The sequence below is a fragment of the Amblyomma americanum genome, chromosome 6 (genome assembly GCF_052857255.1).
Source record: "Amblyomma americanum isolate KBUSLIRL-KWMA chromosome 6, ASM5285725v1, whole genome shotgun sequence".
In the NCBI taxonomy this organism is placed as follows: domain Eukaryota; kingdom Metazoa; phylum Arthropoda; class Arachnida; order Ixodida; family Ixodidae; genus Amblyomma; species Amblyomma americanum.
The window spans coordinates 14,889,814-15,033,637 of NC_135502.1; the positions used below are offsets into that span (position 1 = coordinate 14,889,814).

At 46.8% G+C, this 143,824-nt stretch overlaps 4 protein-coding genes and 1 pseudogene across 5 annotated transcripts in view; 2 read left to right on the forward strand and 3 right to left on the reverse strand.

The window, feature by feature from the left end:
* Window positions 1–4,776: 4,776 nt before the first annotated feature.
* On the reverse strand, window positions 4,777–32,137 carry LOC144094568 (uncharacterized). Its single transcript, XM_077628487.1, has 11 exons — window positions 31,866–32,137; window positions 31,223–31,336; window positions 25,535–25,742; window positions 24,070–24,176; window positions 23,575–23,807; window positions 17,723–17,897; window positions 17,478–17,649; window positions 16,025–16,125; window positions 11,113–11,251; window positions 9,080–9,331; window positions 4,777–5,260 (listed from the first exon to the last, which is right to left on the reverse strand). The coding sequence occupies exons 2-11, from the start codon at window positions 31,334–31,336 to the stop codon at window positions 5,121–5,123; spliced, it is 1,641 nt and encodes a 546-aa protein (XP_077484613.1). The 5' UTR covers window positions 31,866–32,137; the 3' UTR covers window positions 4,777–5,120.
* Window positions 32,138–33,108: 971 nt separating this feature from the next.
* On the reverse strand, window positions 33,109–64,664 carry LOC144136347 (uncharacterized). Its single transcript, XM_077668605.1, has 11 exons — window positions 64,518–64,664; window positions 63,875–63,988; window positions 58,207–58,414; window positions 56,657–56,763; window positions 56,166–56,398; window positions 51,861–52,035; window positions 51,616–51,787; window positions 49,733–49,833; window positions 44,783–44,921; window positions 39,828–40,079; window positions 33,109–35,998 (listed from the first exon to the last, which is right to left on the reverse strand). Exons 2-11 carry the CDS (start codon window positions 63,986–63,988, stop codon window positions 35,859–35,861), a joined length of 1,641 nt encoding a protein of 546 aa, XP_077524731.1. The 5' UTR covers window positions 64,518–64,664; the 3' UTR covers window positions 33,109–35,858.
* Window positions 64,665–66,349: 1,685 nt separating this feature from the next.
* Window positions 66,350–95,823, reverse strand: LOC144136348 (uncharacterized). Its single transcript, XM_077668606.1, has 11 exons — window positions 95,571–95,823; window positions 94,927–95,040; window positions 89,138–89,345; window positions 87,671–87,777; window positions 87,180–87,412; window positions 81,168–81,342; window positions 80,923–81,094; window positions 79,468–79,568; window positions 74,533–74,671; window positions 72,496–72,747; window positions 66,350–68,650 (listed from the first exon to the last, which is right to left on the reverse strand). The coding sequence occupies exons 2-11, from the start codon at window positions 95,038–95,040 to the stop codon at window positions 68,511–68,513; spliced, it is 1,641 nt and encodes a 546-aa protein (XP_077524732.1). The 5' UTR covers window positions 95,571–95,823; the 3' UTR covers window positions 66,350–68,510.
* A 9,659-nt stretch (window positions 95,824–105,482) lies between these two features.
* On the forward strand, window positions 105,483–129,395 carry LOC144136351 (acetylcholinesterase-like). The gene is made up of 3 exons (XM_077668609.1): window positions 105,483–105,635; window positions 126,831–128,327; window positions 129,218–129,395. Exons 2-3 carry the CDS (start codon window positions 126,853–126,855, stop codon window positions 129,354–129,356), a joined length of 1,614 nt encoding a protein of 537 aa, XP_077524735.1. The 5' UTR covers window positions 105,483–105,635; window positions 126,831–126,852; the 3' UTR covers window positions 129,357–129,395.
* A 14,231-nt stretch (window positions 129,396–143,626) lies between these two features.
* Window positions 143,627–143,824, forward strand: part of LOC144136352 (cholinesterase-like) — a 21,511-nt pseudogene continuing 21,313 nt past the window's right edge. Inside the window, exon 1 of the transcript XR_013315598.1 lies at window positions 143,627–143,762. The product of XR_013315598.1 is annotated as a cholinesterase-like (transcript). The remainder of the gene's footprint in view (window positions 143,763–143,824) is intronic.

A 143,824-nucleotide genomic window follows, 5' to 3' on the forward strand; every position in this document is an offset into this window, starting at 1 on the left:
CATCCTGTCCTCTTTGTTCGCGATGTCTCTGGTTGTCATCTGGGACGCTGTCATATACGTAGGAGCCAGTGTAGGGAGCAACGAGATACTACTAGCCATGGGGAGCGCGATGACAGTTAATCTCAAAAGCTGCGCTACATACACATTCCACAGACGTAAGAGGGGAGAAGTGACTCTAGGTGAAATGATTCTACTGTCGGAGGTGATGTCATCGTGCTTCTCAACACCGGGACGTCAGGAGTACTTCGGGTGCTTATTTCAGGTTCCAGGCAGAACATCGAATCTCTGAAAATGACTACATCAGGCGTGGGAAGAGCGTTCCGGGCGTACAACGTGAGTATTAATAGCCATACTCTAGCATGTCTGTTCGACGGATTAACTTTGTAGGAAGCTTCTCCTCCAACCACTCCCTTCGTTAAGGTGAACGGTGTGCGCACGCGTGAGTGTTTTGTGCATCCTCCAAGTGGCCATTCCGTTCGTCAGCTCTGAACTTACACCATGTATCGCCGCTCTGTTGACGACGTAACGAGAGGCCGACATCAGGAAGGCGAATGCCGTCGCTTTTATTTTGTGCTCGGTTATATAAGCGATGCCAGCCCGAATGGCGAGAGAAAACGATTAGGGGGCGCTACTTGCGCGTGTGGCATGAGTAACGCAGCTCATGCCGACACATGTCTTATCACAATGCGATACATTGTGGACTACTACTGAAGAGCAAGCTGTCTTTCATTACGATACCTTCTATCTCGGAGGCATCTATGTTCTCATCGACGATGATTTGTTTTCAAAATTCACTGAACTGATCTTAAGCAAAAAAAAAAAATAGAAAGCCGTACTCTCTGTAGAGAGCAGATACCAACGCTTCTGCAGAATCTGGGTGCATTTGGCGAAATGAAGAAGGTTGCCGTCAAGCCTCTTTTTCTGAAGACAGTTTTGACCCGCCGCGGTGGCTCAGTGGTTAGGGCGCTCGACTACTGATCCGGAGTTCCCGGGTTCGAACCCGACCGCGGCGGCTGCGTTTTTATGGAGGAAAAATGCTAAGGCGCCCGTGTGCTGTGCGATGTCAGTGCACGTTAAAGATCCCCAGGTGGTCGAAATTATTCCGGAGCCCTCCACTACGGAACCTATTATCCTCTCTTCTTTCACTCCCTCCTTAATCCCTTCCCTTACGGCGCGGTTCAGGTGTCCAACGATATATGAGACAGATACTGCGCCATTTCCTTTCCCCAAAAACCAATTATTATTATTGTTATTATTATTATTATTATTATTATTATTATTATTATTATTATTATTAAGACAGTTTTGCCTGTTTCAACCTTCAGCTAAAATACTACTGGAAGAAAACTGGTTGAAGATAGCAGTGGATTAGCATGTTTAAGGCTGCTTGCTTGGCCGGACAAATATCGACTGCATAGGCACGCGCTCTATGATATATCATCACAGAGACTTCGTTCTTGTCCGACATGTCGTTTACTTCCGAAAGAGCTTCCAATAGCAGTTAAGCGTGCTGTACTATGTGCACAGGCGGTGGAAGTTGTTGGGGCACTTATATTGTAGCACCATTATGCCAGCAGTAAGACATTTCAGACTATGGTGTGTCCTGGAAAGGTACCGTTTACAGAGCATGAAAATGTCACGAGAACTTTGAAGAAGATATTTTCTTTCAGTGCTTTGCTTCCAGCTCTCAAGAGGAATGCCACTGAGTCTGTGATTCTCCTGAACTTCGAGATTTCCGACCAGATCATTTTCTACTGATCGCCTGTTGTTTTCAGAATGCCAAAGCAGCATGAGTCTATTCCGCCCTTTCTGCGACACAGCTTCACAAAAAATTCCTGACTTCCCTCGCACGTTCCAGTGTAGTTACGGGAGTCCCCTTAAGTGACAGCGAAAATCTTTGGCCTTCTAACTTTTAGACTCTATATGCGCTTAGCTCTTCACTCGTTTGATAAACATTGCCAGTTAGTTGCACTCAGTCGTCCGCTATTACAGTTTGACAAAGCATTGACTTTAGTTCGTTGTCATTGTTGTCTGCTGACGTACTATCGCCAGCAGAACTTAACGGGACGTGGGTGTGAGGGAAAAAAATTATTCCTGCACAGTCACGCAAGCCAATTGATTAAAATGTATGAAGATACTAGGCGCTTACATGCTCCTACCTCTGGTAACAACATCAGGCGACTTGGTAGCGTGGTGGAGCTACAATAATTTTTTCCAACAAATCGCATCACACGAACTTTTTCTGGCGACTGTGCGTACATGTGAACTTTGCATCTATAACGCATGCATTCCGGTCTTGTTCGCTAGAATTTTTTCTCCCGAATGATATTTCATTTTCGCTGCTCTATGCGCTCTCGACATCTTTGCCTGCTGTGACTGAGCATACTTGGCATGTCAACGCTTTGTGAAAGCCACGCAGCATTTCTTGTAAATAAGTTTATGTGAGCGTCAAGTTTCAGCGGAAGCTTATGGTGACCTTTGTCTAACAGAAGTCGGCCAACCTATTCTCTTCGACTGAGACGAACAAAAACTGTCAGCCATTGCAATCCATGCATGCTACACATTGCTCCGCTGCAGGTGGCGCCCCGTAACGTGGCTGCGTTTCTGGCGGTGTATAAATTATATATCTTTGTAAAACCTGTAGCCGTCTTGGCGCCTGGAGCACTTACCGCCATTCGGTTTATGTTTCACAGCGTTCGTTTACCGTTGTGCTCAAACTTGTACTAAGAGAGTGCGCTCGGCCCGTGTAGCAGCCCAGTCTCTTCCGTCGTACGTCTGGGCTACTTGGAATTCTCAAATGTTAGTGCAGAAAGCACATGTGAAATGCTTTGGAACCTGACTGCTTCTTCTGTGATTTCAAAAAAATAAAAATTCACGTTTTATAACAAGCATAACTGCATGGTCAAATGCAGGCACTACACTTTCTTAGCATTCAGCAGAAGGAGAGAACCCTCCTACATGAAATGTGATTTGGTGCCGATTTCACGCTGTGGGATCTGCATTTATGTGGACTCGCAGGGTCTTCGACTGCTTTTGTAGTCTTTAGTAGAACGTGGGTCATATGTCATCGCGGTACAGCCGTACACACGTGCGACACTCTGGCGTTGGCCGCTTTATTTGCGCGTTTCGACAGCAGGCCGCTCTCAGAGCACCGAGTATTGGGCGCTTGGTTGGAGACTTAGAAATCGCTCCAGGCGGCGGTGGCGCTTTCTGACTATATGCGCAACACGGCTCTAGACTCATGGTTTTTATTAGGCGCGCTCCTGGTGTCCATCTAAATATTCGCAGCTGTGTTATGCCGCCATCATAACCCCCATAAAAATGCTCTTTCTTAAGCGAAAGCTTCACAAGGCTAGGTTTTCAAGAGGGCGGCGTCAGTGCAGTCATGTGACAGGTGTCACGTGGCAGGTCATGCGACCTACTGACGTCATCACACTCTGCCCACCGTGCAAGGAGCTGTCACGTGATGTCACGTGGAAGGTCATGCGATATACTGACGTCATCACGATGTGCCCACCATGGCAGTTGGCAACTGCCCCATCGGGCATTTCACCGACGCTTTACAGGCAATCTGTTCGGCAGTGTGTGGTGCGTTTGTGAACGTAGCCATGCAAAGGTAGCTTTCGCATCTCATCAAGTTTAAACCACGGCTAATTTTTTTCTCTTCATCAGCGCAGGTCAGGAGGTCAGACCGTAGAGAGCTTTAGCCTTACGTAAAGGTATATCGAATTAACGTGTGCCTGAGCGCAGGCTCTGGGGCCAGTGGCGCCCCACCTTGCTCCACATCCCGGAGCTACGCGTGGAGATACGGCATTCCTCAATAAGTTGTCTAAAGCTCTCTGAAGATCCCTCATGTCAACCTCTGCGTCTTTCTCTCAGAAAACTAACCTGTTTTTAGGATACAAGCTAAAGGCATTGCGTCCCTTCTTGCATAAACATGCCTCACTGCTACGCTATATAATTTATAACGCAACACAACACTATTTTTATTATAAAAAAAATACTCCATGAAGTGCTTTTTTTTGTTGCAGTTACTTATAATAGGTGAGGATCAGTGCTAGGAGGAGTCTAACCTTGCTAGTTAGCTGCCGCTCTCGCCGCATGGCGGGTTTAACCAGAGCGGTGCCAGGTCGGCGCCGTGATAGAATCGAAAAAAGATATAGGAGGCATAAAAATCCAGTGCGCTTAAAAGATAAGTGCTCCTCATGTGATTCGAGTTTGCTGGTAAAACTAATACTGTTGTGAATCGGGCAGGATTTTTTCAGTCAATAAAACGCAAAGTGCTTGCGCATTAATGATCATCAAAATTTACTCCCTCATAAAGGCCTTAAGTTGGGGAATTATATAAAGGGAGTATGGGAGACATCAATACCTTATGTTAGTGGCGTTAACGTAATCAGAGCATCTTCATCTCGGCCATTGCCATCATAAGCACATATACCATTTGTGACTCAGCGATAGTCCTCAAGCAGCCGCAGCGGTGGCTCAGTGGTTACGGCACTCGGCTGCTGACCCGAAAGAGGCGGGTTCGTTCCCGTCTGCGGCGATCAAATTACGAAGGAGGCAAAATTCTTGAGGACCGTGTGCTGTGCGATGTCAGTGCACGTTAAAAATCCCCAGGTGGTCGAAATTTCCGGAGACCTCTGCTACGACGTCCCTCATAGCAAAAGTCATTTTGGGACGTTAACCTCATAAATCAATCAATGAAACAATCAATCGAAAGTACTCAAGTTGTAGGCATATTATACCCAGAACTCGTTCTGCTGGCGCGTTATGTTCCACACAGCATGATAAATTTTTGTACTCCCCAGACGAAGACGTATAGCGCCTGTGAAGAATTTGTTTCCATATTAAAGCAGTTAGCTGTATTCTTTTTGTTTCGAAATCTATTACGAGAACCTCTTGAAAAAACGTAGCAGCACGAAAAAACGAGGACGAAATAGACACACATGCTGCTACGTTTCTTCAAGATGAATCAATACCAACTGGCCCAAACGTCGGTACTCTTGTATTACGAGAAGCATGTGGCAACAGTGTATTTTTAATGCAAAATGGTTTCTGAGAGGTGCATTCAGGGCCGATCAATCCAAAAGGGGCACCCCTTGCACGTTCCGAAGCTTTCACTTCAAGTTGCTGTTGGCTCGTCGTTCGAGCACCCACTCGAGAAGATCACACCGCACCAACTTGCCGAGCTTGTTTCGTGGAATCTCGTCGACGAGTGTGACACCTCCCTGAAGTCGAAGCTCCTTGGGAACGCTTGCTGCGGCATGGCAAAATGAAACATGAAAAAGAAAACAGAGAGAGAAAGAAAGATGAACACGCCTTTAATGCCAGTCAAATCAGGAACCTATATATGTATGATTTTAACACCTTTCGCTGGACAGGAAAAGCTCGTCAGTCAATCGCCAGGGACCTCCACAGAAGGCTACGCGCGCTCTATCCTTCTAACCCGCCGCGGCTGCTCAGTGGTTAGGGCCCTCGTCTACTGAGCCGGAGTACCCGGGATCGAACCCGACCGCGGCGGCCGCGTTTCGATGGAGGCGAAACGCAAAAAGGTGCCCGTGTGCTATGCGATGTCAGTGCACGTTAAATATCTCCAGGTGGCCGAAATTATTCCGGAGCCATCCACCTTTCTTCGTTCACTCCCTCCTTTATCCCTTCCTTACGGCGCAGTTTGGGTGTTCACCGAGACAAGTGAGACAGTTACTGCGCCATTTCGGGTTCGAACCCGACCGCGGCGGCTGCGTATTTATGGAGGAAAAACGCTAAGGCGCTCGTGTGCTGTGCGATGTCAGTGCACGTTAAAGATCCCCAGGTGGTCGAAATTACTCTGGAGCCCTTCACTACGGTGCTTCTTTCTTCCTTTCTTTCACTCCCTCCTTTATCCCTTCCCCTACGGCACGGTTCAGGTGTCCAACGATATATGAGACAGATACTGCGATATTTCCTTTCTCCCCAAAGCCAATTATTATTATCATTACTTTCCTAAAACCAATTTCACTCTTAATTTCAATTTCTCTATCCTGCCACGTACACTAGAGCCGAAAAAAATTAATGTAGATTAGCTCGGCTAATCCAGGATATACAAAGCGAAATATGTCGGCGTTGACAGTGTTCATTGGGTTTGGCGTTGACAATGTTCTAGACGGCGATGACTTTGAGGAAAGGAAAGGCGCATAACTGGCTCTCTGGATAGGTGGACGGCTCATTCATGTTTTGGTATATGTGGCGGTGGTGAGAGAGCGAGATGTAGCCAGAATGCATTAGCGCTGCATGCCACCTCCCATGGTGGTAGCGAGGGCGCGCTGCCTATCCAATGTGCGGAACGCAATCAAAGCAGGCTGTTGCGGTTGAACACCAAGCCACGTATATAGAAGCGATATTGAGGTCTCCGCTGAGCCACGGAGCCGGTTTGTGCCTTTCCTTTCGTAAAAATTAATTTCCCTGGCAAAGTTGTCAACGCCAAAAAACTCTATGAACGCCGTCAGCTCACTTGTTTTGTTTGGTTTTTGAGGAAAGGAAATAAAACAGTAACTGTCTCACATATCTCGGTGGACACCCGAACCGCGCCGTAGAGGAAGGGATAAAGGAGGGAGGGAAATAAGAAAGAGAGCGGAGGAAGACCTGTGGCTCAGTGCTACTGGTGGCGCATGCGCACTAATCACTAGGGAGCGAGACCGAGAGAGAAAGAGTCGGTGGCGGGCACCTGCGCTGTACGCCACTCGTGCTCCACCATACGCCGGCTCAAGTGAAGCGCGGCGTTGACTAGCGTAGTGAAGCTTTTCGCTTCAAAACTGAGAAAAACGCAAAAAATTGCGCACCGCAAGGACGACTCCAGTCTTTGAATAGTTTGCTGCTCGTCTTTTTATATCACACTAAGATCGATAAAGCTCAGAATTAACAATAGAGCAGCGCATAACAAAACAGTACAAAAGGAGGAACAGAGAACAACACGAGCGCTGACTGTCAGCTGTTTATTTCTTGCCGTTGCAGCATATAAATACATGAACCACAGCATGAAGTGGGAAAGAGCGATCAGGTCAGCTGATACAAGCTATACAACTCAGCCTTTCGCTGGTTGCCATCGATTTAGAAAAGCGATGTCTTGCTGATAGTGCCAGTGATGCCACACTCACACAATTTTTGCCTGCACGTGAAATATTACGAGCCTCAATAATCTCTCTGACATGCTTATCATTGTGGCGTTTGATAATTTGGCTCCTTTTAAAAAGCGGCATACACGGCTTTGGACGGCCCCGTTTCTTAGACTGGATCTTGCAGTAGCGACAGGGCTGGCTTAGATGGCCCGATTGGCTCTCATTAACATTGCAGTCATGTTTTTTAACCTACTATTTACATATCGCTCTTTCCCATTTCATGCTGTGGTTCATGTATTTATATGTAGCAACGACAAGAAATAAACAGTTGACAGTTAGCGCTTGTGTCGTTCTGTGTTCCTCCTGTTGTCCTGTATTGTTACGCGCTGCTCTATTATTACGGATCACCAACTCGCCCAACAAGCAACGCTCAGAATTACTCCTCAGTACGGCGCATATACTTCGACCGAATCACTCCGGAGTGCTTCGATTCGTGTTCTGTTGGCAATTAACTCAAACCTGCAGCAGCCGCCTTAACAGAACACAACATATATCAGTGCATCTTGCACGAAAGAAGATTTCGTGGTTTACTGACCCTGTGGGCATACTCGCGACTTTAGTGGTGAAACATGTGCTTCCGCACTCGGCAGCTGTGCTAATAAGGTGTCTTTCTCCGTATTTCGTCCTGTTTGCGGCGGCAATCGTGATGGCTTAGCTTGGGATGGCGTAACTTGTGGTGAATCACATACCACGACAACCTAAAAACAGCTTTCCTAGATAGGACCTTGTTTCGCTGGGGCCACTTGTAGCTCGCCCATAAGTTCGAATGGATAATGACACTTTATAACTGAAGATGAGAGAACCTTGTGGAAGAAGTCGTTGGATGCCTCGCTAGCGGATAAAATGGAGGCACCTTCAGGCAATTTAATACAAAAAGGGCAGCAGGCAGATATCAACTGAACCTCCGCTCCTCCCCTCGAACAGTTTTTTCTGGTGCAAAGTGTAGCGGCAAGCGCAATGCCACACATGCAATAATACTCCTGCACTTCGTACAACGACATGCCTCATACTGAGGTGGAATTCTCAAATTATTTTTTTTTCGCAGTTACGCCTGTAAGCGCGCCCTTCTTTTCTAGAGGGTTAAATAATATCAAAAGATCATAAAATGGACCCCGCGGGAGTGCCGCGCAATACAACGAGGGTTGAAAAGTGATTATGCAGAAGTTCAACAAAATTATCGAATTTTAAATTAATCCAGAATATTGGCTAAATATTAGACGGTCGCTAAGGGTTTAAGCAATATTGGTGGTTTTGCTTGAGCGCTTAGTTTATATGTCAGAAAAATCAGAGGCCTAATTGGGTAACAGTATGAGTCCTGAATTTTAAAGAGCCGCAGTGACTCAGTGGTAAGCGCGCTAGGCTGCTGAGCCCGAGGACGCTGGTTCGATCCCGGCCGCGGCGGCTGCGTTTAGATGGCGGCGAAATGAAAGGCGCTCAAGCACACTGCAGCGTGATGTCGGTGCACGTTAGTGAACTTCAGGTCATATAAATTTACCCGGAGTACTTCTCTAGGGCATTCCTCTTATCCCATGTTACTTTGGGATGTTTAGCCTCATAAACCAAACCAAACCAAACTGAGCCAAACCAAACCAAACGCAGCCCGGAATTTCAAGCGAGGTGATGTGCTACTCAACGAGCAATTCTGCAGAGGTTGTCAGTCTGCAGTTTGCAGTCTCGATAGCTTTAACGACTTGTGCGCATATATTGCACGGAACGTGGTTTCCTTCTGTGTTAATTTTCACTTTCTTCACGTTTAGGTGTGAGTGCGTTCTCACAAAAAGGGAAGGCGAGCGCTAACATTTCCTTCTACACACCGATTTAAGTGAAGAAAGAAAGCAAGATTCATTTTGTATGAAGCGCTTAATATAACGCCCTTCAACTGTGAGAGGAAATATTGAGGACGGCAAGCTTTTCGCACCCACCTTCGACAAATCGTAGGTAGTGCTCCGGGCCGAGGTGTCTACTTTCGGGCTTGGGCACAATCACTGCGTGCGGTAACTGCCCATCTTCCGGGTGCGGCAGTCCCACGACCGCGCAGTCTTTCACTGCGGCGCACTGAACGAGGGCGGCTTCGATGTAGGCCGGCGGTATCTTCGTACTTCGATAGAAGATGAACTCGCTCATTCGCTGCACTAGGTACAGCCATCCTTCTTCGTCGAAGTAGCACTCGTCACCTGCGGAGGTGGATTACTAAGCTGAAGAGGCGAATCAGCGTTCCAGCAGGCCAGTTGTTGCATCACTGACTGGTCACCAAGACAGTAATTAAATAATGCTAAGAATATTGATTTCATATTTCTTTTCTTCAATTCTTCTTCATCTTCTCCCGGTGACAGAAGAGAAGAAAAGCTGGCGTGTAAACTTAAATTGAATTATCGTGCTCGAAGACTACTGAAAGAATGGCTTTATTTGATGTAGGAACTAGAGAAAAAGAATTACTAGCCAAAACAGCGTGCATGTTCGCGCAAGCTATGTCTGTGCCTAAAAAGTGGTTCGGCTTATAACCAAAGTGAACACAGGCATATGTAGTACATATTTCGTTGTGACAAATCTCAAGTATACCTTCACTGGTGTCCTCCTGCGCTTTGTTTTACGTCTGGCCATATTTACTAAACTCAATACTGCAGGAACTAGCGCAGAGGGACAGAGAACAGAGGTAGAGTAAAGGCAGGGAGGTTAGCCAGAAGGGTGTTACGGTTGGCTGCCTTGCATGGTTAAAAAAGGAAGACGGGTGTAAAAAGGAAAGAGCGACAAGAAAACAAGCTGAGATTCGAGCGCCTAGCAAAGCACCTCACCGGCCAAGGTAAGCACATTTGTTGTTGCATTGATGGGACCAATTATTTTCCGCTTGGGATGTAGGAAAACTTTCCTATGAGGGTACCTTTCGCGCTTGTGGAGTACATGTATAGAAATGCGGCGTTCTTATCACCGCCTTTCTTTTTCTTCTTGAACGCCTGCGTGTTCGCAACTTCGCGAATTTCGCAAAGTTATTCATTTTCAAGCGGTGATATAAAAAAAGACAGTATAACACGACAAGGATTCAGGTTGGCCATTTGGATAAACACCACATGCTTTTCGTATAACCGGGCAACATAACTGCCTTGCTTGCTAGTTTTATTAGCATAAGAAGAAAAAAGTTTTTTTTTGTTTTTCAAAATGAAAATGCTCTCTTTGCTTCTCCACGTTATTCTGCAAGAAAGTGTGACCGTGTGCCTAAGATTCGTCGTATTCTTCGGTCTTCAGTTGATGAGCAGGTACGTCTAAATAGTGACCTAGCGAGGGTGGTTGCATAGTGCAACAAATGACAGATGTGCATTAATTAAAAAAAACCGTTTTTATGAAAATTACACACATGAAAATACCTCTTCATTTTGTGTACGGTACTAACAACATATCATTATTAGAGGTGACAGAGTATAAGTATTTGGGCCTATGGATTACTAACAACCTTTCGTGGTCAAAACACATAGACGCTGTCGTAGGAAATTCAATGCGGAAACTCTTTTTCTTGAGGCGCTCATTAAAGTCATCCCCACCAAGTGTCCGTCTATTGGCATACAATTCCCTCATCCGCCTGTTACTAGAATATGCTGTAATCATCTGGGACCCTTTCACGGTAACAAACATTCAGAAATTAGAGCGAATACAGCTAAAGCAGTTAGATTTATTTTTAACGCATATGGCCGTGCATCTGTAAGTGAGCTCGTGAGGCGAAGTGGGTTACCCCCAATTGTGGAGCGCAATCGTGTTTGTCGATTAAGGTTTTTTCCCAGCTTGTAAAAGGTCATTATAAAGTTAATACTTCTAATTATTTTGCTTACTCCTCAGGTTATAACACGAGACAAATGCATGCACTAACAATAACCCCCTTGAAGCAAGACTTTCATTTGAGCTAGTTGTTCAGGGGTGCAGACCATCAGCTCTAATAGAAACGCAGTCATCAGCATCATGACGTCACCTGTTCTGTACCAGCCTCCTGCGTCGGTGACACACTCAATCAGCCGTCCCCAGTAGCCTCGCATAAGGCCGGGACCTCTCAGCACAAGTTCTCCTTGCTGCCTTGGGCCGAGCGGTTCTCTTGTCTCGGTGTCCACCACCTACGTGATTAAGTATAGGTATGAAGTCGCATACATGCCAGAGATGGTAAATGTAGTCTAAGCAGCGACGTTTTGAGTACATCAAGAACAGTTATGCGCCAAACAGTCTGAATAGCCGTAACGCATTAGGAAGTGGCGAGCACAGATTTAATCAAACAAGGTTAGAGGGGCACTAAAGGGAAATAACAAACTGAGCAATTTGGATAGATTATTCATCGAAAACAATGACGAAGTTTTTTCTGAGAAGGAAAGTGTCGCTAGAGGACAGCTGTGTCATTTTAATACTCGTCTTCCTCAGAGCTCTCCGGCCAACCAGAGCGAGCATACCGAGCCTGAGTGACGGTGAAATAATGTCGTCGTTGTCTCGAGATGGCACCGACGGCAGCTGGTAGTTCTCAGGCTGTTTCACAGGTTGCATTCCATAGGATGCTTCTACGCTTTCATGTTCAATGTTTATCGTAGTCAGTTATAATCCACTCTCAGTGTGGGTTAGGCATCAATGAATCAGTGTCCCGTGCACATGAGGGTAAAAATTAATAAATTGGTTTTTAGGACAGGAAATGACGCACTAGCTCGTGGTTACTGCGTCGGTGGATCGACACCCGAACCGCGCCGGTAAGGGAAAGGATAAAGGAGGGAATCAAAGAAGAAAGGAAAGAAGAGGTGCCGTAGTGGAGGTCTCCGGTTAATTTTGACCACCTGGGGATCTTTAACCTGCACTGTGTCATGAGGGCGTCATCAGGTTGGTGTTTTCGGCAACAAACATGTACATAGCATCTGAAGCAAGCGGAGAAATTCTGCGTACACGCCTATTTCCAAGTCAAGTGAGAGCAGTGCAATATGCTCGGTGGACGCGGACGCATACTTCTGCAGTGTTTTGTTTGTCCTCAAGCGTGATACGCCGACAATAACGTCGTTGCGATCGACGAACCAGTGCACAGTGATTGTTTGGATGCACTCTCGTTGCCGCTTTCAGTGAGGAACAATGCACAGCAATTCAAGTGATTTGCTATCCAATCTGTTTTGCGTCGACCCAAGTCAGAGGAGCTTTCGTGCACGTCAGTGGTTGTTAAACTAAAAAGCATAATTGAAAAACGCACCATATAGTCGGATACAACTCAAGTTTGCAGTGAAGTTTCGTCCACATTCAGGACCGCCGAAGAGGATTCCTCTCTGACAAAAGTAGACCGTTGTACATGTTTTTCTTGTTGCCTGAACAAGAAGTTAAGCACGATAAAAAATTATAAGCTCAAGAATTTTGATGCCTCTGGCTTGTTTGATACAGTCAAACTTTAAAAATTGTTTTGTTCACTCTGGTCACTGGCCGCCGTAGTAATACGTTCATGACGCTGCGGACCGTGCCCGGTGTTACCAACTGCCGACCTCGTAAGTTGCATCCTACTATAGTGCGGAGCCTGCACCTCTTTTGCGGGTACAAAAACTTCTAGGTCTGGACAAGTATTACGCGTGAAATAAAAGCTGCCAGGAGAAAAAGCACAACCTTTTGGCGTAAGTCCATTCCTCTCAGCCCGCGTCTCAAGCATTCCTTAGAAGAAATGGGCGAAAGCAAGTGCGACAGATTAATAAAGTTTTAATGCTCTTGTGTATTTACCCGTTCCGAGAGCATTTTGTACTGATAATTCCGAAAAGAACCTGAGATTATTTCCAAACATACACCGAGGCACGAGAAGCGTACGCCGTGCTTGTCCGTTCGTCGCGGGCGGGAAATTCGGACACTTTTTGCGCAATGTTTAAACGGACCAACAACTGAGTTTTAAGCACCGTTTTTTTTTTGTGCAAGGAAAACTTGCTGAGGGGCTCGATTCTGCTACAGGTTTGTTAGAAACGCTGTAGAAGATTTTTGTCGATAATTTTCCTATCAGTGAATGCGCCTATTTTTATGTACCCAGATGATGGAAACCATGATCAGCGGGCGGGATGGCGATTACACGACGGCAGAAGTGACGTGCCCGCCTATGTCTACTAAAAACTATCAGTGAAACTGTCTGAAACTAATATAGCTCCCTCCCGCCAGATAGTAATTAGAGAGTTTTGTTATTGAGAAGTGGACATTTGAGCTTCCGGAACAGAAGCTGTTACGGCACACTGACGTACGCCTTGCCGACAAGTTTTGGTTGACTAATTATCGCTGCATCCAGGAAATGCAGAACAATATGGCTCCATCTAGTGGCGAAAGCTAAAACACATCATCGGCGATGCGATGCGAATGGCGTTGTCGTCTTTCATCAAAACGGCGAACCAGAAGTTTGGTTTGGTTTATGGGGGTTTAACGTCCCAAAGCGACTCAAGCTATGAGAGACGCCGTAGTGAAGGGCTCCAGAAATTTCGACCACCTGGGGTTCTTTAACGTTGCACTGACATCGCACAGCACACGGGCCTCTAGAATTTCGCCTCCATCAAAATTCGACCGCCGCGGCCGGGATCGAACCCGCGTCTTTCGGGCCAGCAGCCGAGCGCCATAACCACTCCGCCACCGCGGCGGCTGCGAACCGGAAGGACCGTAAACTATAACAAAATATGAAAAACACTCCTGAAAGAAAAACAACTCTGCAATCAAACAAATCAGTATCATTTTAAAATTATGTGGCCACGGGATGAAATACTTCGATAATGGCAATATTTCAGTTCGAGATGGCACTTTACTTTTTTGTGCAATTTTTATAACATGCTGAATTGTAACTTTTTTTCGATACTTCTGCGCTATAGGTTCTTAAAATATGAGGCAAGATGTTTTCATTCCAGCCATTATCTTATGACAAGTTTGGTCAGTTGTCGGTCCCTTTAAGAATATTTCGTTTCGCTGCCGGTTGCATATTCGTAATTGTTTATTCCTTGTTATCTCGGTGAAGATGACGGGGGCTTATCGTTGGTCTCTATGTTCCTGGTCATGCTGAGGGCGTTATTTGCACTGTTGATTTTAATAAAACGTTCTTCCTTGACATAAGTTGTTGCTGCCTCCAAACAGGGATTGGCGGTGAAGTGCTGCTGTTTCTAAGTCGGCGTAGCAGCGGTAACATTTGATTGCGTCTCGGTCTTAAAGAGACCCTGAAATAATTTTGGTGGTGATATTCTAGTGCAACAGGTCTGTACAGGTAGGCTTTGAGAATATTCGAGCCAAATATAAAGTTCTGAGTACACTCTACAATTTACAAGAAATATTAAAAATTGCTGCTCGCAGTAGCTTGCAACCGATTAGGGTAACACCTCATCGCGCGTTCTCGGCCGCGCAGTTCATTCAATTCAAGCACCTTTATTGAATTGAATTGAATCGGCTGGCCGCCTCTACCACGAGGACGTTAGTGCGAAATCTGTGCCAGCCTTCTTATTGGGCCCGTGCCCAGATGGCGTTTCCGGGATGGGGCATGATGGGACAGGGAGGGCTGCAGTCCCGACCTGTTTTCTTGATATTTTTTCTGATGAGACAGCGTGTATGAGTTGAGGGCTGCAATGAGAAGCATATTTTTTCATCGCTGATATCTTTTCAGTGTTAATGAAGGTAGATTAATTAATTTTTCCGTGCGGTGACGAGTGATGATCGCTCGCTCATGCGCTTTCCTAACCTGAGTAACTGTCCTTTCATGGTCCCTTTAAGGGTATGACACGAGGCGCTAATGGTGATGTGCGACTTTCTTTGTTAATTAGTACCTCTCTCTTTATAACACACTCATTGGCACAAATCAGCACATCAGTCGAACTGTTAGAGGCCCATGTACTGTGCGATGTCGACCCCGGCGGGTCGAATTATCCAGAGTCCTTCATTACGCCGTCCCACAAAGCCTCAGTCGCTTAGGGACGATAAACTGCATAAAACCATAAAACGGACCATACATCAGTAGGCATACCAGACCACGTGATACAACACAAGACACAAAAGGTCTCCACTTTACCATCCAAGTAACGTGCCTCGACTGTCAAGAGGTCTTGCCTGACTTGCAGCCGAAGCGTACGGATACGATTCCTAAATATCCCAATTTTCTTGTCAGTGTAATTATTTACTTTACATGCTTACACACCATAAGGAAATTTGAGTAATGCTGCAACCCCATAATCACAACTTAACTCAAGTTTTAGTAATGTTCATTCAATAACTCAACGTGTGACGTCACGGCCCTCTCGATAAATCGGGATTCTGTGAACATGCCAACGTCAGCAACTACGGCGATTTCCTCGCTGAACGGGAGCTTATCTGTCACGTAAAAAAACATAAAGAAAAAGAGTAGAAGACTGCAAATCGTCAGGCAGAGCACTATATCGGTGCGAGGCAGCATGCGCGTATTAATTTCTGAAAGAGAGCATCTTGGGACTTGCGTACTCATATGCACACCAACCACTCGCATAATGCATTAAAAAAAATTCTACAGGCGCAGTGCCAATAACAGGCGTTCGGTTCTCTGACATTGCTTTCCCACTGCCGTCGAAATAACGCTGTACGAGAAAGCGATCAATCAATCGTGGCTGGCGTAGAAATCACGACACCAGTCAAAGTTGTAGGAATTAACAAGTGGTGCCGCCAGGTGTTGTTTACTTTTAGGAAATTTTCTTGTCTATCAGAGCTTTGCTTTTGATAAAATAATATATTCTGTATTACGCGTCACTAATCTATTCAGCTTGATTTAGTATTACATTTTAGCGTCCCTTTAATCTGCAGGGCCACTGAAGAACCTGCTTTCAAAAAAGAAAGGATTAGAGCTCCTCAAAGATTTGCATTCATGGTTGGCTGAGGTGGCCTGGGTATACAAGGCTATTTCTCACCATGGCCTCATGACCCATTCCAAGACGGCCGATAGAGGTGAATCTGGGCGGGCCATCACGGAGTCCTCCCGCAATGAAGACAATTTCGGTCTGTCCGTAGACTGCAAGCAGTTAAGAGAGACACATTTGTGTGAGTTCATCAGTGGATGACACAGGCTTCGTTTCATGTTGCGAAAGCATCTTCCCGAATTCGCAGCGAATGCTTCCATCGCCGTCTTGTCTCAGTTGGTGCAGACCACTCGTGCGAAATCTCTCGCACGTCCTGCACGCCGCAGCTTGCTGGTTGGTGCCGCCTCGCTCGAAGGCGATGCAATTTACAGTCTATGTTAACATGGTTTTAAACCGCTTGAAGTGAAAATTACTTTTTCTGCATGCTGTAAGTTCTTAATTTATCATAAAAGTGTGACGTGCAGTTTACTTACTGTTTCTTTGCTGTTGGCTTGTTTATTAATAATTTTAGAAACTTAGTACCTAATTTGACCATTTGGTGGCGCAGCCGGTAGAGGTAGCTTGCTACGCGCAGCACTTGACGTTTCTGTGTGCTCTTTGTTTCACGCTCGTTGACGCTTCACGCTGCTGTTAGCAGTTTTCCCTCTAGATCCTTTAATAGCAGTGGTGAACTGTAATGTGGAACCTCCCTTTCCGCAAAAGTAAATAGCCTTCCATTTCTTAGTGTGCTGAAAGCATCATCCTTACTGAGTCTAAACCGCTAATGCTCCTGATTGAACCGTCGACAAGCGTCACTGCTTTGGTATTCAAATCACAAAACAAAATCAGCCAGTGTTTTACATACCAAAATGGTGTAACGTTGGAAGTATTAAAACAATTTTGTTTGCATGTATATGAGCGCCGGTTAAGTGGGAACAGATTGCGCTCGCATTTTAAGCACCCTCTATTCCCTCCTTTATTTATGAACACCTTGAAAAAATTTAAATCCAAGTAAAATCAAGTGTCATCATTCGTGCTCGGTACGTAACATAGCTTCAAACCAACAAGCTTTGTTTAAAGACAGATATGAAAAGCGCGACATTTTCTCCACATTGCTTGATGTCTGTGCGAAATCATACGCCAGCAGGATTTTATTTTCTTGCCAACAACTTTCTTCTGGCAACATGAGTGTTCCAGTTCACCTTGCTGTGATTATTATCAGTGACAGTCGTGTTGAGAGGGCTTAGTTGATTTGATTTGATTTGATTTGATACATAGTATTCAATGTCGTGAGGTGATCATGGAAGCCTTAGCGGTGGCTGTGCGGGTTTGGCGTTCGGCTGCTGATCTCAAGGTCGCGGGTTATTAACTTCCGGCCGCGACGGCCGTATGTCGATAGCCGAAATACAAAAACGCCAATGTGCTGTGCGAAGTCAGTGCATGTCCCGCACAAAGTTCTCTCTCCGAATTTTCATTTCATCTGCCAACGTATGAGATCTCTTTCGGAAGCAACTGTGAACCATACGCTGAATGTAACTTTTGAGGCGCAGCTCCTGAAACAGCCTCTTTGCCACGCTCTCGCTGATGTAGTTCGTTGCTGTTGTGACGTAACGCAGGTGGCCAAGGTTGTAGCTGCTGCGTTGCGGGTGGTCCAGGAGGCATTGGGCCACGTAAGGAACTGTGCTCAGTGCGGTCACCTGTGTGAACGGCGTGGTCAATAGTCTGGTCTAATAGTCTGATCAATAGCCATTCTGGTCAATAGACACTTGCCTTGTGCTTTTGCAGCGCCTCGAGAAGAACTTCAATGTTCGAACTCTCGAGAAAGGCAGTTGAGGCCCCCTGGACGATGGCTTTGCTTACGCAGTCGAACAAAGCGTACACGTGACCAAGAGAACTGGTGCACAGCATAACATCCTCCGTTGTTAGACCCATGTGTTGCGGATGGCTGCGAAAATAATCGCTATGGCATGAACGGTAACCCAACAGCAGCTAAAAAGAATACTGCGAAATTATGCCAACAAAAAGTCCCTGTGCAGTAGACTGAAGTTTCAGCGTATCCACAGAAGGAAGAGGGGGAAACGTCTGCCTAGTAGCGCTTAAGAGTTTAAAACAAAAACAAAACCGAGCAGGCTATTTTTTGCAAGCAGCAACGGCCAAGAAAATTTTTTATATTTTCTGTGCAGGCATGTATGCTTTTGGTAAGAAATTTGTTGCCGACACCACATGACGAACACTTTTAGTGAGCCAAAATTCAAGAAGCAAAGCAAAATGATATCACCAGGGCCAAGGAATACAAAGCTCGGCGATTTTAAAGTTTTCCTGATGCAAGTATTCTTGCTAGAGTGGTCCTTCTAAATCCAGTCTCTAAAGAAGTAGGAAATGCACCCCGGAGCTCTAAGTAAAAAGGGAGGAATCACGCAACGTGGTCAGCCATGCTATGGTTTAAATTTTAATTGTCCAATTAGGAAAACGGTTGTAATCAGTTTACCGAAAATGCGGGGCGTTACGCTCAGCACATGACTGCCGGCACCTCACGGCGTTAAGGCGAAACTCCCATCAGAGCAGTTTAGCCTTTTGCCGTGAGGTGGGAGGATCTGGAGCGAGATTGGCTCTCGAAATACTCGTAGACGGTGTTAACTGACGGGACAGCTGTGAGCGACGAATACCTAAAGAAGCAACTTAGGCGGACCATCTAGGTCACGTGACCTTGTTACGGCTCAAAAACCTGCACAACGGATTGCGAGCAAACTGCGCACCGTTGCAGTCGCGAGAAGTTGCTCGGGAAGAGCGACCTGGGTCTCACAAGCCCCACCGGTGGCTGTGTCACCTGCCCGGGCAGTGACGCATCGCTTAACCATTGCACCACTGCGCCAGGAGTGGTTTGAGGACTTCCAGCACTCTATCAACGTTAAGTAAAGAACGACTAATTCGGTATATATGCACATGAACCCATTAAAGCTATCACGTTATACCCTTAAGACACAGGTTAAATGTGCCTTCTAGTTTTTCATTTTAGTTCGCTGGCACTAGAGCCCTCACATGCCGATTTCGCCAATGTTTGCCCGGTCCCTCTACGAGCTTGAAGAGCTGGGTGAGTAGGTGCCACCCGCCTAGTTGGCAGCCATGCTCCCTAGTCAAGTGGCCTTGCAATGTTTGCACAACCTGCCCACCGGATTGTGAGCAAACTGCCTGCCATGGCAGGTGGAAGTTAAATTATGATTAGTCACGACAGGGTACAGCACTTGCCATCGCGGGACAGTGGCGCATCGCTTCGCAGCGGCACTACTGCGCCAGGACTGGTATGAAGACTCCCATCGATCTGTGAAAGTAGAGAATGACCGATTCCCTATACATGGGTCTTAACCCGTTAAGGCTACCGCGTCCCACCCTTGAGTTGGAACTTAAGACTCCCAAGTTAAACTAAGCATAACTAGTGCTAGCACAGTTATGCCTAATTTGGCCTAACCAAGTTACATCGTCGGTCATTTTTTTTTTCGAAAATTCACTGATATGGGGACGTCGCACGTACAACTCTGTAATGAGCCTCCAGTACATATGTGCGACATGTGCTGGTCCCACCAGATATCTTTACAGAAATCTCCAACAAAAATATTATATCTATACTTGTCAACTTAGCGCATAATCAGCGAAAGCTGATTGATATTAGCGGGTGAGAGGTCTGGAGCGGTAGGCCCATTTTGACGTTTCACGGGAGACTGCCCGAATGCCCGGTCTCATAGGCCCGTTTTGGCGTCTGTACACTCATGTGCACACTCGGTCTTCCTCTTACAGTCTTCGGCTCGATCGCAATCCCAGCATACTTCACGGACACCACGGCCCCCTTGAACAAAACAAATAGCCTAGTTCCCAGTGTTGTCTTATTCGCAGTCTAAACCCTCCGTTGTTATTGATGAGATGAAATTCACATAACTGGCTCCCTCGGAGGTACGTGGCGGTGATGTCCACCTAACACGTTGCATGTAACGCGTTGCACGCCTGCTATTGTACCCCCTGCATTGCTTTTGCTAAAAGGCTTTCACAAAGGCATTACAGCTTTCGCTGTAAAGTTGCGAAATTATTTCTGTTTCTGTTTAGTGGATGGGTTAGCAACTTTTTCCCACAGCGAGAGCTTTAATACCTTTGCACAAGTTATAAAATTTCAAACTGGTTTTCGGGGAAAGGAAATGGCGCAGTATCTGTCTCACATCTCGGCGGACACCTAAACCGCGCCGTAAGGGAAGGGATAAAGGAGAGACGGAGAGAAGAAAGGAAGAAAGAGGGGCTGTAGTGGAGGGCTCCGGAATAATTTCGACTAGCTGTGGATCTTTAACGTGCACTGACATCGCACTACTCACAGGCGCCTTAGTGCTTCGCCTCCATCGAAACGCAGCCGCCGTGGCCTAGTTCGCAGAATCAGTTTAAGGGCGAAATGCAAACTACTGGCAAAATGTCATTCACACAGTTAGGAGCGCACTGTGCCTCGTGTGATAAGTGTCGGCCCATTTCAAGTGCGCTGCTGTCCTGGTCCACCCCCCGCAATACAGAAGGCACGGGTGTACCTATTTAGGCACCCTCTTACTGTCTGCCCTGGTCTGTCATCAGTATCAGCGTACCCATGAACTTTCGGAAGCATATCACATTGAGGAATTAAAAAAAAAGCTTTCTGTGTGTTAGGAAGCCATCCTTTTCATTGCGCTTTTATTTAGAGCTTCGCGGATTAGATTGATCTTGTATCATCTCTTTTTGATGTAGCATGTGAGTCAGACAACCAGACAGACCTTTCCTGTTCCATTAAAGTCCTTCTTCCTCCTCCTCCGCCTCCTCCTCCTCCTCCTCCTCCTCCTCCTCCTCCTCCTCCTCCTCCTCCTCCTCTTTTTGGTGTTTTTTTGTGACATGAGTGGCCAAGTGTATTTATTCCGTTTCAATTTCATTAAAATTTTTGTGTGTGTGCAGAGCTGCATCCACTAGTTCGTGCTCTTTCGGCCTCATGGTTCGTGCGTTCGTTATCTGCCAGAATAAACTAGTGCCAACTAGCCAGTTTTCTTTCTCGGGGAAAGGGACAAGGAAGGATTTGAAAGTGTATGCCATCGACATAATTTGCGTTATTCCTGAGACGATTTTGTGTCGTTTCTCTCAAAAGCTTCCTAATTAAGTATTGGTCGATATATGCTTTACTGAAGAAAGATGCATATGCAATACATTTTCGGCCCAAAAACGTAGTTTATTTTTTTTTGCCGATGAATGACGTATTTTGTCAGGCGACAATATCCGTGCCGCCGCGGTGGCTCAGTGGTTATGTTGCTGATCTATTGACCCGAATAACGCGCGTTCGATCGCGGCCGCGGCGGCGTATCTCGATGGATGCGAAATTCTAGAGGCCCGTGTGCTGTGCAATATCAGTGCACGTTACAGAGCCCCAGGTGGCCTAATTATTCAGAGCCATCCTTTGCGGCATTCATCATAGGCTGAGTCGCTTTGGGATGTTTAACCCCCATAAACCAGACCAAACCAATATTTGTGCACTGTAGCCGGATATCCTTTTAAGAGCGTTAGCTCTTACTTATCACGTTTCGAGATTTTGTGGGGTCTGTTACCGCACTGTGGCAGCAACTAGAAAACAGCACATCTTGCATAGAGACTTGTAGCGCCATCTACAAAAGCGTTGTAGAAACAACCACCTGTCGCGTGCCAATGGTGACGTCACGGTCCAGTATGTTGGACAGAGGTGGAACTAAGTGAGTATGGCGTCAGGAAACAAAATGGCGGCACAGTTTCAGTTTCTTGAATCTAAGATGGCGGCCATTAAATTTGGGTTGTAGAATTGTCCTTTTACCGGCTCGCTGTACACCTCGTTCCGCTATATATATATATATATATATATATATATATATATATATATATATATATATATATATATATATATATATATATATATATATATATATATATATATATATAGCTAAACATTGTATACATGCAATTACTAATTGAAGCGTTACCATATCGCACCGCAAGCCGAATTCTAGGCCCACCTTGACGCCTAAAAAAAAGCAAATTTCGTTTGGGACACATCTTCAGGGGGTGCAACTCGACAACGGGTAGACGTGCATCGTAATTTGTCTGATAGATGGCGCTAGGCGGTGATCGCTCCGCTAGGCGGCGTGCGTGCACGCGTACCGAGCATAGTGGCAATCCTCCCCGTTTCAAAGCGTATTACATTCCGTTTCTCGAGACGAGCGGCGCGTTCTTCTTCCCTTTCTTCGTATAGTAAACCAAACAGCTAACGCTCGTTACTTAAACGTCTTCCAGACGGTGGTGGCCATTTTTTGGCAATAAACGAGAAAGACCTTTTTGGCATTAACGCACGAAAGTAATAACGAGGGCTCCTAACCTGTGCAACTGCATGGTCACAAAAATATTGAATTAGTAATATAGGCAAAAACATACTGGCAGCTCGGTCAATGCATATCCACGCATGAGGATAGAAAGATACAAAAGTGCGTTTCGTGAGGACGGCGGTGGTTTGGATGATTGTTATTTCTTTTTACATGCACGAATGAGAGCGCAGTTATCGCTGGCGTCTACTTGCCTTTAGTTTTCGGTTGGCTATAATACGCCTCTCACATTTTACGCTATGGGCCTGCTGTTTAATCCTGATCGATTTCTAGTCCAGCTAACTATAGCACTGCTAGCCTAGGGGCCTTCGGACCCTGGAAACTGCTGTCTGCAGGCCTTTATGTCCTTCGTGGAATACAATGAAACCTTGTTGGCGATAACTAAAAGCACCCATAACTGTCCTCAACTAAACGCAAGTATCAGAAGTAACACTGGCACATAGCGTAGGTCCCTGTGAGTTGCGGCCAGTAGTGACAGTGGAACATCAGCAGTGGCCTAGCGGTTCGAGCATCCGCCTTGAGGGCGGGAGGTGCCGGCTTCGATCCACAGCGGAGCCTGGTTCCTGGGTACCCACTGTTGGTAATATGTACAAGGTCTCCCTTGGCGTGACGCTCAGCTTATCTGGGGTGACATGTTTGGATAATGAGCATTTGAATTCAACTTGTGTAGCAGAAGATACCTCGTGTTATGGCGCTCTTTGGGCCATGCCGGCCTTGCGCCATAAACATTCATAATCGTAATCACCATCATCAGCAGTAGCGACAACGAGCCCTTGACGTTTTAGCTGTCTGTAATACGCAACAAACCACGCGACTCCTAACCTTTCGTCATATTCCGTGATAACAAGCGAGAGTGATAATTGTGGAGACGCTTTCTGTGCATGCAAGATGCAAAAATGCACCCTGCTCTGTAGCGAATACATTTACCGCTGCTTATTCATGTGCTTGCTGTTTTATAATAGCTATGGCGGTAGTCCGGTTGGCAGATGCCATTTATTATGATACCGAGTAGATATTCCGCTAGCAATCTCCTCTTTGACAATTCTTGCTTGTTACCCCCCAACAATCGGCGATGACCCTACCTAGAGTAAGAAGCAGTGCAGTAATGAAGACCGAAGAACAGAATTACGGTTTTTCGCCGAACAAATACAAGGTTTCGGGGAGTTGCCTATAAATATAGTGAACTGTCACAGAAGAAATATTTGAGCAAAAGTTGATTTTTGTCACCTGTTCGCTGAGACACTGGCCACAAGTGAATCATGGTTGTGCACCACTATCTTGGATTTCCCGGTCGTTCCGCTTGTAGACTTCGTGTAACATATTCGGTTTTTCTGGTATTCGACAGATGGCGGCCCTGAACAGTGGGCTTCACGACCTATCTTCATGAGTTGGCTCCATGAGACAATCGTCCCTCTGATACCAGGGGTACGACTCGCCGGTTCACCCAGTGCTATGATGTGCTGCAAAATGCATAAGTTATGGTATAAAGAGTGAGAAAGAAAGTTTTATATATCGGTGCCAGTGGAGATTACACCTTTGTTTCGAAAGGGGAAGGAGCATGGGCATCGACAAAATTCGTAGCAATTTAGGATTGATGCGATTGCTATAAATTCTCAAGTCAGAAGAGATGCTGATATGGATATATTTGCAAGAGGGAGGCGGACTTGAAACTCCACTGCGTGCTCTATACTCTTCGTGAGCAAATAGGAAAAGTGAGATTACCTTTACAGTTGGCAGCTTGGCCCTCAGTTCCAACGCTTCATCAGTACGGTCAGGCTGGCAGCAGATGGCCGCGAACTCAAAGCTTTTCATCCATTCTACAAGAACATCTGCAGTAGAAGATGGCTTTTTTTTTTCAGTTCACACACATCGGCAAGTGTGCGTGGTTTTTGGACGCCTCGCATATTCCCGCAAATCACATTGTGGGCAAAAGAAAGCTGCATTGTGTCCGTGATCCTACCGAATAGTTAGTAAGAATGAGCAAAACTGAAGCAGAACAATCAATGTCGTCTTTGATTGTGCTTTGTGTCCCCTCTATTTGTAGAGGTTAGACATGAAGCATTCTGGCTTTTGGCACTGCACACTGCATCCAAAACATGCCTTTTTTTGCTCTTGATGATTATAGATTTCGCCAAATACTTGCCGAGTGACGCATTTTAGACTGTTACTGCTACTTTATTTCGAAGATTTCGGCTGAAGAGTTAAAGGTGACTGCCTGTTCGGGGAAAAGAAACCGTTTGTCTCTTTTCGCTCAAAAGAAAAGAAACATTGTCAGAAAAGCTGTGTACATATATGATGCATTTAATTATGACTACAAGGCAGCTGTCAGTATAATAAGCTACACACTACGGCGGCAGCTCTCTTCAGGAAGCACAGCAAATCCGGCGATGCATGCTGACATGTGTTCCTAACTGCCGACCAAAGCAACAACGCCTGAGTAGCTTGCTGTGGGGTTACACAGAGCCTTGAGCTACTATGCAAAGTAATCTTCAATATCATAATCACTTGCGTGTTGCAAGTCATCTTTAGTCTGATTTTAAACAAAGCCAGCGGGCTGCACCGTAGCCAGCCTTCAGATTACACGCTGCGAACTCACGGCCCATATCTCCAGAGTCTTCCGGTTTCTGTCTGGAGATCTCCTGTCTGGAGAATCCTTTTTTCGTATTTCCCCGGAATAATTTCGACCACCTGGGAATCTTTAACGTGCACTGACATCGCACAGCACACGGGCGCCTTAGTGTTTTTACTGCATAAAAACGTAGCCGCGGCGGTCGGGTTCGTATCCGGGAACTCCGGATCAGTAGCCGAGCGCCCTAACCACTGAGCCACCGCGGCGGGTATCCCTTCCCTTACGGCGCGGTTCAGGTGTCCAACGATATATGAGACAGATACTGCGCCATTTCCTGTCCACAAAAACCAATGATTATTACTATTATTTCCCCTCTAGTATGTCCTAACAATATCTGATGAAAAAAGAAAATAACTAGGAGAGGCACAGAGTTGAGAAATTTTAACCAAATAGAGCCAACCATGAGTAGTGCCTTTATATTATATATACTGGCATTTGTTGAAGGTTTTAACGCTTTAATACGGGAAAATAAGTCACAGAGCTGCGGTTTTAGTCTCTGCCGATAATGAGGGCACCTGTCGAGAGAGACCTAAAATTTGAAAAAAGGATAATCCGTACCCACGGAGTATCCCGGGTCCTCGTAAGCGCAGCCCACGTTGGCGCACGCTGCACCCAAAAACATGGGCAGCAATTCGGCGCGGCTTGCGACGAGGATGCAGATCAGATCACCGGCTCCGATGCCCAGGCGGTGCAAGGCTGCGTGCACCGCGGCCACTTGGTCCGCCACCTCGCCGTAAGTTCGCTCTTCGTGCGTGGTGGCGTTTATCTGCGGGGCGGACAGAGAGAGAAAGAGGGAAGGTGGGACGGAAGCCAGAAGGGTGTTCCGGTAGGATACCCTACAAGCTGGAGGGTAGTGGTTCAGCATCCGCCTCGCATGCGGGAGGTGTGGGGTTCGATGCCGAGTGCCGCTGGGTACCCGGCGGTGATACAATGGGTACAAGATTTCCCCTGGCCTGGAGCTTGGCTTATCTGGAGTGAAATGCTTCGAAAAGTGGGTCTTTAACCCCACCTTGAGTAGTTGAAAGCACATTGCGCAATGGCGCTCTTTGGCGATAGATGCCCTTGCGCCATAAAAATTCATAATCATCATCATTGTTGAACCAGTCGTCATAGAGTTACTTCTATCTTGATATTGAAGAACTCCGCATGCTTCTGGGCTTTCGCCTTATATGTTAGAAGCATTGGTGCCGTGGGAGCTGTTCAGAACTGACTGTCGAGAAAGGACACTTGCCGTGAGCTTGCCTTCCTTCAGTGGTGGAGCAACTGCTTTCCCACTGAGTATCTCACACTGAAATGCAAATAAAAGGTTACGTTTCTGGTTGGTGGTCTCACGGTTGTATTTCCGGAGCGAACATGAGGAGAAGAAAATACAAGCATTGAATTTTTAGGTTCTGACTTCCGTACGTAAACGTAAAAATACTGAGCATTTAAGAAACAAATAGCTCCGTACACGCAAGGAACCTAAATAACGAGAAGAGACCATTTCGTTTCGTTCCTAGAAAAAATTAGGGAGAAGAAAGAAGAGGGAGGATAGAATGAGGATGGAGAAGGAAAGGCCGAGAGGTTATGCAGTACGAAAACCGGTTGACCGCCCTACACTCGGAGAAAAGGAAGAGGGAAATATATGAGGAAAGAAGAAATTCTTAGTGAAAAAAGAAGTGCGTACGGCACAGTTTAGCCATTCGCGCAGGTATAACGCCCTCAAGAAACAGCATAATGGTTGGCAGGCCTTCAAGGTCAACATTCGTTCCTGTCGCCGTCCGAGGACTCACAGTGCCCGAGGGTTAGGACGGTACAGTGCTCAGCACAGCGATTGTCTCTCGGCACTGTATGCAAGGCTCAATGACCTCGTAACGCCTGCAACCAACCCCAGGAAGAGCTGTGTTGAATATCTGTGAGAAAGCAGGATTGGTTCGTGAATGCAGCGTCATGACACAGGCGAAAAAGCGTACAGAAGTCAATTGACAGCGTCAGCGCGTTGGTTGTTTCCTCCTTTCTTTGAGTTGTGAGTATACTGTGAGTATGAGTGTATATTTTGTTCTGGAGGAACGATGGACATCCCAGTGGGTTTCACACTTGCAGGCATTGCTAAGTCTTCGAAAGCATTCTACACCTCGGCCCTGTTTTTTCTCTTTCTGCTTCAGAGCCTGCGGATGGCCTTATGTCAGCTATATATATAAATAAACGATTCTTGGAGTTTCAGAACATGGCAGAAAAAGCCCTTCTAATGCTACTGCACTACATGAAGTACTCACGACTCAGAAGTTGCTTTGAAATTTTGAGTACCTTGCAGTGTGTTCGTAATTCCTGTGGTCCTCTCTATTCTTCCCGCCTTTTCATCCCTTTGGCCCGCTTTCTCTGTTGTGGATAACCAAGAGTGCATAATTCTGGTTAATCTTCATTTTTTCCTTTCCCTCCTTTGGCTGTCTCTGGAATTCCTAGAAACGAGTTTTAGGGCCACGTAATTTATGTCACCGGAATAAAGCAGAAACTAATGCAGAACTATTGCAGAGACGAGTAATGAAGATCATTGGGAGAAACGCGCAGAGGGTTGTAACGCGATAATTGCAGCTCCATAGTGCCTAGTTTCATAAGCACAGTTTGTTTTACAGCGACAGCTGTTAAGTGCATCCTCTCCGTTTATGCGGCGTCGTTAACGTTGGCGTTGTAACATGATGTCGAGACAATGCGTGTCAGTAATTGATCAGCAGGGAGTGACGGCACTTATGACGCCATCATATCACGCCAATGAAGAATGTCAAGATTGGCGAACACTCTTTGTATCGAACAGGGACGCTCGGACATCATGAGTTGCCCTTCCTCTTGATTCCACCCCTCTCTCTCTCGTTGCATACGTCACGCACGACTCTCAGCTTAAGTGGATGTATGAACAGGCACCGTACGTGAAGTGTTGTAGCCGCTCTGGTATCGGAGCCGACGAAGAAGCTGCATGAAGCTGGCATCGAGACGTCAAACGCTCTCGGTTTAAGAACAGCTCAGCAACTGCCCGAGGCGACATCACCTACGATCCATTCCACCGGTTCATCAGTCGCTCTACTGGGCTCCTTCAATAAACGGGGACGGTTCGCATCTACCACCGTCTCCCACGTTTATTAGCCTCGCTCCCCAAACCGCTGACCACGAACGCCAGCCTTAAAGACTGCGAAGCCGCAACTACCGGCTCTGAGCTACCAGCTCTTCCTCGCCTCACTTTGGCCCTGCCGCTTCACGTGCAGCCCCGGGCCACGGCAAGAGTGCAGGAGGTCGCCGACAGACTTAAACTGCCGGCCATCTGGAGCGGCAGCAGTGGCCAAGAAGATCACCATCATCCTGGCAAATAAGGTTCTCTCTCCTTCTCTATCTCTTGACTACTGCTTCTTACCGGCTTTCGGACGCGACCGGTCTACCGTTTCTTGACGTCCTTGCCCTTTCCGCGCCCTTTGCCCGTGATGTTACGCTATGTTCCCCCAGCTTCCGCTGTCGTGCGCTGTCTTCACAGCGGGCCGCTTTCTCCTTTACAGAGCCTAACCATTCCCCGGCTATCGAGCCTTCCACGTTTTTGCATGAAAGCCCCTTTTCCTGGCTGGCCGTGCTACACTTCAGCTTTCATGTTAACAACGTGTCAGCAAGCTTTCGCTATACCACCACACAAGTCGCGAGCTCCCAGAAGGTATCTTGGTAAGGCTTCGGTAGCCACCTCCTGGCGCTGCTATCTACGATGGCGTAAAGAAGGCAATCGTTGGCCACTTCGATTTTAAACTGCCGCCACCCCGCTGTGCTCCAGGAGCAGCTTCCACACCTTCACCGTCCCTCGCGTCGCCACCACCAGAACAACCCGCACCTAGAATTTCTGTATGCAGCTAACACACACCAAGCCACTAGCACGCAGCTCTCTCCTTCACTCAAGGCTCGGAAGAACCCACATGTAGATGCTTTGGACTCCTGCCCATCTTTTGTAGCGGCCGCAACATCTCTCTGTTGCAGTTTCCACACGGATGGCTTCAGGCGCTCCTTCCAGCGCCGAACCTACAAGTGCCTGCAGCAGCAACCCACACCTGATGCAAGGACGGGCTAGGTCCCATCCTCAAATCTATCGGTACCAATTCACGGCGCTTCTATCCTTATCACAAGCGTTCCTGGCACCAAAGACACGCTTGTGATTACACTGCTCACGATATCCTTCCCACTCCAGTGTTCACGCACCCGCCCTACGTGACCTACCAGCGTAGTTTTCAGCGTTGAGGGCCCTGTTGCTGCGTAGGGCGTTTTTCTTTACCACGATGAGGTTGCGCAGTCGACGACATCGTAGGAACCTTCGGACATCCCTGCGCTTTTCCACCGCGAAGCGCATCGCGCTCTTTTTCATAACAGCAAATAAGTCTTCATACCGGCGACTACCCTGCGACCACTTGGGTTCTCCTGCCGTCTACGCTGCCCCGCATTGTCTCACCGCAGATCCCAACAATTGCGGTGATTATTGAGCCTGTCGCTCAAATGCATGAATCCGGCCAAACGTCCATTTTACCGCCGTCGCTTCCACATCCATACTGTGTTTCAAGCTTGGCACTGCTACCGGCCCATGATATGCCTCTTGCGCGACTCATATAACCCCCCTTTGCCTTCAGCTCGTCGCCAACCACGACCACTCCGATGCAGCCAAGCACGCCCTTTTGAATTTATTCCCAGCTCACTTTAAGCCTTGCACGGATATTTAATTTTTCATGAACTGGCCCTTGAATACCTCTGTATGCGTTTTTGTGCTCAAGAATTGAAAATAACTGCTGCTTCCCTTTATCCCTCTTCTGTTTCATCGTACTGTACAGTCATCCTCGCACCTGTCTAGAGCACTCGAGCGGCGTGCTTTGTTGTGCATTTATGTGAACTTCCGCTGCTAGCCCGGCCCCGTCAAACTCTTGAAACACGATCAGAAGGAGTGAAACACGATGGATGCGAATATGCATGCGCGCTAAGTTCTTGTTTTTAGCCCTTCATCAGTCGTAAACGACGCAAATGTACTCCCAAGGGAGCCGTTCGAGAGCTTTAGATAGGTTTCTGGACGACTGTACATCGCCATATATTCCTTTATTGCGCAAGGTTTTAGGGGAGGAGCTTACGTAACGGTGCTGGTATCGGCACCTGCACAGCCTACGAAAAGGCTGAAGCTGGGAGCGCGAGCTCCACCTCGCGGATTTCAGAACAGATCAGCAACTGGCGAAGGCGACATCATCTTCGGTCCAATCCTGCGGCTCACCACCCGCGGCTCCCGGGCCCGTTCAGCAAACGGAGATGGCCTTTGTCCACCGACCGTCAGCCACATCATTAGCCTCGATCCACAGAGCGATCGGGCGTGGCGCACGCATACCCGATACTTCGGTCCCCCGCACCCCACTCACACAGTTCTTATCCCCACTTCTCATCAGGTAGGCGCATAGTCTTTAAAACTGTCAAGGGTAACATTTCACCTGCTTCTGGGCAGAGCACGGTCGCTTCTAGAACGTGTAGTCATAGCTTCCCAAATATAAGGAACAATACCATGATAGAAAGAGTTAGCTATGGGTGCTGAGCACATAGATATCACACCTCCTACAAACTAAACCCCTTCTTCTGAAATTCTTCCCTGCCCCCCCCCCCCCCCCCCTCTTCTTTGTGACTTCTAATTGTCCTCTGAATTTAACACAATGTTTGCACAAAAAAGTGGAACAATATATAGCCTGATTACTTCAACAAACGCGTTAAAAATTTCTTTGAAAGAAAATATTGTAGTACCAAATACTCTCTTCCTAAAAACAGTATAGGAATGCTTTTTGCATTTTCTAATTTCATGACTACAGCTTCCTTCTTGGTGGCTACTTGAGTTACATGATTTGAGAAGAGCGAGATTGCCAGATCAAAACGCCAGGAATTTCGCCCGCATACGTGTCAAGTTGCGCACCATGATGGGTGCCATCAAGGTTAGCAAAAACGAGAAGTTGGCCTGCGTAAAAGTATGGCCATCGTTTTCTCTCTGGAGTGAACATACTGATACAGTGCGCATACATGGCTGCGATAGCCATTTCTAGCAGCTGGCTCTGCTGATGCAGAGCTGGTGATGTCCGATGACACCGGCACTTGCGTGCTGAATAGTATGTGCAGTCGGGTGGTGTTCATGCGCCAAAACAGTTTCATCATCGTTGGCGAGAAAGCCGAAAACGTCCTCAAACTAACCAGTACAACTCTGTGTAAAGCCTCTCTCAGCCCTTCACTCACCCATCGGGAATTGTGGTGGCGTCGAAGGTGGTCTAGGAGATATCCACCGAAGTTCCTATGAACGTCCAACGCACCTTGGTTTTTGCTGAAAGGGCTCTTGAGCACAGTGGCCATCTGAATAACGTAATAAAGAAAGCTAGCTATCAATTCCTCCAATCATTCGAGTTATAAAAAATTGGCTTCCCCTTCAGCCTAGAGCTAATTCCGTTGTTGCCAGGTAACAAGGCGCAGTCGGACAACGGTTTTTTAAATGTGCCAAATATCTCTGAAACTCGACATCCTTATAATCGGCTTAGAACTTCCAGCCTGGTTAGAGTTCTCTCAGTAACTGTTGTATAGACGAGTGATCATGCATCGTCTACCGTAACTCATTCCGGGCATCCGATCAATGCTTGCTAACAGTGCCTGCCTGCCTTTTCCTTCGTTCAATTTTCCTTTGCTTGGCGTATTTTATCTTGTTAAAATATAATCTTGCTCGAATGTTTTGCACAACTTGCAACGAACTGTGTGGGATAACCTAACTCTGGGTCGGAAGAACGGAGATGAATTATATCTCTCCAACACCTTCTGAAGTGGCCCGGCGCAATGCTTGCGTCATAGTAGACGTCGTTTAATGCACACTGAAAAATACAAGTTTACATACCTGGGCCGTCCACCCTTGTCACTCTTGGCGAAAAAGAACCAATTAAACTGCAACTCCTGATAAGAAATTTTGCCTCTGCAGAGGTACGTTATATTATAGCGGACGTGAATCGAGAATCACGGAGCATGCTTCATCACTGGATCGTAGCAGCGAACAATCACAAGATGTCAGCAACCGGATGCTGCACACCTGGTGCAAGCAGTACGTACTGTGCCCCTATATGGTCTACTCCGAGTGCTGAAAAATTGCTGGAATCGGAACGGAAGCATATGGCACGGATTAGTACGGCTCCGATGTTTTTACTGCGACACCCATAGCGGCGTGACGCACAGAGTAGAACTCTGTGTTTTGCCGATGCGATGCATTCGGCCAAACATGTTTACCTGTGGTTGACAGCACTGATTTATTTGTTTATTTATTTGTTCTTCAAAGGTCCACAAGGGACATTACATGAGGTGTGCGCTGGAAAGGCAATTGGCATGAATACAGATGATCTTCTATGGCGGTTTTGAATTTCCTGAAGTCGATGATGGTTGCCACTTCAGATGGAAGGTCATTCTAATCTCGGGCTGTTTTCAGAAAAGAAGAGTGGTGATATGTTTCGGAGCTAATGTGGTTGAAGTACAAGCATGAGGAGGCTTATATATAGAGTGCTTATAGGTGATGTGCTGCGAAACCAATTAAGTGAAACATTAGCCCAACTGCGCTCGCAGGAGATCGATGCTTGGCCTTTTATTCCTCGAATGCTTAGGCTACTTCACTCGAGTGCAAGCATTGTCTTCAAACAGTGTACCTGCTCAAAATTCTCAATTCGTCCGCTTCGATGCGGGCGGCTCGAGCGTTCTATGTAGGCGTGTTCGCCCCAGTACTACACCTTCACTGGTTTAGTCATCTTTTCCCCCACCATTATTCATATTCATATTGCTAGGCAACAAAACTTTTGTCCTGATACTTAGGCAAATAGTTAACTTACCTACAACCAGCCTGAAAGAGATGAGTGTGCTCGTGCTCTTCGTTACACTAGACAGATAAAACATTCAGTTACGGTTGCTTCGCTACTTATAATGATATTTAGATCTCGATAAAAACCACGAGAGACTATGCACAGGCCATTTCGAAGATACTTCGGCAGAGAATCCTGCGCAAGCTTTTCGCAATTACGTCTTGCAAGTTTGAGCGACTGGTTCTTCTAAATACTAAATGTGAAATTCAATTACAAATGCTTTGCAAACTGTTCTTTTCATTAGCTCTTTAAAAAAACGTGTAATTTACACTTCGGGTATATCTTGGTCACATCCAGTCTGGGCCTTCGTCAGTCACTTAGGACCGAGCGTAGGAAATAATCCCCGGCGAGCCATTCTCGCCAGTTTGCGGCACTGTGTGCTGCCGCAGCACTCGCTATTGTTCCTATAACTATCACTATACTGCCCCTATATACCCGTGCCTCGCTCTTTAAGCTAGCCAGGAATTAAAATCAGGGATTTATGTGATCGACGTCGTGCATTTTAGGTGCCTGACGTCTTTATTCCCTTTCCTAAGGGCGAAGAGTTCGAACTGCGGCAGCATTTCGCTGTTCACACGTTTCTCAGTTTTCCTTTGGCTTCAGCCACATTGCAGAAAAAAATAAGTTGTATTTTTGCATAGTGCTCTATAAAGCCCTCCGAAGGTGAGCTGAAGCAGACCTTCTCAGCAAGCGGCCTATTATTAGGCGTCAAACAGGGCTTGAGTGTCGTGCATATACACTCTGCACAATTGTCCGGATGCGCACTCACTTAGCTCAGTGTTCCGTGTACACCACGGTCTACAGAAAAATAGGCACCACGAAGAGATCAGGACAACTTCTTAACGCATCAAGGTTTTACATTTATTTTAGGAAATTGTATTTATACTTTACATTTATACTGTTAATTTATGCATTCGCCGCAACCATATATACTGCCGACTGTGATGGCTTGATTCTGCCGTGACTATTTCTTTTCCCTTTTCGTGTTCCCTGATTTCTACGCTTCCTCTTCACAGTATTCAAGGCGTGAGAGCATATACCAGTGATTCCTCAGCCGTCCGAGTGCTCGCGCAGAATCTGTTGCTGATTGATAAAGCAGTAGAGCAGAGACAGCCTTCGTGAGTCTACAGACTATAGACGCGCACAGACATCTCCATTGGGGGGTCCAAACCTTATGGTAGTGCCCTGTGGTCTCTCGCTGCATACGGTTCCGAAAAAAAGCAGAAAATAGTTATAGTAAAACTCAGCAATTTATATATAAAGGCTTCTTGTTTCATAACAACGAATTTATTTGCACAGCTATGTTAAGCACATATATTTTGTGAAAACATATATGTTCATTATTACACAAACCACATTGTTTACATGCAGCTTTTTTTACAAGAAACTATCTTCCATAGACAATTTTTGCAGGCAGCCGCAAGGGACAAGACAAGAGAAGGAAGTGTACAGCCAGGCTGAAATGAAACGCGAACATGCATATGCCGTATTTTTCTACTTTGCTGCGAGATATTCGTACATACCTCACTGCTACGCTAAATAATTTATAACGCAACACAACACCATTTTTATTATAGAGAAAATACTCTACGAAGTGCTTTTTTTGTTGCAGTTACCTATAATAGGTTAGGATCAGTGCTAGGAGGGGTCTAACCTTGCTATTTGGCCGCCGCTCCCGCCGCATGGTGGGTTTAACCGGATAGGTGCCAGGTCGGCGCCGTGATAGAATTGAAAAAGATATAGGAGGCATAAAAATCCAGGGCGCTTGTAAGATAAGTGCTCCTCATGTGATTCGAGTTTGCTGGTAAAACTTATAATGTTGTGAATCGGGCAGGATTTCTTCAGTCAATAAAACGCAAAGTGCTTGCGCATTAATGATCATCAAAATTTACTCCCTCATAAAGGCCTTAAGTTGGGGCATTATATAAAGGGAGCATGGGAGACATCAATGCCTTATTTTAGTGGCGTTAACGTAATCAGAGCATCTTCATCTCGGCTATTGCCAACATAACCACATTAACCATTTGTGATTCAGCGATAATCCTCAAGCAGCCGCAGCTGTGGCTCAGTGCTTATGGCACTCGGCTGCTGACCCGAAAGAGGCGGGTTCGATCCCGGCCGCGGCGATCAAATTACGATGGAGGAAAATTTCTTGAGGGTCGTGTGCTGTGCGATGTCAGTGCGCGTTAATAATAATAATAATAATATAATTAATAATAATAATTGGTTTTTTGGGGAAAGGAAATGACGCAGTATCTGTCTCATATATCGTTGGACACCTGAACCGCGCCATAAGGGAAGAGGAAAGGAGGGAGTGAAAGAAGAAAGGAAGAAAGAGGTGCCGTAGTGGAGGGCTCCGGGATAATTTCGACCACCTGGGGATCTTTAACGTGCACTGACATCGCACAGCACACGGGCGCCTTAGCGTTTTTCCTCCATAAAAACGCAGCCGCCGCGGTCGGGTTCGAACCCGGGACGTTAAAAATCCCCAGGTGGTCGAAATTTCCGGAGACCTCTACTACGGCGTCCCTCATAGCATAAGTCGTTTTAGGACGTTAACCCCATAAATAAATCAATGAAACAATCAATCGAAAGTCCTCAAGTTGCAGGCAGATTATACCCAGGACTCGTTCTGCTGGCGTGTTATGTTCCACACATCATGATAAATTTTTGTACTCCCCAGACGAAGACGTGTAGCGCCTGTGAAGAATTTGTTTCCATTTTAAAGCAGTTAGCTGTATTATTTTTTTAGAAATCTATTACGAGAACCTCTTGAAAAAACGTAGCAGCACGAAAAAACGAGGACGAAATAGACACACATGCTGCTACGTTTTTTCAAGATGAATCAATACCAACCGGCCGAAACTTCGGTGCTCTTGTATTACGAGAAGCATATAGTAACAGTGTATTTTTCATGCAACATGGTTTCCGAGAGGTGAATTTAGGACCAATTAATCCAAAAGGAGCACCCCTTGCACGCTGCCAAGCTTTCACTTCAAGTTGCTGTTGGCTCGTCGCTCGAGCACCCACTCGAGAAGATCACACCGCACCAACTTGCCGAGCTTGTTTCGTGGAATCTCGTCGACGAGTGTGACACCTCCTTGAAGTCGAAGCTCTTTGGGAACGCTTGCTGCGGCATGGCAAAATGAAACATGAAAAAGAAAAAAAGAGAGAGAAAGAAAGATGAACACGCCTTTAATGCCAGTAAAATCAGGAACCTATATATGTATGATTTTAGCACCTTTTGCTGGACAGGAAAAGCTAGTCAGTCAATCACCAGGGACTTCCACAGAAGGCTACGCGCGCTCTATCCTTCTAACCCGCCGCGGCTGCTCAGTGGTTAGGGCCCTCGTCTACTGAGCCGGAGTACCCGGGATCGAACCCGACCGTGGCGGCCGCGTTTCGATAGAGGCGAAACGCAAAAAGGCGCCCGTGTGCTATGCGATGTCAGTGCACGTTAAATATCTCCAGATGGTCGAAATTTTTCCGGAGCCCTCCACCGTTCTTCGTTCACTCCCTCCTTTATCCCTTACTTACGGCGCGGTTTGGGTGTTCACCGAGACAAGTGAGACAGTTACTGCGCCATTTCGGGTTCGAACCCGACCGCGGCGGCTGCGTATTTATGGAGGAAAAACGCTAAGGCGCTCGTGTGCTGTGCGATGTCAGTGCACGTTAAAGATCCCCAGGTGGTCGAAATTACTCCAGAGCCCTTCACTACGGTACTTCTTTCTTCTTTTCTTTCACTCCGTCCTTTATCCCTTCCCCTACGGCACGGTTCAGGTGTCCAACGATATATGAGACAGATACCGCGATATTTCCTTTCCCCCCAAAGCCAATTATTATTATTATTACTTTCCTAAAACCAATCTCACTTTCAATTTCAATTTCTCTATCCTTCCACGTACATTAGAGCCGAAAAAAATTATGTAGATTAGCTCGGCTAATCCAGGATATACAAAGCGAAAGATGTCGGCGTTGACAGTGTTCATTGGGTTTGGCGTTGACAATGTTCTAGACGGCGATGGCTTTGAGGAAAGGAAAGGCGCATAACTGGCTCCCTGGATAGGCGGACGCCTCATTCGTGTTTTGGTATATGTGGCGGTGGTGAGAGAGCGAGATGTAGCCAGAATGCATTAGCGCTGCATGCCACCTCCTATGGTGGTAGCGAGGGCGCGCTGCCTATCCAATGTGCGGAACGCAATCAAAACAGGTTTTTGCAGTTGAAGACCAAGCCACGTATATGGAAGCGAGATTGATGTCTCCACTGAGCCACGGAGCCGGTTTGCGCCTTTCCTTCCGTGAAAATGAACGTCCCTTGCAAAGTTGTCAACGCCAAAGGACTCTATGAACGCCGTCAGCTCACTTGTTTTGTCTGGTTTTTGATGAAAGGGAATAAAACAGTATCCGTCTCACATATCTCGGTGGACACCCGATCCGTGCCGTAAAGGAAGGGATAAAGGAGAGAGGGAAATAAGAAAGAGAGCGGAGGAAGACCTGTGGCTCAGTGCTACTGGTGGCGCATGCGCACTAATCACTAGGGACCGAGAGAGAGAGAGAAAGAGTCGGTGGCGGCCACCTGCGCTGTACGCCACTCGTGCTCCACCATACGACGGCTCGCGTGAAGCGCGGTGTTGACTAGCGTAGTGAAGCTTTTCGCTTCAAAAGCGAGAAAAACGCAAAGAATTGCGCACCGCAAGGACGACTCCAGTCTTTGAATAGTTTGCTGCTCGTCTTTTTATATCACACTAAGATCGATAAAGCTCAGAATTAACAATAGAGCAGCGCATAACAAAACAGTAAAAAAGGAGGAACAGAGAACAACACGAGCGCTGACTGTGAACTGTTTATTTCTTGCCGTTGCAACATATAAATACATGAACCACAGCATGAAGTGGGAAAGAGCGATCAGGTCAGCTGACACAAGCTATACAACTCAGCCTTTCGCTGGTTGCCATCGATTTAGAAAAGCGATCTCTTTTGCTGATAGTGCCAGTGATGCCACACTCACACACTTGTTGCCTGCACGTGAATTATTACGAGCCTCAATAATCTCTCTGACATGCGTTTGATAATTTGGCTCCTTTAAAAAAGCGGCATACACGGCTTTGGACGGTTCCTTTTCTTAGACTGGATCTTGCAGTAGCGACAGTGCTGGCTTAGGTGGCCCGATTGGCTCTCATTAACATTGTATTCATGTTTTTTAACCTACTATTTACACATCGCTCTTTCCCATTTCATGCTGTGGTTCAGGTATTTATATGTAGCAACGACAAGAAATAAACAGTTGACAATTAGCGCTTGTGTCGTTCTGTGTTCCTCCTGTTGTCCTGTTTTGTTACGAGCGGCTCTATTATTACGGATCACCAACTCGCCCAACAAGCAACGCTCAGAATTACTCCTCAGTACGGCGCCTATAGTTCGACCGAATCACTCCGGTGTGCTTCGATTCGTGTTCTGTTGGCAAGTAACTCAAACCTGCAGCATCCGCTTTAACAGAACACAACATATATCAGTGCATCTCGCACGAAAAAAGATTTCGTGGCTGACTGACGCTGTGGGCATACTGGCGACTTTAGTGGTGAAACATGTGCTTCCGCACTCGGCAGCTGTGCTAATAAAGTCTCTTTCTCCGTATTTCGTCCTGTCTACGGCGGCAATCGTGATGGCTTAGCTTGGGATGGTTTAACTTGTGGTGAATTACATACCAGCACAACCTAAAAACAGCTTTCCTAGATAGGTCCTTGTTTAGCTGGGGCCACTTGTAGCTCGATCTTAAGTTCGAATGGATAGTGACACTTTTTACCTGAAGATGAGAGAACCTTGTGGAAGAAGTCGTTTGATGCCTCGCTAGCGCATAAAATGGAGGCACATTCAGGCAATTTAATACAAAAAGGGCCGCAGCCAGATATCATCTGAACCTCCGCTTTTCCCCTCGAACAGTTTTTTCTGGTGCAAAGTGTAGCGGCAAGCGCAATGCCACACGTGCAATGATATTCCTGCACTTCGTACAACGACATGCCTCAAACTGAGGTGCAATTCTCAAATTATTTTTTTTTTCGCAGTGACGCTTGTAAGCGCGCCCTTCTTTTCTAGAGGGTTAAATAATATCAAAAGATCATAAAATGGACCCCGCGGAAGTGCCGCGCAATACAACGAGGGTTGAAAAGCGATTATGCTGAAGTTCAACAAAATTATCGAATTTTAAATGAATCCAGAATATTGGCTAAATATTAGACGGTCGCTAAGGGTTTAAGCAATATTGGTGGTTTTGCTTGAGCGTTTAGCTTATATGTCAGAAAAATCAGAGGCCCAATAGGGTAACAGTATGAGTCCTGAATTTTAAAGAGCCGCAGTGACTCAGTGGTTAGCGCGCTAGGCTGCTGAGCCCGAGGACGCTGGTTCGATCCCGGCCGCGGCGGCTGCGTTTAGATGGAGGCGAAATGAAAGGCGCTCGAGCACACTGCAGCATGATGTCGGTGCACGCTAATGAACTTCAGGTCATATAAATTAACCCGGAGTACTTCTCTAGGGAATCCCTCTTATCCCATGTTACTGTGGGATGTTTAGCCTCATAAACCAAACCAAACAAAACTAGGCCAAACCAAACAAAACGCAGCCCGGAATTTCAAGCGAGGTGATGTGCTACTCAACGAGCAACTGTGCAGAGGTTATCAGTCTGCAGTTTTCAGTCTCGATAGCTTTAACGACTTGTGCGCATATATTGCACGGAACGTGGTTTCCTTCTGTGTTAATTTTCACTTCCTTCACGTTTAGGTGTCAGTGCGTTCTCACAAAAAGGGAAGGCGATTGGCCAGAGCATTTTGCGAGCGTTAACATTTTCTTCTACACACCGATTTAAGTGAAGAAAGAAAGCAAGATTCATTTTGTATGAAGCGTTTAAAATAACGCCCTTCAACTGTGAGAGGAAATATTGAGGACGGCAAGCTTTTCGCACCCACCTTCGACAAATCGTAGGTAGTGCTCCGGGCCGAGGTGTCTACTTTCGGGCTTGGGCACAATCACTGCGTGCGGTAACTGCCCATCTTCCGGGTGCGGCAGTCCCACGACCGCGCAATCTTTCACCGCGGGGCACTGAACAAGGGCGGCTTCGATGTAGGCCGGCGGTATCTTCGTACTTCGATAGAAGATGAACTCGCTCATTCGCTGCACTAGGTACAGCCATCCTTCTTCGTCGAAATAGCACTCGTCACCTGCGGAGGTGGATTACTAAGCTGAAAGCGGCGAATCAGCGTTCCAGCAGGCCCGTTATTCCATCCCTGACTGGTAACCAAGACAGTAATTAAATAATGCTAGGAATATTAATTTTATATTTCTTTTCTTCAATTCTTCTTCATCTACTCCTGGTGACAGAAGAGAAGAAAAGTTGGCGTGTAAACTTATCATATTGAATTATCGTGCTCGAATACTACTGCAAGAACAGCTTTATTTGATGTAGGAACTAGAGAATAAGAATTACTAGCCAAAACAGCGTGCAGGTTCGCGCAAGCTATGTCTGTGCCTAAAAAGTGGTTCGGCATACAACCAAAGTGAACACAGGCATATGTAGTACATATTTCGTTGTCAAAAATCTCAAGTATACCTTGACTGGTGTCCTCCTGCGCTTTGTTTTATGTCTGGTCATATTTACTAAACTAAAAACTGCAGGAACTAGCGCAGAGGGACAGAGAGCAGAGGTAGCGGAAAGGCAGGGAGGTTAGCCAGAAGGGTGTTCCGGTTGGCTGACTTGCACGGGGGAAAAAGAAAGACGGGTGTAACGGGTGTAAAATGGAAATAGCGACAAGAAAATTGCGGTCTGGAGCAAGCAAAACAAGCTGAGGTACGAGCACCTAGCGAAGCACCTCACCAGCCAAGGTAAGCACATTTGTTGGGACCAATTGGATGGGACCAATTATTTTCCGCTTGGGATGTAGGAGAATTTTTCTCTGAGGTACCTTTCGCGCTTGTGCAGTACATGTTTAGAAATGTGGCGTTCTTATCATCGCCTTTCTTTTTCTTCTTGAACGCCTGCGTGTTCGCAATTTCGCGAATTTCGCGAAGTAATTAATTTTCAAGCGGTGATATATATAAAAAAAGCAGTATAACACGACAAGGATTCAAGTTGGCCATTTCGGTAAACACCACATGTATTTCGTATAACCGGGCAACATAACTGCCTTGTTTGCTAGTTTTATTATCATAAGAAGGCAAAAGGTTTTTTTTTGTTTTTCAAAATAAAAATGCTCTCTGCTTCTCCAAGTTATTCTGCAATAAAGTGTGACCATGTGCCTAAGATTCGTCGAATTCTTCAGTCTTCAGTTGCTGACCAGGTACGTCTAAATAATGACCTAGCGAGGGTGGTTGCATGGTGCAACAAATGGCAGATGTGCATTATTTTTGAAAAAACTGCATTTATGAAAATTACACACAAGAAAATACCTCTTCATTTTGTGCACGGTACTAACAACATATCATTATTAGAGGTGACAGAGTATAAATATTTGGGCACATGGATTGATTACAATCTTTCGTGGTCAAAAAACACACGCTCTCGTTGGAATTTCAATGCGGAAACTCCTTTTCTTGAGGCGCTCATTAAAGTCATACACACCTAGTGTCCGTCTATTGGCATACATTTCCCTCATCCGTCCGTTACTAGAATATGCTGTAATCATCTGGGACCCTTTCACGGTAACAAACATTCATAACTTAGAGCGAATACGGCATAAAGTAGTTAGATTTATTTTTAACTCATATGGCCGTGCATCTGTAAGTGAGCTCGTGAGGCGAAGTCGGTTACCCCCAGCTGTGGAGCGCAATCGTGTTTGTCGATTAATGTTTTTTTTCCAGCTCGTAAAAGGTCATTATAAAGTTAATACTTCTAATTATTTTGCTTACTCCTCAGGTTATAACACGAGACAAAGGCATGCACTGACAATAGCCCCTTTGAAGGCACGAAATAACTGCTTTAAATATTCTTTTTTTTCCGAGGACAATTACTGAATGGAATAAATTTAATAGCGAGACTGTTAATCATAATTCTTTAGTGATGTTTGAAAAGTGCCTGCAAATGTTATGAATTTGAGTGTTTAAATTATATGCTTGTATTTTGTTTGTTTTTTCCCACCCTGCTACGATCTGTACTAGATCGCAGTATCTATAAAAAATAAATAAATAAACATGCCTCCTACATAGGCGTGATGCCACCGGCAGCGTTAGGTAACCGAGTGTACTATCGACTACAGGCCTGGTCTTTCACGCATGGATTGGGCGACGTGGTGGCAATGCGTCCACGGCTTTCCGGTGTGACCGGGCTTAATGTTTACATGGCAGCATTCTCGTGCGCGTCCACAGCGCTCGCACTGATTCGCTGGCGCGTGGCAGTCTGATGCTTGCAGTTCGGCGTGAAAGATCTGCCAGCTTAACAGGTATATTTTAGCAAAGCGAACTCGCTAGAAAGAGAAAAACTCGTCGATCATTTCAATGTCAAGCTGATGAGTGAAAGGGATAACGCGTAATTGAGCGCGAAGTGAGTTTTGCACGACACTAGTCACGTCGGATGGGATGTGGGCCTCGATGTGGGTCTGTTATTTCGAATGTGCTCAAAAAAGCGAACGTACACTGTCGGCACTAAGAAAGCAAGCGGTGTATTCGACTGCTCTTCCCGTTTGTGTCATGAAATAGTTCAAAACTTTTTTTCAGTGGCCAGTTGGCCTTAATACATAATGAAGGAAAATAACGCCAGCAAAGCGGTTGTCTTTTTAGCTACACAAGTGAAGAAAACAGTGCTAATGTGAGTTTCTTCACCTGTGTCGCTAAAAAAGAAAAATTGTTCTCGCGCGGTTGCCGTGCAAAGCTAGCATGATTCTGTTTTGATTGTCCATCTTCGCCAATTTTACCGTGTACAGTTGGGGACGAGAGTAAGCGTTGCGCGTGAAAATATTTTTCCCAATCACCTAAATCACACCACCTAGGGGACATAAAGGCCATGCGTGCTACATCCGCTAGAACAAAACCAGCTGATTGGGTATACAGAAGCAGCTCAATTTTAGACGCTGCCAGACCACACGGACTACTCCTGCTATTAATTTGCGCAATAATAATGAACGTAGACCCACACTCGAAACATTCCACTGTTTTACATTAAAACAACTTTGAAGAAATTTGTAGAGCCAAGTTTACTGGTTTAGTGCACCATCAGGGAAAGCTGTTATAGCTTTGGTTTAGCCATTTAGCCTGCATTTGTTTTTTGAAAATTAGATGCAGCGTTGTTAGGAAGACCACAGAGACAGGACGAACAACAAACAAGACCGCTAGTAACGGGTTTGTTTTTCGCTTCACAACGGAGCGGCGCCAGCCATTAACATGCTATTGTCATAGGTCACACTGGCTTATCTACTTTCACTGCCTCGCAGAGCGAACAACAAGTAACAAGGAATTATTCTGATATGAACAAGACATGGACAAATCCATCAAGCAACAACAACCAGTGAAACGTGGAAGGAGGGAGCTTTTAAGCTCCTTTTTGTACACTTTTCCATAAATTCTCGCTCGGCAGAGCACAAAAATATTGAAGCATCGCTGATGCACTATTCCGCCTTTTTGTGCGTGTGGAAGGCCTCCAGCAATAGTATGGAATTAGCACTAGCACCTCTACCCAGAACATTTGCCCCTAAAAGCGTGGCACGCGCTTGCCCTCAGTTGGCCGCAGCTGGCAAAGGATAGGGTTAATTGGAGAGACATGGGAGAGGCCTTTGCCCTGCAGTGGGTGTAGTAGGGCTGATGATGATGATGATGACATACGAAATTAAATTCGTAAGCTTATCTGGTTGCTTTAGGTTTAGCACCAATCTAATAGCGACAGAAATCACACGTCTCTCTCTCAAAACCGCCACGTAGATGGAAGTGCGATTGAGGTGTCCATGAATTTTTTTTACTAATGTCTACCACAGATATTCCCACTCCATTCGCTATATCCAAAACCTAGGGCTGAGGGGATAGCGACTGTGCTGCGTGAACATCTGGACGGATGCTGCCACATTCCAGCAAAATATGCTCGGTTGTTTCTGTATATTTACCACGTACAGTACACGTGTCATCATCTTGGTTAAATTTGGTATTGTTGCTTCGCGTTATAAGTCAATCTAAACTGGTCTCAAAAAGCAGTGTTCAGCCTCTCCAAGTGTTGTAGAGCGATTCCTCGCTGACTTGGCTTTTCTATTATTTATACATGTACAGGGTCTGCTTTTTTATATAATGCAGTGCTCAACTCCTGCAATTTAAAGCTCTGGTTTAAAACTTTTTCCTACTTCTAGTTTCATGCATACTTAATGTTAAGTTTTCTACTCTTTCTCTGTTAATATGAGTCAATTAACACTCTTTCTGTACAAGTACATAAATACTTTAACTGTTCGTCTGTTTACATCCAGCTTCCTCAGGCATTATTCAAACCATAATTTATTCTTTTGCTCTCCGCGCTTCAAATCATGCTCAGCTCATGGCATTCTGCTCTTTCTAGTTTGTGTTCTAACTCTGGATACGGAATTCTAATCTGCCAACGTTTCTCTGCTTTATTCCTTGCCCTGACTGAACTGACTGAAAATCAGTGAGTGCCGCGCAGTGCCATGCACTGGACGCCACCCGAAACTGAGTGAAGATTTCGATGCCGCGAATACGTCGGTGAAGTCCACGATATACGGTCGCTAAAAACATTAACGTTATAAAGACGAACTGTCGTCTGAGCATATCCTTTGCCATCTCCTAAGAGCGAATTTACGAAATTATTTCGCGCTTAGCTGGGAGCTCCAAATGAAGTAATCTTTACTCAAAAACGGTTCGATGGGCTTTGTGGATGGTGTACAGGGGGCGCAGACCATCAGCTCTAACAGAAACGCAGTCATCAGCATCATGACGTCACCTGTTCTGTACCAGCCTCCTGCGTCGGTGACACTCTCAATCAGCCGTCCCCAGTAGCCTCGCATAAGGCCGGGACCTCTCAGCACAAGTTCTCCTTGCTGCCTTGGGCCGAGCGGTTCTCTTGTCTCGGTGTCCACCACCTACGGGATTAAGTATAGGTATGAAGTCGCATACATGCCAGAGATGGTAAATGTAGTCTAAGCAGCGACGCTTTGAGTAAACCAAGAACAGTTATGCGCCGAACAGTTTGAATAGCCGCAACGCATAAGGGAGTGGCGAGCACAGAATTAATTGAACAAAGTCAGAGGGGAACTAAAGAGAAAAAAACAAACTGAGCAATTTGGATAGATTATTCATCGAAAACAATGACAAAGGTATTTATGAGCGGAAAAGTGTCGCTAGATGACAGCTGCGTCATTTTAATACTCGTCTTCCTCAGAGCTCTCCGGCCAACCAGAGCGAGCATACCGAGCCTGAGTCACGGTGAAATAATGTCGTTGTGTCGAGATGGCAGCGACGGCAGCTGGTAGTTCTCAGGCTGTGTCACAGGTTGCATTCCGTAGGATGCTTCTACGCTCTCATGTTCAATGTTTATCGTAGTCAGTCATAATCCACTGGCAGTGTTGGTTTGGCCATCAATGAATCAGTGTCCCGTGCACATGAGGGTTAAAATGGGTAAATTGGTTCTTAGGACAGGAAATGACGCACTAGCTCGTGGTTACTGCGTCGGTGGATCCACACCCGAACCGCGCCGGTAAGGGAAAGGATAAATGAGGGAGTCTAAGAAGAAAGGAAAGAAGAGGTTCCGTAGTAGAGGTCTCCGGTTAATTTCGACCACCTGGGGATCTTTAACTTGCACTGTGCCATGAGAGCGTCAACAGGTATGTGTGTTCGGCAACAAACATGTCCATAGCATCTGAAGCAAGCGGAGAAATTCCGCGTACACGCCTATTTCCAAGTCAAGTGAAAGCAGTGCAATATGCTCGGTGGACGCGGACGCTTACTTCTGCAGTGTTTTGTTTGTCGTCAAGCGTGACTATGGGACAATAACGTCGTTACGATCGACGAACCAGTGCACAGTGATTGTTTGGATGCACTCTCGTTTCCGCTTTCAGTGAGGGACATCGCACAGCAATTCAAGTGATTTGCTGTCCAACCTGTTTTCCGTCGACCCAACTCAGTGGAGATTTCGTGCACGTCAGTGGTGGTTAAACAAAAAAACATAATTAAAAAATGCAATAGTCAGATACAACTCAAGTTTGCAGTGAAGTTCCGTCCACATTCAGGACCGCCGAAGAGGATTCCTCCCTGACAAAAATAGACCGTTGTACATGTTTTTCTTGTTGCCCGAAAAAGAAGTTAAGCACGATAAAAATATTATAAGCTCAAGAATTTCGATGCCTCTGGCTCGTTTGACACAATCAAAGTTTAAAAACTGTTTTGTTTACTCTGGTCACTGGCCGCCGGAGTAATACGTACATGACGCTGCGGACCGTGCGCGGTGTTACCAACTTCCGACCTCGTAAATTGCATCCTACTATAGTGTAGAACCTGCACCTCTTGTGCGGGTACAAAAACTTCTAGGTCTGGACAAGTATTACGCGTGAAATAAAAGCTGCCAGGAGAAAAAGGACAACCTTTCGGCGTCAGTCCATTTCTCTCATCCCGCGTCTCACGCGTTCCTTAGAAGTAATGGGCGAAAGCAAGTGCGACCGAATACGAAAGTTTTAATGCTCTTGTGTATATACCCGTTCCGAGAGCATTTTGTACTGTCCTGGTAATTCCGAAAAGAACCTGAGATTATTTCTAAACATACACCGAGGCACGAGAAGCGTACGCCATGCTTGTCCGTTCGTCGCGGGCGGGAAATTCGGACACTTTTTGCGCAATATTTAAACGGACCAACAACTGAGTTTTAAGCACCGTTTTTTTTTGTACAAGGAAAACTTGCTGAGGTGTTCGATTCTCCTACAGGTTTGTTAGAAACGCTGTAGAAGATTTTTGGCGATAATTTTCCGATCAGTGAATGCGCCTATTTTTATGCACCCATATGATGGAAACCATGATCAGCGGACGGGATGGCGATTACACGACGACAGAAGTGACGTGCCCGCCTATATCTATTAAGAATTATCAGTGAAACTGTCTGAAACTAATATAGCTCTCTCCCGCCAGATAGTAATTAGAGAGTTTTGTTATAGAGAAGTGGACATTTGAGTTTCCGGAACAGAAGCTGTTACGGCACACTGACATGCGCCTTGCCGACAAGTTTTGGTTGACCGTAATTATCGCTGCATCCAGGAAATGCAGAACGATATGGCGCCATCTAGTGGCGAAAGCTAAAACACATCATCGGCGATGCGATGCGAATGGCGTTGTTGTCTTCATCAAAAGGGCGAATCGGAGGTTTGGTTTGATTTATAAGGGTTTAACGTCCCAAAGCGACTCAGGCTATGAGAGACGCCGTAGTGAAGGGCTCCGGAAATTTCGACCACCTGGGGTTCTTTAACGTGCACTGACATCGCACAGCACACGGGCCTCTAGAAATTCGCCTCCATCGAAATTCGACCGCCACGGACAGGATCGAACCCGTGTCTTTCGCGTCAGCAGCCGAGCGCCATAACCACTCAGCCACCGCGGCGGCTGCGAATCGGAGGGACCGTAAACTATAACAAAATATGAAAAACACTCCTGAACGAAAAACAACTGTGCACTCAAACAAATCAGTATCATTTTAAAGTTATGTGGTCACGGGAAGGGATACTTCGATAATGGCAATATTTCATTTAAAGTTATGTGGTCACGGGATGGGATACTTCGATAATGGCAATATTTCAGTGCAAGATGGCACTTTACTTTTTTTGTGCAATTTTTAATAGCATACCGAATTATATTTTTTTTCGATACTTCTGCGCTATAGGTTCTTAAAATATGAGCCAAGATCTTTTCATTCCCGCCATTATCTTATGACATGTTTGGTCAGTTGTCGGTCCCTTTAAGAATATTTCGTTTCGCTGCCGGTTGCATATTCGTTTTTGTTTATTCCTTGTTATCTCGGAGAAGATTACGGGGGCTTATCGTTGGTCTTTACGTTCCTGGTCATGCTGAGGGCGTTATTTGCACTTTTAATTTTAATAAAACGTTCTTCCTTGATATGAGTTGGTGCTGCCTCTAAACAGAGATTGGCGGTGAAGTGCAGCTTTTTCTAAGTCGGCGTAGCAGCGGTAACATTTGATTGCGTCTTGGTCTTAAAGAGACCCTGAAATTATTTTGGTGGTGATATTCTAGTGCAACAGGTCTGTACAGGTAGTCTTTTAGAATATTCGAGCCAAATATAAAGTTCTGCGTACACTCTACAATTTACAAGAAATATTAAAAATTGCTGCTCGCAGTAGCTTGCAACCGATTAGGGTAACACCTCATCGCGCGTTCTCGGCCGCGCAGTTCATTCAATTCAAGCACCTTTATTGAATTGAATTGAATCGGCTGGCCGCCTCTACCACGAGGACGTTAGTGCGAAATTTGTGCCAGCCTTCTTATTGGGCCCGTGCCCAGATGGCGTTTGCGGGATGGGGCATGATGGGACAGGGAGGGCTGCAGTCCCGACCTGTTTTCTTGATATTTTTTCAGATGAGACAGCGTGTATGAGTTGAGGGCGGCAATGAGAAGCACATTTTTTCATCGCTGATATCTTTTCAGTGTTAATGAAGCTAGATTAATTATTTTTTCCGTGCGGTGACGAGTGATGATCGCTCGCTCATGCGCTTTCCTAACCTGAGTAACTGTCCTTTCATGGTCCCTTTAAGGGTATGACGCGAGGCGCTAATGTTGATGTGCGACTTTCTTTGTTAATTAGTACCGCTCTCTTTATAACACACTCATTGGCACAAATCAGCACATCAGTCGAACAGTTAGAGGCCCATGTACTGTGCGATGTCGACCCCCGCGGGTCGAATTATCCAGAGTCGTCCATTACGCCGTCCCACAAAGCCTCAGTCGCTTAAGGACGATAAACTGCATAAAACCATAAAACGAACCAAACATCAGTAGGCATACCAGACCACGTGATACAACACAAGACACAAAAGGTCTCCACTTTACCATCCAAGTAACGTGCCTCGACTGTCAAGAGGTCTTGCTTGACTTGCAGCCGAAGCGTACGGATGCGATTCCTAAATATCCCAATTTTCTTGTCAGTGTAATTATTTACTTTACATGCTTACACACCATAAGGAAATTTGAGTAATGCTGCGACCCCATAATCACAACTTAATCAAGTTTTAATAATGTTCATAGTGTGACGTCACTGCCCTCTCGATAAATCGGGATTCTGTGAACATGCCAACGCCAGCAACTACGGCGATTTCCTCGCTGAACGGGCGCTTAGCTGTCGCGTAAAAAAAATAAAGAAAAAGAATAGAAGACTGCAAATCTCCAGGCAGAACACTATTTCGGTGCGACGCAGCATGTGCGTATTATTTTCTGAAACAGAGCATCTTGGGTCTTGCGTACTCATATGGACACCAACCACTCGCATAATGCATAAAAAAAATGCTACAGGCGCACTGCCAATAACAGGAGTTCGGTTCTCTGACATTGCTTTCCCATTGCCGTCTCAATAACGCTGTACGAGAAAGCGATCAATCAATCGTGCCCGGCGGAGAAATCACGACACCAGTCAAAGTTGTAGGAATTAACAAGTGGTGCCGCCAGGTGTTGTTTACTTTTAGGAAATTTTCATCTCTGTCAGAGCATTGCTTTTGATAAAATAACATATTCTGTATTACGCGTCACTAATTTATGCAGCTTGATTTAGTATTACATTTTAGCTTCTCTTTAATCTGCAGGACCACTGATGAACCTGGTTTCAAAAAAGAAAGCATTAGAGCTCCTCAAAAAATTGCATTCACGGTTGGCTGAGGTGGCCTGGGTATACAGGGCTATTTCTCACCATGGCCTCAAGACCCATTCCAAGACGGCCGATAGAGGTGAATCTGGGCGGGCCATCACGGAGTCCTCCCGCAATGAAGACAATTTCGGTCTGTCCGTAGACTGCAAGCAGTTAAGAGACACATTTGTGTGAGTTCATCTGTGGATGACACAGGCTTCGTTTCATGTTGCGAACGCATCTTCCCGAATTCGCAGCGAATGCTTCCGTCGCCGTCTTTTCTCAGTTGGTGCAGACCACTCGTGCGAATTCTCTCGCACGTCTTGCACGCCGCAGCTTGCTGGTTGGTGCCGCCTCGCTCGAAGGCGATGCAATTTACAGTCTATGTTAACATGGTTTAAAACCGCTTGAAGTGAAAATTATTTTTCTGCAAGCTGTAAGTGCTTAATTTATCATAAAAGTGTGACATGCTGTTTACTTACTGTTTCTTTGCTGTTGACTTGTTTATTAATCATTTTAGAAACTTAGTACCTAATTTGACCATTTGGTGGTGCAGCCGGTAGAGGTAGCTTGCTACGCGCAGCACTTGACGTTTCTGTGCGCTCTTTGTTTCACGCTCGTTGACGCTTCACGCTGCTGTTAGCAGTTCTCCCGCTAGATCCTTTAATAGCAGTGGTGAACTGTAATGTGGAACCTCCCTTTCCGCAAAAGTAAATCGCCTTCCATTTCTTTGTGTGCTGAAAGCATCATCCTTACTGAGTCTAAACCGCTAATGCTCCTGATTGAACCGTCGACAAGCGTCACTGCTTTGGTGTTCAAATCACAAAATAAAATCAGCCAGTGTTTTACATACCAAAATGGTGTAACGTTGGAAGTGTTAAAACAGTGTGTTTGCATGTATATGAGCGTCAGTTTGGACCGTCGGACTTACCCTCCTCCCCACCCCTCTCTTGCGCACTCCCAACAGATCCTCTTCAGGCTCCTCCAGACCCGCTCTCTGTCATCCCCTCAGCTTTTATCCCACTATTGCGGCACATCCCCTGAATGCTCCCTATGCGGTGACCCCCACGCCACACTCTCCCATATCCTTTTCGGCTGCCCTGCTGACCCTCCCCCGCGGGGACAGCATGCCATCTCGAGCTGGGAGGACTGGGAGGTCCTGCTCATGTCTGCAGACCCGACATCGCAGCTTGCTGCGGTGACTCGGGCTGCCGACGTCTTGTCCCGGCACGACCTACTTGATGCAGTGCGGGACCGCGCAGTGGCCCAGCTGGGTCTAAAACTCATTTGCTCAATAAAGTTTTTCTGTCTGTCTGTCGGTTAAGTGGGAACAGATTGCGCTCGCATTTTAAGCACCCTCTATTCCCTCCTTTATTTATGAAGACCTTGAAAAAATTTAAATCCAAGTAAAATAGTGTGTCATCATTTGTGCTCGGTACGTACCATAGCTTCAAACCAACAAGCTTTGTTTAAAGAGAGATAGGAAAGGCGCGAAATTTTCTGCACATTGCTTGATGTCTGTGCGAAATCATACGCCAGCAGGATTTTATATTCTTGCCAACAACTTTCTTCTGGCCACATGAGTGTTCCAGTTCACCTAGCTGTGATTATTATCAGTGACAGTCGTGTTGAGAGGGCTTAGTTATGCTTATAATTGCGGAATGGAATACGTAGTATTCAATGTCGTGAAGTGATCATGAAAGCCTTACCGGTGGCTGTGTGGGTTTGGCGTTCGGTTGCTGATCTCAAGGTCGCGGGCTATTAACTTCCGGCCGCGACGGCCGTATGTCGATAGCCGAAATACAAAAAACGCCAGTGTGCTGTGCGAAGTCAGTGCATGTCCCGCCCAAAGTTCAGTGCCCGGAATTCAAACCGTGTGAACCTGCGAACTTTCATTTCATCTGCCAACGTATGAGATCTCTTTCGGAAGCAACTGTGAAACATACGCTGAATGTAACTTTTGAGGCGCAGCTCCTGAAACAGCCTCTTTGCCACGCCCTCGCTGATGTAGTTCGTTGCTGTTGTGACGTAACGCAGGTGGCCAAGGTTGTAACTGCTGCGTTGCGGGTGGTCCAGGAGGCATTGTGCCACGTAAGGAACTGTGCTCAGTGCGGTCACCTGTGTGAACGGCGTGGTCAATAGTCTGGTCTAATAGTCTGATCAATAGCCAGTCTGGTCAATAGACACTTGCCTTGTGCTTTTGCAGCGCCTCGAGAAGAACTTCAATGTTCGAACTCTCGAGAAAGGCAGTTGAGGCCCCCTGGACGATGGCTTTGCTTACGCAGTCGAACAAAGCGTACACGTGACCAAGAGAACTGGTGCACAGCATAACATCCTCCGTTGTTAGACCCATGTGTTGCGGATGGCTGCGAAAATAATCGATATGGCATGAACGGTATTCCAACAGCAGCTAAAAAGAATACTGCGAAAATATGTCAACAAAAAGTCCCTATGCAGTAGACTGAAGTTTCAGTGTATCCACAGAAGGAAGAGGGGGAAACGTCTGCCTAGTAGCGCTTAAGGGTTTAAAACAAAAACAAAACCGAGCAGGCTATTTTTTGCAAGCAGCAACGGCCAACAAAATTTTTTATATTTTCTGTGCAGGTATTTATGCTTTTGGTAAGAAATTTGTTGCCGACACCGCATGACGAACGCTTTTAGTGAGTCAAAATGCAAGAAGCAAAGCAAAATGATATCACCAGGGCCAAGGAATACAAAGCTCGGCGATTTTAAAGTTTTCCTGATGCAAGTATGCCTGGCTAGAGTGGTTCTTCTAAATCCAGTCTCTAAAGAAGTGGGAAATGCTCCCCCGAGCTCCAAGTAAAAAGGGAGCAATCACGCAACGTGGTCAGTCATGCTATGGTTAAAATTTTAATTGTCCAATTAGGAAAACGGTTGTAATCAGTTTACCGAAAATTGCGGGGCGTTACGCTCAGCACATGACTGCCGGCACCTCACGGCGTTAAGGCGAAACTCCCATCAGAGCAGTTTAGCCTTTCGCCGTGAGGTGAGAGAATCTGGAGCGAGATTTGCTCTCGAAATACTCGTAGACGGTGTTAACTGACGGGACAGCTGTGAGCGACGAAAACCTAAAGAAGCAACTTAGGTGGACCATCTACGTCACGTGACGTTGCTACACCACAAAAACCTGCACAACGGATTGTGAGCAATCTGCGCACCGTTGCAGACGGCAGTTAAAATAATGATTGGTCGCGAGAAGTTGCTCCGGAAGAGCGACCTGGGTCTCACAAGCCCCACCGGTGGCTGTGTCACCTGCCCGGGCAGTGACGCATCGCTTAACCACTGCACCACCACGCCAGGAGTGGTTTGAGGACTTCCAGCACTCTATCAACGTTAAGTAAAGAACGACTAATTCGGTATATATGCACATGAACCCATTAACGCTATCACGTTATACCCTTAAGACACAGGTTAAATGTGCCTTCTAGTTTTTCATTTTAGGTCGCTGGCACTAGAGCCCTCACATGCCGATTTCACCAATGTTTGTCCGGTCCCTCTACGAGCTTGAAGAGCTGGGTGAGTAGGTGCCACCTGCCTAGTTGGCAGCCATGCTCCCTAGTCAAGTGGCCTTGTAATGTTTGCACAACCTGCCCACCGGATTGTGAGCAAACTGCCTGCCATGGCAGGTGGAAGTTAAATTATGATTAGTCACGACAGGGTACAGCACTTGCCATCGCGGGAAAGTGGCGCATCGCTTCGCAGCGGCACTACTGCGCCAGGACTGGTATGAAGACTCCCATCGATCTGTGAAAGTAGATAATGACCCATTCCCTTACATGGGTCTTAACCCGTTAAGGCTACCGCGTCCCACCCTTGAGGTGGAACTTAAGACTCCCAAGTCAAACTAAGCATAACTAGTGCTAGCACACCTATGTCTCGTTTGGCCTAACCAAGCTACATCGTCTGTCATTTTTTCGAAAATTCACTGATATGGGGACGTCACACGTACAACTCTGTAATGAGCCTCTAGTACATATGTGCGACACATGCTGGTCCCACCAGATATTTTTACAGAAATCTCCAACAAAAAATAATAGATGTAACTTATCAACTTACCGCATAATCAGCGAAAGCTGATTGATATTAACGGGTGAGAGGTCTGGAGCGGCAGGCCCACTTTGACGTTTCACGGAAGACTGCCCGAATGCCCGGTCTCACAGGCCCGTTTTGGCGCCTGTACACTCATGTACACACTCGGTCTTCCTCTTACGGTCTTCGGCTCGATCGCAATCCCAGCATACTTCACGGACATCACGGCCCGCTTGCACGAAACAAATAGCCTAGTTCCCAGTGTTGTCTTATTCGCAGTCTAAAACCTCCGTTGGTATTTAGAGGTAATTCACATAACTGGCTCCCTCGGAGGTACGTAGCGGTGATGTCCACCTAACACGTTGCATGTAACGCGTTGCACGCCTGCTATTGTACCCCCTGCGTGGCTTTTGCTAAACGGCTTTCACAAAGCCATTATAGCTTTGGCTGTAAAGTTGCGAAATTATTTCTGTTTCTGTTTAGTGGATGGGTTAGCAACTTTTTTCCACAGCGAGAGCTGTAATACCTTTGCACACATTATAAAATTTGAAATTGGTTTTTGGGGAAAGGAAATGACGCAGAATCTGTCTCACATCTCGGCGGACACCTGAACCGCGCCGTAAGGGAAGGGATAAAAAAGAGACTGAGAGAAGAAAGGAAGAAAGAGGGGCGGTAGTGGAGGGCCCCGGAATAATTTAGACTAGCTGTGCGTCTTTAACGTGCACTGACATCGCACAGCACACGGGCGTAGTTTATTTTTTTTTTACCGAATAATGACTTCTCTAGGTGCTACTGGTACTTTGTGTGGCGACAATAGCTGTGCCGCCACGGTGGCTCAGTGCTGATCTATTGACCCGAATAACGCGGGTTCGACCGCGGCCGCGGCGGTCGTATCTCGATGGATGCGAAATTCTAGAGGCCCGTGTGCTGTGCAATATCAGTGCACGTTACAGAGCCCCAGGTGGCCTAATTATCCAGAGCCCTCCTTTGCGGCATCCATCATAGGCTGAGTCGCTTTGGGACGTTTAATCCCCATAAACCAGACCAAACCAATATTTGTGGATTGTAGCCGGATATCCTTTTAAGAGCGTTAGCTCTTACTCATAACGTTTCGAGATTTTGTGGGGTCTGCTACCACACTGTGGCAGCAACTAGAAAACAGCACATCTCGCATTAAGACTCGTAGCGCCATCTACAAAAGCGTTGTAGAAACAACCACCTGCCGCGTGCCAATGGTGACGTCACGGTCCAGTATGTTGGATAGAGGTGGAACTAAGTGCGTATGGCGTCAGGAAACGAAATAGCGTTACAAAACTGCGTTTCGTGACCACGGCGGTGGTTTGGATGATTGTTATTTCTTTTTACATGCACGAATGAGAGCGCAGTTATCGCTGGCGTCTACTTGCCTTTAGTTTTCGGTTGGCTTAATACGCCTCTCACATTTTACGCTATGGGCCTGCTGTTTAATCCTGATCGATGTCTAGTCCAGCTAACTACAGCACTGCTAGCCTAGGGGCCTTCGGACCCTGGAAACTGCTGTTTGATTTTATGTCCTTCGTGGAATACAGTGAAACCTTGTAGGCGATAACTATTAGCACCCATAACTGTCCTTAACTAAACGCAAGTATCAGAAGTAACACTGGCACATAGAGTAGGTCCCTGTGAGTTGCGGCCAGTAGCGACAGTGGAACATCAGCAGTGACCTAGCGGCTCGAGCATCCGCCTTGAGTGCGGGAGGTGCCGGCTTCGATCCACAGCGGAGCCTGGTACCCGGGTACCCACTGGTGTTAAGGTATGTACAAGGTCTCCCTTGGATTGACGCTCAGCTTATCTGGGGTGACATGCTTGGAAAATGAGCATTTGAATTCAACTTGTGTAGCCGAAGATATTTCGTGTTATGGCGCTCTTTGGGCCATGCCGCCCTTGAGCCATAAACATTCATAATCGTAATCACCATCATCAGCAGTAGCGACAAAGAGCCCTTGACGTTTTAGCTGTCTGTAATACACAACAAACCACGCGACTCCTAACCTTTCGTCATCTTCCGTGATAACAAGCGAGAGTGATAATTATGGAGACGCTTTCTGTGCATGCAAGATGCAAAAATGCACCCTGCTTTGTAGCGAATGCATTTACCGCTGCTTATTCATGTGCTTGCTGTTTTGTAAAAGGTGTGGCGGTAATACGGTTGGCAGATGCCGTTTATTATGATACCGAGTAGATATTCCGCTAGCAATCTCCTCTTTGACAATTCTTGCTTGTTACCCTCCAAAAATCGGCGATGACCGTACCTAGAGTAAGCAACAGTGCAGTAATGAAGACCGAAGAACAGAATTACGGTTTTTCGCTGTTAGAAATAGAAGAAATACAAGGTTTCGGGCAGTTTCCTATAAATATAGTGAACTGTCACAGAAGAAATAATTGAGCAAAAGCAGATTTTTGTCACCTGTTCGCTGAGACACTGGCCACAAGTGAATCATGGTTGTGCACCACTATCTTGGGTTTCCCGGTCGTTCCGCTTGTAGAGTTCGTGTAACATATTCGGTTTTTCTGGTATTCGACAGATGGCGGCCCTGAACAGTGGGCTTCACGACCTATCTTCATAAGTTGGCTCCACGAGACAATCGTCCCTCTGATACCAGGGGTACGACTCGCCGGTTCACCCAGTGCTATGATGTGCTGCAAAATGCATAAGTTATGGTATAAACAGAGAGAAAGTTTTATATATCGGTGCCGGTGGAGATTAGGCCTTTGTTTCGAGAGGGGAAGGAACAGGGGCATCAACAAAATTCATAGCAATTCAGGATTGATGCGATTGCTATAAATTCTCAAGACAGAAGAGATGCTGATGTGGATATAGTGGCAAGAGGGAGGCGGACTTGAAACTCCACTGCGTGCTCTATACTCTTAGTGAGCAAATAGTAAAAGTGAGATTACCTTTACGGTTGGCAGCTTGGCCCTCAGTTCCAACGCTTCATCAGTACGGTCAGGCTGGCAGCAGATGGCCGCGAACTCAAAGCTTTTCATCCATTCTACAAGAACATCTGCAGTAGAAGATGACTTTTTTGTTTTTCAGTTCACACACATCGGCAAGTGTGCGTGGTTTTTGGACACCTCGCATATTCCCGCAAATCACATTGTGGGTAAGAGAAAGCTGGATTGTGCACGTGATCCTACCGAATAGTTAGTAAGAATGAGCAAGACTGAAGCAGAACAGTCAATGTCGTCTTTGATTGTGCTTTGTGTCCCCTATATTTGTAAAGGTTAGACATGAAGCTTTCTGGCTTTTGGCACAGCACTCTGCATTCAAAACATGCCTTTTTTTGCTCTTGATGATTATAGATTTCACCAAGTACTTTCCGAGTGACGCATTTAAGACAGTTACTGCTACTTTATTTCGAAGATTTCGGCTGAAGAGTTAAAGGTGACTGCCTGTTCGGGGAAAAGAAACCGTTTCTCTCTTTTCGCTCAAACGATGAGAAGAAACAATGTCAGAAAAGGTGTATACATATATGATGCCTTTAATTATGACTACAAGGCAGCTGTCAGTGTAATAAGCTACACACTACGGCGGCAGCTCTTTTCAGGCAGCACAGCAAATCCGGCGATGCATGCTGACATGTGTTCCTAACTGCCGACCAAAGCAACAACGCCTGAGTAGCTTGCTGTGGGGTTACACAGAGCCTTGAGCTAGTATACAAAGTAATCTTTAATACCATAATCACTTGCGCGTTGCAAGTCATCTTTAGTCTGATTTTAAACAAAGCCAGCGGGCTGCACCTTAGCCAGCCTTCAGGTTACACGCTGCGAACTCACGGCCCATATCTCCAGAGTCTTCCGGTTTCTGTCTGGAGATCTCCTGTCTGGAGAATCCTTTTTTCTATTTTCCCGGAATAATTTCTGCCACCTGGGGATCTTTAACTTGCAGTGACATCGTGCAGCACACGGGCGCCTTAGCGTTTTTCCTCCACAAAAACGCAGCGGCCGCGGTCGGGTTCGAACCCGGGCACTCCGAATCAGTAGTCGAGCGCCTAACCACTGAGCCACTGCGGCGGGTATCCCTTCCCTTACGGCGCGGTTCAGGTGTCCAACGATATATGAGACAGATACTGCGCCATTTCCTGTTTCCAAAAACCAATGATTATTATTATTATTATTATTATTATTATTATTATTATTATTATTATTATTATTATTATTATTATTATTATTATTATTATTATTATTATTATTATTTCTCCTCTAGTATGTCGTAACAATATCCGATGAAAAAAGAAAAGAACCAGGAGAGGCACAGAGTTGAGAAATTTTAACCCAATAGAGCCAACCATGAGTAGTGCCTTTATATTATATATACTGGCATTTGTTGAAGGTTTTAGCGCTTTAATACGGGAAAATAAGTCACAGAGCTGCGGTTTTAGTCTCTGCCGATAATGAGGGCACCTGTCGAGAGAGACCTAAAATTAAAAAAAATATATAATTCGTACCCACGGAGTATTCCGGGTCCTCGTAAGCGCAGCCCACGTTGGCGCACGCTGCACCCAAAAGCATGGGCAGCAATTCGGCGCGGCTTGCGACGAGGATGCAGATCAGATCACCGGCTCCGATGCCCAGGCGGTGCAAGGCTGCGTGCACCGCGGCCACTTGGTCCGCCACCTCGCCGTAAGTTCGCTCTACGTGCGTGGTGGCGTTTATCTGCGTGGCGAACAGAGAGAGAAAGAGGGAAGGTGGGACGGAAGCCAGAAGAGTGTTCCGGTAGGATACCCTACAAGCTGGAGGGTAGTGGTTCAGCATCCGCCTCGCATGCGGGAGGTGCGGGGTTCAATCCACAGTGCCGCTGGGTACCCGCCGGTGATACAATGGGTACAAGATTTCACCTGGCCTGGTGCTCGGCTTATCTGGAGTGAAATGCTTCGAAAAGTGGGTCTTTGACCCCACCTTGAGTAGTTGAAAGTACATTGCGCCATGGCGCTTTTTGGCGATAGATGCCCTTGCGCCTTAAAAATTCGTAATCATCATCATTGTTGAACCAGTCGTCATAGAGTTACTTCTATCTTGATATTGAAGAACTCCGCATGCTTCTGGGCTTTCGCCTTATATGTTAGAAGCATTGGTGCCCTGGGAGCTGTTCAGAACTGACTGTCGAGAAAGGACACTTGCCGTGAGCTTGCCTTCCTTCAGTGGCGGAGCAACTGCTTTCTCACACTGGAATGCAAATAAAAGGCACCGCTTCTGGCTGGTGGTCTCACGGTTGTATTTCTGGAGCGTACATGAGGAGAAGAAAATACAAGCGTTGACTTTTTAGGTTCTGACTTCCGTACGTATACGTAAAAATACTGAGCGTTTAAGAAACAAATTGCTCCTTACACGCAAGGAACCTAAATAACGAGAAGAGACCATTTCGTTCCGTTCCTAGAAAAATGAGGGAGAAGAAAGAAGAGGGAGGATGGAATGAGGATGGAGAAGGAAAGGCCGAGAGGTTATGCAGTACAAAATCCGGTTGACAGCCCTGCACTCGGAGAAAAGGGAGAAGGAAATATGTGAGGAGAGAAGAAATTCTTACTTTAAAAAGAAGAGTGTACGGCGCAGTTTAGCCATTCGCGCAGGTATGACGCCCTCAAGAAACAGCACAATGGTTGGCAGGTCTTCAAGGCCAACATTCGTTCCTGTCGCCGTCCGAAGACTCATAATGCCCGAGGGTTAGGACGGTGCAGTCCTCAGCACAGCGAATGTCTCTCGGCGCTGTATGCAAGGCTCAATCACCTCGTCACGCCTGCAACTAACCCCAGGCAGGGCTGTCATGAATATCTGTCAGAAAGCAGGATTGGTTCGTGAATGCAGCGCCATGACACAGGCGAAAAAGCGTACAGAAGTCAATTGACAACGTCAGCGCGTTGGTTGCTTCCTCCTTTCTTTGCGTTGTTAGTATACTGTGAGTATGAGTGTATATTTTGTTCTTGAGGAACGATGGACATCCCAGTGGGTTTCCCACTTGCAGGCATTACTAAGTCTTGAAAGAATTCTCCACCTCGGCCCTGTTTTTTTCTTTCTGCTTCAGGGCCTGCGGACGGCCTTTGGTCAGCTATATATATAAATAAACGATTCTGGGCGTTTCAGAACATGTCACAAAAATTCCTTCGAATGCTATACTGCACTACATGAAGTACTCACGACTCAGAAGTTGCTTTGGAATTTTGAGTACCTTGCAGTGTGCTCGCATTTCCTGTGCTCCTCTCCCTTCTTCCCGTCTTTTCATTCCTTTGGCCCGCTTTCTCTGTTGCGGATAACCAAGAGTACATAATTCTGGTTAATCTTCATTTTTTTCCTTTCCCTCCTTTGGCTCTCTCTGGAATTCCTTGAAACGAGTTCCAGGGCCACGTAATTTATGTCACCGGAATAAAGCAGAAACTAATTAAGAACAATTGCAGAGATGAGTAATGAAGATCATTGGGAGAAACGCGCAGAGGGTTGTGACGCGATCATAGCAGCTCCATTGTGCCTCGGAAGAGTTTCATCAGCACAGTTTGTTTTACAGCGACAGCTGTTAAGTGCACCCTCTCCGTTTATGCGGCGTCGTTAACGTTGGCGTTGTAACATGATGTCGAAACAATGCGTGTCAGTAATTGGTGAGCAGGGAGCGACGGCACTTATGACGCCATCATATCACGCCAATCAAGAATGTCAAGATTGGCGAACACTCTTTGTATCGAACAGGGACGCTCGGACATCATGAGTTGCCCGTCGCCTTGATTCCACCTCTCTCTCTCTCTCTCTCGTTGCGTACGTCACGCACGACGCTCATCTAAAGTGGAAGTATGAACAAGCACCGTACGTGGAGTGTTGTAACCGCTCTGGTATCGGAGCCGACGAAGAAGCTGCATGAAGCTGGCATCGAGACGTCAAACGCTCTCGGTTTAAGAACAGCTCAGCAACTGCCCGAGGCGATATCACCTACGATCCATTCCGCCGGTTCATCAGTCGCTCTACTGGGCTCCTTCAATAAACGGGGACGGTTGGCATCTACCCACCGTCTCCCACATTTATTAGCCTCGCTCCACAAACCACTGACTACGAACGCCAGCCTTATAGACTGCGAAGCCGCAACAACCTGCTCTGAGCTACCAGCTCTTCCTCGCCTCACTTTGGCCCTGCCGCTTCACGTGCAGCCCCGGGCCACGGCAAGAGTGTAGGAGGTCGCCGACAGACTTAAACTGCCGGCCACCTGGAGCGGCAGCAGTGGCCAAGAAGATCACCATCTTCCTGACAATGAAGTTCTCTCTCCTTCTCTCTGTCGACTGCTGCTTCTTACCGGCTTTCGGACGCGACCGGTCTACCGTTTCTTGACGTCCTTGCCCTTTCCGCGCCCTTTGCCCGTGATGTTACGCTATGTTCCCCCAGCTTCCGCTGTCGTGCGCTGTCTTCACAGCGGGCCGCTTTCTCCTTTACAGAGCCTAACCATTCCCCGGCTATCGAGCCTTCCACGTTTTTGCATGAAAGCCCCTTTTCCTGGCTGGCCGTGCTACACTTCAGCTTTCATGTTAACAACGTGTCAGCCAGCTTTCGCTATACCACCACACAAGTCGCGAGCTCCCAGAAAATATATTGGTAAGGCTTCGGTAGCCACCTCCTGGCGCTGCTATCTACGATGGCGTAAAGAAGGCAATCGTTGGCTACTTCGATTTTAAACTGCCGCCACCCCGCTGCGCTCCAGGAGCAGCTTCCACACCTTCACCGTCCCTCGCGTCGCCACCACCAGAACGACTCGCACCTAGAATTTCTGCATGCAGCTAACACACACCAAGCCCCACTAGCACGCAGCTCTCTCTTTCACTCAAGGCTCGGAAGAAGCCGCATGTCGATGCTTCGGACTACTGCCCATCTTTTGTAGCGGCCGCAACATCTCTCTCTTGCAGTTTCCACACGGATGGCTTCAGGCGCTCCTTCCAGCGCCGAACCCACCGATGCCTGCAGCAGCAACCCACACCTGATGCAAGGACGGGCTAGGTCCCATCCTCAAATCTATCGGTACCTATTCACGACGCTTCTATCCTTATCACAAGCGTGCCTGACACCTTAGACACGCTTGTGATTACACTGCTCACGATATTGTTCCCACTCCGCTGTTCACGCACCCGCCCTACGTGGCCTACCAGCGTAGTTTTCAGCGTTGAGGGCCCTGCTGCTGCGTCGCGCGTTTTTCTTTACCACGATGAGGTTGCGCAGTCGACGACATCGTAGGAACCTTCGCCCGTCCCTGCGCTTTTCCACCACGAAGCGCATCGCGCTCTTTTCCATAACAGCAAATATGTCTCCATACCGGCGACTACCCTGCGACCACTTGGGTTCTCCTGCCGTCTACGCTGCCCCGTATTGTCTCACCGCAGATCCCAACAATTGTTGTGATTATTGAGCCTGTCGCTCAAATGCATGAATCCAGCCAAACGTCCATTTTACCGCCGTCTCTTCCACATCCATACTGTGTTTCAAGCTTGGCACTGCTACCGGCCCATGATTTGCCTCTTTCGCGACTCATATAACCCCCCTTTTTCTTCCGCTCATCGCCAACCACTACACTCTGACGCAGCCAAGCACGCCCTTTCGAATTTATTCCCAGTTCACTTTAGGCCTTGCACGGATATTGAATTTTTCATGAACCCTTGAATACCTCTCTATGCGTTTCTGTGCTCAAGAATTGAAAATAACTGCAGCTTCCGTTTATCCCCCTACTCTTTCATCGCACTGTACAGTCATCCTCACACCTGTCAAGAGCACTCGAGCGGCGTGCTTTGTTGTACATTTATGTGAACTTCCGCTGCTAGCCTGGCCCCGTCATACTCTTGAAACACGATCAGAAGGAGTGAAGCACGATGGATGCGAATATGCATGCACGCTAAGTTCTTGTATTTAGCCCTTCATCAGTCGTAAACGACGCAAATGTACTCCCAAGGGAGCCGTTCGAGAGCTTTAGACAGGCTTATGGACGACTGTACATCGCCATATATTCCTTTATCGCGCAAGGTTTTAGGGGAGGAGCATACGTAACGGTGCTGGTATCGGCACCTGCACAGCCTACGAAAAGGCTGAAGCTGGGAGCGCGAGCTCCAACTCGCAGATTTCAGAACAGATCAGCAACTGGCGAAGGCTACATCATCTTCGGTCTAATCCCGCGGCTCACCACCCGCGGCTCCCGGGCCCCTTCAGCAAACGGAGATGGCCTTTGTCCACCGACCATCAGCCACATCATTAGCCTCGGTCCACAGAGCGATCGGGCGTGACGCACGCATACCCGATACTTCAGTTCCCCGCACCCCACTCACACAGTTCTTATCCCCACTTCTCATCAGGTAGGCGCATAGTCTTTAAAACTGTCAAGTGCAACATTTCGCCTGCTTCTGGCCAGGGCACGGTCGCTTCTAGAACGTGTACTCATAGCTTCCCAAATATAAGGAACAATATCATGATAGAAAGAGTTAGTTATGGGCGCTGAGCACATAGATATTACACCTCCTACAAACTGAACCCTGTCTTCTGAAATTCTTCCCCCCCTCTTCTTTTGTGACTTCTAATTGTCCTCTGAATTTAATACAATGTTTGCACAAAAAAGTGGAACAAAATATAGCCTGATTACTTCAACAAACGCGTTAAAAACTTGTTTGAAAGAAAATTTTGTAGTCCCAAATACTCTCTTCCTAAAAGCAGTATAGAAATGCTTTTCGCATTTTCCAATTTCATGACTACAGCTTCCTTCTTGGTGGCTACTTGAGTTGCATGATTTGAGAAGAGCGAGATTGCCAGATCAAAACGCCAGGAATTTCGCCCGCATATGTGTCAAGTTGCGCACCATGATGGGTGCCATCAAGGTTAGCAAAAACGAGAAGTTGGCCTGCGTAAAAGTATGGCCATCGTTTTCTCTCTGGAGTGAACATACTGATACAGTGCGCATACATGGCTGCGATAGCCATTTCTAGCAGCTGGCTCTGCTGATGCAGAGCTGGTGATGTCTGATGACACCGGCACTTGCGTGCTGAATAGTATGTGCAGTCGGGTGGTGTTCATGCGCCAAAACAGTTTCATCATCGTTGGCGAGAAAGCCGAAAACGTCCTCAAAGTAACCAGTACAACTCTGTGTAAAGCCTCCCTGAGCCCTTCACTCACCCATCGGGAATTGTGGTGGCGTCGAAGGTGGTCTAGGAGATATCCACCGAAGTTCCTATGAACGTCCAACGCACCTTGGTTTTTGCTGAAAGGGCTCTTGAGCACAGTGGCCATCTGAATAACGTAATAAAGAAAGCTAGCTATCAATTCCTCCAATCATTCGAGTTATAAAAAATTGGCTTCAACTTCAGCCTAGAGCTAATTCCGTTGTTGCCAGGTAACAAGGCGCAGTCGGACAACGGTTTTTTAAATGTACCAAACATCTCTGAAACTCGACATCCTTATAATCGGCTTAGAACTTCCAGCCTGGTTAGAGTTCTCTCAGTAACTGTTGTATAGACGAGTGATCATGCATCATCTACCGTAACTCATTCCGGGCATCCGATCAATGCTTGCTAACAGTGCCTGTCTGCCTTTTCCTTCGTTCCATTTTCCTTTGCTTGGCGTATTTTATCTTGTTAAAATATAATCTTGCTCGAATGTTTTGCACAACTTGCAAAGAACTGTGTGGGATAACCTAACTCAGGGTCGGAAGAGCGGAGATGAATTATATCTCTCCAACACCTTCTGAAGTGGCCCGCCGCAATGCTTGCGTCATAGTAGACGTCGTTTAATGCACACTGCAAAATACAAGTTTACATACCTGGGCCGTCCACCCTTGTCACTCTTGGCGAAAAAGAACCAATTAAACCGCAAATCCTGATAAGAAATTTTGCCTCTGCAGAGGTACGTTATATTATAGGGGACGTGAATCGAGAATCACGGAGCATGCTTCATCACTGGATCGTAGCACCGAACGTTCACAAGATGTCAGCAACCGGATGCTGCACACCTGTTGCAGGTAGTACGTACTCTGCCCCTATATGGTCTACTCCGAGTGCTGAAAAATTGCTGGAAATGGAACGGAAGCAAGTGGCACGGATTAGTACGGCTCCGATGTTTTTACTGCGACACCCATAGCGGCGTGACGCACAGAGCAGAACTCTGTGTTTTGCCGATGCGATGCATTCGGCCAAACATGTTTACCTGTGGTGGACAGCACTGATTTATTTGTTTATTTATTTGTTCCTCAAAGGCCCACAAGGGAAATTACATGAGGTGTGCGCCGAAAAGGCAATTGGCATGAATACAGATGATCTTCTATGGCGGTCTTGAATTTGCTGAAGTCGATGATGGTTGCCACTTCAGATGGAAGGTCATTCTAGTCTCGGACTGTATTCAGAAAAGAAGAGTGGCGATATGTTTCGGAGCAAATGTGGTTGAAGTACAAGCATGAGAAGGCTTATCTATAGAGTGCTTGGGTGATGTGCTGCGAAACCAATTAAGTGAAACATTAGCCCAACTGCGCTCGCAGGAGATCGATGCTTGGCCTTTTATTCCTCGAATGCTTAGGCTACTTCACTCGAGTGCAGGCATTGTCTTCAAACAGTGCACCTGCTCAAAATTTTCAATTGGTCCGCTTCGATGCGGGCGGCTCGAGCGTTCTATGTGGGCGTGTTCGCCCCAGTACTACACCTTCACTGGTTTAGTCATCTTTTCCCCCACCATTATTCATATTCATATTGCTAGGCAACAAAACATTTGTCCTGATACTTAGGCAAATAGTTAACTTATCTACAACCAGCCTGAAAGAGATGAGTGTGCTCGTGCTCTTCGTTACACTAGACAGATGAAACATTCAGTTACAGTTGCTTCGCGACTAATAATAATATTTAGATCTCGATAAAAACCACGAGAGACTATGCACAGGCCATTTCGAAGATACTTCGGCAGAGAATCCTGCGCAAGCTTTTCGCAATTACGTCTTGCAAGTTTGAGCGACTGGTTCTTCTAAATACTAAATGTGAAAATCAATTACAAATGCTTTGCAAACTGTTCTTTTCATTAGCTCTTTAAAAAAAACGTGTAATTTACACTTCGGGTATATCTTGGTCACATCCAGTCTGGGCCTTCGTCAGTCACTTGGGACCGAGCGTAGGAAATAATCCCCGGCGAGCCATTCTCGCCAGTTTGCGGCACTGTGTGCTGCCGCAGCACTCGCTGTTGTTCCTATAGATATCACTATACTGCCCCTATATACCTGTGCCTCGCTCTTTAAGCTAGAGAGGAATTAAAATCAGGGATTTATGTGATCGACGTCGTGCATTTTAGGTGCCTGACGTCTTTATTCCCTTTCCTAAGGGCGAAGAGTTTGAACTGCGGCAGCATTTCGCTGTTCACACGTTTCTCAGTTTTCCTTTGCCTTCAGTCACATTGCAGAAAAAAAAATAAGTTGTATTTTTGCATAGTGCTCTATAAAGCCCTCCGAAGGCGAGCTGAAGCAGATCTCAGCAAGCGGCCTATTATTAGGCGTGAAACAGGGCTTGAGTGTCGTGCATATACACTCTGCACAATTGTCCGGATGCGCACTCACTTAGCTGAGTGTTCCGTGTACACCACGGTCTACAGAAAAATAGGCACCACGAAGAGATCAGGACAACTTCTTAACGCATCAAGGTTTTACATTTATTTTAGGAAATTGTATCTATACTTTACATTTATACTGTTAATTTATGCATTCGCCGCAACCATATATACTGCCGACTGTGATGGCTTGATTCTGCCGTGACTATTTCTTTTCCCTTTTCGTGTTCCCTGATTTCTACGCTGCCTCTTCACAGTATTCATTGCGTGAGAGCATATACCAGTGATTCCTTAGCAGTCCGAGTGCTCGCGCAGAATCTGTTGCTGATTGATAAAGCAGTAGAGCAGAGACAGCCTTCGTGAGTCTATAGACTATAGACGCGTACAGACATCTCCATTGGGTGGTCCAAACCTTATGGTAGTGCCCTGTGGTCTCTCGCTGCATACGGTTCCGAAAAAAAGCAGAAAATAGTTATAGTAAAACTCAGCAATTTATATATAAAGGCTTCTTGTTTCATAAAACGGATTTATATGCACAGCTATGTTAAGCACATATATTTTGTGAAAACATATATGTTCATTATTACACAACCCACATTGTTTACATGCAGCTTTTTTTACAAGAAACTATCTTCCATAGACAATTTTTGCAGGCAGCCGCAAGGGACAAGACAAGAGAAGGAAGTGCACAGCCAGGCTGAAATGAAACGCGAACATGCATATGCCGTATTTTTCTACTTTGCTGCGAGATATTCGTACATACCTCACTGCTACGCTAAATAATTTATAACGCAACACAACACCATTTTTATTATAAAGAAAATACTCCATGAAGTGTTTTTCTTTTATTGCCGTTACCTATAATAGGTTAGGATTAGTGCTAGGAGGGGTCTAGCCTTGCTAGTTGGCCGCCGCTCCCGCCGCATGGTGGGTTTAACCGGATAGGTGCCAGGTCAGCGCCGTGATAGAATCGAAAAAGATATAGGAGGCAAAAAAATCCAGGGCGCTTGTAAGATAAGTGCTCCTCATGTGATTCGAGTTTGCTGGTAAAACTAATACTGTTGTGAATCGGGAAGGATTTTTTCAGTCAATAAAACGCAAAGTGCTCGCGCATTAATGATCATCAAAATTTACTCCCTCATAAAGGCCATGAGTTGGGGCATTATATAAAGGGAGCATGGGAGACATCAATACCTTATGTTAGTGGCGTTAACGTAATCAGAGCATCTTCATCTCGGCTATTGCCAACATAACCACATTAACCATTTGTGATCCAGCGATAATCCTCAAGCAGCCGCAGCTGTGGCTCAGTGCTTATGGCACTCGGCTGCTGACCCGAAAGAGGCGGGTTCGATCCCGGCCGCGGCGATCAAATTACGATGGAGGCAAATTTCTTGAGGGCCGTGTGCTGTGCGATGTCAGTGCACGTTAAAATAATAATAATAATAATTAATAATAATAATAATTGGTTTTTTGGGGAAAGGAAATGACGCAGTATCTGTCTCATATAACATTGGACACCTGAACCGCGCCATAAGGGAAGGGGAAAGGAGGGAGTGAAAGAAGAAAGGAAGAAAGAGGTGCCGTAGTGGAGGGCTCCGGGATAATTTCGACCACCTGGGGATCTTTAACGTGCACTGACATCGCACAGCACACGGGCGCCTTAGCGTTTTTCCTCCATAAAAACGCAGCCGCCGCGGTCGGGTTCGAACCCGGGACGTTAAAAATCCCCAGGTGGTCGAAATTTCCGGAGACCTCTTCTACGGCGTTCCTCATAGCATAAGTCGTTTTGGGACGTTAACCCCATAAATAAATCAATGAAACAATCAATCGAAAGTCCTCAAGTTGCAGGCAGATTATACCCAGGACTCGTTCTGCTGGCGCGTTATGTTCCACACATCATGATAAATTTTTGTACTCCCCAGACGAAGACGTGTAGCGCCTGTGAAGAATTTGTTTCCATTTTAAAGCAGTTAGCTGTATTATTTTTTTTAGAAATCTATTACGAGAACCTCTTGAAAAAACGTAGCAGCACGAAAAAACGAGGACGAAATAGACACACATGCTGCAACGTTTTTTCAAGATGAATCAATACCAACCGGCCGAAACTTCGGTGCTCTTGTATTACGAGAAGCATATGGTAACAGTGTATTTTTCATGCAACATGGTTTCTGAGAGGTGAATTTAGGACCAATTAATCCAAAAGGAGCACCCCTTGCACGCTCCCAAGCTTTCACTTTAAGTTGCTGTTGGCTCGTCGCTCGAGCACCCACTCGAGAAGATCACGCCGCACCAACTTGCCGAGCTTGTTTCGTGGAATCTCGTCGACGAGTGTGACACCTCCCTGAAGTCGAAGCTCCTTGGGAACGCTCTCTGCGGCATGGCAAAATGCAACATGAAAAAGAAAAAAAGAGAGAGAAAGAAAGAAGAACACGCCTTTAATGCCAGTCAAATCAGGAACCTATCCATATATGTATGATTTTAACACCTTTTATTGGACAGGCAAAGCTAGTCAGTCAATCACCAGGGACTTCCACAGAAGGCTACGCGCGTTCTATCCTTCTAACCCGCCGTGGCTGCTCAGTGGTTAGGGCCCTCGTCTACTGAGCCGGAGTACCCGGGATCGAACCCGACCGCGGCGGCCGCGTTTCGATGGAGGCGAAACGCAAAAAGGTGCCCGTGTGCTATGCGATGTCAGTGCGCGTTAAATATCTCCAGGTGGCCGAAATTATTCCGGAGCCATCCACCTTTCTTCGTTCACTCCCTCCTTTATCCCTTCCTTACGGCGCAGTTTGGGTGTTCACCGAGACAAGTGAGACAGTTACTGCGCCATTTCGGGTTCGAACCCGACCGCGGCGGCTGCGTATTTATGGAGGAAAAACGCTAAGGCGCTCGTGTGCTGTGCGATGTCAGTGCACGTTAAAGATCCCCAGGTGGTCGAAATTACTCTGGAGCCCTTCACTACGGTACTTCTTTCTTCCTTTCTTTCACTCCCTCCTTTATCCCTTCCCCTACGGCACGGTTCAGGTGTCCAACGATATATGAGACAGATACTGCGATATTTCCTTTCTCCCCAAAGCCAATTATTATTATCATTACTTTCCTAAAACCAATTTCACTCTCAATTTCAATTTCTCTATCCTGCCACGTACACTAGAGCCGAAAAAAATTAATGTAGATTAGCTCGGCTAATCCAGGATATACAAAGCGAAAGATGTCGGCGTTGACAGTGTTCATTGGGTTTGGCGTTGACAATGTTCTAGACGGCGATGACTTTGAGGAAAGGAAAGGCGCATAACTGGCTCTCTGGATAGGCGGACGCCTCATTCTTGTTTTGGTACATGTGGCGGTGGTGAGAGAGCGAGATGTAGCCAGAATGCATTAGCGCTGCATGCCACCTCCCATGGTGGTAGCGAGGGCGCGCTGCCTATCCAATGTGCGGAACGCAATCAAAACAGGCTTTTGCACTTTAACACCAAGCCACATATATAGAAGCGATATTGAGGTCTCCGCTGAGCCACGGAGCCGGTTTGTGCCTTTCCTTTCGTAAAAATTAATTTCCCTGGCAAAGTTGTCAACGCCAAAAAACTCTATGAACGCCGTCAGCTCACTTGTTTTGTTTGGTTTTTGAGGAAAGGAAATAAAACAGTAACTGTCTCACATATCTCGGTGGACACCCGAACCGCGCCGTAGAGGAAGGGATAAAGGAGGGAGGGAAATAAGAAAGAGAGCGGAGGAAGACCTGTGGCTCAGTGCTACTGGTGGCGCATGCGCACTAATCACTAGGGAGCGAGACAGAAAGAGAAAGAGTCGGTGGCGGGCACCTGCGCGGTACGCCACTCGGGCTCCACCATACGCCGGCTCGCGTGAAGCGCGGTGTTGACTAGCGTAGTGAAGCTTTTCGCTTCAAAAGCGAGAAAAACGCAAAGAATTGCGCACCGCAAGGACGACTCCAGTCTTTGAATAGTTTGCTGCTCGACTTCTTATATCACACTAAGATCGATAAAGCTCAGAATTAACAATAGAGCAGCGCATAACAAAACAGTAAAAAAGGAGGAACAGAGAACGACACAAGCGCTAACTGTCAACTGTTTATTTCTTGCCGTTGCTACATATAAATACATGAACCACATCATGAAATGGGAAAGAGCGATCAGGTCAGCTGATACAAGCTATACAACTCAGCCTTTCGCTGGTTGCCATCGATTTAGAAAATCGATCTCTTGCTGATAGTGCCAGTGATGCCACACTTAAGCACTTTTTGCCTGCACGTGAAATATTACGAGCCTCAATAATCTCTCTGACATGCTTATCATTGTGGCGTTTGATAATTTGGCTCCTTTAAAAAAGCGGCATACACTGCTTTGGACGGTCCCGTTTCTTAGACTGGATCTTGCAGTAGCGACAGTGCAGGCTTAGGTGGCCCGATTTACTCTCATGAACATTGTAGCCATGTTATTTTAACCTACTATTTACACATCGCTCTTTCCCATTTCATGCTGTGGTTCATGTATTTATATGTAGCAACGACAAGAAATAAATAGTTGACATTTAGCGCTTGTGTCGTTCTGTGTTCCTCCTGTTGTCCTGTTTTGTTACGAGCGGCTCTATTATTACGGATCACCAACTCGCCCAACAAGCAACGCTCAGAATTACTCCTCAGTACGGCGCATATACTTCGACCGAATCACTCCGGTGTGCTTCGATTCGTGTTCTGTTGGCAATTAACTCAAACCTGCAGCAGCCGCCTTAACAGAACACAACATATATCAGTGCATCTCGCACGAAAGAAGATTTCGTGGCTGACTGACCCTGTGGGCATACTGGCGACTTTAGTGGTGAAACATATGATTCCGCACTCGGCAGCTGTGCTAATAAAGTCTCTTTCTCCGTATTTCGTCCTGTTTACGGCGACAATCGTGATGGCTTAGCTTGGGTTAGCGTAACTTCTGGTGAATTACATACCAGCACAACCTAAAAACAGCTTTCCCAGATAGGTCCTTGTTTCGCTGGGGCCACTTGTAGCTCGACCATAAGTTCGAATGGATAGTGACACTTTATACCTTTAGATGAGAGAACCTTGTGGAAGAAGTAGTTGGATGCCTCGCTAGCGCATAAAATGGAGGCACCTTCAGGCAATTTAATACAAAAAGGGCAGCAGGCAGACATCATCTGAACCTCCGCTCCTCCCCTCGAACAGTTTTTTCTGGTGCAAAGTGTAGCGGCAAGCGCAATGCCACACATGCAATAATACTCCTGCACTTCGTACAACGACATGCCTCATACTGAGGTGGAATTCTCAAATTATTTTTTTTTCTCAGTTACGCTTGTAAGCGCGCCCTTCTTTTCTAGAGGGTTAAATAATATCAAAAGATCATAAAATGGACCCCGCGGGAGTGCCGCGCAATACAACGAGGGTTGAAAAGCGATTATGCAGAAGTTCAACAAAATTATCGAATTTTAAATGAATCCAGAATATTGGCTAAATATTAGACGGCCGCTAAGGGTTTAAGCAATATTGGTGGTTTTGCTTGAGCGCTTAGTTTATATGTCAGAAAAATCAGAGGCCTAATAGGGTAACAGTATGAGTCCTGAATTTTAAAGAGCCGCAGTGACTCAGTGGTAAGCGCGCTAGGCTGCTGAGCCCGAGGACGCTGGTTCGATCCCGTCCGCGGCGGCTGCGTTTTGATGGAGGCGAAATGAAAGGCGCTCGAGCACACTGCGGCGTGATGTCGGTGCACGTTAATGAACTTCAGGTCATATAAATTTACCCGGAGTACTTCTCTAGGGCATTCCTCTTATCCCATGTTACTTTGGGATGTTTAGCCTCATAAACCAAACGAAACCAAACTAAGCCAAACCAGACAAAACGCAGCCCGGAATTTCAAGCGTGGTGATGTGCTACTCAACGAGCAACTGTGCAGAGATTGTCAGTCTGCAGTTTTCAGTCTCGATAGCTTTAACGACTTGTGCGCATATATTGCAGGGAACGTGGTTTCCTTCTGTGTTAATTTTCACTTCCGTCACGTTTAGGTGTCAGTGCGTTCTCACAAAAAGGGAAGGCGAGTGGCCAGAGCATTTTGCAAGCGCTAACATTTCCTTCTACACACCGATTTAAGTGAAGAAAGAAAGCAAGATTCATTTTGTATGAAGCGTTTAAAATAACGCCCTTCAACTGTGAGAGGAAATATTGAGGACGGCAAGCTTTTCGCACCCACCTTCGACAAATCGTAGGTAGTGCTCCGGGCCGAGGTGTCTACCTTCGGGCTTGGGCACAATCACTGCGTGCGGTAACTGCCCATCTTCCGGGTGCGGCAGTCCCACGACCGCGCAGTCTTTCACTGCGGGGCACTGAACGAGGGCGGCTTCGATGTAGGCCGGCGGTATCTTCGTACTTCGATAGAAGATGAACTCGCTCATTCGCTGCACTAGGTACAGCCATCCTTCTTCGTCGAAGTAGCACTCGTCACCTGCGGAGGTGGATTACTAAGCTGAAGAGGCCAATCAGCGTTCCAGCAGGCCCGTTATTCCATCCCTTACTGGTAACCAAGACAGTAAGTAAATAATGCTAGGAATATTAATGTCATATTTCTTTTCTTCAATTCTTCTTCACCTTCTCCTGGTGACAGAAGAGAAAAAAAGCGTGCGTGTAAACTTATAGTGAATTATCGGGCTTGAAGACTACTGCAAGAATGCCTTTATTTGATGTAGGAACTAGAGAATAAGAATTACTAGAAAAAATAGCGTGCATGTTCGCGCAAGCTATGTCTGTGCCTAAAAAGTGGTTCGGCATACAACCAAAGTGAACACAGGCATATGTAGTACATATTTCGTTGTGACAAATATCAAGTATACCTTGACTGGTGTCCTCCTGCGCTTAGTTTTACGTCTGGCCATATTTACTAAACTGAAAACTGCAGGAACTAGCGCAGAGGGACAGAGAAAAGAGGTAGCGGAAAGGCAGGGAGGTTAGCCAGAAGGGTGTTCCGGTTGGCTGCCTTGCACGTGGAAAAAAGGAAGACGGGTGTAACGGGTGTAAAAAGGAAAGAGCGACAAGAAAATTGCGGTCTGGTGCCTAGCAAAGCACCTCACCAGCCAAGGTAAGCACAATTGTTGTTGCATTGATGGGACCAATTATTTTCCCCTTGGGATGTAGGAGGATTTTCCTATGAGGTACCTTTCGCGCTTGTGCAGTACATGTTTAGAAATGTGGCGTTCTTATTACCGCATTTCTTTTTCTTCTTGAACGCCTGCGTGTTCGCAATTTCGAGAAATTCGCGAAGTTATTCATTTTAAAGCGGTGATATAAAAAAAGACAGTATAACACGACAAGGATTCAGGTTGGCCATTTGGGTAAACACCACATGTATTTCGTATAACCGGGCAACATAACTGCCTTGCTTGCTAGTTTTATTAGCATAAGAAGGCAAAAGGTTTTTTTTTGTTTTTCAAAATGAAAATGCTCTCTTTGCTTCTCCACGTTATTCTGCAAGAAAGTGTGACCATGTGCCTAAGATTAGTCGAATTCTTCGGTCTTCAGTTGATGAGCAGGTACGTCTAAATAGTGACCTAGCGAGGGTGGTTGCATAGTGCAACAAATGGCAGATGTGCATTAATTAAAAAAAACCGTTTTTATGAAAATTACACACATGAAAATACCTCTTCATTTTGTGTACGGTACTAACAACATATCATTATTAGAGGTGACAGAGTATAAATATTTGGGCCTATGGATTACTTACAACCTTTCGTGGTCAAAACACACAGACGCTGTCGTAGGAAATTCAATGCGGAAACTCTTTTTCTTGAGGCGCTCATTAAAGTCATCCCCACCTAGTGTTCGTCTATTGGCATACAATTCCCTCATCCGTCTGTTACTAGAATATGCTGTAATCATCTGGGACCCTTTCACGGTAACAAACATTCAGAAATTTGAGCGAATACAGCTAAAGCAGTTAGATTTATTTTTAACGCATATGGCCGTGCATCTGTAAGTGAGCTCTTGAGGCGAAGTGGGTTACCCCCAATTGTGGAGCGCAATCGTGTTTGTCGATTAAGGTTTTTTCCCAGCTTGTAAAAGGTCATTATAAAGTTAACACTTCTAATTATTTTGCTTACTCCTCAGGTTATAACACGAGACAAATGCATGCACTAACAATAACTCCTTTGAAGCAAGGCTTTCATTTGAGCTAGTTTTACAGGGGTGCAGACCATCAGCTCTAATAGAAACGCAGTCATCAGCATCATGACGTCACCTGTTCTGTACCAGCCTCCTGCGTCGGTGACACTCTCAATCAGCCGTCCCCAGTAGCCTCGCATAAGGCCGGGACCTCTCAGCACAAGTTCTCCTTGCTGCCTTGGGCCGAGCGGTTCTCTTGTCTCGGTGTCCACCACCTACGTGATTAAGTATAGGTATGAAGTCGCATACATGCCAGAGATGGTAAATGTAGTCTAAGCAGCGACGTTTTGAGTACATCAAGTACAGTTATGCGCCAAACAGTCTGAATAGCCGTAACGCATTAGGAAGTGGCGAGCACAGATTTAATCGTACAAGGTTAGAGGGGCACTAAAGGGAAATAACAAACTGAGCAATTTGGATAGATTATTCATCGAAAGCAATGACGAAGTTTTTTCTGAGCAAAAAAGTGTCGTTAGATGACAGCTGCGTCATTTTAATACTCGTCTTCCTCAGAGCTCTCCGGCCAACCAGAGCGAGCATACTGAGCCTGAGTCACGGTGAAATAATGTCGTCGTTGTCTCGAGATGGCACCGACGGCAGCTGGTAGTTCTCAGGCTGTTTCACAGGTTGCATTCCATAGGATGCTTCTACGCTTTCATGTTCAATGTTTATCGTAGTCAGTTATAATCCACTCTCAGTGTGGGTTAGGCCATCAATGAATCAGTGTACCGTGCACATGAGGGTAAAAATAAATAAATTGGTTTTTAGGACAGGAAATGACGCACTAGCTCGTGGTTACTGCGTCGGTGGATCGACACCCGAACCGCGCCGGTAAGGGAAAGGATAAAGGAGGGAGTCAAAGAAGAAAGGAAAGAAGAGGTGCCGTAGTGGAGGTCTCCGGTTAATTTTGACCACCTGGGGATCTTTAACCTGCACTGTGCCATGAGGGCGTCATCAGGTTGGTGTTTTCGGCAACAAACATGTACATAGTATCTGAAGCAAGCGGAGAAATTCTGCGTACACGCCTATTTCCAAGTCAAGTGAGAGCAGTGCAATATGCTCGGTGGACGCGGACGCATACTTCTGCAGTGTTTTGTTTGTCCTCAAGCGTGATACGCCGACAATAACGTCGTTGCGATCGACGAACCAGTGCACAGTGATTGTTTGGATGCACTCACGTTGCCGCTTTCAGTGAGGGACATTGCACAGCAATTCAAGTGATTTGCTGTTCAACCTGTTTTCCGTCGACTCAAGTCAGTGGAGATTTCGTGCACGTCAGTGGTGGTTAAACTAACGAACATAACTGAAAAACGCAATAGTCGGATGCAACTCAAGTTTGCAGTGAAGTTTCGTCCACATTCAGGACCGCCGAAGAGGAATCCTCCCTGACAAAAGTAGACCGTTGTACATGTTTTTCTTGTCGCCCGAACAAGAAGCTAAGCACGAGAAAAAAATTATAAGCTCAAGAATTTTGATGCCTCTGGCTTGTTTGATACAATCTAACTTTAAAAACTGTTTTGTTCACTCTGGTCACTGGCCGCCGGAGTAATACGTACATGACGCTGCGGACCGTGCCCGGTGTTGCCAACTGCCGACCTCGTAAGTTGCATCCTACTATAGTGCGGAGCCTGCACCTCTTGTGCGGGTACAAAAACTTCTAGGTCTGGACAATACGCGTGAAATAAAAGCTGCCAGGAGAAAAAGCACAACCTTTCGGCGTCAGTCCATTTCTCTCAGCCCGCGTCTCAAGCATTCCTTAGAAGTAATGGGCGAAAGCAAGTGCGACAGATTACGAAAGTTTTAATGCTGTTGTGTATATACCTGTTCCGAGAGCATTTTGTACTGTCCTGGTAATTCCGAAAAGAACCTGAGATTATTTCTAAACATACACCGAGGCACGAGAAGCGTACGCCGTGCTTGTCCGTTCGTCGCGGGCGGGAAATTCGGACACTTTTTGCTGAATATTTAAACGGACTAACAACTGAGTTTTAAGCACCGTTCTTTTTTTTTTTGTGCAAGGAAAACTTGCTGAGGTGCTCGATTCTGCTACAGGTTTGTTAGAAACGCTGTAGAAGACTTTTGTAGATAATTTTCCGATCAGTGTATGCGCCTATTTTTATGTACCCAGATGATCATGATCAGCGACCAGATGATCATGATCATGAACTATGATCAGCGGGTGGGATGGCGATTACACGACGGCAGAAGTGGCGTGCCCGCTTATCTCTACTAAGAATTATCAGTGAAATTATCTGAAACTAATATAGCTCTCTCCCGCCAGATAATAATTAGAGAGTTTTGTTATAGAGAAGTGTACATTTGAGTTTCCCGAACAGAAGCTGTTACGGCACACTGACATACACCTTGTCGACAAGTTTTGGTTGACCGTAATTATCGCTGCATCCAGGAAATGCAGAACAATATGGCGCCATCTAGTGGCGAAAGCTAAAACACATCGGCGATGCGATGCGAATGGCGTTGTTGTCTTTCATCAGAAGGGCGAACCGGAGGTTTGGTTTGGTTTATGGGGGTTTAACGTCCCAAAGCGACTCAATGAGAGACGCCGTAGTGAAGGGCTCCGGAAATTTCGACCACCTGGGGTTCTTTAACGTGCACTGACATCGCACAGCACACGGGCCTCTAGAAATTCGCCTCCATCGAAATTTGACCGCCACGGCCAGGATCGAACCCGCGTCTTTCGGGCCAACAGCCGAGCGCTGTAACCACTCAGCCACCGCGGCGGCTGCGAACCGGAGGGACCGTAAACTATAACAAAATATGAAAAACACCCCTGAACGAAAAACAACTGTGCACTCAAACAAATCAGTATCATTTTAAAGTTATGTGGTCACGGGATGGGATATTTCGATAGTGGCAATATTTCAGTGCAAGATGGCACTTTACTTTTTTTGTGAAATTTTTAATAGCATACTGAATTATAATTTTTTTCGATAGTTCTGCGCTATAGGTTCTTAAAATATGAGGCAAGATCTTTTCATTCCCGCCATTATCTTATGACATGTTTGGTCAGCTGTCGGTCCCTTTAAGAATATTTCGTTTCACTGCCGGTTGCATATTCGTAATTGTTTATTCCTTGTTATCTCGGTGAAGATGACGGGGGCTTATCGTTGGTCTCAATGTTCCTGGTCATGCTGATGGCGTTATTTGCACTTTTAATTTTAATAAAACGTTCTTCCTTGACATAAGGTGGTGCTGCCTCCAAACAGGGATTGGCGGTGAAGTGCTGCTGTTTCTAAGTCGGCGTAGCAGCGGTAACATTTGATTGCGTCTCGGTCGTAAAGAGGCCCTGAAATAGTTTTGGTGGTGATATTCTAGTGCAACAGGTCTGTACAGGTAGCCTTTGAGAATATTCGAGCCAAATATAAAGTTCTGCGTACACTCTACAATTTACAAGAAATATTAAAAATTGCTGCTCGCAGTAGCTTGCAACCGATTAGGGTAACACCTCATCGCGCGTTCTCGGCCGCGCAGTTCATTCAATTCAAGCACCTTTATTGAATTGAATTGAATCGGCTGGCCGCCTCTACCACGAGGACGTTAGTGCGAAATCTGTGCCAGCCTTCTTATTGGGCCCGTGCCCGGATGGCGTTTGCGGGATGGGGCATGATGGGACAGAGAGGGCTGCAGTCCCGACCTGTTTTCTTGATATTTTTTCTGATGAGACACCGTGTATGAGTTGAGGGCGGCAATGAGAAGCATATTTTTTCATCGCTGATATCTTTTCAGTGTTAATGAAGCTAGATTAATTATTTTTTCCGTGCGGTGACGAGTGAAGATCGCTCGCTCATGCGCTTTCCTAACCTGAGTAACTGTCCTTTCATGGTCCCTTTAAGGGTATGACGCGAGGTGCTAATGGTGATGTGCGACTTTCTTTGTTAATTAGTACCTCTCTCTTTATAACACACTCATTGGCACAAATCAGCACATCAGTCGAACTGCTAGAGGCCCATGTACTGTGCGATGTCGACCCCGGCGGGTCGAATTATCCAGTCCTTCATAACGCCGTCCCACAAAGCCTCAGTCGCTTAAGGATGATAAACTGCATAAAACCATAAAACGGAGCATACATCAGTAGGCATACTAGACCACGTGATACAACACAAGACACAAAAGGTCTCCACTTTACCATCCAAGTAACGTGCCTCGACTGTCAAGAGGTCTTGCCTGACTTGCAGCCGAAGCGTACGGATGCGATTCCTAAATATCCCAATTTTCTTGTCAGTGTAATTATTTACTTTACATGCTTACACACCATAAGGAAATTTGAGTAATGCTGCAACCCCATAATCACAACTTAACTCAAGTTTTAATAATGTTCATTCAATAACTCAACGTGTGACGTCACGGCCCTCTCGATAAATCGGGATTCTGTGAACATGCCAACGCCAGCAACTACGGCGATTTCCTCGCTGAACGGGAGCTTAGCTGTCACGTAAAAAAAATAAAGAAAAAGAGTAGAAGACTGCAAATCCCCAGGCAGAGCACTATATCGGTGCGACGCAGCATGCGCGTATTAATTTCTGAAAGAGAGAATCTTGGGACTTGCGTACTCATATGCACACCAACCACTGGCATAATGCATAAAAAAAAATGCTACAGGCGCACTGCCAATAACAGACGTTCGGTTCTCTGACATTGCTTTCCCACTGCCGTCGAAATAACGCTGTACGAGAAAGCGATCAATCAATCGTGGCCGGCGGAGAAATCACGACACCAGTCAAAGTTGTAGGAATTAACAAGTGGTGCCACCAGGTGTTGTTTACTTTTAGAAAATTTTCTTGTCTATCAGAGCATTGCTTTTTATAAAATAACATATTCTGTATTACGCGTCACTAATCTATGCAGCTTGATTTAGTATTACATTTTAGCTTCTCTTTAATCTGCAGGACCACTGATGAACCTGCTTTCAAAAAAGAAAGCATTAGAGCTCCTCAAAAAATTGCATTCACGGTTGGCTGAGGTGGCCTGGGCATACAAGGCCATTTCTCACCATGGCCTCAAGACCCATTCCAAGACGGCCGATAGAGGTGAATCTGGGCGGGCCATCACGGAGTCCTCCCGCAATGAAGACAATTTCGGTCTGTCCGTAGACTGCAAGCAGTTAAGAGAGACACATTTGTGTGAGTTCATCTGTGGATGACACAGGCTTCGTTTCATGTTGCGAACGCATCTTCCCGAATTCGCAGCGAATACTTCCGTCGCCGTCTTGTCTCAGTTGGGGCAGATCACTCGTGCGAATTCTCTCGCACGTCCTGCACGCCGCAGCTTGCTGGTTGGTGCCTCCTCGCTCGAAGGCGATGCAATTTACAGTCTATGTTAACATGGTTTTAAACCGCTTGATGTGTAAGTCACTTTTTCTGCAAGCTGTAAGTGCTTAATTTATCATAAAAGTGTGACATGCAGTTTACTTACTGCTTCTTTGCTGTTGACTTGTTTATTAATAATTTTAGAAACTTAGTACCTAATTTGACCATTCGGTGGTGCAGCCGGTAGAGGGAGCTTGCTACGCGCAGCACTTGACGTTTCTGTGCGCTCTTTGTATCACGCTCGTTGACGCTTCACGCTGCTGTTAGCAGTTTTCCCGCTAGATCCTTTAGTAGCAGTGGTGAACTGTAATGTGAACCTTGCTTTCTGCAAAAGTAAATCGCCTTCCATTTCTTTGTGTGCTGAAAGCATCATCCTTACTGAGTCTAGACCGCTAATGCTCCTGATTGAACCGTCGACAAGCGTCACTGCTTTGGTATTCAAATCAAAAAACAAAATCAGCCAGTGTTTTACATACCAAAATGGTGTAACGTTGGAAGTATTGAAACAGCGCCGGTTAAGTGGGCACAGATTGCGCTCGCATTTTAAGCACCCTCTTTTCCCTCCTTTATTTATGAAGACCTTGAAAAAATTTAAATCCAAGTAAAATCAAGTGTCATCATTTGTGCTCGGTACGTAACATAGCTTCAAACCAACAAGCTTTGTTTAAAGACAGATAGGAAAAGCGCGAACTTTTTTGCACATTGCTTGATGTCTGTGCGAAATCATACGCCAGCAGGATTTTATTTTCTTGCCAACAACTTTCTTCTGGCAACATGAGTGTTCCAGTTCACCTTGCTGTGATTATTATCAGTGACAGTCGTGTTGAGAGGGCTTAGTTATGCTTATAATTGCGGAATGGAATACATAGTATTCAATGTCGTGAAGTGATCATGGAAGCCTTAGCGGTGGCTGTGTGGGTTTGGCGTTCGGCTGCTGATCTCAAGGTCGCGGGTTATTAACTTCCGGCCGTGACGGCCGTATGTCGATAGCCGAAATACAAAAACGCCAGTGTGCTGTGCGAAGTCAGTGCATGTCCCGCACAAAGTTCTCTGCCCGAATTCAAACCGTGTGAACCTGCGAACTTTCATTTCATCTGGCAACGTATGAGATCTCTTTCGGAAGCAACTGTGAAACATACGCTGAATGTAACTTTTGAGGCGCAGCTCCTGAAACAGCCTCTTTGCCACGCTCTCGCTGATGTAGTTCGTTGCTGTTGTGACGTAACGCAGGTGGCCAAGGTTGTAGCTGCTGCGTTGCGGGTGGTCCAGGAGGCATTGTGCCACGTAAGGAACTGTGCTCAGTGCGGTCACCTGTGTGAACGGCGTGGTCAATAGTCTGGTCTAATAGTCTGATCAATAGCCAGTCTGGTCAATAGACACTTGCCTTGTGCTTTTGCATCGCCTCGAGAAGAACTTCAATGTTCGACCTCTCGAGAAAGGCAGTTGAGGCCCCCTGGACGATGGCTTTGCTTACGCAGTCGAACAAAGCGTACACGTGACCAAGAGAACTGGTGCACAGCATAACATCCTCCGTTGTTAGACCCATGTGTTGCGGATGGCTGCGAAAATAATCGCTATGGCGTGAACGGTAACCCAACAGCAGCTAAAAAGAATACTGCGAAATTATGTCAACAAAAAATCCCTGTGCAGTAGACTGAAGTTTCAGCGTATCCACAGAAGAAAGAGGGGGAAACGTCTGCCTAGTAGCGCTTAAGAGTTTAAAACAAAAACAAAACCGAGCAGGCTATTTTTAGCAAGCAGCAACGGCCAACAAAAATTTTTATATTTTCTGTGCAGGCATTTATGCTTTTGGTAAGAAATTTGTTGCCGACACCACATGACCAACACTTTTAGTGAGTCCAAATTCAAGAAGCAAAGCTAAATGATATCACCAGGGCCAAGGAATACAAAGCTCGGCGATTTTAAAGTTTTCCTGATGCAAGTATGCCTGGCTAGAGTGGTTATTCTAAATCCAGTCTCTAAAGAAGTGGGAAATGCACCCCGGAGCTCTAAGTAAAAAGGGAGCAATCACGCAACGTGGTCAGCCATGCTATGGTTTAAGTTTTAATTGTCCAATTAGGAAAACGGTTGTAATCAGTTTACCGCAAATTGCGGGGCGTTACGCTCAGCACATGACTGCCGGCACCTCACGGCGTTAAGGCGAAACTCCCATCAGAGCAGTTTAGCCATCCGCCGTGAGGTAAGAAAACCTGGAGCGAGATTTGCTCTCGAAACACTCGTAGAAGGTGTTAACTGACGGGACAGCGGTCAGCAAAGAATGCCTAAAGAAGCAACTTAGGTGGACCATCTAGGTCACGTGACGTTGCTACACCACAAAAACCTGCACAACGGATTGTGAGCAATCTGCGCACCGTTGCAGACGGCAGTTAAAATAATGATTGGTCGCGAGGAGTTGCTCCGGAAGAGCGACCTGGGTCTCACAAGCCCCACCGGTGGCTGTGTCACCTGCCCGGGCAGTGACGCATCGCTTAACCACTGCACCACCACGCCAGGAGTGGTTTGAGGACTTCCAGCACTCTATCAACGTTAAGTAAAGAACGACTAATTCGGTATATATGCACATGAACCCATTAACGCTATCACGTTATACCCTTAAGACACAGGTTAAATGTGCCTTCTAGTTTTTCATTTTAGGTCGCTGGCACTAGAGCCCTCACATGCCGATTTCACCAATGTTTGTCCGGTCCCTCTACGAGCTTGAAGAGCTGGGTGAGTAGGTGCCACCTGCCTAGTTGGCAGCCATGCTCCCTAGTCAAGTGGCCTTGTAATGTTTGCACAACCTGCCCACCGGATTGTGAGCAAACTGCCTGCCATGGCTGGTGGAAGTTAAATTATGATTAGTCACGACAGGGTACAGCACTTGCCATCGCGGGATAGTGGCGCATCGCTTCGCAGCGGCACTACTGTGCCAGGACTGGTATGAAGACTCCCATCGATCTGTGAAAGTAGATAATGACCCATTCCCTTACATGGGTCTTAACCCGTTAAGGCTACCGCGTCCCACACTTGAGCTGGAACTTAAGACTCCCAAGTTAAACTAAGCATAACTAGGGCTAGCACACCTATGTCTCGTTTGGCCTAACCAAGCTACATCGTCTGTCATTTTTTCGAAAATTCACTGATATGGGGACGTCACACGTACAACTCCGTAATGAGCCTCCAGTACATATGTGCGACACGTGCTGGTCCCACCAGATATTTTTACAGAAATCTCCAACAAAAAATATTAGATGTAACTTATCAACTTACCGCATAATCAGCGAAAGCTGATTGATATTAACGGGTGAGAGGTCTGGAGCGGCAGGCCCACTTTGACGTTTCACGGGAGACTGCCCGAATGCCCGGTCTCACAGGCCCGTTTTGGCGTCTGTACACTCATGTACACACTCGGTCTTCCTCTTACGGTCTTCGGCTCGATCGCAATCCCAGCATACTTCACGGACACCACGGCCGCTTGCACGAAACAAATAGCCTAGTTCCCAGTGTTGTCTTATTCGCAGTCTAAACCCTCCGTTGGTATTGATGAGAGGAAATTCACATAACTGGCTCCCTCGGAGGTACGTGGCAGTGATGTTCACCTAACACATTGCATGTAACGCGTTGCACGCCTGCTATTGTACCCAATTCATTGCTTTTACTAAATGGCTTTCACAAAGCCATTACAGCTTTCGCTGTAAAGCTTCGAAATTATTTGTGTTTCGGTTTAGTGGATGGGTTAGCAACTTTTTTCCACAGCGAGAGCTGTAATACCTTTGCACAAATTATAAAATTTGAAATTGGTTTTTGGGGAAGGGAAATGGCGGAGTATCTGTCTCACATCTCGGCGGACACCTGAACCGCGCCGTAAGGGAAGGGATAAAGGAGAGACGGAGAGAAGAAAGGAAGAAAGAGGGGCCGTAGTGGAGGGCTCCGAAATAATTTCGACTAGCTGTTGATCTTTAACGTGCACTGACATCGCACTACACACAGGCGCCTTAGCGCATCGCCTCCATCGAAACGCAGCCGCCAGGGTCGAGTTCGCAGAATCAGTTTAAGGGCGAAATGCAATCTATTGGCAAAATGTCATTCACAAACTTAGGAGCGCACTGTGCGTCGTGTGATAAGTGTCGGCCCATTTCAAGTGCACTGCTGTCCTGGTCCGCCACCCGCAATACAGTAGAGGGCACGGGTGTACCTATTTAGGCACCCTCTTACTGTCTGCCCTGGCCTGTCATCAGTATCAGCGTACCCATGAAGTTTCGGAAGCATATCACATTGAGGAATTAAAAAAAAGCTTTCTGTGTGTTAGGAAGCCATCCTTTTCATTGCGCTTTTATTTAGAGCTTCGCGGATTAGATTGATCTTGTGTCTCCTCTTTTTGAAGTAGCATGCGAGTCTGACAACCAGGCAGACCTCTCCTGTTCCATTAAGTCCTTCCTCCTCCTCCTCCTCCTCCTCCTCCTCCTCCTCCTCCTCCTCCTCTTTTTGGTGTTCTTTTGTGACATGAGTGGCCAAGTGTATTTATTCTGTTTCTATTTCATTAAAATTCTTGTTGTGTGTGCAGAGCTGCATCCACTAGTTCGTGCTCTTTCGGCCTCATTGCTCGTGCGTTAGTTATCTGCCAGAATAACCTACCGCCAACTAGCCAGTATTCTTTCTCGGGGAAAGGGACAAGGAAGGATTTGAAAGAGTATGCCATCGACATAATTCGCGTTATTGCCGAGACGATTTTGTGTCGTTTCTGCTCATAAGCTTCCTAATTAAGTATTGGTCGATATATGCTTTACTGACGAAAGATGAATATGCAATACATTTTGGGCACAAAAACGTAGTTTCTTTTTTTTACCGATGAATGACTTCTCTAGATGCTACTGGTACTTTGTCAGGCGACAATATCTGTGCCGCCGCGGTGGCTCAGTGGTTATGGTGCTGATCTGTTGACCCGAATAACGCGGGTTCGATCGCAGCCGCGGCGGTTGTATCGCGATGGATGCGAAATTCTAGAGGCCCGTGTGCTGTGCAATATCAGTGCACGTTACAGAGCCTCAGGTGGCCTAATTATCCAAAGCCCTCCTTTGCGGCATCCATCATGGCCTGAGTCGCTTTGGGACGTTTAACCCCCATAAACCAGACCAAACCAGTATTTGTAGACTGTGGCCGGATATCCTTTTAAGAGCGTTAGCTCTTACTCATCACGTTTCGAGATTTTGTGGGGTCTGCCACCACACTGTGGCAGCAACTAGAAACCGCACATCTCGCATCGAGACTTGTAGCGCCATCTACAAAAACGTTGTAGAAACAACCACCTGCCACGTGCCAATGGTGACGTCACGGTCCAGTATGTTGGATAGAGGTGGAACTAAGTGAGTATGGCGCCAGGAAACGAAATGGCGGCACAGTTTCAGTTTCTTGAAACTAAGATGGCGGCCATTAAAATTGGTTGTGCCCTCATCTCTTTCCCCTCTCACCAAAAATATCCTCCTATAACAGGTAGGAAAAGTGTCCTGTTACCGGACCGCTGTACACTCGTTCCGATATATATATATATATATATATATATATATATATATATATATATATATATATATATATATATATATATATATATATATATATATATATATATATATATATATATATATATATATATAGGGCACCCATCCGGGGACAGTTGTGTACCGAATTTGATAGGCAAATAAAACCCTATAGGTTCAGGTAAAGAAATAAAACCACAATTAAATGATAACTAAACGCACATGCAATTACTAATTGAAGCGTTACCATATCGCTCCACAAGCCGAATTCTAGGCCCACCTTGACCCCCAAACGAAGCAAATTTCGTTTGGGACCCATCTTGAGGGGGTGTAACCCGACAACGGGTAGACGTGCATCGTAATTTCTCTGATAGATGGCGCTAGGCGGCGTGCGTGCACGCGTAGCCGAGCATGGTGGCAATCTACCCCGTTTCAAAGCGTATTACATTCCGTTTCTCGAGACGAGCGGCGCGTTCTTCTTCGCTTTCTTCGTCTAGTAAACCAAACAGCTAACGCTCATTACTTAAGCGTCTTCCAGACGGTGGCGGCCTTTTTTTCGCAATAAACAAGAACGACCTTTTTGGCATTAACGCACGAAAGTAATAACGAGGGCTCCTAACCTGTGCAACTGCATGGTCACAAAAATATTGAATTAGTAATATAGGCAAAAAAATAATGGCAGCTCGGTCAATGCATATCCACGCATGTGGATAGAATGATACAAAACTGCGTTTCGTGACGACGACGGTGGTTTGGATGATTGTTATTTCTTTTTACATGCACGAATGAGAGCGCAGTTATCGCTGACGTCTACTTGCCTTTAGTTTTCGGTTGGCTATAATACGCCTCTCACATTCTACGCTATGGGCGTGCTGTTTAATCCTGATCGATGTCTAGTCCCGTTCACTATAGCACTGCTAGCCTAGGGGCCTTCGGACCCTGGAAACTGCTGTCTGCCTTTATGTCCTTCGTGGAATACAGTGAAACCTTGTTGGCGATAACTATTAGCACCCATAACTGTCCTTAACTAAACGCAAGTATCAGAAGTAACACTGGCACATAAAGTAGGTCCCTGTGAGTTGCGGCCAGTAGCGACAGTGGAACATCAGCAGTGACCTAGCGGCTCGAGCATCCGCCTTGAGTGCGGGAGGTGCCGGCTTCGATCCACAGCGGAGCCTGGTACCCGGGTACCCACTGGTGTTAAAGTATGTACAAGGTCTCCCTTGGCTTGACGCTCAGCTTATCTGGGGTGACATGCTTGGAAAATGAGCATTTGAATTCAACTTGTGTAGCCGAAGATATTTCGTGTTATGGCGCTCTTTGGGCCATGCCGCCCTTGAGCCATAAACATTCATAATCGTAATCACCATCATCAGCAGTAGCTACAACGAGCCCTTGACGTTTTAGCTGTCTGTAATACGCAACAAACCACGCGACTCCTAACCTTTCGTCATCTTCCGTGATAACAAGCGAGAGTGATAATTGTGGAGACGCTTTCTCTGCATGCAAGAGGGAAAAATGCACCCTGCTCTGTAGCGAATACATTTACCGCTGCTTATTCATGTGCTTGCTGTTTTGTAAAAGCTGTTGCCGTAATACGGTTGGCAGATGCCATTTATTATGATACCGAGTAGATATTCCGCTAGCAATCTCCTCTTTGACAATTCTTGCTTGTTACCCTCCAAAAATCGGCGATGACCCTACCTAGAGTAAGCAGCAGTGCAGTAATGAAGACAGAAGAACAGAATTACGGTTTTTCGCTGTTAGAAATAGAAGAAATACAAAGTTTCGGGCAGTTTCCTATAAATATAGTGAACTGTCACAGAAGAAGAAATAATTGAGCAAAAGCAGATTTTTGTCACCTGTTCGCTGAGACACTGGCCACAAGTGAATCATGGTTGTGCACCACTATCTTGGGTTTCCCGGTCGTTCCGCTTGTAGAGTTCGTGTAACATATTCGGTTTTTCTGGTATTCGACAGATGGCGCCCCTGAACAGTGGGCTTCACTACCTATCTTCATAAGTTGGCTCCACGAGACAATCGTCCCTCTGATACCAGGGGTACGACTCGCCGGTTCACCCAGTGCTATGATGTGCTGCAAAATGCATAAGTTATGGTATAAACAGAGAGAAAGTTTTATATATCGGTGCCGGTGGAGATTAGGCCTTTGTTTCGAGAGGGGAAGGAACAGGGGCATCGACAAAATTCATAGCAATTCAGGATTGATGCGATTGCTATAAATTCTCAAGTCAGAAGAGATGCTGATGTGGATATAGTGGCAAGAGGGAGGCGGACTTGAAACTCCACTGCGTGCTCTATACTCTTAGTGAGCAAATAGTAAAATTGAGATTACCTTTACGGTTGGCAGCTTGGCCCTCAGTTCCAACGCTTCATCAGTACGGTCAGGCTGGCAGCAGATGGCCGCGAACTCAAAGCTTTTCATCCATTCGACAAGAACATCTGCAGTAGAAGATGGCTTTTTTTTTTTCAGTTCACACACATCGGCAAGTGTGCGTGGTTTTTGGACGCCTCGCATATTCCCGCAAATCACGTTGTGGGCAAAAGAAAGCTGGATTGTGTCCGTGATCCTACCGAATAGTTAGTAAGAATGAGCAAGACTGAAGCAGAACAGTCAATGTCATCTTTGATTGTGCTTTGTGTCCCCATGTTTGTAGAGGTTAGACATGAAGCTTTCTGGCTTTTGGCACTACACTCTGCATCCAAAACATGCCTTTTTTGCTCTTGATGAGTATAGATTTCGCCAAATACTTGCCGAGTGACGCATTTTAGACAGTTACATTTACTTTATTTCGAATATTTCGGCTGAAGAGTTAAAGGTGACTGCCTGTTCGGGGAAAAGAAACCGTTTGTCTCTTTTCGCTCAAAAGAAGAGAAGAAACATTGTCAGAAAAGCTGTGTACATATATGATGCCTTTAATTATGACTACAAGGCAGCTGTCAGTATAATAAGCTACACACTACGGCGGCAGCTCTCTTCAGGAAGCACAGCAAATCCGGCGATGCATGCTGACATGTGTTCCTAACTGCCGACCAAAGCAACAACGCCTGAGTAGCTTGCTGTGGGGTTACACAGAGCCTTGAGCTAGTATACAAAGTAATCTTCATTACCATAGTCACTTGCGCGTTGCAAGTCATCTTTAGTCTGATTTTAAACAAAGCCAGCGGGCTGCACCGTAGCCAGCCTTCAGATTACATGCTGCGAACTCACGGCCCATATCAGAGCCTTCCGGTTTCTGTCTGGAGATCTCCTGTCTGGGGAATCCTTTTTTCGTATTTCCCCGGAATAATTTCGACCACCTGGGAATCTTTAACGTGCACTGACATCGCACAGCACACGGGCGCCTTAGCGTTTTTCCTCCATAAAAACGTAGCCGCGGCGGTCGGGTTCGTATCCGGGAACTCCGGATCAGTAGCCGAGCGCCCTAACCACTGAGCCACCGCGGCGGGTATCCCTTCCCCTACGGCGCGGTTCAGGTGTCCAACGATATATGAGACAGATACCGCGCCATTTCCTGCCCACAAAAACCAATGATTATTATTATTATTATTTCCCCTCTAGTATGTCCTAACAATATCTGATGAAAAAAGAAAATAACCAGGAGAGGCACAGAGTTGAGAAATTTCAACCAAATAGAGCCAACCATGAGTAGTGCCTTTATATTATATATACCGGCATTTGTTGAAGGTTTTAACGCTTTAATACGGGGAAATAAGTCACAGAGCTGCGGTTTTAGTCTCTGCCGATAATGAGGGCACCTGTCGAGAGAGACCTAGAATTAAAAAAAAATATAATCCGTACCCACGGAGTATCCCGGGTCTTCGTAAGCGCAGCCCACGTTGGCGCACGCTGCACCCAAAAGCATGGGCAGCAATTCGGCGCGGCTTGCGACGAGGATGCAGATCAGATCACCGGCTCCGATGCCCAGGCGGTGCAAGGCTGCGTGCACCGCGGCCACTTGGTCCGCCACCTCGCCGTAAGTTCGCTCTTCGTGCGTGGTGGCGTTTATCTGCGGGGCGGACAGAGAGAGAAAGAGGGAAGTTTGGACGGAAACCAGAAGGGTGTTCCGGTAGGATATCCTACAGGCTGGAGGGTAGTGGTTCGGCATCCGCCTCGCATGCGGGAGGTGCGGGGTTCGATGCCCAGTGCCGCTGGGTACCCGCCGGTGATACACTGGGTACAAGATTTCCCTAGCCTGGTGCCATGCTTATCTGGAGTGAAATGCTTCGAAAAGTGGGTCTTTGACCACACCTGGAGTAGTTGAAAGTACATTGCGCCATGGCGCTCTTTGGCGATAGATGCCCTTGCGCCTTAAAAATTTTTAATCATCATCATTGTTGAACCAGTCGTCATAGAGTTACTCCTATCTTGACATTGAAGAACTCCGCTTGCTTCTGGGCTTTCGCCTTATATATTAGAAGCATCGGTGTCGTGGGAGCTGTTCAGAACTGACTGTCGAGAAAGGACACTTGCCGTGAGCTTGCCTTCCTTCAGTGGCGGAGCAACTGCTTTCCCACTGAGTATCTCACACTGCAATGCAAATAAAAGGTACCGTTTCTGGCTGGTGGTCTCACGGTTGTATTTCCGGAGTGAACATGAGGAGAAGAAAATGCAAGCATTGAATTTTTAGGTTCTGACTTCCGTACGTATACGTAAAAATACTCAGCATTTAAGAAACAAATCGCTCCGTAAACGCAATGAACCTAAATAACGAGAAGAGACCATTTCGTTTCGTTCCTAGAAAAATGAGGGAGAAGAAAGAAGAGGGAGGACAAAATGAGGATGGAGAAGGAAAGGCCGAGAGGTTATGCAGTACGAAAACCGGTTGACCGCCCTGCACTCGGAGAAAAGGGAGAGGGAAATATATGAGGAGAGAAGAAATTCTTAGTTAAAAAAGAAGAGCGTACGGCGCAGTTTAGCCATTCGCGCAGGTATGACGCCCTCAAGAAACAGCATAATGGTTGGCAGGCCTTCAAGGTCAATATTCGTTCCTGTCGCCGTCCGAGGACTCATAGTGCCCGAGGGTTAGGACGGTGCAGTGCTCAGCACCGCGAATGTCTCTCGGCACTGTATGCAAAGCTCAATCACCTCGTAACGCCTGCAACTAACCCCAGGCAGAGCTGTCATGAATATCTATGAGAAAGCAGGATTGGTTCGTGAATGCAGCGCCATGACACAGGCGAAAAAGCGTACAGAAGTCAATTGACAGCGTCAGCGCGTTGGTTGTTTCCTCCTTTCTTTGGGTTGTGAGTATACTGTGAGTATGAGTGTATATTTTGTTCTGGAGGAACGATGGACATCCCAGTGGGTTTCCCACTTGCAGGCATTACTAAGTCTTCGAAAACATTCTCCACCTCGGCCTTGTTTTTCTCTTTCTGCTTCAGAGCCTGCGGACGGCCTTAAGTCAGCTATATATATATATATATATATATATATATATATATATATATATATATATATATATATATATATATATATATATATATATATATATATATATATATATATATATATATAAACGATTCTTTCAGAACATGGCAGAAAAAGCCCTTCGAATGCTACTGCACTACATGAAGTACTCACGACTCAGAAGTTGCTTTGAAATTTTGAGTACCTTGCAGTGTGTTCGTATTTCCTGTGCTCCTCTCTATTCTTCCCGCCTTTTCATCCCTTTGGCCCGCTTTCTCTGTTGTGGATAACCAAGAGTGCATATTCTGGTTAATCTTCATTTTTTTCCTTTCCCTCCTTATGCTCTCTCTGGAATTCCTTGAAACGAGTTCCAAAGCCACGTAATTTATGTCACCGGAATAAAGCAGAAACTAATGCAGAACTATTGCAGAGATGAGTAATGAAGATCATTGGGAGAAACGCGCAGAGGGTTGTGACGCGATCATAGCAGCTCCATAGTGCCTCGGAAGAGTTCCACCAGCACAGTTTGTTTTACAGTGACAGCTGTTGAGCGCCCCCTCTCCGTTTATGCGGCGTCGTTAACGTTGGCGTTGTAACATGATGTCGAGACAATGCGTGTCAGTAATTGGTCAGCAGGGAGTCACGGCACTTATGACGCCATCATATCACGCCAATCAAGAATGTGAAGACTGGCGAACACTCTTTGTATCGAACAGGGACGCTCGGACATCATGAGTTGCCCTTCGTCTTGATTCCACCTCTCTCTCTCTCTCTCAATGCATACGTGACGCACGACTCTCATCTTAAGTGGATGTATGAACAAGCACCGTACGTGAAGTGTTGTTGCCGCGCTGGTATGGGAGCCGACGAAGAAGCTGAAGCTGGCATCGAGACGTCAAACTCTCTCGGTTTAAGAACAGCTCAGCAACTGCCCGAGGCGACATCACTTACGATCCATTCCGCCGGTTCATCAGTCGCTCTACTGGGCTCCTTCAATAAACGGGGGCGGTTGGCATCTAACCACCGTCTCCCACGTTTATTAGCCTCGCTCCCCAAACCGCTGACCACGAACGCCAGCCTTAAAGACTGCGAAGCCGCAACTACCGGCTCTGAGCTACCAGCTCTTCCTCGCCTCACTTTGGCCCTGCCGCTTCAAGTGCAGCCCCGGGAAACGGTAAGAGTGCAGGAGGTCGCCGACAGACTTAAACTGCCGGCCACTTGGAGCGGCAGCAGTGGCCAAGAAGATCACCATCTTCCTGAAAATAAAGTTCTCTCTCCTTCTCTCTCTCGACTGCTGCTTCTTACCGGCTTTCGGACGCTTTACCGGTTCTTGGCGCACTTGCCCTTTCCGCGCTGTTTGCCCGCGCTGTTTGCCCGCGACGTTACGCTATGTTCCCCCAGCTTCCGCTGTCGTGCGCTGTCGTCACAGCGGGCCGCTTTCTCCTTTACAGAGCCTAACCATTCCCCGGCTATCGAGCCTTCCACGTTTTTGCATGAAAGCCCCTTTTCCTGGCTGGCCGTGCTACACTTCAGCTTTCATGTTAACAACGTGTCAGCCAGCTTTCGCTATACCACCACACAAGTCGCGAGCTCCCAGAAGGTATATTGGTAAGGCTTCGGTAGCCACCTCCTGGCGCTGCTATCTACGATGGCGTAAAGAAGGCAAGCGTTGGCTACTTCGATTTTAAACTGCCGCCACCCCGCTGCGCTCCAGGAGCAGCTTCCACACCTTCACCGTCCCTCGCGTCGCCACCACCAGAACGACTCGCACCTAGAATTTCTGCATGCAGCTAACACACACCAAGCCCCACTAGCACGCAGCTCTCTCTTTCACTCAAGGCTCGGAAGAAGCCGCATGTCGATGCTTCGGACTACTGCCCATCTTTTGTAGCGGCCGCAACATCTCTCTCTTGCAGTTTCCACACGGATGGCTTCAGGCGCTCCTTCCAGCGCCGAACCTACAAGTGCCTGCAGCAGCAACCCACACCTGATGCAAGGACGGGCTAGGTCCCATCCTCAAATCTATCGGTACCTATTCACGACGCTTCTATCCTTATCCCAAACGTGCCTGGCACCTAAGACACGCTTGTGATTACACTGCTCACGATATTGTTCCCACTCCGCTGTTCACGCACCCGCCCTACGTGGCCTACCAGCGTAGTTTTCAGCGTTGAGGGCCCTGCTGCTGCGTCGCGCGTTTTTCTTTACCACGATGAGGTTGCGCAGTCGACGACATCGTAGGAACCTTCGCCCGTCCCTGCGCTTTTCCACCACGAAGCGCATCGCGCTCTTTTTCATAACAGCAAATATGTCTCCATACCGGCGACTACCCTGCGACCACTTGGGTTCTCCTGCCGTCTACGCTGCCCCGTATTGTCTCACCGCAGATCCCAACAATTGTTGTGATTATTGAGCCTGTCGCTCAAATGCATGAATCCAGCGAAACGTCCATTTTACCGCCGTCTCTTCCACATCCATACTGTGTTTCAAGCTTGGCACTGCTACCGGCCCATGATTTGCCTCTTTCGCGACTCATATAACCCCCCTTTGCCTTCAGCTCATCGCCAACCACGACCACTCCGATGCAGCCAAGCACGCCCTTTTGAATTTATTCCCAGTTCACTTTAGGCCTTGCACGGATATTTAATTTTTCATGAACTGGCCCTTGAATACCTCTGTATGCGTTTCTGTGCTCAAGAATTGAAAATAACTGCAGCTTCCGTTTATCCCCCTTCTGTTTCATCGCACTGTACAGTCATCCTCACACCTGTCAAGAGCACCCGAGCGGCGTGCTTTGTTGTACATTTATGGGAACTTCCGCTGCTAGCCTGGCCCCGTCAAACTCTTGAAACACGATCAGAAGGAGTGAAACACGATGGATGCGAATATGCATGCACGCTAAGTTCTTGTATTTAGCCCTTCATCAGTCGTAAACGACGCAAATGTACTCCCAAGGGAGCCGTTCGAGAGCTTTAGACAGGCTTATGGACGACTGTACATCGCCATATATTCCTATATCGCGCAAGGTTTTAGGGGAGGAGCATACGTAACGGTGCTGGTATCGGCACCTGCACAGCCTACGAAAAGGCTGAAGCTGGGAGCGCGAGCTCCAACTCGCAGATTTCAGAACAGATCAGCAACTGGCGAAGGCTACATCATCTTCGGTCTAATCCCGCGGCTCACCACCCGCGGCTCCCGGGCCCCTTCAGCAAACGGAGATGGCCTTTGTCCACCGACCGTCAGCCACATCATTAGCCTCGGTCCACAGAGCGATCGGGCGTGGCGCACGCATACCCGATACTTCGGTTCCCCGCACCCCACTCACACAGTTCTTATCCCCACTTTTCTTCAGGTAGGCGCATAGTCTTTAAAACTGTCAAGTGCAACATTTCGCCTGCTACTGGCCAGGGCACGGTCGCTTCTAGAACGTGTACTCATAGCTTCCCCCAAAATAAGGAACAATCTTGTGATAGAAAGAGTTAGTTATGGGCGCTGAGCACATAGATATTACACCTCCTACAAACTGAACCCTGTCTTCTGAAGTTCTTCCCCCCCCCCCTCTTCTTTTGTGACTTCTAATTGTCCTCTGAATTTAATACGTTTGCACAAAAAAGGGGAACAAAATATAGCCTGATTACTTCAACAAACGCGTTAAAAACTTGTTTGAAAGAAAATTTTGTAGTCCCAAATACTCTCTTCCTAAAAGCAGTATAGAAATGCTTTTTGCATTTTCCAATTTCATGACTACAGCTTCCTTCTTGGTGGCTACTTGAGTTACATGATTTGAGAAGAGCGAGGTTGCCAGATCAAAACGCCAGGAATTTCGCCCGCATATGTATCAAGTTGCGCACCATGATGGGTGCCACAAAGGTTAGCAAAAACGAGAAGTTGGCCTGCGTAAAAGTATGGCCATCGTTTTCTCTCTGGAGTGAACATACTGTTACAGTGCGCATACATGGCTGCGATAGCCATTTCTAGCAGCTGGCTCTGCTGAGGCAGGGCTGGTGATGTCTGATGACACCAGCACTTGCGTGCTGAATCGTATGTAGTCGGGGATAGTATAGTAGTCGGGTGGTGTTCATGCGCCAAAACAGTTTCATCATCGTTGGCGAGAAAGCCGGAAACGTCCTTAAAGTAACCAGTACAACTCTGTGTAAAGCCTCTCTGAGCCCGTTACTCACCCATCGGGAATTGTGGTGGCGACGAAGGTGGTCTAGAAGATATCCACCGAAGTTCCTATGAACGTCCAACGCACCTTGGTTTTTGCTGAAAGGGCTCTTGAGCACAGTGGCCATCTGAATAACGTAATAAAGAAAGCTAGCTATCAATTCTTCCAATCATTCGAATTATAAAAAAATTGGCTTCTCCTTCAGCCTAGAGCTAATTCCGTTGTTGCCAGGTAACAAGGCACAGTCGGACAACGGTTTTTTTAAAATGCCAAATATCTCTGAAACTCGACATCCTTATAATAGGCTTAGAACTTCCAGCCTGGTTAGAGTTCTCTCAGCAACTGCTGTATGGACGAGTGACCATGCATCATCTACCGTAACTCATTCCGGGCATCCGATCAATGCTTGCTAACAGTTGCTGCCTGCCTTTTCCTTCATTCTATTTTCCATTGCTTAGCGTATTTTACCTTGTTAAAATATAATCTTGCTCGAATGTTTTGCACAACTTGCAACGAACTGTGTGGGATAACCTAACTCAGGGTCGGAAGCACGGAGATGAATTATATCTCTCCAACACCTTCTGAAGTGGCCCGGCGCAATGCTTGCGTCATAGTAGACGTCGTTTAATGCACACTGCAAAATACAAGTTTACATACCTGGGCCGTCCACCCTTGTCACTCTTGGCGAAAAAGAACCAATTAAACTGCAACTCCCGATAAGAAATTTTGCCTCGGCAGAGGTACGTTATATTATAGCGGACGTGAGTCGAGAATCACGGAGCATGCTTCATCACTGGATCGTAGCACCGAACGTTCACAAGATGTCAGCAACCGGATGCTGCACACCTGGTGCAACCAGTACGTACTGTGCCCCTATATGGTCTACTCCGAGTGCTGAAAAAATGCTGGAATCGGAACAGAAGCAAATGGCACGGTTTAGTACGGCGCCGATGTTTTTACTGCGACACCCACAGCGGTGTGACGCACAGAGTGACGCACTCTGGCGGTGTGACGCGCTCTGTGTTTTGCCGATGCGATGAGTTCGGCCAAACATGTTTACCTGTGGTTGACAGCACTGATTTATTTGTTCTTCAAAGGTCCACAAGGGACATTACATGAGGTGTGTGCTGGAAAGGCAATTGGCATGAATACAGATGATCTTCTATGGCGGTTTTGAATTTCCTGAAGTCGATGATGGTTGCCACTTCAGATGGAAGGTCATTCTAGTCTCGGGCTGTTTTCAGAAAAGAAGAGTGGTGATATGTTTCGGAGCTAATGTGGTTGAAGTACAAGCATGAGGAGGCTTATATATAGAGTGCTTATAGGTGATGTGCTGCGAAACCAATTAAGTGAAACATTAGCCCAACTGCGCTCGCAGGAGATCGATGCTTGGCCTTTTATTCCTCGAATGCTTAGGCTGCTTCACTCGAGTGCAGGCATTGTCTTCAAACAGTGTACCTGCTCAAATTTTTCAATTCGTCCGCTTCGAAGCGGGCGGCTCGAGCGTTCTATGTGGGCGTGTTCGCCCCAGTACTACACCTTCACTGGTTTAGTCATCTTTTCCCCCACCAATATTCATATTCATATTGCTAGGCAACAAAACTTTTGTCCAGATAATTAGGCAAATAGTTAACTTATCTACAACCAGCCTGAAAGAGATGAGTGTGCTCGTGCTCTTCGTTACACTAGACAGATGAAACATTCAGTTACGGTTGCTTCGCGACTAATAATAATATTTAGATCTCGATAAAAACCACGAGAGACTATGCACAGGCCATTTCGAAGATACTTCGACAGAGAATCCTGCGCAAGCTTTTCGCAATTACGTCTTGCAAGTTTGAGCGACTGGTTCTTCTAAATACTAAATGTGAAATTCAATTACAAATGCTTTGCAAACTGTTCTTTTCATTAGCTCTTTAAAAAAACCTGTAATTTACAGTTCGGGTATATCTTGGTCACATCCAGTCTGGGCCTTAGTCAGTCACTTGGGACCGAGCGTAGGAAATAATCCCCGGCGAGCCATTCTCGCCAGTTTGCGGCAGTGTGTGCTGCCACAGCACTCGCAGTTGCTCCTATAGCTATCACTATACTGTTCCTATATACCCATGCCTCGCTCTTTAAGCTAGCCAGGAATTAAAATCAGGGATTTATGTGATCGACGTCGTGCATTTTAGGTGCCTGACGTCTTTATTCCCTTTCCTAAGGGCGAAGAATTCGAACTGCGGCAGCATTTCGCTGTTCACACGTTTCTCAGTTTTCCTTTGCCTTCAGTCACATTGCAGAAAAAAATAAGTTGTATTTTTGCATAGTGCTCTATAAAGCCCTCCGAAGGTGAGCTGAAGCAGACCTTCTCAGCAAGCGGCCTATTATTAGGCGTCAAACAGGGCTTGAGTGTCGTGCATATACATTCTGCACAATTGTCCGGATACGCACTCACTTAGCTGAGTGTTCCGTGTACAGCACGGTCTACAGAAAAATAGGCACCACGAAGAGATCAGGACAACTTAACGCATCAAGGTTTTACATTTATTTTAGGAAATTGTATCTATACTTTACATTTATACTGTTAATTTATGCATTCGCCGCAACCATATATACTGCCTACTGTGATGGCTTGATTCTGCCGTGACTATTTCTTTTCCCTTTTCGTGTTCCCTGATTTCCTCGCTGCCCCTTCACAGTATTCAATGCGTGAGAGCATATACCAGTGATCCCTTAGCCGCCCGAGGCTCGCGCAGAATCTTTTGCTGATTGATAAAACAGTAGAGCAGAGACAGCCTTCGTGAGTCTATAGACAATAGACGCGCACAGACATCTCCACTGGGGGGGGGGTCCAAGCCTCATGATAGTGCCCTATGGTCTCCCGCTGCACACGGTAATAGCGGAAAATAGTTATGGTAAACTCAGCAATTTATATATAAAGGCTTCTTGTTTCACAACAACGGATTTATATGCACAGCCATGTTAAGCACATATATTTTGTGAAAACATATATTTGCATTATTACACAACCCACATTGTTTACATGCAGCTATTTTTGCAAGAAACAATCTTCCATAGACAACTTTTGCATGCAGCCGCAAGGGATAAGACAAGAGAAGAAAGTGTACAGTCAGGCTGAAAGGGAACGCGAGCATGCATATGCCGTATTCTTCTACCTTGCTGCGAGATATTCGTTTAGAAACGGCTGACGAATATTGTGGAGAACCTGTTTCCCTCCTCCATTTCGACGCGGCCCATCTTCACCATCGTGCCTCAGGACAGTACCGGCTGGGCGAGGAGGGAAGTCTCCCTCAGGAAAAAGCGAAAGCAGCGAGGGGAGCGCCACTTCGTAGGTTGCGCGGATTTCCGCGCAGCCGGCGAGGGCCTCTTCGGGATCCGGCCAGCGTCACGAGCGGTGGCAGACGCACGCTCTCGTCACCTTTCGCGGCAGGCGTACGGAGACCCGTGGTGCCTTGCCGCTGGACTGCTGGTTCCAGGCAGTGAAGTGAGCGCAGCAAACGCGCTCTCTCGGCACCTTCCCCAGCAAATGCTCGGGGATGGCTTTGCCCCAAGAATGCGGCGCGCACGGGAAAACCCGGCCGCCATTGTCGGCGCATACAAACGCTCGCCGCCGATACCTCCGAAGTCGCGCGCCTGCCCCAGCCGGTAAGTCGGAAGAACTTCTTACTTAACCTTCTACTTCCGAGGAATACCTCGTCAATGTTTGGTAGGTAGCTGGCCCGCTCTGTGTATTAATTGCAAGTGTAATAAATAGCATATGAGTGGTCACGCTTTGTCGCCCTCCCTTTGTTCCCTCGAGCACAAACCCCTCCGCGGTTAGCTAGCGGAAACGCTGCAGCCGTGGTGTGGTAGTGCGTGGTAGAAGGCTGACCCCCAATATTTGCACAATATGTACTTCGCTCGACCGTTCACCCAGAAACATGAGTCTGTCAAGTTGTGTACGGCAGCATGAAGGAAGCAGGTAAAACGCTTTGTTTTGTTGGCATGCGCTGTTTTCGTTTCATTACGGTCTTACTTTACATAATATACTTACGGGCAGGGACACTTTATTTTCCATTCTTTTCAGAGTCCCACAAAAATTTTTGTACATAATATTTGGATCGATAATAAATAAAAAGCAGTAAAAAGAAGATTATTGACGAAAAGGGTTAGCGCACCCCTAAAATCGTTCTGTAATAGTACCCAAAGCATTGGGAGAGCACAGAAGAGAGCATTCATACGCGAAATATATGCAGCTAGCACATGTACAAAAATAAGCAAATCCAACACAGAACAGTAGTCCACATGGAATTCTTTGAGACAATACCTATGTCATCTCGATGTCTATAGGAGTCGACACAGAACTGAGACGACGGTTCAAATTCTATTTAGTTTTTTTTTCACTCCACAGACGGTTCAGAGAAGGAGTGTGCGCTCGAAGAACAATATTGTTCAGTGATTGAATTGAATTTTATTGATAATGCGATCTCCTGCTCATCCAAAGGGAGAAGCATTCCGCGAACTCCTTCATGGTACATGGTTGATCTTAAGATTGATAATGCGATCTACTGCTCATCCAAAGGGAGAAGAATTCCGCGAACTCCTTCATGGTACATGGTTGATCTTAAGATTGATAATGCGATCTACTGCTCATCCAAAGGGAGAAGCATTCCGCGAAGTCGATCATGGTACATGGTTGGTCTTAGCTTCGATTTTAACATTTTGTGCTTTGAAAACGCTCTTTCGCGTGAGCAACTGGTCACAGGTTTACGAGAAAAGCCCTTCATAATCGTAGAGAAGCCGATGTACACTGATTTGAGCAGGCTGCTCACTTGTCAGTCCAATCACCAGTAACAACCGCGAGATTTCGCGTGCGCTGATGTTTTTTGTGATTTAAATGGCGTAGCTCAAGAGAAAATATATCGGGATAAACATCAAACTATTCCCTTACTATTCAAGCTTATTCATCGCTGGCAGAAGGCTACTTATGGGAGAGGGAGAAGTTACGCCAAAAGATTTCTGCATGATTCTATCTTGAGTTCTTTGAAGAGAGGACTCAGAGTCAATCGTGAAATAGTATACAGCGACGCGAACCTCTTCCGCCTTTGTTACGGGAAAACATCGGTTAGCATAACTGGGGTCCGCGTGCCTAGACACATTTTTCTTTGTCATACGTCAAGTATGTCGACATCAAAAAATATCTTAGAACATCTTGGAAAAAGCATTTTCTTGCTCTGTTGCTACTTTGAGCACCTTCTGCGGGTATTTTACCTCCTAGCGAGCGGTTACGAGGTTTATTTTTTGGTCCTGAGATTCAGACCTTTTGTAATCATTTGCAAAACGGCATTTGCAACTGCAAGGGAGGCTATAAAAAATCGAAGCTCTTTAACTGCCACAGGAGACTTCTCTAGGGCACAAAATTTTTCCTCAGGAACGACTAAAACGTGCATGTCGAAGAAATTGGTCTGGAAGTGTCGCCTACCCTGAGCGCCGCTAGTTTTTCCTGGGAGGAAGCTCTGCTGACCACTAGCCTAAGAGAACTGTGGCGACTGTTCAAAACGGCCGACCGGGAAGCGGAAGCCAGAGGGCTCATGGACCGATAGGAACCTTCTGGAATGCGACAGCAATAAACGGTATTTTCCTTTCAATTGAGTTGTTTCCTCCTCCTACGCGTGTTCATAACAATACAGCGTCACAGGAACCAGCTGCTGTGAATGACCTTCGTTTTCAGCTCGTAGGCGAAATACAGTGTTGTCGCATACAAGCTACTAGAGTGCTGTTGTCACACTCGCCGATTCTTCCCCGCCATAGTAACGACGACCTATGCTGGGAACAGCCTTTTTTATGCTAGGGCCTTTCTACCGGAATACACTGCAAGACGCCTCCTAAAATAAGCGACAGAAGGTGAACGCCGAGAATAGCTGGAATGTGAAGGGCGTTATACTAGGGAACAACTTTCTGGAATTGCAGCTAATTACGGCTGGGCGCGAAAGGGAAGGAGACGAGCCTGTGCCCACATGAAAATGCGCGAAGTCGGGATTGTAAATTCTATTTCTTTTCTTTTTGCTTTCTCCGGCGACCGAACACCTGCGGATTTTCTCCAGCCGTTTAATGCTGTAAGCGCTAGGGCGACAAGCGGGATCGTTTCATTGTTGAATGGAAACGTCGCGTAAACTTGTTGTCCTCGTCATCGTCGTCGCCAGTGCTGCATTCTGCCTCGGAATGGCACTTGCGCTTTTTTTCCCCAAGCAGACTGCAGTCCCTAGACGCCTTTCTAGTTGCTTTGTCCAATTACTCGACCAGCTCTAGGCATACGACCTGAAGTACTTTTGCTGCACATTGGCATTGCAGTCTGATGCCCGTGAACTAATGGCGGTAATGGTCTGCAAGGCGAACTATATTTAAAACTAGATAATTCGGATTCAGCTCAGATGCCTGCGCAGAGTTCGATGTGTAAGTTTTTATGGACGGAAGAGGTTGGAATGGAGGGGGAAGGGGAAGCATGTGGCAGGAAATAGGGAATGTTTTAACTTTGAGCTAACTAGCGGAGCGAAAAAACAACACATCGCAGTCTGAAAGAGAGAGAACGCGAAGCACCGCCGAGTATAGAAATACGGCGACAGCGAATTGTCTTTGAGGTACGTGGCGGTGGCGACACAGAGATCTACACTGGGTGAGCTGGCGTCGGCAACGTTGCGGCAGAAACGCGGCACTGGAGCTGTAGACTACCGGCGTTCATTGGGTAAATTGGCGTTGGCGTTGGTGACTTTGGAGACTCCGTTGATTTTGAGCAAAGGAAAGGCGCATAACTGGCTCCCTGGGTCAACGTCCAAAAACTGCTTTAGCACAATATTTCAACCCGCCGCGGTGGCTCAGTGGTTACGGTGCTCGGCTATTGATCCGGAGTTCCCGGGTCCGTACCCGACCGCGGCGGCCGCGTTTCGATGCAGGCGAAACGCAAAGGCGCCAGTGTGCTGCGCGATGTCAGTGCACATTAAAGATCCCCGGGTGGTCGAATTTATTCCGGAGTCCTCCACTACGCTGCCTCTTTCTTCCTTTTTTCTTTCAGTACCTTCTTTATTCATTCCCTTACGGCGCGGTACAGGTGTCCAACGATATATGAGACAGATACTGCGCCATTTCCTTTCCCTCAAAAGAAATTTTCAATTTCATTTCTATATTTCATGGTAGAAACTCTAAACCACGAACCATTTTCTCGCTCATTCCTTTTTACAGCTAACATCATGCCGAACCTGGATCTGCTCGTTGTGCAGAGCACTTGCGTGAGCACCCCGTCTCCCGTCCGCGCGTCCCTGACATCCGTGCCCGCGACCGTCTCGGTCACCACGGTGCCGGTCGCGGTGCCCACCATATAGGCTATAGCTGTCGAAGAGCCCGTGCCGCCCCCGGTTGGGGTTTAATAATGATAATAATAATTAAAATTGGTTTTCAGGGAAAGGAAATGACGCAGTATCTGTCTCACATCTCGGCGGACACCTGAACCACGCCGTAAAAAAAGAGATAATGGATGGAGTGAGAGAAGAAAGGAAGAAAGAGGTGCCGTAGTGGAGGGCTCTGGAATACTTTCGATCACCTGGGGATCTATTATTACTATTATTATTATTATTATTATTATTATTATTATTATTATTATTATTATTATTATTATTATTATTATTATTATTATTATTATTATTATTATTATTATTATTATTATTATTAATAATAACCTGGGGATCTTTGACGTACACTGGCATCGCACAGCACACGGGCGCCTTTGCGTTTCGCCCCCATCAAAAGCTGCCGCCGTGGCAGGATTACAACCCGGGTACTCCGGATCAGTAGCCGAGCGCCCTAACCACTGAGCCACTGCAGCGGGTCCCGGTTAGGGTACCTGTTATTAAAACCGACGCCGCCGCTTCGGCAGACGAGGTTTTGTGACACGCTCTTCTTTCAATCTTTCCTCTCACGCCGCTTTCCACTCTCCTGCGTGGCAGCTATTGTTGCTCGAGCCCGTGCAATTTCATTTCAGGCCCGTGCAATTTCATTTCCTTTTTTTCTGCAGTCACAACAACAACCCCTCGTGGTCGTCGAGACCATGGAGACCGTGCGCACTATCGGGACCATCCAACCACCATCGCCTCCCCCACCACCGTGGTACCCGTTGTGCCGGTAGTCACTATGCGCGCTATAACCACTCTTGTTGTGCCCGCCAGAGCCGCGTCGCTGACGATCGTCGCCGAAAGCCGCTCCATCCCCACGATGCTCATGCTGTGAGAACACGCGGCGTCCGCGACAACGTAGGAGGATGGGGCGGACGGCTCGCGGCTCGCCATGGAACAGCAAATGAAAAAAAAAAATTAAGTGGTAATACGATGTCCGCCTCTGGGGCGCTGATCTTCGCAGCTAAGAGCAGCCACGGCTGAAATTACGTTGGCACAGAAGACGCAAACCTAAACTGAGTAGCAGGACAATCCCAGTGACATCGTGACCACCTCCTTCCATTGTCCACCAGATCAGTTGGCTTCTGCATCTTCTGACTGCAGTAAAATTTTATTGATCACCACTAGCTTTTCTTGTATTTCTGAGCATCCTGTACTACTACCTTAACTTGTTCTCGAACCTTCACAATCTTGTGCATGGCCAGAATGCAGTCAAGGGTGACGTGAAAAAATTAGAAATTGTTCACAGTAATTGAAGTGTTTCTAACAAAAGAAGTTGAAATTTATTTTCAGTATATGTGAGCGGGCCTGACGGTGAGATGGCTCTCATGAAGCGAGCGTAGATCCCTTTTTGTAAATGTGTTTGCAGCAGTAGCTGAAAAACTGTCGCATGCTATGTTTTCTTAGGATCGCATCCAAATAACAGCTTTACCACAGATGCGCGCAAACTCTACATAAGGGTGAGATAAATGGTTCCTGCTATATTGCCCTTTAAAACCTCGTCACAGGAGGTGTGAGGTGAGGCCAGAAGTTGGGACACCATACTGCTGAGAGATCAGAACTACACTATTTTAACCCCGCTAACGAGCCCTAAACAAGTAATATACGATTACGAGTGCCAGCAGCGCATTTCGTTCTTGGGTTCAAGCATGAAGATGATGAGAATCGTAATATAAACCCGAGTGTTTACAAAATGATAATAACTGAGACTGTATAATCTAGTTTAGTTCAGCTGATTTTAGCCTACTGGTGGGATGGCGATTGTTCGTTGCGATAGTTCCGCCGGCAATTTCTCCTAAGTACTGATACTTAAATCTTAATTAAGCTCGGGAAATTAAACCCCAGATCTGCGACCTGGGTGATCTACGTCGCCACGTACCTAAGTCCCCAGAGCTGTCATCAACTGCTGCTGTAAGCATTTGGAGTTCATATCAGAGTCCCGTAGGATTTTAAGGACAGGATGGGAAGCCTCCTTCACATATGAATGGCTTCCGCGCGGCTAGACGATATCTTGAAGTGAACCGCGTGTCGCGCTTGCACTCTTGAGGCAAGCGAGTAGGACACATCTCTGTGCTTTTTAATCTGGGAAATTCACAAGGTAACGTTCTACAATCCCGCACACATCACGTGAAGAACCGAGCGGCGACAATATCAGGCCCGTCTTATGGATTCAGGCTGTAGTAAGAGCAGAACCATTACGAATGAGGTGTAGTCAGGTGGCTTGATGCTCCTGAAGTACCGGCGCCTGAGACTGAAGAGGACGATGAGGCTATGTCAGCATACATTAAGAAAAGTCCCTCCATATGTCCAGAGATACTTCAAAGAAACTCTGCTCAGCCATTTCAGATCCCTGTGGTGTCCACATAACCAGCCGTTTGCGACCAAGAGACTGTATGATCTAAGCATGTCATTAGACCTCTAAGTTTGAATAATAATTGGTTTTTGGGGAAAGGAAATGGCGCAGTATCTGTCTCATATATCTTTGGACACCTGAACCGCGCCGTAAGGGAAGGGATAAAGGAGGGAGTGAAAGAAGAAAGGAAGAATAGGTGCCGTAGTGGAGGGCTCCGGAATAATTTCGACCACCTAGGGATCTTTAACGTGCACTGACATCGCACAGCACATGGGCGCCTTAGCGTTTTTCCTCCATAAAAACGCAGCCGCCGCGGTCGGGTTCGAACCCGGGAACTCCGGATCAGTACCCTCTAAGTTTTAATTCTGTATTTTTGTCGCCCGCCGCGGTAGCTCAGTGGTTAGGGCGCTCGGATGCTGATCCGGAGTTCCCGGATTCGAATCCGACCGCGGCGGCTGCGTTTTTATGGAGGAAAAACGCTAAGACGCCCGTGTGCTGTGCGATGTAAGTGCACGTTAAAGATCCTCAGGTGGTCGAAATTATTCCGGAGCCCTCCACTACAGCACAGCTTTCTTCCTTTCTTCTTTCACTCCCTCCTTTTCCCTTTCTTTACGGCGCGGTTAAGGTGTCCAACGATATATGAGACAGATACTGCGCCATTTCCTTTCCCCAAAAACCAATTATTATTATTATTTTGCCACTAGTAACGGAGCCTGCCAGTCAAGGTAGAATACGCATACCGGAAAAAAGCACCTGAAGACGACGACAAGACAAAAGACCACAAGGGCGAGCGCTGTCACGCGCATCCTGCAGTGCGTGATCTGGGTAGCGGCGGCGGGCCGGTGGAGACGGCGGGGATGCGGCGATCGGCGTAGCTCTTCAAAATTTTCAAACACGGTTCGCTGTCCTCTGCTGCCTACGGTGTACATCAGTGCTGACTGAACGGTGAGCGCAGCGCAGAGGCCGGGAGTGGCTGTGCAGAAGCAGGTAGCTCTACTGACAGGTTGTTTCTATCACTCGTGGCTGGTAGCTTTTGAAGCCCGAGATATGCCTTCAGTGGGCCGGGAGCCTCAAAGACAGCTCTCATTGGGAGGGACCCGAGCATGAACCTCAGCCACTACTGCCCTTGTGCAGTAGGTATAAGTTGTATATTTAATGGAATGCAATGTAAACTGCAGGAAGTGTGAGGTGCCTCGTGTTTAGTTCGTTCCCCTTCGTTCTTTGGGGCGTTCTTGGTCACGCGGCATTCACCTTTTATGTTTGCGGCCTCCGCAGTTTGTACATTGCGCAGACAGGCTTGCCCGGTTTCGAACTTGGCCGCGGCGGCCACGCTTCGGTGGAGGCGAAACGCAAAGGCGCCCGGGTACTGTGCGACGTCAGTGCACGTTAAAGACCAGGTGGTCGCAATTATTCCGGAGCCCTCCACTACGACAACTCTTTCTTCCTGTCTTCTTTCACTCCCTCCTCTATCCCTTCCCTTACGGCTCAGTTCGGGTGACCACCAAGATGTGAGACAATAACTGCGCCATTTCTTTTCTTCAAAAGGTAATTTTTCTCCGCAGCTGTTTTTTTTTCTTTCCAAGCCACTGAGCGGTGCTGACGTGTCCACGAACGCTCCAGCTTTGCAGCCGTTTTCGGGGCTACGCGCCATCGCGATTGACCCGTGTGCTACATCGCCAGATTCGACAAGGTGAGCAGCATCGATCGACGCGATATTTGCCTGGGTGGGCCACCATCCGGCCGAATTTCGGGCAGTTCTGACTTCAACGCGTGCGAGAACGGGTTAGGCGTAACCCCCACATCAGACGCCGGAGGCCCGCGGTCGTGCTCGCGGGCCACCACAACTGCTGCCATGGAGGTATACGCCGTGGAAGGCGAGACGATTACCCCCGCAGCCCTCTCCGGGGGTGGATGGAGTACCATCAGCGCAAAATATGAAGGAGCACGCCCAACCAGGATCCGGGAAAGAGCGGAGCAGCTTGGCCTAACGCAGAAGCACGCCGGATCGACCAATACCGGACGCGCCCGAAACACAGGCAAGTCCTCAGTAGTGACCGATCATAAAAAGTCGTCAACGAGACGTAGGAGGCCACCACTCCCACGCCTACCGGAATATGACCGCAACGTCGTAGTCAGGCCGAGGAACTTAAACCTTCGCACAACTACCCCGGGGCAGTTGCTCAACGCAATCTGCCAGCAGCTCAACCTCCCGCCTCAAGAAATCTTCACGAGCGACAGGTTGCGGATCAACCCATACAACAACACATTCAGGATCAGCACCTCCGTGAAAGAACGAGCAGACGCCTACCGGAGCATGCCAGGGTTCACAATGAACAACGAAGACTACCCAGTAATGGCGTACTTCCCTACGCCAGAGCGATCCGTAAGAGCAGTGATTTACGGAGCCCTCGGAAACGAGACGCCGGATGAAATTCTTCATTACTGCATCAATGAAAACCCACAACTCCCCATCGTCAACGCACGCCGCATGGGACGCTTCAGAGCGGCCGTCATCCCCTTCGAGGGCACCAAACCGCCGAAGGAAATGATCTTCCAAGCTGGCCTTTTCACCTGCTATCGGTATAAAGAACGGGTAGAAAAATGTCCGAACTGTCGCAGGGTCGGGCACCGAGCCGATGTGTGCTACAGACTGAAAAGCCAACGTTGCCGTCGCTGTGGGGAGGAGCACCCGCCACCAGAGGAAGGCGAGTCCCCCAGTTGCGAGGCCAAATGCATCATTTGCGAGGGTGCGCACGCTACGGGAAACCGCAATTATTAATTAATTGGTTTTTTGGGGGAAAGGAAATGGCGCAGTATCTGTCTCATATATTGTTGGACACTTGAACCGCGCCGTAAGGGAAGGGATAAAGGAGGGAATGAAAGAAGAAAGGAAGAAGAGGTGCCGTAGTGGAGGGCTCCGGAATAATTTCGACCACCTGGGGATAACGTGCACTGACATCGCACAGCACACGGGCGCCTTAGCGTTTTTCCTCCATAAAAACGCAGCCGCCGCGGTCGGGTTCGAACCCGGGAACTCCGGATCAGTAGTCGAGCGCCCTAACCACTGAGCCACCGCGGCGGGGTGAAAACTGCAAGCACCGTTTCGCCGAGAAGCCGAAGAAACTCCAGGCCAAGAAGCCACCGACCGGAAATCGGTACCCTCTGCTCTCGTCGGAAGGCGACGACAAGCCCGGACGACGCTCGAGATCCAGACAACGGTCGTCGAGCCGACGCCGCAGCTAAAGTAAGTCGAGGGACAGGTCTAACTCCTGCCTGCCCCTGGACGACCGCGGATCAAGCATCCCGAGAAGTAAGAGCAACGTGCGCAAGAAACCTCCCCTCTCAGGAAGCAGCAGCACCACCCAGAACACGGACAAACAGGTGAGCTGGGCGGACATTGTCTCCCAAGCGGACACTAGGGCGCGCGCGTCTCTGGAGCAAAATAGAAAGCTAAAACAAGATAATAATGCACTCCGTAGGCGTCTAGACGAGCTTGAAAAACTCGTCAAAACAGGTCCCATTTATATCCCCCTCAACAAACCGGTAGCCGCGCGACCGGCTCAACCTACTCCGACCCAAATCGCAACCGAGGATGCGATTGATACGACGCTAACCGCGGAACACTAAAGAGACAGGTGTCGACAGACATAGATGCTAACGCAAAGAGAGTAGCTGAGGCATCTCCAGAGGGTGAGCCGCAGCCCAAACCAAAAACCACCGTCACCTCTAAAGGCACTGCGCGCATAAACGAGAGGTTAGACAAACTTGAAAAAGACAACCAGGAAACGAAAGACAATCTCTCACTAGTCGGACAGACCCTCCAACAAATCCTACAACGCCTAACAGCACTAGAAAGCCTCGCGGCTCTAGAAGCTACCGTGCAAATGCTCGTGCAGCAACTGCCACGATGCCCCCCTCAAACATCTTAGTATGGTCCTTCGACCTCAGAAATTTAATATCTGGCAGTGGAACAGGAGGGCTACAAAAACAAACGCGGCAAGCTGCAGCTCCATAGTCAGCAGCTATCCGAAAAACCGGATGTCATAGTGCTACAAGAAGCAAGCTACCTGATCAAATTAACGGGTTACACCCCTTACATTCCCCCAAAAACGGATACGAAAAAACGTATCTCGGTCACCGCGACTTTCGTTCAACGCAACATCGCTGCCATACAACACGAAATCGAAGACACAAAGGTCCAGCACACGCTAGTGGAAATCCCGCCGCGCAGAAAAGGCGATGGAAAAGTCTACATTCTTAACATCTATAGTTCACCCCAGGACAAAACTAAAGCAACCTTCGACATTATCCGTAAGGCCGTAAAACTAGCAGGGGAATCCCAACTTCTAGTGGTAGGCGATTTCAACGCGCAACACCCGGCCTGGGGATACCGCATAGCGCACATAAATGGAACGGCGCTATGGCAGTCCATACAAGAGGAGGGTTTGACGATCCTTAACGACGTCAAAGCGCCTACTCGGATAGGCAATAGCGTCAGCATGCACACAACCCCCGATCTTGTCCTTAGTAAAAACATTAACTCAGCCATATGGACAAATGCAGGCCTCACGTTAGGAAGCGACCACTACATAGTGGGAACAACCTTCGAGACGGCCCCATACAAACCTCCCCCGTTAAAAGCGAGACTCACAGATTGGGACCGCTTCCGCAAAATTAGGGACAAAACCGCTCCGAAAGAAATCGGCAACCTTAACGAGCGGACCCGCGCCTTGAAGGAAGATGTAAAAGCCACCACAGAGGACACAGAGGCGATAACCTCGCAACACACGACCGACCCCAAATTGAAACACATGTGGGAAGCCCACCTGAGCTTACAGCTGCGATGGAAAAAAACAAAAACACAATCGCGCTCTCAGAAAGAGGATAACACAGCTGCAAAGGAAGATAGAAGCGTACGCGTTCGAGCTGGAAAGACAGCAGTGGGGACAGGTATCCGACTGCATGAACGGGCACCTGGGTAAGAAAAACACGTGGCTTCTCCTGCGACACTTACTCGACCCCACACAGACCAAATCGGCTCAACGCAATAGACTTGCTCAAGTAGCACAAAAATATGCAGGTAACACAGAAGAATTGATCAAAGAACTGAAGGATAGATACCTAAACACCACGCAATCCACCAACCCCCTTCCCTGACATAAGGCCGAGCCGAACCCAGAATTAGACCAGGAATTCAGCACGGCGGAAGTATGGCAAGTCATGAGCCGACTAAAAACGACATCAGCCGCAGGACCCGATGGCATCACCAACAAAATGTTGAGAAATCTAGACCTTACGTCAGTGACTGCCCTAAATGACCTAATCAACAAACTCTGGCAGGAGGGTGAAATCCCTCAAGAATGGAAACACGCCAGAATCATCTTTTTACCTAAACCAGGCAGGAAGCTAACAGCCGGAAACCTAAGACCCATCTCCCTTACATCTTGTTTAGGGAAACTAATGGAACACGTGGTTCTAAACAGACTCCAGGGAAATGCGGATGATAACGACTTCCTACACCCCTCCATGCTAGGCTTTAGAGCCCAACTGTCCACGCAGGACGTCATGATTCAACTTAGTGAAGGATGTAATCCCCAAAAGCAAGAACACGAGAGCTACCCTCGGATTAGACTTAAACAAGGCCTTTGACAACGTGTCACACGAGGCCATCCTCACCAACCTATCGAGGCTAAATCCAGAATTCAGAACCTTCCATTACATAAGATCGTTTCTGGACCAAAGGACGGCAGAGATATCGCTCGGTGGGGTGATCTCGGATCCTATACGTATGGGCGGTCGGGGGACCACGCAGGGCTCGGTACTCTCACCGTTTTTATTTAACCTGGCCCTCGTAGAACTACCAAAACACCTCGAGGCCATCCCTAATCTCAGACACACTTTCTATGCCGACGATATTACCCTCTGGATTACGAAGGGAAATGACGGGGAGTTAGAAGAGACCCTACAAAGGGCCGTCAATACCATAGAAGCCTACGTTAAAACGGTAGGACTAGAATTTTGTCATCCAAATCGGAGCTCCTAATTAAAAGAGACATTCCGAGAGGACAAAAATCCAGCCTCCCGCCAGCCAACATAAGCATACAATTGCAAGGATAAGTAATTAGACAAGTGAGTTCCATCCGAATCCTTGGAATGATAATCCAAGAGAACCACCAAAATACCGGAATAATCGTTGTCAACGCGGAGTTTCTACACGGAAATTTCATCAATCTAGAGGTGTGCCTCAAGGTGCAGTTCTCTCCCCTGTTCTATTCAACCTCTTACTCAGTTCGATTCCGACTTCCCCTGACGTGACTACGTACGTGTATGCAGACGATATAGCTTTCTTTGCTGCTGCGAGTGATTTACATTCTGTGTATATGATTTTACAGTCATATTTAAATTCCCTTGACCGATGGTTATCTAAATCACACTTAAGTCTTAATGTAAACAATTATTGTTGTCAACGCGGAGTTTCTACACGGAAATTTCATCAATCTAGAGGTGTGCCTCAAGGTGCAGTTCTCTCCCCTGTTCTATTCAACCTCTTACTCAGTTCGATTCCGACTTCCCCTAACGTGACTACGTACGTGTATGCAGACGATATAGCTTTCTTTGCTGCTGCGAGTGATTTACATTTTGTGTATATGGTTTTACAGTCATATTTAAATTCCCTTGACCGATGGTTATCTGAATTACACTTAAGTCTTAATGTAAACAAGTGCGCTTTGCTACCTTTTCCGGTTACTCAACAGGTACACATTTCATTGTCTTATCGTCATCATGTCATTCCTCAGGTATGTTCCCTAAAGTATCTCGGGGTAACTTATGACTCCTCTCTCTCTTGGCGGTCACATATAGATCAGGTTGCTGCGAAAGGGATTCGGGCGGTAGGCCTTCTGCGAAGGATGAGTAGCCCTCGCTGCGGTATGCGCAGACATGCTCTGCTGCTGATTTATAAAATGTATATCCGGCCAATCTTGGAATTCGGTTGCGTTTTGTTTTCTGGAGCAGCTGCATACAAACTGCGCCCACTTCTGCTCTTAGAGCGAGAAGCTCTGCGCCTGTGTTTGGGCCTCTCTAAATACGTGGCAAACAATGTTTTGTATCTAGAAGCGCGGGTGCCGTCTCTTACTGCAAGGTTTCGCCTTTTGACAGTACAAACGTTTTTAAAGTTTTGCGACTCGAAGCAGCATGCATCCGATTTGATCTTCCTAGGGCAGCGAGCGGAGTTCTTGGGTGTCGGATGGTCTCGCCTTCAAACTCCCCAAATCTGTTTCGTTGAATCTTTGCTGGGCCCACTCAACGTGAGAATACCTGAAATTGTCCCGGTGCGGTCCATCCCTGCAAATGTGTCTATCATCTACGATGACATTTATCCACGTAATGCAAAATTACTGCCTTTCTCATGGTTAAATGGTATGTTGCAGGATTATTTGTCGACCTTCAGCTCACATGTTGCAATTGCGACTGATGGCTCGGTGTGTGCAGAAAAGGCAGGTGTAAGTATTTACTCCCAGTCCCTTGACTGGTCTTTTTCTCTCCGTCTCCAAGATTTCACTCCTATCTATCTGGCTGAGTTTCTAGCAGTGGTTCTCGCTCTGCGCAAGGTACCAATTTCTTTATCAGCAGTAATAATAATTACAGACTCGTTATCTTTATGCACTTCCCTCTCGGCGTCCACTGAATCGCAGCTCTTTCGGATTCTAAAATTCCTGATCCCTCCACACATCATATCAATTCGATTTCTTTGGGTTCCTGGGCACAGGGGTCTTCTATTAAATGAATCAGCTGATGCTTTAGCGAAGACAGCCCTGAGTGGACCGATTGTTGACCCGCTTCCAACAACTGCTTATATCACGGCGGCACGCTTTCGACGGTACACTGTAATGAACGAATTGGGCGCATCAGCGCTGACTTCTTGGACGACTTCCAGCACCTACTGTTCCCATGGAGAAGCTCAGTCTGGCGATCGCGCAATCTTGAAGTTTCCTTCACGAGGATTCGTTGCCGAGTGCCGCAACTAAATTTTTACCTATACAGGCCTGGTCTGGCGATCTCCCCATTGTGTCCGTATTGTGCGGAGCCGGAAACAATAGAGCACTTTCTTCTTTTTTGCCGTCGCTACTCATCGATTAGGAGGCGACTATTAGAAGTTCTAATACAGAATCTCAGCTTGCGCATGTCTTCTGCGGTTGTTCTGTCTCCTGGCGCTTCTATGCTTGGCCATACCAATGGGAATGTTTGCTCTGCCGTACAAAATTATATACTAGAATCAAAACGTCTACCTTCATGAGCTTTCGTCCAGCCTATCGCATTATCAGCTTCTGTATTTCGGTTTTTACAACCACTTATAGTAATCCCTACCCATTCTTTGCCTAAATTTTAGTTTGTATGACCCCCCTAACCTCCTGCAACCACCTCGGCTACGAAAACTGTGCAATCCAAATTTTGGTAGGTCATTCCATGCTTGCCACATGCAAGTGGTCATTTAAATAGTCACCATCTGGTTATGGCCAATCCCCCTTGTGGGTATGTGCCATTGTGTGAGGTCAACAACAACAACAACAACAACAGCAAGCTTTTGTCATCAGCAGGATTAATTACGCCCTCCCCTATCTACAGTTATACAACGCAGAGAAACTCAAAATTGAAGGACTCATCAGGCAGATCTGCAAGGCAGCCCTAGGCCTACCAGTCAACCCCTCCACTGAGAAGTTACTGCAACTCGGCCTACACAACACGCTAGACGAATTGACTGAGGCCCATCGTAGAATGCAAGAGCTCAGGCTCACTAGAACCAATGCGGGTAGAGCAATCCTAGAATGGCTCGGAAGAAAGGCGGAACCTCTCAACGCGGATACTTGAAAAATACCGTCCAACCACCGAAGGACTATCACGGTAAAACCATTACCGAAAAATATGTACCCCGTACATCATGAAGGAAAACGCAAGGCCAGAGCAAAAGCCCTAGCTAAGAAACTTGAGGGCCGACAGGACGTAGTCTACGTAGACGCGGCAGCTTACCCAACACCCGAAAAAACATTCACGATAGCCGCGGTGACCGAGGAAGGCCAACTCATAGCAAACGCGACAGTACGCACCAACTCTACAGAAATAGCCGAAGAAGCGACAATGGCCTTGGCGTTGACAAACCCGCGAGCAGAAGTGATTGTCAGCGATTCAAAAGCAGCCATTGGCCATTTAGCCAAGCGCAGAATATCTCCCATCTCCTTGGGAATTCTCAGGAATTACCCGAAAGACAGGACAGACGTGGAATTGGTTTGGGTACCGGCTCACTCGTCAAACCCGGGGAACGAGGCAGCCCACGATAAAGCTGGAGGATCTATCCGCCGAGCAGTGGACGCTAACTCGGCCGCCGAAATGACGAGAGACGGCCTTAATACCTACGATTAGATTACTCAGCATTACAGGCTAGAAAGGCTAACCTTCCCTGCTCCGCATAAAAGCCTAAACAAAGAACAGGAGGTGCTGTGGAGACAACTTCAAACAAAAACTCCCTAATCCAGCTGTCCTTAGCCATGTGTACCCGGATAGATTTAAGCGGGAGTGCAGCAAATGCGGCGGCAAAGCCACCGTAGACTACATCTTCTGGGACTGTCCGAGAGATCTCCCACCAATATCGCTCAAGAGGCTCGCGCTCCCGGGCCTGTGGGAGACCTTGTTGCTCAGCTCCGACCTGGAAACCCAAGTACTGGTAGTGACGAGAGCCGAAGAGGTCGCCGCCAGTCTCCACTGACGGCCACCTAACAAGATCAACAAATCCATTTATAACTCAAGCCGATAATAAACGTTTTCCAATCCAAAAAAATCTCCGCAGCTTCCATGCACGGTAGTGTGCTCATTCGTCCGGTAGGCGCGGGATGGCGCTACCGGCATCATTGCTGGGAAAGCCTGCTGTTTGAATTCTCTCGCACTCGATGGACATTTGAACCGCACCGTGAGGGAATAGGACAGAAAGGAATAGAAGCGATAATTAGGCGCTGTTGTGGAAAGCTCCCGGTTAGTTTAGACCGCTGGATGTTGAACTTCGTTGTGCGTTGACATCTCGCTGCATAACGTGTTTTTGAATTTCACCGCCATAGAGATGAGGTCATTCTCACGGCCTGGGTTCGATTCCACGACCACGTTAAACTAAAGAACATTTTCAGAAGATGGCAAAACTTTCATTTGGTCTCGTCACGTGGATCGCACGTGCCCTCACAAGTATGTCTACTTCCTTTCTTCTTACAATACGTGCACGGTTGCCCTGTTCGATCGAGGCGAAACGCGAAATCCGCAAGTGTGCTGTGTATTGTGAGAGCACGAAGATTCCCAAGTGGTCGAAAATATTCGGGACCCTTCCATTACGGCACCATTTTCTCTCTTCTTTCACTCCCACCTTCATTCCTTCCTTCACGGCGCGGCCGACGTGTGGACAGAGAAATGAGAGAGTTACTTTGCCTTTCATTTCCTCGAAACGAAGTTTTTTCTTTTATTTTGTAAGTGCAAGCGCCGCACGTGTACAACGTACTATGCCATCTGAGGCGGAAAACAAGAACCCAGTCTGTCTCCGACTTGCTGCTGTGGCATCTACCGGGAGAGCTCTTTTGCTCAACCACGTTCTGTGCTTATATGCGTGTGGCCCAGTACAGTACCTAAACGGCTGTAACAAGTTGGATGAACGCATTCACACACGTACGCGCACGCACGCGCGCACTCACACGTGCACGTGCACACACACACAGTTGATTTACGTCCACGAACATGTTCATTTTGCCACATTCCTTTGAAATGGTTGGAATTTTTTGCGCTAAACTGTTTATAAGCGTCGTAGATTGTAAAAACATGTCTTCGCTTCAGAATATAGGTTAATGAAACGAGAGAAAGCATGAGGCTTCCAAAAATAAGAAAAATCACCAGGTCTAAAAAAAGGGCTAATAGTAATAGTGTTAGAAATTCGGTCAGGGTGCCGCATTTTCCGGTATATACTCAGCACACTAACGCAGAGGACTGTGCAATACGAGCAGGGAAAGTGAGAACAAACAAGGGCATCCGCACCGCATTCTTTTCTTATGATCCTCCTTCGGGTCTTACTGACGCGCAGTGTGTTCCTCGTCGACATTGGCCACCTCAGTCGTTCAGCTTGCGTACAGGCCCCATGCAGCCGGTGTTCACACTGTGCTCTCCGTCTGAATTCCCAACCACAGTACTCGTTCTAAATTTCGCTTTCATTTTCTGAAAAACGCAAAAAAGTAAAAAAAGGTCTTGATTTATAGTACAGGCTCAGTTTAGAATTTAGACTGTACTTTTTGACTGCAACTAAATGACGGAAGCGATTAAAACGCCCAGGACTTCGCTATGGGGGCTGCCAGCAATCGTGCTTCTTTGTGGTGTCACTGCTTCGGAGCACTGTGTGAAGTATTAGTTTTCAAGACAGCCACCATCATCACATTAGCTCTGAAAACAACGGTACATGAGTTCTGGCCACTCTCTGTGGCTTCCGGATAATGCGGGTGCTTCTGCTGCACAGCGAATCATTTGCGCCCACAATCTTTGCATGTAGGAAAATTCGCGAGACCGGCGAGCGAAAAATTAAGTCAAGTTGAAGGTATTCGCCCTCGAATATTTCTCGGATGTGGAGGCGTGCAGTCAGCCAACAGCTCTATGAGACAAGCGGCTTGTTGTCGGGCGCTGTCCTCTCCCAACGTGTATGTTCTAATTACAAACGGTGCAGTACCGGGGCAGCTGAGGCTGTCATTCTTGCCGAGGGTCCAATGTTATAAAGGCGAAATTCATGATGTTTTGAGCCTTCCCCCGTATGCACATTTTTGCCCTCATGGCGTCAGCACAGATCACCTGTGATGCCATAAATTGCTTGTGAGCGTTCATTCCTTTAGGCCTCCACAGCTGGCACACACCGCATAAGGCGTCAGGGAACGCTTGGGAACGCCTGCCGCCGGCTATGCAATCCAAGACGCGACTGAGTGGTAGCAAAAATGCAGAGGAGTAAATTGGCAAAAAAAATTCGGTTAATAAATCGTCCCTTCTTTACATACGTAACAACGTTTATTGACCATCTCAGACCTAACTATCGTATCGTTGACTTTATTCTGATATCTTTTCTGTTATCGTCTGATATCTTCTGTGGGGCTTTCATGGGCCCATAGTACAATTCGGAATAGAAACACCTGTATAAACTTAACGTAACTTTTAGTTATTTGTCTTGAAAACGGGTTCACAGGCTTCCTTTATACTGTGTATGCGAATGCAACTTTAGCATCCGATGAATTCATCTGTGTCGTAAGTACGAGCTATGAACTATTTTTTTCTTTTTGAAAAACTTTGTCCTCCTCCCAGCAAGTAGTAGTAGTAGTAGAAAACATTTATTCCAAAAAGGTAGGATAGAGAGGCGGAAATACAGATTTTGGGTGGAGTCCTTATTTCAGGACCCCAATGTCCACCGCAGTTGCTCTTGCTTGGGATATCAGCTTTCGCTGCGTCGCCAAGTCAGAGCTGAGCAGGGCAGACTCCCACTGTTCCTCGGAGTGATGTTTGTCTAGTTCGGGGGGCTTGGGACCGGAGCAGCCCCATGTTACATATGTTGTTCGAATTCCGCCACACCAGGGGCAGTTGCTGTCATATCTGTCGGGGAAGATGATGTGGTACTTGTGTAGGTTAGGAAAGGTGTTCGTCTGTAGTTGTCGCCATTCCCTCGCCTCTGCCGCCGTTAGCTTACGGTGTGGTGGGGGATAGACTTGTCTTTGTGTTCGGAGAAGGAGGAGGCGCTCGCCGTACGTAGAGGGGAGAGGGGTGAGGTCGGGGAGGTTAGTCGCTCGGTTAGTATATCCTCGAGCTAGACTGTCCGCGGCCTCGTTTCCCTCGAGCCCCTCGTGCCCAGGAGTCCAAGTGATTTGGTGCTTGCATGTGGAATTTTGAACTTGTGGGGTAGTCAGAATTGGAGCGACGGAGTGTGGAAGTCTGCCAAAGAGGAAGAGGCGACACGCGGACTAGGAGTCGGTAATAATTTTTAACTGATCTCTCGTAGCATCGCCGTGCTGGATTGCGAGGGCAATTGCAGCAGTTTCTGCTACTGTGGGAGAGCAGTTTCGTAGGGAGGCGCTGGCGATTTCCTTGAAATTGGTGTCCAAGACGACCGCCACCGCGTTTGTTGAATCGGGGTACATGGCTGCGTCGACGTATACAGCATTTTGTGCCTGTCGATGTGTGCGGCGCAGATAGTCCACTCGCGCCTTTCGTCGTCCCTTTTGTGAGTCCGAGTGCATGTTCTTCGGGAGTGGGGCTACATACACGCCAGTTCACAGAGTTGAGGGTAGGTCTCGGCTGTCCTGGACGGCACGTATGTCAGCCGGGGAACCTACTCTTTCCAAGATTGCGCGTCCAGCTTTGGTGGTGAGGAGGCGTTCCTTTTGCGATGCTAGGACGGCTTCTCGAATTTCTTCTATTGTGTTGGTCAGTCCCAGGTCCTCGAGGTGGCAGTTGGCCGTGTACATCGGGAGGCCTAACGGATGTTTGTAGGCGGTACGGATGATGGCATCTGCTTTGTCTCGATCATTCCCCACAAGTGGTAGGAATGGGAGACCGTATGACAGGCGGCTCATAACTAGAGCCTCCCAGCAAGACTAATCGTTCATCGCGCTATAAACCGAGTGAGCCAACGCAAGCGGAAATGTGCCATAGGCGCCGAGCACGTCCGTGCTAATTGGGTTTCACTGACAGAAGCAGAAGATACAATAAACTTCACGTGAAAAGTCACACAAATGGCTCAGAGAGTAGTAAAGGAGTATTTCTGAAGACTTAATGCGCTATACCACCTGTCAGGTACATAAAGATATAAAATTGACAGGCGATTAATGGGTCGATTCGACGGTAATGCTTGTGCAAGTCTCGTTGCCACTGCATAGGTCGCCACACACGCTTTCTTACATTGTTTGTTTTCTTTACTCTGTTGTAATATCAGGGACCGCTGCGGTGGCTGAGTGGTTATGGCGCTCGGCTGCCGGCCCGAAAGACGCGGGTTCGATCCCGGCCACTGCTGTCGAATTTCGATGGAGGTGAAATTCTAAAGGCCCCTGTGCTGTGCGATGTCAGTGCATGTAAAGGAACCCCCAAGTGGTCGAAATTTCCGGAGCCCTTCACTACGTCGTCCCTCATAACCTGAGTCGCTTTGGGACATTAAACCCCCATAAACCACAAACTTTGTTGTCACATGCTTTCGTATAAGAGCATGGCGCGAAGCTTGAGAACAGTGGCGCATGGCTGGCGTTCGCGCAGTAGCAATGACACTGTTCTGCTGAATCCACAGGGGCGCAGCGTGCATCTGTTCCCACGTAAAGCTATTTCCTTTTCCTACGACATGCACTGAGGTGGCTTCCGAATCCAAACGTCGCAAGTTAAAACATCGATGTCTGCAAAGTCATTTCTGTTTCGTTTCTGTTTATTCAATTGCTTTTCGCTGGCCTCAGTCAACGGACACTTTTTCCCGAAAGCGCCCACCTAATGCGGACGCACTAAAGAAAGAAAACGCAGAAGCACAGAAGCCTAAATCAAAATATCCGACAGCTCAAAGAGCAGCAATTCCTCCGGCAACAGAGGCGGCGGTTAACATTCGGAACGCACAGTACTTTGTGGCTGAAGGTAATACGCGTTCTGCCAGCGGCGAAGCGATAAACAAACCCGCTTCCTGCAGCTGTCGGGCCGGTGTGCTGGAAACAGAACACTGGGGCACAGCGTCTGGTGGAGCGGAAAGTCGAGGAGGCCCTCTGTATGGTGCGAGTGTACCCGACTGCTCCCAGAACAGAGGAAATAAATAAGGGCATTTATAAACTTTTCCCACAGGAAATAACGCTGCATTGGAACATTTCTAAATCACAGCGAACTGGGCCTACAAATTCTCCACATTTAGATGCAACTGCGCAACGCAGAGCGCTGTTCTCGGTCTGGCTTTGACCCCGCAATTCCATGGTGCGCACCCGCCGTGGTGGCTGCTCAGCCGGAAGGCGTGTGTTCGATGCGGGCACCGGCGACTTCACTGCGATGCAGGATAATTGCGAACAGTCCAGTGTACTGACGTTCAGGCGTACGCTGAAAGATCCCAGCTGATCGAAATTAATCCAGTGCCCCACTATAATATTAGGGCACGCCTCGTAACCGACTTTGCTGCTATGACGTAAAATATCCGCAAATCAACGATGAAAAAGAGAGAGAAGTGGTAGAAGAAAGGCAGAGAGGTTAACCAGTAAAATGTTCTGATTGGCTACCCTGCACTGGGGGAGAGGGATTAGGGGGGCGTAAAATAATAAGAAGAGAAATGCGGTCCGTAGCAAGCACGACAGTCAATGACACAAAAGCTGTAAGTCACAGGCCATCGCAGCTGTAGCCTGCACACCTTGAGGGCTGCCGACTGCTGCGACCTCAGTGGAACAGTTCGAGGACCCTCCATCACAAGGCAGCGCACACGTTTCAGTGTGAAAAAAAAACTGCTTGCCGTTGCGGCTGATAATGTTGATGACAACGTAAGCATCGGACTTCTTCTCGGAAGGATGAGGCTGGAGGATGCGTTGTGCCTGTTATTGGACAGCTGCGAGCACTGGATTAAACAAATCCAGCATCTGCAGTGGATTCTGTGCAGCTGGCATGTGCAAGCTGGAAAGCAGCACACGCATGACATTCACGATTGGCTTCAGCATTGAAATCACTTGCTCATCTGACACCTGGTCTGGTTTCTGACCTACTACCCGACCAGCAGTAGGCTCAACACATTAGGTGCGCGGTGACTGTTCTATCATTGAGGGTGTGCAGTGCCTCGGGAGGGATGTCCAAGTCACTTGCCGGTCCCGGTCTTGGACCAGAGTTGTGACTTGTGCTTGATTAGCAATGGGCTCGGGACTCTGGGTGCGCAATACCTGCTTGGTCACAGCGGGTGTGTGTAGCTCAGGTAGGAATGGCCAAGGCCCGTCTGCGACAACCGTCTGTACCTCGCCAGTCATATTGCTCCCAATCCTTAAAGTAGTATGCGGAGGGGGAGGACAAGTTGCGGAAATTCTTGGACGGTCCTTTCCAATGCTCGTTCCACTTTCAGAATGTCGGTGACGAGGGCGACGACGTCGTCGCAGCTTAGCGGCAGCTTCTCTGTGTGTGGAATTGTCTCTCTTCATTTGTTTGAGTTTCGCTCTTTCCATTTTCAGGCGAGGACAATCTTTTCAGGCAGCGTCATGAGGGCCGCGGCAATTGGCACACGTAAGGACGGTTACCCGGCAAGAATCGCCGTTGTGTGGCTGAGTACACCGTGGGCACAATATGGGGAAAATGCACACATTACTCACGTGTCCTATCTTCATGCATTTCCGGCACTGGAGAAGCTTCGGGACGAAAGGCCTAACTGCATGCCGAAAGGGCCCAACCTTCACGTACGCTGGAATGCAGTCCCCTTGAAAGGTCAACTTGATGCTCTTTGTCCTCCCAAGACGCCTGAGCTTGCAGTATGGCTACACCGTCGGTAGCTGGTTGAATCAAATTGGGCAGATCAGAGTCGCGGATGGCTACGTCGAGGTCGTAAATGGAGCCTGCCGTAGTGACACTGCCTAGAAGGACATGGGAACGAACGCTGATGCCGCCGAGCGTTCTGATGTTCCTCAAACTCTCAAGCGCGTTCCGGTCCATGACATCAATGGCGACGACATTCCTAAGACGATTCTCCCTCACATCTTTAATTGCTCCCGGGATGCGAGCCTCCAGGAACGCAGACGTGGCTTGCCTATTGATGTGGTTGAGATTGTCAGTGGGATTCTCTGGCACAAATAGGACAGTATGTGCCGATGATCCTCGCTCCATAGTGATCGTGGGCGTACTCCACGACGACGAGTCCTCACCTTTGCGCAGTCTTCGTTTGGCCTACTTGCTTAGGACCCTGATGAAGCTGTCGTCAGCCGAAGAGTCGTCACTGGTGGTCGAGTACATCACGGTGGCCTGGCTGCTTGCGTCATTCGGGAGGCCAAGACGTTTCCTCTGGGCGGCAGCGGCTGACCGACCGGACTGAAGTTCAACAGCGTCCACTTCCATCACCGTAACCAAAAAAGAAACAGTGGTTTCATTATGATGTCGTAAATCCGAAAAAAAAACGGAAGAGGCGAAGGGACGGCGTTCTGGTCTCGAGCCAATTTCAAAACAACCATGAGGTTTGTGTAAAGCGCTGGCCCTTTTTAAGATATCAGGCAAGTCATGATTACGCTTCGGAGGGTCATTGGAGGCTGCGTGTGTATGCTACCAGCCATGTTCTATATAATTGCTGAACTCAAAACCTAAGCCTAATCTCTCGCTGTTCTAGATTGTTGGAAGAGCAGTTGGCGTACTGACAGGTAAGAGAAACGAGAACTGTGGCAGCCTGTACGCATGTAGTTAGCCGGCAAAACCCGAAATGGAATGCTTTCAGAACAATATACTATGTCACTTTGCAAATGCACGACGGCCAGGAACGCAGATTATCTCGTATTATCGTAGTGGGTAAACCGTTTCAGTGCTGAAAAGCAATTCAAGTAATACATTCTACGCTTCACACTACATTAAGAGAAGAACCCAATGACATTTGCCGAAGACGAACAGCACATATGGAGCCAAAGGGCTTGAAAACCACCGTGTCAGAGGCCTCAGGGCTCGAGGCACCAAAATATTATACTGAGCAACAACAGGCAGGGCAGAACGATAGGAAAAAGAGACGAGGAAAATAGTAGCGTTTGAAGCTGGTTCCAGTCGAAAGAGCATAGAAAGTTTAATCTTCCCTGCACTTAACGAGTGGATGGTTGGCGAAAAGATCATGCGTTTTACCAGACTGTAAGTACGAAACATTAGGTTAGCTTTCCTCGCATTGCTATGTCATTGTTTATATGTAAAATGATTGCCGAGGCAGTGTCGAAAGAATATCTGAACACCAAGTACAATGATTGGGACCTTTGACATTGAACTCCTTTCTTGCCCTATCTTGAGCCTGTCATTATCATCATCACCACCATCATAAGCCTGTCTACGCTAACTGCAGGGCAAAGGCCTCTCCCGTGTCTCTTCAATTAACCCTGTCCTTTGCCAGTTCCGGCCACCGTATACCCGCAAACTTGTTAATCTCATCCGCCCACCTAACTCTCTGCCACATCCTGCTACGCTTGGTTCTCTTGGAATCTACTAAATTACCCTTAAGGACAAGCGGTTATCTTCGCATTACATGCATTTCCCAAGCCCACCTCTTCCTCTTAATTTCGACTAGGATGTCATTAACCCGCGTTTGATCTCTCATCCACTCTTCCCGCTTCCGGTCTCTTAGCGTTACACCTATCATTTATCTTTCCATTGTTCGCTGCATTGCTGTTAACTTAAGTTGAACCCTTTTCGTTTTCCTCAATGTTTCGGCCCCATTGGAGAGTACGTGTAAGGTACAGCTGTTATTTTCTCTTCTCTTGAGGAATATTGGTAAACTGTCATTCATGATCTGGGAGAAGCTGCTAAATGCGCTCCGACCCATTCTTATTCTTTTAGTTATCTCCCTCTAATGACCCGGATCAGCGGTCACTGCCTACCCTAAGTAGACGCATTCCGTACCACTTCCAGTACTTCGCTACCAGTTGTGAACTGCTGGTTCCATGTGAGGCTGTTGAACATTACTTTGTTTTTGTGCATGTTAATTTTCAGGCCCACCGTTCTGCTCAGCTTGCCTAACTCATTGATCATGCTTTGCAGTTCATCTCCTGAGTGACCTAGCGAGGCAATGTCATCAGCGAATCTGGAATTAGGTGTTCTCTATTAACTCTTATCCCGAACTTCAACAGTAACAGACTGAGCCTGTCAGTCCCTTAACAATTCCACCTTAACTCCCGCTGAATATTAAACCTTATAGGCCCACGTTTTTCTCTGCCGTTTCTGACTAATCTTTTCTTCCTCAATATCCAATGCGTCAGTTTTGGACCGTATTGTGTACTTTTGGCAACCCTTTCACGTTGCTGACGACTAATACGTCAGCGTATATTTAGTACCTTATCCAAACCGGATTTTCCACTTCGAGATACTGTGCGCGTCTCATTTTATCAATATAGCTGTGTTCCTCCTGATGCTTTACACCGTTGACAGTGCCATAACGAAAAAAGCGCTCTTCTAACGGAAAAACTATTTAAAAATTGCACAGCATCATTGGTTAAACATCCAGTGGATGACCCCGTTGGCATACCTGACGTACGCCTCTGACAGCTCCTTGTTGTAGCCTCTGGGGTTTTTCTTTCGCCTGTAAATCTACCGCTTGTGCTAGCCAACTTCTGGGGGCTGTGGAAACTATTTGGAGTCTATATTTGTGGACAATCCTCTCCAAATTACGCGTCACCTGATGAAATTAGGAAAGGACTGCGGCTTTCCAGCGTGGCTAATTGGCCTACGGGGCCATCCCTTCACACTTTATAGGAGGACTCTCACAGCAATTGCTATGCAGTCAGGATAGCCCACCAATCTGAGCCTGTTTTGCTGGCTGTTAAAGCTCTCCGTTGTCATGTGGCAGCAGGATCTCGGTGAGGCGCGCTTTGACGTCTGATTCATTATTGCGTTCTTATCTTAGAATGGCCGAATCGTAAAGAAACTCTTCACGAACTCTGGGCCGATAGCGGGAGTTTGCAGGACCCGCGCAGACGACGGGACATACGTCAGCGACACAGTGCGGCCGTGCTTTGTCGCTAGAAGAAGACCACCTGCATCCTTGAACTTAGGATTTAATTTAAAAACTGTCGGAATTGATACTACGGAAGTTCCGACGTTTGTTAAACCCTTCCCACTATGTTGAAAAACCTCTAAGACTTGGTTCATGGTTTCATTATAAGGTCTTTCATCTCATTCCCTTCCTGTCCAATGCTCTGTCTAGTCTTTTTATGTGCTTGTCTTTCTTTAGCTCTGTAGAACTTTACCTTAATGCGCTGCTTACTACACAGTAAAAACATGTGCCACCTTATTCGTCTCATTTAGCGCAAAACACACACCAGACAAAAGAAAAGGAACACACAAGAGGAACTACGGGCTCTGCTCGTAACCGATTTATTGAACGAAATAAATGAGATGAATATAATGGCTGAAATCCTACTAGCCCATCAGCTATTATCGTGTTATCGTGTTACGCCGTTACAGGTGTAACACGACTTCGGGCACTTTTGCAGACACTTAGTTTCTGTTGCCTTTCGGAAAAGGGTGCGCTGAGCATACAAACACGAACAGTGCACTCGTACACCCAGTAACAAAGCACAGATGCATGATGTTGACGCTCCATGGAGTGCAATTGTGCGTAATGCTGCACGGGTTGTCTGAGACGAAGAACTTAGCGGTTCTTCATCAATAGTGCATCTAATATAACGAGAGCTATTCTAGATTAAGTTAAAAGACAGCGGCAGGTTTGAGGCGTGCGCCTATTCCTTGCAGGTTTCGCCGCTAGAATTCGAAAATTAACGGAATTAGCACAACTTTCAAACCTCAATGTCTCCTAATAGAGGCCTGCTTTAATGGAGTGTGTAAACGAGGGGAACGCATTTAAGTAAGCCTGGACACACTGCTGTTGTTTAATTCTGCATTAAAATCTTATCATGATAACCTCAGGAATGTTGGAAGGAATAATTACAAATACGCCTCAGCCTGGTTGTGTTCTCCTTGCTTATGTGGCATACATTAGCATATGTTGCTCTGCTAGCAGATTTTCTGAACGTTGGCCGCCTTCGTTGGAATTTGTGTTCTTTTTCGACTATATTTAAAAAATAAACACGCCGTGAACATCATGCGCACGTCAGGAATATGACTCGACAGGTGACAGGTACATATACGGCACTGAGAGGCACATCTGACCGTCATAATTACAGCCGGGGATAGGGTAACTTTACTGCACAGTGACACAGGTCATCGACGCTGTCTGGCTTTTTAGCTTCCTTCTTAACAATGCACGCAGCACTGAATGATCACCGTCTTTTAAAGCAATCGGCAGTTGTGCAACTATAAAACAATCAACACCTGTGAAACCGCAAATTAAGCAGTCGGCAAAAAGAGTGCAATTATACCTATCATATCCCAATCTATAAGAGGGGCAGTCATAATTAGCATTATGACTATCAGTCATAATTCTAATCATAATGCTGTCATAATGCTGGCAGTCATAATTAGCATGAAAATAACTAGCAGCGGATACAACGTTGCTGCTATTATTGAAACGAAAACGAACTGTTGATGGTGCGAAATTTTTTCCACTGTGTGTATCCTAAACGACATAGTATAATGACGGCGTTTGATGTGGTTGAGTGCACCCTCACGGTTACCGACAAGTGCTAGTGATGTTGGATGCTGAAATCAAAAATTTCCCCAATTAGTCCCCAAAATTACTCTTTTTGACCCATGTCTCTGTGAAAAAGTAGGAATGTTCCAGCAATCTGAAAAAAAGATAAAATATTAGTTCTTAATGTCTCCTGAAAACTCCGTAAGAATTTTCTGCAAATTCCGCTCTTAAAATTATTTAAAAGGCGATTCCGGGAATCGAACACCACTGACCGGCGCATATATAATTTCGATGCTGCAGAGCAACAAACTCTGGTTCAGGGTAACGAAAACCCGCCACCCTAACGAACCATTCATTTATCCTAGACACTCGAGTAATCCTGTGCGCGTCTGAAGTAACTGCAGCTGTACTCAGTAGTCATTCGAGAATGAATGTCTGTAGGTTTCACTCCGTGTGTGAAGAAAAAGGGTACAGTACTCCGCTGCCTTTGCTTGACGAAGCGTTAAAAAAGCATCACCTGTTTAGATAGTTAGGACGATTCCTACGTTTGCCGAAATAAACCAACTAACCATTTTTGATAGCGCAAGTATATTGCATCACTGTACACATAATGAGTTTCCGGCTTAATGTTGAGCCGACCTTCTTACTTTCGCCGCAGGATGCACCAAGCACATAAAATATATAAGTACTGTCATTTTCCCTTTAAAGATGTAGCATTATTTAACTTATTAAGTGCTGTAAAGAAGGTAGTTGCACTGCAGAGGTATTATACAGGTTCTGTCATATCTGACTTCATGGCTGTTATACCAGTCCATGGCCAACATATGGAGCATTTTTACATGCAGATGCTGTGAAAAACGTAGCACCATGGCAACCTGGAACAACTCATTCATCGTGGCAATATTCCTTTCTTGCGCCTTACCACAAGATGCAGCGGTAGTCTCCACAACCCACGGTCGTGTTCGTGGACGAAGTGAAAAGGTCCTTGAGAAGAACGTTGATGTATTCCTAGGTATACCATACGCAAAGCCACCCGTCGGACGGCTGCGGTTCCTCAAACCACAACCAATACCTCCATGGGATGGAGTATACGATGCAACCAGCGTTAAAGACTCCTGCATGCAACCTAGAGTCCCCTTTATTTTTTACATTCCAACTAAACTCTCCGAAGACTGCCTGTACCTGAACGTCTGGACGCCTAAAGCATCCACGAAGACAAAGTTACCTGTCCTGCTGTGGTTTCACGGTGGGATTTTTAAGCTGGGGTCAGCTTACGTAACCAGATACAATGGACCGGTGCTGCCTGCACTAAACGACGTGGTTGTCGTGTCTTGCAACTTCCGTAACGGCGCCTTCGGATTTCTTGATGCCAACAACGAAGCATCTCCGGGAAACATGGCCCTCTGGGACCAGGTGCTGGTCATGCAGTGGGTTCAGAAAAACATTAGGGCGTTCGGCGGAGACCCGGAGCTGGTAACTGTCTTTGGAGAGAGCTCAGGGTCCATGGACATTCACCTCCACCTGATTTCGCCCGTGGGCAGGGGCCTGTTCCGCCGCTATTTCTCAATGAGCGGAACGGAGACTACAAACTCAAACGTCGAGTCAGTGTTCGAGAGCATCGCTAAGGGCAACGCCGTTGCGGCAGCCCTCGGTTGTGCGAACTCCTTTCAAGACCTGACAAACCACCCTGACAAAGTAATAGACTGTCTTCGGAGCAGATCACCTGAAGAGATAATTGACGCCACGGAAAATGTAACGTCGCCAAAAGTTCTGGGTTTTTTGCCAACCTTCAACACTGAGTACGTTCCGTATTTGCCCACCATTGCGACTGAAAAGGGGCTTTATCGCGCTGTAGATGCGCTGGTTTCAGTAGTAGCAAATGAGGGCGCTTTTCCTTTTGTAATGCAGCCTGAAGCCCTTGCTCGCGACGATGTTAGCGGGTACGAATACAAGGAGTTTGTGGCCGCTATAAAGGAGATCATTCGGAACTGGCTTAAACCAAATGTCGTCCCTTTAGGCTTAGCCTATTTGGAGGACAGCCCTTCTAATACTAAGGTAGCACTGCGACAAAGGGCAGCAGACTTTGTTGGCAAGCAGAACTTTTTCTGCCCCACCAAGATCTTCAGCGAAGGCAACTCTAATCGTAAAGGTGCGGTTTACGGTTTCGTGTTCGCGCACCGATCCCAAAAGTCCAAGCTACCGCAATGGATGCACGTAGTTCACATGGAGGACATTCCGTACTTCTTTGGATTTCCATTCCTGGACAACGTTAACTATACTGACGAAGACCGACGACTGAGTACCTACGCTATGGACATGCTAGTATCATTCGCTCGTGACGGGTGAGTATTCTTTCCAGTCATTTCCGGCACTTTAATTCCTATGCCTCAGTTCCTGAGATCGCGGCGTAGTGAAGACGGTGTCCACATAAAAATAAAAATAAAAAATAAAATAAAATAAAAGTAATGACGCCCTGTCCGCACCGTGTAAGGCACGACGGGCGATGTCGACGTCCAGAGAACGAATGGAAAGGAAAGGATTCGGCGGTATAGAGAACAAGAGGAGGCGGAAGCGTTGCCCATTAGCCAGCGCCAAGCGTCTGCGAAAGAAAAAATTCTCGGCTTTCCCTCTCCACCTTTGTTTGAAGGTGGAGGGGGCAGTGGAAAGAAACCAGCGCCCTTCGATCCGCACTTCATTTTTCTCTTCGGAGCGCCCGGCAATTCAGCGGCACATCGGTCGATTCGTTGATGTGTCGCGCCAGAAAGTACAAACCACTTGAGTAACGCTAAACCCCAATGAATGACAAGGGCACCAGATTCCGTGGAGTGCTGACGCAGACCCTTCGTAATGAACATGATCTTTTTGCGTTAAAGAAAAAAGCTGTATCAAATAGCAATTACGTTTTCTTATCAGGTGAACTGAGAGTGGTTGCTTGTGAAAGCTAAAGCGTAGACAGCAATGCATAGAGGGTGCAAAACGGCAAGAAAAATTTCTAATACCGACAACAAAGTAGTATGCAATGAAACAACGAATTGTCTTTCTGCCTGCAGCGCGAGCCCTTTCGCGCTCTTTACAATAGATATTTTCCCGCTTAGACGGTCTAGTCTTTTATCTTTATTGCTGTAGTATTCCGAGTTAACAATTCAGATTTATAGTGTGATAGCTTGATGGTTCTCGGAAACTCAAGACCTTGTCCTCCGATGACTGGACAACGTATTTACTTCGCACGCAGGAAGCCTACTGTGCCTCAAGGACAACAGTGGCCGAGCTATTCGGTCCAACAGCCAAAGTTCTTGTGGTTGCAACCAGGAAATTACACCCTTGTGGATTTCTACGAAGGTGACACGTGCACCATGTGGAGAAAATTTTAAGACTGCATACCCCGTAATCGACTCGTTGCAAATCCAAACTTCTCCTTTATATTAACAAGCTGAGTTTGAAACATGCCTTCTCTTTTGTTTTGTTTTTGCGTTGTGATTACTTTATGGCAGGGATGGTTAAAAAAATACTGAGCTTAAAGGATTCAGTTCACCCAGAGCCTTCCAGACATCTTTCTGTCACACTTTAACTACTACCGGATCGTGTATCTGTTCGCATCGCATTCTACTCCTCGATTGCAAGGTTCTCTTAGACAACAAATTACGATGACAAAAAAAGGAATGCCGTGCAGCGCCTGCTTTTTTAAGTACTGTGCAGCGACTGGCTTTTTGTAAAAAAAAGAGTAACAAAGAATCACGCTTTGTTGCGCGCCTAGCAAACCACACGGTTGCACCGGATGCAGCACATCTGCTTACTCAGAAATTGTAGCAGATGAAGATGGCTGTCAGTAAAGGGGTCAGAGAACCGAACCAGGATCGCCTATGTCTCCATATTTTCAGTTTTTGCCTAAATTGCTACGAGTGTTAGTTCGCCACGAGTGTTAGAAAGGTGGAAGAAAAAGGGAAGAGGAGAGAAACCTATGGTGGCGTGCTACACCTGGACTAAAGCACTGCAGAAATGCAAGCATTTTGCGCTGCGCTTTGTCATGTAAACGCATCGAGCGTTGTCACTAAACTCAGTTAAGCTCCATGCCGAGACCAAACATTTACGAAAATTCCTGTTTTTTGTCATTTTTTTCCCTGTAGCAGCCTAGGAAATCGTATATTGTCCTGAATTGCTTCATAGTATTATTTAATCCTTACTCTTCGCCTCAGATACTGAGCGCTAAAGTGCAAAAATTCCGCAAGTGCTACCCGTTGCGCGAGTTCGTGTATTGACCGTGGTCCTACGCAAATTTCCAGGAGGGGCGGCTTGTGAGCAAAGTTCGTCAGCAAGCTTCTAAGTGTTAAAAAATGCTGTTACGAATCCAGTTCCAAGAGTTATTCAGTTAGTGCTCTACTGAAAAGGAAGCAAGGACTTGATTGTCCAGAATGAAATCGTGTCTCGTATGTTCCTGAAATGAAATGAAGTAAACGAAAGTTCAGATTGGAATGCACACCAAGCTCTGCGCCGCCAACTTTCGAATAAAGGAGCGGCATGGCAGATCGCATATCGCTGATGCTGTGGCACCGTGAGAAGTGCATTACCGGAGACGGGACTAGAGCGCTGCAAGGGCCACATTTTGAGGACCGAGCCCGGTCCGAGCCGAAGACTCAAAGCCCGAGCCTGGCTCAGACCTCGGATTGAAAGTTGACTTGAGGCCAGGCCCGGCTCAAGCCCCAGCCCGTTCTAGCAGCAGCTCGAGGCAAACAGTTCACTGAGGGCAAGTAGGCTCCGGCTACACAAATGAAGTTGCCTGAAAAGGTGCACAAATCTCTAACATTAGAAAAAATTTGTTTCGTAAATATAAAAGAGAATATAAGGCGGGTTCGCCCGTCCGGTCCCTCGGCTATTTGAACAATTGTAATAGCCACGAACTTCCGAGAGAAAAGGATTGAAAACGCGCAGTAAACTTTGCATCATGCCCAGATTTTTATGTATACAGTTTTACGGCCCGCGAGCAGTAGCAGAGCTATAGCAGTTAATTTTTTTAATGAGCATGATTTTGCTGACATTTTTTTAATGAGCATGATTTTGCTGGTTGAACCATGGCCGCACTGAGGGCGTTTCTATGGAGAAGAAAAATATTAAAAGTGCCTGTATTTTGTGCCGTACGTGTGTGAAGACCTGAAGTGCCCTAAACCAGTATGCTCTTCTTTAGTGGCGTTCCGGGAGCCCATTTGCTTTTGCCGCCCATCTTGCACGGTTCACCGGTGAAAGCTGGCCTTCCAAATGTTAGCTGGACAGCGCCGCCTCCCAGTCCTCAGTTGTTTGGTTATTGATTCTTGGAATGCCTCGATTGTTTTGTAACGATAGCTACCTTACGGTAGCATTTCGAGCCTTCAGCTTGGCGGCGCAGCCGCCATGCTGTCACGTGGTTGCTCACGTGACCAGCCACGTGGTGCGGAGCAGCTACTGCTGCCGGCGGCGCGGCGTGCCGGCGAAACCGAGCTGCGCTGTGTCAAGTGGGACGGAGATGAAGGAACGCCCAGCGAAACGGAGCAGCGAAAGATTGACTTTGCAATTCAACTGAGCAAGTTCCACTTGGTCAGCTGTAGCCATCGCGCCACTCCAGGTTTAGCCAGAGCTAAACCATCGCCAATATTTGGCATGCTCATACAATGTGGTATAAATTAACCAATGCAGTGCAGAACGCGTAATTCTGATCGTACAAAACAGGAAACATAGCCGAATTTTACTGGGTTTATGTAATAATTTTATTGCAATTTCCTTAAGATGCCCCCTTGCTCCCTGTTTAGATTTTTGTGCTTTTCTTGCTAATTCCAAATGTTGGGGTAATTTTAGCTTAATAACGGTTCTGAATAATTGTTTCTGCGAATGTTTATGAACCCGGATTAACAGCACGCGGGCAGCGGCGTGAGCGCCTTCGTTTCCAACATCCGAAGAGTGTCCTGGGGTCCATATGACTATAAGGTCTTAAAGTGTGTGTCTAGTTTTGAATATTCTGCTTACATGTTTACCAATCATTCCTCTGGTATATTTCAGACATGCAGTCTGGTGTTCCTTAAGTGCACACGAACACTTCCTGGCAACCATCGCAAAAGCCATCGCCGCCTCCTCCGCCTTGGCGATTCCCTGGCATCGAACTGATGCCCCATTAAGTAATTTTCTTTGTGCATTCGTGCAAGCTTTGGTCGATATCGGGTTGGCCGGTTCTTCCGAGTACACGTAAATTGCCTCCTTAATCCCGCCCGATGATCTCCTGATGGCCTTCGCCCTTGCGTTCCTTCTTTCCTTATGAACTTCCTGGCGCATATTTCTCGGATCCGCACCTCAATCTTGATTGTATGGTGGTCTTTCAAGTCCTCTCTGTCCTCCTTAGACCAAATGAATGGTAAGCCATAGTTCATCTAATGCATCCCTTCCTGTCCTACTTCCTGATAGCCGTATCCTCTGCTAAAGCCAATTTCGTGTACAGTATTGTAAATGCAGATGTGTTGTATTTCCTCTGTTCCTGCTTTGACAGGGATACCAACTGCCTTTTATACCGAATGTTTCAGTGAACACTTTCAAAAATTCTTATAGACTATACAAAAAAAACGAAAAACTCTTCAGAAGGAAACTTAGTCGCGGCGGACGTGATGAAGTGTGAAAGACGTGCTTATTAGTTACTGGTTAATTAAAATGTATTAATTTCTTATTTAGCGAAGTTTGGAGGAGAGGTTGGCCCACACAGGTCTTACCAAGTCTGGAGAGCCGTCTTCGACGCTGCTTTCTCTGATTTGGGCGAATAACCCAACTAAACTTCAAGGAATAAGTACAGCTAAAATAAACGAGGACTCCGCAACTGAAAATTTTTTGGTATTGTAGCGCGACGTTGCTTCGTACAAGATGCCATCCAGTTTGTTGTCAGAAGGGGTAGCCTGCGATTAATAATTCTAGAGTTCATATCTTTCGCAGTTTGGAGTCATATAACAAGCATCAGTCAACAAAAACGGTATATTTCAATGTCTCAGTTAGTTGCAGCACTATTCGGGCGCTCCGCGAAAACACTAGTATTTTGGATGACGACAGAATCCCTACATGTGCTCAAATTGCTTTCCGTCCGTTGCGATGCACAGACGAAGGCGCTCTTTCATTGCGTTCATAGCAGATAAAAGCGTTTGTCTGGGAATGTTTTCAAGAGATACGTTGCTTCATACCCTCGAAGTTGGTTGATTACGTCTTGAAGACCTCATTTATAACATATCCCAAGAGGAAGAATTCAAAAGGTGGCAAATCGGGTGACATAGGAGGCCAGGCTGTGCTTCCACAACACCCAATCTACTGCTTAGGAAAGAACTCGCCTATGAATGGCCAAGCCAGTGATGAAAAATGTGGCGGGGCTCCATCACGCTAGAACTACATTTTTTTCAGCGCAGACAGCGCCAACTGTGAAGCAAACTTGAAGAGACCGCCCTTTAAAACGCACTCTGTGTACTTCCAGTAAACTTGCCATGGATGAAGTAAGGGCCAAGAATGCGGCCGTTATAAATGCCACACCAAACATTGGCTGACCACATTACTTATTACCTATGCTCACAAAGCCAGTGGGGGTTCTGATGGAACCAGTGATGTGCGTCGTGCAAATTTAAATTTGAATCCCTGCAAAATTGGAATTTGTCGGTCGAAACCACTTTTTTGAGAAATTGAAGCTTTGTCGCATTGATTGAGAGAGCGGTTGCAAAAATCGAGTGGTTTTTCAAAGTCGTTTTATCTTACTTCTTGGTGCAGGCACACATGATATAACTACGAGCTGTGTCTTTAAAGTGACCTCCAAATTGATGCCACGCTCGCTCAGTATGCGCTTGTAATTTCCCTGATACTTGACTTCGGCCTGACAGCGACGTATGCCAGCACATCGACGTCATAATCATCGGTTGCACTAGCTGGCCAATTCCTTTTCTGAGCATAAACTAATCATGTGTTCCTAAATCGATTAAACATTGATATGTATACGGGACGAGTTGGCATACGACGGCCAGGATGTTAGGCAGCATATAGTCTCGATGCCAGCTCCGCGTCTATTGGCGCGCTTACATAAGCGAGCACAATGGCCACTTTCTCGGGAATGGAGCACTAGAATTTCGCTGGCGTTCACGCTGCAGCGTTCAAGTCTTCTCTCATGGACGATCTGGCACATGCTGCAATGGCTCTGTCACAGTAACACCTCCAAAACAAGCACCCCATAGGCAAATGTCGACGCGTTTGTAAAACTGCAGCCACGACCGCAAAAAAAAAAAATATATGGAAATGAAAATTGTCTAACATATCTCTGTGGACACCCGTACCGCGCGTAAAGAAAGAAATGTAGGAGGGAGTGAAAGAAGAAAGGAAGAAAGGGGTGCCGTAGTGGAAGGCTCCGGATAAATTTCAACCGCCTGGAGATCTTTAACGTGCACTGACATCGCACAGCACAAGGGCGCCTTTTGCGTTTTGCCTCCATCCAAACGCGGCCGTCGCGGTCGTTTTTGAACGCGGATACCTCGGCTCAGTACCCTGCCCCGAAAGCCTTGCGTGCTCCGCAGACGAATCTTTGTCTGATGCGCTTCCTAACAAGCAGCGATCGTAACATAATCAATAAATGAACGGACGGCGACGCTTCCCATCTGGCACGTCTGGTGGCTATGTCAGAAGCGGTGGAGATAAAGAAAAGGTAACAAAATAGCCGGCAGCGCCTATCAAGGCTCTCAAGATGGGAGGCCACATGTTTGACCACGACTAGCCTCTTTCTTCAGCCCAGCGATGAATAAAAAAGGTAACGCCGGTCGTGGTGTAAGCTGGACGTTGAGGCTCCCTAGCAACGGAAATCACTACAGGCAGTTGGAATTTGGCGCCGCAGAGATTGCAACAAGTCATCAGCGGACGTTGCGGTCACACTAAATTTACGGCGCACCTCGTGCGCAGAGTTCTGCTTACATGCGGAAGAGAACACCAGATTTCTGTGGGCTCCATGGTTTTGGACAATGACTTTTTCTTTGCTCTAAAAACTAATATGGCATTATCGTCTCCGCGGCTACAAACTCGCCATTGACAAAAGCCGCCAAACGTCGCTAAATAAAAAGTTATTTAGCAAACTTTAATTATTCAGTCACTAATTAGCATGTCTTTCACACTTACTGACGCCCGCCGCAAGTAATAGTTTCCTTCTGAAGAATTTCTCTATTTTTCTCAGCCTATTTGTAAGAATGCTTTAAAGTGTTCACTGAAACAGCCGGTATGTGCAACCAGCCATGCTCTACATGGATTTCTGAACTTCGAAGCCGAGGTCTAATCACTCGCTGTTCCTGCCAGTTGTAAGAGCAGCTGGCGTGCTGACAGGTAAGCGAAAGGAGAACTCTGGCATACTGTACGCATGAAGCTAGCCGGCAAAACCCAAAATGAAATGCTTTCAGAACAGTTTACTATGTCACTTTGAGATTGAACGACGGCAGGAACGCAGAGATATCTCGTATATATGAGGACACAGTCTGTTAAACATGTCATGCTAAAAGCAATTTGAGTGAAACATTCTATGCTTCACGCTATAGAAAGATGCGAAGAAGAACAACACAATGACGTTCACCGCAGACGCATAGCACATGTGGAGCCAAAGGACATGGAATGCGCTGTGTCGGGGCTGGGGCACAAAGTTTCATTCTGAGCGGCAGCAGACAGGGCACAGCCATCGGAAAAGAGGACGTAGAAAATAGTAGCGTTTGAAGCCACTCCCGATCGAAAGCGCATAGAAAGTTCAACCTGCCATGCATTTACGAGTGAATGCTTGGCGAAAAGAGCATGCGTTTTACCAGACTATAAGTACCAATATTTCAGCTAATATCCCTTCGCACCGCCGTGTCGTACTCGTAGCTGATACGTAAACGTAAAATGGTTTCAGAGGTACTGTCGTTAGAATATATCAACACCCTCACATTTTCCAACCACAAAGATTGGTGCGTGGCATTAGAAGGGACCGTTCTCATTGAACTTCGTTCCTGCCCTAAGCAGAGCCGGCCAGTCGGTTACAGTTCTACCATTACTGCTGCTAATTAACCTTATCGGCCCACACTATTCTCAGCCGTTTCTTATTACTTTTTCCTTCCTAAGTGTACAATGCGTTAGTTTATTACCATATCGGCTATTTTAGTTACCTTATCAACGTTTTCAACGCTAAAACATCATTTTACATTTAGTGCCTTATCCATGCCGCTTTTTCCACTTCGTAATAATGTACTTGTTTCGTTTTTTTACTATAGGTGTGTTTTTCTCAGAACCCTTTCAAACTCTATTATCATGTGTCCTTTATTTCTTAAGTTTGGACACGGAGTTTCAACCGGAAATCATTTAAATATAACGTACAAAGGGCTCGCACAGGATCGCCGTAGTATTAACACGCTACCGAATTTCTGTGTGAGAAAGTTGTTTTCACGAACTCTCGTTCACAATGCATGCGAAGCACGAACACAAGTCGCATACTGTATGCCTATCTTTTATGACTGTGGAAACCTTCGATCCTCCAATGTGGCATACATATCAGCTTTTTAGATGAAGTTACCTGTAATGGATCCCGGAATGATTTGTATGTGCATATTTTAGTGCAACATACATGTAGAGGCGGTCTCTGTGGTTCTTCGAGTCAAATATTAAAGCTCAGCATGGATCTTGTAATTTATAAATAATTTTTAAAAACCTCTGCTGGCAAAAGCTCGCAACCGATTAAGGCGACACACCTCACCGCCCGCTTCCTACCCCGGTGACGTTAGTGGGCAAATGGGCAGCGTTCAAGCTCGCCCTATTTGCCCGGTAATCCGCCCTTGTGACCATCCCTTGAATCATTAGTCGTTGAGTAACCCTGAGCGCTTCTCAAAGAAATGCTGCCGCATTCAATACTTATTTGAGAATGAGGATCAGTAGGTATCATTCCATCACTGAACGAAAAAAAAATAGTTCTCTGTTTTCGTTGCTTGTCGCGGTATTAAATAAGCACCACCTCCTCAAATAGTTTTGTCAGTTGCTATGTTTGCCAAAATAAAGCAGCTGAGCATTCTTGGTAGCTCTATTGCGTCAACGCACAAATAATGGTGTGACTTTCCGGTTTTCTAGCTATCTTTCTTACTGCTGCCACAGCACACGTACAGCCATATAAAATATACAAGAGCAGTGATTTTCCATGTAAATATAGCATTACTTAACATATTTAGTTCTCTAGTGAAGATAAATGCACTGGAAAAAAAGTCTGGAGGTTCCATTACGTATGACTTCTGCCTGTTCTACCAATCTATGGCTAAAATATTGACAATTATTACGAGCAGCTGCTTCAAACGAACAAGGAACACGGCAACTTTGAAGAACTCATTCAATGTGGGCGTATTCTTTCCTTGCGTCTTATTACTCGATGCAGCGGTCGTCTCCACGACCGAAGAACTTGTGCGTTGGGCGAAGCGAAAGGGTCCTTGAGAAGGACGTTGATGTATTCCTAGGTATACCGTATGCAAAGCCACCCGTCGGGGAGCTACGGCTCCTCACCCCACAACCAATACCTTCATGGGATGTAATCTACAATGCAATCAGCGTTAAGGACTCCTACCTGCCACCTCGAGTTCCCTGGGTTTTTTACATTCCAACGGCTCTGTCCGAAGACTGCCTGTACCTAAACGTATGGACGCCTAAAGCATCAGAGATTACAAAGCTTCCTGTTCTGTTGTGGTTTTATGGAGGTATCTTTAAACTGGGGTCAGCTTACGTAACCAGATACAATGGACCGGTGCTGCCTGCACTAAACGACGTGGTTGTCGTGTCTTGCAACTTTCATATGGGCGCTTTCGGATGTCTTGATGCGAACAACGAAGCAGCCCCGGGCAACATGGCCCTCTGGGATCCGCTGCTGGTCATGCAGTGGGTTCAGAAAAACATGAGAGCGTTCGACGGAGACCCGGATCTTGTAACTGTGTTTGGAGAGAGCTCAGGGTTCATAAACATTCACCTCCTCCTGATTTCACCCCTGGGTAGGAGTCTGCATGTTCCGCCGCTATTTCTCAATGAGCGAGTGGAACACAGACTACGAACTCAAACGTCGACTCAGTGTTCGAGAGCATCGCCAAGGGCAACGCCGTTGCGGCAGCCCTCGGTTGTGCGAACGCCTTTCAAGACCTTACAACCCATCCTGACAAAGTCGTAGATTGTCTTAGAAGTAGGTCAGCTCAAGAGATAGTCGATGGCACGGAAAATGTAACGTCGCCAAAAGTTCTCGGATTTCTCCCAACCTTCAACATCGAGTATGTTCCGTACTTGCCATCCATTGCCGCTGAAAAGGGAATTTACTCCGCTGTAGAAGGTTTAGTTTCCGTCGTAGCAAATGTGGGCGCTTTTCCTTTTGTCATGCAGCCTGACGACGAGCTTGCTCAGGATGATGTTAGCGGGTACGAATATCAGGAGTTTGTAACCGCTCTAAAGGAGATTGTCCTGAGCTGGCTTAAGGCAAATATTGTTCCTTTAGGCTTAGCCTATTTGAAGGACAGCCCTTATAATACGAAGGCAGCATAGAAAGAGCAGCCGACTTAATTTTGTCGGGAAGCATGACTTTTACTGCCCCACCATGATCTTTAGCGAAGGCAACTCGAATCGTGAAGGTGTTTACGGTTTCGTGTTTGCGCATCGATCCCAAAAGTCGACGATACCGGAATGGATGCGCGTTGTTCACATGGAAGACATTCCGTACTTCTTTGGAATTCCATTCCTGGACAACGTTAACTACACTGACGAAGAACAGCAACTGAGTGCATTCGCTATGGACGTGCTAGTATCATTCGCTCGGGACGGGTGAGTATTCTTCGCCGTTATTTAGAGCATGCCCAAGCAGCACAAGTAATTGGCCCAACATTGGAACTGTATTGGCAATGTTGGCCCTACAAAGGACCAGGATGGGACCATCCTGTTGCAATATTGGGACGACGACCTGTGCTGCTTGGGTGGGAATTTAGTTTAAGCAACCTCTAGTAATTGCTCGTTTCTTAAGATCGTGGCGTAGTCCTGTCTTTGTCCACATACTGTAGACTAGGCGAAGGGACAAAATATATAAAGACAATGTCGCCCTTCGCGCACCGCCTAAGGTACATCGAACTGTGTCGGTGTCCACAGAAATAATGAAGGGAAAGGTTAGGACCTAGGAGGTGATAGGGAACAGGAGGCAGGGAAAGACGGAAGAGCTGTCAGTTAGTCAGCGCCAAGCCTCTGGGAGCACAACAGTTTTCATCTTTCCCTTCGCGAATGCTCTCTGAAGGTGAAGCACTTGTCCAACGATCGCGTCTTCCTTCTGGGATAGCGTCTTCATTTTGGAGCAACTGGTTGTTCTGTGGCACATAATTGCTGTGTTGATGAGTCACGCCAGAAAGTACAAATCACTTGAGTGATGATAAACTCTAGTAAGTTATACCAAGGGCCTCGGATGCTATGGAGATACCGGAACTTGCTAATGTAGACGCGTACGCTTCGCGGTGGGTACTGTATTGCGAAAGGATGAGCCGATCCCAGCGAGATCCAGCAGTGCATAGAGGTGAAATGTCGATACCACCCACATGAAGCCGAAACGAGGTGAGCGCTAAGATTAAGCAGTGTGATCAACTGAGGCTGTCGCTGAAATTCATGTTGCAGGTAATAAACTTGCTCGGAAATTTGTTATAAATTTGTTTTGTGCTAATACGATGTTCTGGTTTAGATTATTACAAGGTAACAGACTCTTCGTTGCCCAAGGATGGGATTTTGGCCGTATAAGAATTCCATGGTGGTTTCTTTTAACGAACTTAATTTTCATCCTTTTATGAAATTGCAGCTGTATGCTTTACATCCTGAGGGCTGTCATAATCGGACTGGCGCCGTTGTTTTAGTATGTCGTAAAAAATTCTCGCATTAACCTGCCTTTCAGACACTGTCGTTCAGACGCGTCTCAGTCATGAAAAACGTAAGGAAAAGAACTGTAGAGGCGTGTGTAGCCTATCGGTTGACATGGGACTGTAATCCGGTGCGCTCTACTGTGATCGGATAAACTGAAGTATACAGTGAAGCTGTACACATATTCATGACAACACACATAATTCCTGACCTAAAAGAAAGTATTCAGTATTCTGTATGATACAACGAAAAAAAAAGAGTAGAATCTGCGCTCTACAAAAAATGCGGCAAATAGCAAATAGTTTTTCTACCAGGTGACCAATCGGTGATAAACTTGACGCAATAGGAAGTGGTTACCTGTGAAAAGTGAAATGTAGACAGCATTGTAAAGAGGGTAGCAAATGGAAAGAACAATTTTTAATATCAACGATAGGACGGTATACAATGAAACATGAAATTTCTTGTCTTTTGGCCTCTGACACGAGTCCTTTCATGCGCTGTTGCCAACTGACAACCGTCCCCAGTTGAGAATTGAAAATTTGTACATTTATAGCTAATGCAGTATAAAACAATTAATGGTATCTGATACAGACAACACTGCTCGTCATCTTGTGCGAAAGACCATGTGCTCACTCAACTTTTGCTTTTGCCAGATCTGTACCTGAATCAAGAGCCCTTGGTGGTTCTCAGAAAATCACGAACTGGTCCTCAGATGACTGGGGAGCGTATTTTCTTTGCACGCAGGGAGCCTGATATGCCTCAAGGAGAGCAGTGGCCGAGCTATTCGGTCCAACAGCCAAAGTTCTTGTGGTTCCAGCCCGGAAATTACACCCTTGGGATTTCTTCGAAGGCGACGCGTGTGCCATGTGGAGAAACTTTTAGCCCTATTTTCTGCGCATGCAGTAAAAATTTGCAAAGTCAAACTTTTTATTTTATTAAAAGGACTTAGAAACATGCCTTCGTGATTCTTGCTTTGTTTTACACTCTGAATGCATTTATGGCAGTGATGGTCCAAAAGGCTGAACTTAAGCAGTAAAGTTTACGAAAAGAGACAGCCGGAGCATAAGAGGCGTCTTTTTAGCGCCGCTGAAACTGGTACCGGATCCTGTATCTGCTTGTGTCATATTTCCCTTGGCGAAAAATAATTTCAAGCTTTTGCAGCAATCGTCCTGTTGCAAAAAAAAAATAGAAAAAAACAACTCTTGTGAGGTTAGGCCACCTTGCGCTTAAGGCACCCGCGTGCTTGTGGAGTACATAGCACTCCTGTTTGCTCAGGCATTGCCGCTGACTGGTAGTGGTAAAAAACAAAGGCGCTTGCTTTAAAGCGGTCACGAAACCAGAAAAAGACCTCCGGTGTTTCTATATTTCCAGTTTTGTTGTCATGTATGCACACGGAGCGTTGCCAGTAAACATCGATATGTGCCATGCCGTCACCAAGTTTCCTTATTTAGGCCCGAAAAACGGTATTTTGGACCTCTCATGTTTAACATTCTTGGAAAAGAGTTTTGGATATTGAAAAACTGTAAGGTACTGATATAAAAATATTGAAGTTAAGACTGCCTTAGAAAATCTATGGGGAACACTAAAATATACAATCCTGCCGACAGGAAATCTGCAGATACATTGACTGTTAAAGTGAAATCTTAAAATATATGCAGAAATTGTGTTATAAACTGATTTCTATTAAAAATATTTTGCCCAGAATTTTTACGTATGCTGCAGCAGTTTTGAAAATCCCTGTAGTTTTCCCTGCATCGTTCATTTTAACGTAATACTTGCTGTTCGTCGGTGTTATTGAAGGACAAAGTACAGAAATATGGCATGTGCAACTAGTTACGCGTTTTTATGTTGCCTTGTCCGCGCTCCTGCACGACTTCCAAGCAGGGGCGACTTGTGAGCAAAATTGGTCGCCAAGGCCCTAAGGCTAAATTATACAAGAATTAATTTCTTACCAATCCAGTTCCAACAGTTATTCAGTCAGAGCACAGCGTTACATGTACGAAATGAAAGCAAGCACTTAACTGACCAGCATGAGCTAGTTAGTATCTCGTACGCGACGTTTTGAACTCACGAGAGGGTCAGCTCAACAAGATTATAGTGCCTACTCAGTGGTTATGGTGCTCGTCCTGCTGAACCGAAAGAAGCTGGTTCGATCGCGGCCGCGACGGTCGCATTTCGATGGAGGAAAAATTCTAGGGACCCGTGTACTGTGCGATGTCAGTGCACGTTAAAGAACCTGAGGTAGTCGAAATTTCCGGAGCCCTTCATTATGGCTTCCCTGATAGTCTGAATCGCTTTGGGATGTTAAATCCCGATAAACCATGAACCAAACCACATATTGGGCGGCTAGTCGTAAGCGTCAAAAACTTATGTTCAGGAACTAAAAAAAAAATAAAGCTCCTGTTCGAATGACTTATAGGTCAAAGCAACGTTGATCTGCGCCGCAAACTTCTGAATAAAGCAACCGGCACAGCGCCTAGTGTATCGTCGATGCCGCTGCGTCGTGAGAAGCTTACAACTGGAGACAGCTAGGGCTACCTGCACCTAACGCGAAGATACGAAGAGGTTGTATTCAGGAAAGCCATAAAGAAGGCGCTTGATGGATTCACCTTCTTGTTCTATTAATCTTCCGCAGACAAGCTAAACGCCCTGCAGCGTCACCGATGTAGTACCTCAACTGCAGTTACTAAACAAAGATAGTATGAACATGCTATCGGGCTATGTGGTGCATCTTCAGGTTTTTTTCATCGACGAGCCCAACTCAGTTTTGTCGTGACTAATTTTGCGTGCATACTGTGTTCTTGTTTCTGCGCAACTCTTTATTGCCATAGACCTGTCGCTTCTGAACGCTCTACATGACCGGTGAGTTCTGCCATTGGAAATGCCTTGTACAACAAAAGTGGCAATATTCTTGCTATCTAAAGAGTCGGACACGAATTTTAGGATGTGCATGGGGCGCAGGTTTGAAACCTAGTGAGACCTAAACGTTCTCTCGCCGCATTTTACTGTCGGAAGTTTTTGTAGTGGTGTGAACGGACGGACGGACGGAGCAAAATTCACAGACAGGAAGGGGCGGAGGTGCAGGCAAATAAAGTGTTCCTAAATACGTCAACTCTACCGTTTTAAAAAGCCACATAATCGCTCGAGAAAGCCGCCGACAAAAACAGGCTCGCCACTGAGGTGTAGTAAGCTAGTTGTGCATTCTGACGGCGCTTCCTGCCGCGTCTGGAACAGCTGCCTAGCGGACGTGTAGGAAAACTAAACGTGAATATTTAGTATATGGAGATGGGTCGAAAAAAGATAAAACTCCACAATTATGCAACGTAAATGCATTCATTTACTTTGCCCCCCCCCCCCCCCCCCCCGGCTACAAGAAAGTGCAAGAAACAGTCGGGCATGCTGCGGAAACAAGTCTCTTGCCGATCAAAGGACCACATTATCGCTTACAGCTGCACTTCATCAGATCAGCCGACTTTTTTTTTATTAATGCAACTATCCTTTTTTTTCAACCGTCATTACGTACACCGTTCCTGCCATGAGGTAGTGTATACCGCCTAAAAACAAGTGTGCTGACCTCGAGGTATTTGTTTTACGCAGTAAAAAAGATGGAAAGCGCAGTCCCATACTTGCAGTTAAATAAAAATGTAGGAAAGAAAGTACAGAACGACATTAGCTGGAGACATCCCATATGTGGGACCTACGCGCTATGTCACAGCGTTGTGAAGGACCGGGGCAATTTTTTTTTCCCCCTGTGTGGCTAGCAGCCTTCGGCAAAACAGATGTGGGAATCAGCAGTGCTCGCTAGTGCAGCGGGCGAAAAGTGTTTCATAGGCTTACAACCTGTACATAGAAAGGAGGACGGTTGACGACATGAGCATGAGTTTCACCGAACAGTGAGTACAACGCATTCAGACTTCCACTGCACTGCGCGATTTTCGGAAATTTTTCTGATACA

What these genes read in the sequence shown, in the direction of transcription:
- LOC144094568 (XM_077628487.1), bottom strand. Translation starts at nt 31,336, where the DNA reads ATGGCCACTGTGCTCAAGAGCCCTTTCAGCAAAAACCAAGGTGCGTTG. An exon ending in GCCACCACAATTCCCGATGG is followed by an intron (nt 25,743 to 31,222) that starts GTGAGTGAAGGG and finishes TCCGCCCCGCAG; the next exon opens with ATAAACGCCACCACGCACGA. An exon ending in AGGAGGCTGGTACAGAACAG is followed by an intron (nt 9,332 to 11,112) that starts GTGACGTCATGA and finishes CCACCTCCGCAG; the next exon opens with GTGACGAGTGCTACTTCGAC.
- LOC144136347 (XM_077668605.1), bottom strand. Translation starts at nt 63,988, where the DNA reads ATGGCCACTGTGCTCAAGAGCCCTTTCAGCAAAAACCAAGGTGCGTTG. An exon ending in GCCACCACAATTCCCGATGG is followed by an intron (nt 58,415 to 63,874) that starts GTGAGTGAAGGG and finishes TTCGCCACGCAG; the next exon opens with ATAAACGCCACCACGCACGT. An exon ending in AGGAGGCTGGTACAGAACAG is followed by an intron (nt 40,080 to 44,782) that starts GTGACGTCATGA and finishes CCACCTCCGCAG; the next exon opens with GTGACGAGTGCTATTTCGAC.
- LOC144136348 (XM_077668606.1), bottom strand. Translation starts at nt 95,040, where the DNA reads ATGGCCACTGTGCTCAAGAGCCCTTTCAGCAAAAACCAAGGTGCGTTG. An exon ending in GCCACCACAATTCCCGATGG is followed by an intron (nt 89,346 to 94,926) that starts GTGAGTAACGGG and finishes TCCGCCCCGCAG; the next exon opens with ATAAACGCCACCACGCACGA. An exon ending in GAATGGGTCTTGAGGCCATG is followed by an intron (nt 74,672 to 79,467) that starts GTGAGAAATGGC and finishes TTAATCACGTAG; the next exon opens with GTGGTGGACACCGAGACAAG.
- LOC144136351 (XM_077668609.1), top strand. Translation starts at nt 126,853, where the DNA reads ATGGCAACCTGGAACAACTCATTCATCGTGGCAATATTCCTTTCTTGC. An exon ending in GTATCATTCGCTCGTGACGG is followed by an intron (nt 128,328 to 129,217) that starts GTGAGTATTCTT and finishes CTTCGCACGCAG; the next exon opens with GAAGCCTACTGTGCCTCAAG.